The sequence below is a fragment of the Mauremys mutica genome, chromosome 2 (assembly GCF_020497125.1).
Source record: "Mauremys mutica isolate MM-2020 ecotype Southern chromosome 2, ASM2049712v1, whole genome shotgun sequence".
NCBI classification, from domain to species: domain Eukaryota; kingdom Metazoa; phylum Chordata; order Testudines; family Geoemydidae; genus Mauremys; species Mauremys mutica.
Window position 1 is genome coordinate 218748423 of NC_059073.1, and position 127288 is coordinate 218875710.

Here is a 127288-nt window from a genome sequence, read left to right on the forward strand (position 1 = left end):
GGCGGGGCGAGCCTGGGGCCTGCCGCTGCGGAGGAGCCCGCTAACAGCGGCCGGCCAGGGCCTGCCCCTGGTGGGGGCAGATAGGGAGAGTCCGTTCCTCAGCGTCTGCGGGGCTCGGGAGCCCGGCACCGGGATCGTTACGTTCTGCCTCTGAGAATTAAACACCCTCCACCGGGGCGCTCGGGCACGGCAGAGCTCCCGCGCATGCGCGGCTACTTTGACGGCTGGGGGTGCGCGAGCTGTCTCTCTTGGTCGCGGGCTAGAGGAACGCGCGAGGTGACGCGGCTGCGCGCGAAGACGGGCCAGCGCGCGACCCGGAGCGTGGGTGCAGGCGAGGAACCTGCTCGGGAGGTGGGAAGGTGACGGCGGCGACCTCGCGGGAAGGGGTCACTGAGCGTCGGCTCCCTACGCGCGCGCCCCGCGATGGGGACCGAGCTCGGGCAGGCGGGGGGAGGGGCCGCTGTCACGACGCTGAGGTAAGGGGGCTTGGGGGGGGGGCTGACGCGGCACGGCGGCTGCTGGCCTCCCACGTATCTCGGGGGAGCGTTAGGGCCTCAGCTGCGCTCACGGGCCCTTCCCCGGCCCACGACCCCTCGTGGGCACAAGCCGGGAGCTGCCCGCTGAACGCGCCAGCGGGCCGGGCCGAGGCAGCGATGGGTTTCCACGCGACTCGTTTAAAACTTCCCGCGGGATCCCGCTGCTCGGCCGGGCCCGCTCTCCTGGGGAGCGAGGCCGGGGGCGGCGCTTTCCAGTCACACGGTGGATGGAGCCCTGGGCCCTGCCGCTGTTTGTGTCCGGATTGTAACCCCGGTGTTTGCGGGGCCAGCCAGGTGACTGGCGCGGCCCACGCCCGCCTTGGCTCGGACCCACCCCGAGAGACGGGATTTTAAACCAGTAACCCCATGGGAACGCAGTCCGCCAGGAGGGGCAGGGCTGGGCTGCTGTGTCTGAGCGCCATTCGTGGGGTCTTGGGGTAGGGCGGCTCTGGTCAGGGTTTGGACGCAGACTGATCTCCCCTGGGCTGTAATACTTGGGGCTAGTTTAGGAGATGTTGGTGGCCTGTGATATACAAGAGGTCAAGATACATGGTGCCCTCTGGCCTTATAGGCTATGGATGGTCAAGAGCTGGAAGACACTTGGCTTGTGTTTTGTAAGCTTCTTCTGTATTTATGCTGAGAGTGCAAAAGCGTTCTGGCACCCTGCGCTGCTCTTCTGGAGACCAAAACTCCTCCCTTCCTGTCTCCCGCAAGAGGCTTTGATTTGGAACTGCAGTTACATGACTGCATCTCAGACCTGTTACATAATGCAGCATAAGCCCAACAGGTGTCTGCCTGAGGCAGCAAAATGTTTAGTCACTTGCTAATGGTGTGGATTTCAATGGTATCTTTTAAATATTCCTGTTGGCAAATCAGCCCTGATTCATTCTCTTTTGCATAGAGCTAAAGACTCGCATTTTAGATTTTAATTTTAAGGCAGTTTTTGCAGTCTGGAGATAGAATTTGCTGGATGCTTCATGAGATATTTTAAAAACTTACTCAAGTCTTTGAATTTTTGTAATTGCACTGCTTATGACCACTCTGAATTTGCCTGAGGTAGCAAAAAGCCACAAAACCAGCTCTAGTGTTTTACTCTTAACCTATGGAAATGTTGTAGCTAAAATGTTTATATGAATGTTTTAGTTCATTCTGTATATACTGTTGTTGAAGTAACCATGCTGCAGTCTGGCCAGTTAGGGAAATGGGTAGCTGTTTCAGCAGGCATAAGACTAGAATCTACAAAAATCTTTCACCAAATCACATGCTATTTTAAAGAGTGTGTTGGGGTTTTTTAAATTGTTTTAGAAAAGTGATCAAATTGTTGACTTAACTGATTAACCATAGCAGGTTTTGTGCAGCATGAGAAAAGTGAATATTTCCTTTGTATTTAAACTCCTTCAGCTTTTGCCTGTTCATGACATCTGTCATTCTTACTAACATTGGTATACCTGGAATCTTCAGTTCAGCATACTGCTGGGAATGCTCACAGCAATCAAGTGCTCAGTTAAATGTGAGGAATTGACAGCAATGACTGCTTATACACACACAATGCGGCTTCCCTTGAGGAGCCAATTATGCTGAACTATTTTGTGCCTTTCCAAGAGGGAAAAAAGGCCTACATACATATTAGCCAATACCCTTATACTTGATGTAAGGAAGTGTTTGGCCCTAGTTCTATAGAGAATTCCAAAAGTATTAAAGCAAAAATTATTAGGGCTGTTTTTTAAAATATATGGTGAATGGACTATTAACACAACTTGTTTCAAACTGCCCTAGATATCACTTGATTAACACTCTCTATAAAAATTAAAAAATACATTCAAATTTAAAGACAGATTTGGTTGGGGTTTTTTTAAATGCAGTAACTTTTTGCATGTCACTCTCCCTTCATGTTAAGGTTGAGAAGTGAGGCTCAGTAGGTCTATGAAACCAAATATATTTACTTTGAGTTCTGAAGTGATAAGGCAACAATGATGCTTTATTCCCAAAGACTTTGGTGTTACAAGTGGAGTACAGTATAAATCTACTTTGTTTGAGGAAATAAAGTTGTGTTTTGCTCAGACATAACTGTCTTTTGATTAGGGTGCAGATGAAATAATTCTGTGTGCGTTCAGTTGATCAGTTTAATAACATAATTAATACTGTAGCCAACACCAGATGTTTCAGAGGAAGATGCAAGAAAACTGCAGCAGGCAGTTATGAGAGAATCTGCCTCCAGAAATACTCCCTCCTAACCCTCAGTAGTTAGAAATTGGCTTAAGCCCTTCAAAAATTGTTTGGTGGCTTTTGGTTGGTTGGTTTATTTAGTGTTTACTACTATAATTCTAGATTTTCTTGTTATCATTCAAAAAATTGCTAATTTCATTTTGAAATCTAAAATTTTTGCCTCAATGATATCTTGTGGCAATGGATTCCATATCTAATTATACATTGTATGAAAATATATTTTCTTTTATTGTTTTTTTTATCTGCCACCTGTTTTTAAAGGGACTCAACCAACTTAAAAACTTTTTGTTTTGAAAAATTTGAAGTTAAATGTAGCACCTAAGATAACTGGAAGAAGTTTGGGTGGAAAACTGTTTTGCTCTATTTTTGTTTGTTTTTTTTGTTTTATTTTGTGGAATTGACAGCACTTTGTACATAGTCAATTTCACTGTTTTCCCCTGTATAGCCTGTCAATTTCTCCTGTGCTGAAAAGACAGTTATAAATATCAACAGGGAGACTGAAAAACATTTTAAATGTATCAAAGGACTTTTTAAAAAAGCCATACTCATCAGAAACTGGAGTATCTTTAAATTATTCTGTTTAAGATTTTCAAATAGTGTCAGTTCAAATCCACCTATGTCAATACAGAGTACACATTTTATCACATAATTTACTAAAGGATACTTTTTTCCTGTAGCTTAGGAAAAAATCTAAAAGCATCCTTGTGTAAAACCAAATCCTGCATTGTGGATTTTCTTAATTGTTCATTACCACTGTAACTTAAATTGTAAAACAGTTTTTTAGAGAATTGAAAAGGGAAAATATACATGGACACAATCATTAAATATACTTTCCTTTTGTATTCTTCTTTAAGTGATCTAGCGGATGTCTGAAAGTTGACTTGAGCATAAGCAGTGAGATGTTTTGCCATTTGGGGGCTGTGAGGAGGTAAGACTGATTGCCAAATTAATCTACCCTTTAACTTAGTAATTAAAAGCTGGAGGTTTTGTGTTTAATACTTTTCAATTTTTCTCTGAATCGGTCATTTGTTATCCATGTGCCATTTGACATTTTTACCACAATAGCTGCAATACACATTCAGTCATCCAATGGAGGATGAGTAGTCAGACACAGGCTAAACAGAACATAGGTTTGAGTATGACTTTATTGTGTGAAATAAGGTGATATGACAAAGCTAAAATTAAATATCCAAAATATAACTGAATTCTTATGCTATTAAAGTTCAGCATTACAGATAAAGTGAACTGTAAGGGTAAAGTAAATTACTTTTAACAAAGATATTCAATGTGAAAGCTACAGGAAAAAGTTAAGTTTAATAGATTTTTGACAACAATCTTCAACAGGGGGTATTATTTCATCAATAATTCTGTCTTGCGTTCCTATTGCATAACATCTTGTAGCAGAGATTGTGTTTGATAATATCTTTCACAATAGTGAGACTGCCCTACTCTTGGTGGTAATGATTTTGCTTTTGAACATGAATCCCTGTCTCTTCTTATCCTCAGTCTGAATGCAGTTTTTGGGGAAATTGATCACTCCTTGGGCAAGAAGCCAAGGACACCTTCTTTTCATTTTTTTTCTCTAAATTAATTTTAATTTCTTAATTTCGCCCTACAGCTATGGGATGCCTCAAAGTCTGTCTTCCATCTTTTCTGTGTATATTCTTCATTCTGTTCATGGGTTAATTATGGTCTGTGAGTGTTCCTCCTTTGAGTAAGTTCAAAATAGTTTTTTGCTAGGATACTCAGCCTACCTTCTACCATGATAATGTTACATATACCGGTTTGTTTTATTTTGTTTCCCATCTATCGCCATTACGATCTTGGATAAATGTGATTTGTATGTCTCAAGTTTAAAAAAAAAAAAAAAAAGGTTATGAGGAAAACCTTGTACGTTAGCCAGAGGTAACTTTTAAAGATGGGAACAGGTAAGGTACAGGGAGCCTAGGCCCCATGCCAAGCAACTATCAAGGGGTAGGGTGCTGACATTCTTGTATGGGTGTTGTCCAGGGATCTTTTTTTTCAGACTATCTTTTGTATGAGCTTCTAGCTGTGTCTGGTTAAATGTAAAGTACTTAGGAATGTCTGGAAGGGAAAATCTTTCTCTTACTGCCTCAGAGCCTCCTGGTTACTGCAAAGAAGTTGTATATGGGAGGGGATAACTTTTATTACTATTCTTTCCTGAATAACAGTGGTGAAGCTGACCAGTCTTGGTCATTTCATTCTGCTTCTTGACAAAACTAGGAGTAACAGAAGAGGTGGTAGAGTTGCCTCTCTGCCTATACAAGACTGTGTTGCTTTGGTTTACATTTGGTTCACATTTCAAAGGTTATTTTTTTAACTATAAGGGCTCCCCAACTTCGCCAGAGAAAGCTTTGTGCTTGGTCAGATGGATTCTTCAAGCCCTGCAAGTTTATTTGAATCTTAAATATTGACCTACCCTTTTTTTATTAGCCTCATCAGTTGTTTTGTTGTTAACTAAAGGCAGGGCTTAAATTCAGCCAGAGCCATCCAGAACAGAGCTCTGGTAAATATTTTCAAACCTGCAGGAGCCCTGGCACCAAGCCCTGGCAAATACTTGGAGAGAATTTAAACCCTGACCAAAGTGTTAGAGATACTGACAAACAAGATCAGGGTCCTTATCTCAACTTGAGAACTCAATACTTGTTTTAAAAAATTGTTAAAAATAAGATTTAGACGTGCACATGAGACTCTGATATCTGATCTTGTTTTAATTGCTGAATGGAAAGGTATTCACATGAATGAATCTGCTGCCCAAGTGGTGTAAAAGAGATTTGGAGATGACCCTAAAATGTTATGGATCTATGCAAGTTCTGTTTTAATTTGACTCACTATTTAATGATTTTGGAAAAGAAAAGATGTCTCCCAAAGACCAAACCATCTGATTGTTAACTTCATATTGCACTGACTTTCTCTTATTTGATTTTCAGAATATCCATATTTGCACAGATCTTGGCTTGTAAAACGTTCTTTGATCGTCTTTCTTGGGTTTGTTGATAATGGTTTTACTAGATCTCATAAAATTTGAACTAACTGCGATTTGACTATCGTGTTTGTTTGCAAAGGCATTTGGCGAGTGCAGTAAAACTTGATTGATTGGTCTCCCTTTTGGTCATCTTATTTCAGCCTTGCAAAATTATCAAGATAATTTTAACAGTCCAGGCACATACTCTCCTACCCAACTCCTCTCCTCCTCCCCCAAAAAAACAAAAAAAATCTGTTAGCCAACTTCTTTTATAGGGTAGGAGTAGACAAAAAGAAACATTCATCACAATTTATTCTCCAGTAAAATTACTCACCCCAGGAAATCAGGTGAATGGAGTTTTATAAGGCTATCTTATTATTTTTATATGGTCATCATTTCTATGTGAAGGATATGCAATTATGCCTCTTATCTTTCATTTATTCTCCTGTCTTGAGTTTATCAACCTCTGACCATACTATGATTTTGTCTGTCTTGTATTTAATTTTGTGAAGTGTGTTTTGTTTTGTTTTTTTGTCTATAGTTTAAATGAAAGACACTGCATAAATTTAAAAGTGTTTTACCGCTGAACAGAACTGAAGTGCTCTCCATCATCTTAGTTTCAAACTGAATGTGAATGCTGATGGAAGGAAAAATGACTTCTCATGGTAAATTAATTAGTATACTATGTGAGATCAGTCGGGAAGGAAAAATTCCATTGTTAAACATTTACCATTTACACACTGCCCTTGGTATTTATAAGTGTGCTGTCCTGTTCATTTAACACAACAACTCAGACAACTTTGTACTATGGTCAGAAACCTTAGTGATCTTTTACCCAGAATTTGCCTTTTCCTCTCATTTCTCTAATCTGCCATGCAAGTCTGCTCTTTGTCATTTCCAGAATGTTGTCAGAACTTGCCCTTACTTCAGCTCTGCCTCCTGAGATCCTTCTGGGGCAATCAAAAGTGCTGTGGTTATATAACTCTGCCACTGCAGGAAATGGAACCATATCATATTCATTGCATCTTGTTAGTTTTCACATCAGTTCAGAATTGTAATCCCGGTATTTACAAATTTCTAAAACTAAAGACACACTCACTCTGTTTGCCCACTACTTGCTCTTACAACCTTGAACTCTCTCTTTTAACTGTCCACAGTTGAAGCTCACCCTCTAACTTATGCTTTCTGATCGATCTAGAATGTCTTCATCCAAACACTCCCTCTCTTCAAATCTTACTTTAAAAAATCTTCTTTATCTATGATGGAAATTAAATCTGTCAGCATCCCTCCTCTTCCCCCGTTCTTGCATCTTTCCTCACTTTCAGCACTCTCATTTTCAAATAAGCTTATTTTCTTTCACTCCAGTCTACCTCCTGACATCATTTTGTCTTCTATACAAGAATATGCCTGAGAAATGAAGTAAATTTGCTCAGGATTAAAAATAGCCACGGGTATGTGGTTCTCAGAAGTGAACAAGAGATGCCTTCTCTGTGTTGAAATATGATTATTTCTTTTTCAAGTGCTCGTTCATATCAATTCCAATTAGGTGTGCACGTACCACATGCATGGCAGCCAGAAGGTTTTTCCCCTAGCAGCCTCCGTTGGGTTGGTCTGGGCGCCCCCTGGGGTCGCGCCTTCACTGCGCTCACTATAGGGCCCTGCCGACCTGCCACCCCCTCAGTTCCTTCTTACTACCTGTGACAGTTAGTCTGAACGCTCGTGGCTCTTGCTCTGCAAGTGCAATTCCCCTAGTTTCTTTAACTTCTTCATGTAAATAGTTTGTATATATAGTATTGTTAGTGTTAGTTTTAGATAAGGTTTAGTTGGGGGGTGCACCCTTTGGTTCCCCCCATGATGGGTTGGATCACAGAAACCCCCTTAGGGCTGCCAACTGATGTGCTAAGACTACTTCTAACCCCGCTTTCCCTGTCAGCTTGGGACTCCAGCACCCTGTCTCGTTGAGCCAGACACGCCAGTCTGCTCCAACACAGACCCAGGGTCTGAACCACGTGCCCCAGAGCTGCAGACTTAGCTGAAAGCAACTTAAGAAGTGTTCCTGTCTTTAACACTCAGATGTCCAACTCCCTATAGGGTCCAAGCCCCAAATAAATCCATTTTACCCTGTATAAAACTTACACAGGGTAAACTCATAAGTTGTTCACCCTCTATAACATTGATAGAGAGAGATGCACAGCTGATTGCCCACCCCCCTCCCCCCCAGGTATTAATACATACTCTGGGTTAATTAATAAGTAAGAAGTGATTTTATTAAATACAAAAAGTAGGATTTAAGTGGTTCCAAGTAATAGCGGACAGAACGAAGTGAATTACCAAGCAAAATAAGATAGGACACAGAAGTCTGTCTAATACAGTAAGAAAACTGAATACAGATAAAAACCTCACCCTCAGAGGAATTCCAGTAAGCTTTCTTTTACAGACTAGTCTCCTTCTAGTCTGGGTCCAGCAATCACTGACACCCCCTGTAGTTACTGTCCTTTGTTCCAGTTTCTTTCAGGTATCCTTGGGGGAGGAGAGGCTGTCTCTTTAGCCAGCTGAAGACAAAATGGAGGGGTGTCCCAGGGGTTTAAATAGACTTTCTCTGGTGGGTGGAGACCACCTCCTCTCTCCTATGCAAAGTCCAGCTCCAAGATGGAGTTTTGGAGTCACATGGGCAAGTCACATGTCCATACATGACTCAGTTTTTACAGGCAGCAGACATTGTTTACATGCTACCCTGAATGTCCTCAGGTAGACTTCTTATGTGGATTGGAGCCTTCCAAGATTCATTGTCCTTTAAGTGCTTCTTGATTTGCACATTCCTTTCCCAAGAAGCTGACCAAATGTTTTACTAAGGCTACTTAGAAATCAAGCAAGTACACAGCCAGTATTCATAACTTCAAATACAACAATGACACATGCATACAGATAGGAGGAATGTATTCAGTAGATCATAACCTTTACAGAGAGATGTTACATAGCATGTGTAGCATAAAACATATTACAGTTATGTCATATATACATTCATAAGCATATTTCCATAAAGCCTCCTGGGGTACACCATCACACTCCCCCTTTTATCCCTGGTACTGGGGCATGCCTCAGTCTCCAGAGTTTAAACCCTGCATAGACTGTGGCAAGCATATGCCAAAAAGTGACCCTCATGCTTCCTGCCTGAAGTGTCTGGCAGAAAGCCACCTCAAGGAGCGCTGCAAAATCTGCAGAGGTTTTTGGCTGAGGACCCAAAAAGAGAGGGAGCAGCACCTCAAAGTACTGCTAATTGAGGTTTCTTTGCATGCCCATTCAGACCCCAGCTCAGCAGAGCCGACTCAGAGCACTTCAGCACCAGGGCGCAGTGCCCTGAAACTGTCGGGACATGAGTCCGCACTGAGAAAGGACTCCAATAGAGACTCTCGGCACTGGCAGGCATCTCCTCATAGGAGCTCCACGCACTCTCATTCTCCAGTCCCCCACAAGAAGAGAAAACCTGCGAGGGGATGCTCCACCATGCCCAGAGCAGTGCTGAAGGAGCCCGCCTCTATGAGACCCGTCGGGCCACACAAGCTTGGCATCCACATTGAAGGTTGCGTTGACTCCTGACTCTCCCTAGGACCAGTTGAGTCTGGACCCCCTCTCCTCCCCTGTCTGGGAGAATCATGACTTGCAAATACCATCCACGCTGGAGGCATTCGAGGCAGCTGAAGATCTGATCGCTTTCACAGCACTGTCTCACCACCACACCCCAAGATAGGATAGGACGCCCGCAGCGGTCTCAGCACCACCCATGAGACCCGGGCGCCATCCAGGTGCAAACCGGCGATAATGCTGTGCCGATTGCCATCCCCTCAGCACTGATCACCAGTGCCATCAACAAGCGTGTGGGTAGGGGAACGTCACCAGTCCCCTAGCCCTAGATGCCACTCTCCAGCACAGACGCACTCTGCTCCTCTATGGTTGTCTTATACAGAGTCCTCAGAGTCAGAAACAGTCCTTCTGCTTCTGGTTCAGAAGGAACAGGAGTTTGAGGTCCCGCAGACAAGGATACCATCTCCAACCAAGACCGTGGCCGGGTCAGTGGCAGCCCCCTGCACAGTGGCCATTTTGGACCCCTGGACCTTCCGCCAGGGCCAGAGCCACTGGTCCTATTCTAGGTCGGCGACATATGTGCCCTCAGCCTCCCAGATGGTCACTGTACCTCTAGCATCAATGTCAGCTGTGCTTGCTGGGGCCCTGACAGCGACACCAGCCCTGGCCACACTGGTACCAGCTGCGCCACGAGATCCCCTCGTCATCCTTCTCACCTGACAAGGTAGTGGTATGCACATCAAATGCCCCAGCCCTAGAGGAGGGAGCTCCAACAACTGATGCACGGGGTGGCACAAAATGTGGGTACGCGGGCTGAGGAGGTGGTTGAGTCCTCTGACCCGATAGTGGACATCCTTGCCCCTTCTGGTCCCTCCAGTATCGCCCTGCCTCTGATACATACCATACAAGAGGCCACTAAGACGTGGCAGACTCCAGTCTCTTTGCCACCAACGGCAAAGTGGAATGAGTGGAGGTATTTCGTTCCCTTTAAAGGGTTCGGGCACCTCTATACCCAGACTTCCTAGTGGTAGCCACAGCGAATGAACGGGAGTGGCAGGGCTGCTAGGGGCCCTTCCCAAAAAATCAGGAGGCAAAAAAGATGGACCTCTTTGGGAGAAAAATTTATGGCACCGGGGGGCTACAGTTCCGGATCTCTAACCACCAGGCTGTTCTCAGCAGGTACAGTTACAACTCCGGCAGAGTGATGGCCAAATTCACGAAGTTGTTGCCAGAGGACTCCAGGGCAGAATTCTTTCTAGTGAAGGAAGGAAAGCTGGTTTCCCTGAGTCTCACTTCAGGCAGCCCTTGACATGGCAGACTCACTGGGTATAGCCATGAGATGGAGCACCTGGCTACAGGTGTCTGGGCTTCCGTATGAGGTCCAGCAAACAATTCAAGACCTCCCCTTTGAGAGTTTGGCCCTGTTTTTGGAGAAAACAGACTCCTGGCTTCATACCTTGAAAGACTCACGGGCCACCCTCAAGTCTCTGGGCCTCCGCACTCCGGCAAACCAGCAGAAACGTTTTAAGCCGCAGCCCCCCGCCTTGTTTATACCAGCCTCAAAATAGGCAGGACTTCTCCCGCAGGTGGGGTAAAAACAACAGAAAGAGGCCCCACTCTTCATCAGGCCCGGGCTCTGGTCAGGCGAAGCAGTCTGCTGGCCAGAAGCAGACCTTATGAAGATGCACCCGGGGCGACACACCAGTCTGGACACTGGATCCATACCGCCTTACCTTCTCGTGGCAACTGTCCCCTTTCTTCCCTGTGTGGGCCTGTATTACATCAGATCGCATGGTACTCCGCATGGTAGAAAGGGGATAGTCCCACCAATTCTCTGCCCTTCCACCCCTCTTCCCCATCCCTCTTCAGGGACCCTGCTCATGAGCAACTCCTCATACAAGAGGTGCACTCGCTCTTGTCGCTGGGAGCAGTGGAAGAGGTTCCTCTGGAGCTGAAGGGCTAGGGCTAGGGCTTCTATTCTCTGTATTTCCCAAAACAGGAAGCCAAAGGCGGCCTCAGGCCCATCCTAGACCTGCAAGATCTCAACAAGTTCATGAAGAAACTGAAGTTCCCTGTGGTCTCTTTGGCCTCAATTATCCCTTCCTTGGATCCAGGGGACTGGTGTGCCACCCTTGACTTGAAGGATGCTTACTTTCACATTTAGATTATGCTGTCCCACAGAGGGTACCTCAGATTCATGGTGAACCTCAAGCACTACTAGTTCACAGTCCTCCCATTTGGCCTGTCAGCGGCTCCTCAAGTGTTTACCAAGTGCATTGCAGTTGTGGCTGTGTTCCTGCATAAGCGATAGGTACAGGTGTTTCTGTACCTCGACGACTGGCTAATCAAGGGCCGCTCATAGAGGCACAACTTGGCTTCATAAGAGCAACTTTTGACAAACTGAGCCTTCTTCTCAATGCGCAAAAGTCAACTCTTATCTCCCATTTAGCAGATAGAGCTTATAGAAGTGGTACTAGACTCCACACAGGCCACAGTGTACCCCCTGGAATCGCAGTTCCAGTCCCTGGGTGACAACATTCAAAACCTCAGACGGTTCCCTACAACCACAGCAAGGAATTGCCTGAAGCTTCTGGGACACATGGCCGCTTGTACCTATGTAGTACAGCATGTTAGACTCAGACTTCGGCCTCTTCAGGCATGGCTAGCCTCGGTGTATCGCCTGGTTCGGGACGGTCTGGACAAGATCGTCACTCTGCCTCATCCAGTCCTCAACTCCCTCCTGTGGTGGCTCAACCCGCAGGTAAGGTGTGCGGGGCTCCCCTTCACCAGACCTCACCCTTCCCTTTGCTGGTGATGGATGTGTCAGCACTGGGGTGAGGAGCGCACGTGGGAGACCTCAGGACACAAGGTCTCTGGTCCCAGGCGGAGCTCTCCCTTCACATCAACGTCAGAGTTGAAAGCAGTCCTCCTAGCATGACAGATCTTCCAAGTTCATCTGGAGGGAAAATGTGTATCGGTCATGACAGACAACACGACAGTGATGTTTTATATAAACAGATGGAGGTGCACGCTCCTCTCCCCTGTGCCAGGAACCCCTTAGACCGTGGGACTTTTGCATAGCTCACTCGATCCTCCCCAGGGTACAGAATGAATTGGCAGACTATCTCAGCAGGTTGTTCCACAGCCATGAGTGGTCCTTGTGCCTGGATGTCACAAACTTTATTTTCCAACTCTATCTATCTCCTTCCCCTCTGCTCACAATGCACTCCACAAGGGCACAGGCTTCATCAGCTGCATTCCTGGTGCATGTTCCAACCCAGGAAATATGCAGAGCAGCGACATGATCATCAATATACATTTATTGCCTCGCATTACGCTATTACCCAGCAGGCCAGAGATGATGCAGCCTTTGGTAGAGCAGTGCTACATCAGTGAACCTTTGAGCTCTGACCCCGCCTCCAAAATTTGGGCTTGGTATTCCACCTAATTGGAATTGACATGAACAAGCACTCAGAGAAGAAAAAACAGTTACTTACCTTCTCGTTACTGTTGAGTTTGAGATGTGTTGTTCATGTCTATTCCAATACCCGTCCTCCTACCCATCTGTCCAAGCAGCCACCAAGAAGGAACTGAGGGGGTGGTGGGTAGGCAGGGCCCTATATTGAGCACCATGAAGGTGCGACCCCAGGGGCCACCTGGGCTGACCCAACAGAGGCCACTAGGAGAAAAACCTTCCAGCTGCCATGCATGCAGTGTGCGCACACCTAATTGGAACGGACATGAACAACACATCTCAAAGAACAACCGTTACAAGAAGGTAAGTAACTGAGTTATTTTTAGCCCAGAACTAATGCTTTGTTTTTATACTACTTTTCATCCAAGAATAGCAAAGTGCTTTACAAATATTAAACTTCTTAGTTACTTTCGTACCTTCAACTTCCGGGCATTGACTTTGAGAAACAATTCCAAGATGGCAGCCCTCAGTATCTCTGACTAGTCCAATCACCAGTTTTTAAAAGAGGTATTTGTGTGGAGGATTTCATATATGAACTTGCAACATATATCCCTTACCTTCTCCAAATACCACTTTTTGAATGCCACTAATCAGAACTGTTAGCATCAACCATCTTTGTAACACAGTAGGCCTGTTCTGGTTAAACAGGATTTTGTAGATCCCATGGGACAAAATCCAGCCTTCTAGTATGGCTTATTTTTAAGTGATTGTATTTCATATGAGTGTTTGCACCGTTTTGGTAACTTTTCTTTTATGTAGTTTATATTACTGTGTCATTTGATGGTTACTTTAATACATAAAGCTTTTATTACCTTGTTAGGTTGTGTCTGGAGAAAATATTGCTGCAGTGGGTTCTTCAGGCAAGACCTTTGTCAGGGGCTGAAGCCATCAATGCTCTCAGACCTTTCTATTTTGCAGTGCATCCAGATTTCTTTGGCCAGCATCCCAGAGAAAGGGTAAAAATATATTTTTGTTTCTAATGGTGTTTTCATTTATATGGTATATGAAGAATGGAAGTATGTTATTAGTTTAGTTTTTTTACGCTGTCAAAGTTTGATCTACCATTTGTAGAACTAACATGATTGATATTGGTGATTAGGAAAATAGAACTTTAACAAGATAATGTCCAGCAAATTCTTATAATTTGGACAAAGTATATCCCCAGACTCACTGATCAGCCTTTCACTATTCTGACAATCTGGAGTCTTGATCCATACAAAACATAGAACTAATGCAACACTCCATTTTATTTTTTTTTAAACGTGTGACAGCCTTTACAAAAATTACCTTTTACTTTTAATCAAACCTAATTTTTACCTGGTTTTGGAAGCTATCTTGAACATTATATATGCTTTAACTTCTGTTTACCTTTATCTACCATCAAGTCAGCTATTCATGCAGTGAAGACAATTTTTTAATAAAATTACTCAGTCACCTTTCTATTTAAAATATATTGATGTGTTTTCATGGAATTGTGAACTATGTTTAATATTTTGAAATTTAGTTGTATCTTATTAGGCTAACAGTGCTAGTTTACTTTTAAATAAATATGCTATGTTGAGAAAGCTGACAAAATTAAGTATTTACAGTGGCTCTTATTTTGTTTTGTACAGGAAATCAATGAAAACTCTCTTAAGAGGTTAAATGGCTATTTGGAGAATCTCCAGAAACCAGGATTTAAGTCTTTTAAGCCAACTCAACTCACTTTTTATGTGAGAGAGAGAGAACAAAACTCTTCTGATGTCCAAGAATCCTTCAGTGCTGCAGGTGCCTTTTTTATCTGATAATTTCTCTTGCAAAATTAAATACTTAAAATCCTTTCCATAGTTTTGTACTCTTCACACCTTTTATAGTGCCTTATCTAATACCCATTGATGTCCATTGGCATTGGATCAGGCCCTTAAAGGCCGTCCCAGGTAATTACACATTTTTCTAATGGAAAATCTTTATTAAGAGAGTGGTTATAATGGGTTTAAATGTAACTAGGAGTTCTGTCAGTAATCTTACAATGAAATTGAAATAATACCCTGAAATACTTGCCAGATATCAATGCTTTTAATTCAGCTGTCTGTGTATAACTTGAAGATAGTTTAGGGTGTTACTTTTATTTTCTCATTATTTGGTCCAGCTGTAGCATGTAGACTCTCAGTATGTTATAGAAGTGCTGAATGACCTAGAGTAGCAGGGGTACATTTTAAAGTGCAATTTGTAAATTTCAGTTAATATTTGCTTCACTGGCAAGTTTGGCATGCTTGTCTCTGAATTTTCCTCAGATGTTTTTACAGTTTTGTCTAATGAAGTGTTAGTCTGTATTTTAATTCATGTTCTGTTTTCTAGTGGTCAGAAAATTCTCACATAAATGAATGTTGAGTGATCCTTCTGCTAGAAGAAGAAAATCATACTAGCCTGCAGAGAAAAATAGTGGTATATTTGAGCCACTTAGATATAAGAAAAAAGGGAGGTTGTTTAGTAGTTGGAACGGGGGGACTGGGTCTATGTGGTTCTGTTTCTGCTTTTGCCACTGACTTGCTGTAACACTGTGCGAGTCAGTTAACATCTCTGTGCCTTAGCTTACACCTCTGTATAATATGTGTAATGTTTGTCTCTTGAATTTCATAGGTGTTGAGGCTTACTGTTTGTGAAGTAGTTTTAGATCCTTGCCTGTCTACATTATATTTAATCCAAAATAGTATTTTTTGTTAATAAATCTTACATAAAGGGCTCTCAGACAAAACTGTTGGAGTGAAAGCAATAGAAGTGTTTGCACCTCCGTCATCTTTATTTTCTATTTGTCACAATTGCAGATAAGCTTCAGACTCACCTATTGAGCCAAATAGTTGAAATATCCTAGTAGTTATGGCTCTGGACTTGTACAGTTGTAAATATTAAACTATATTCTGATGCCTTCTGCCATGGTAATAGTTTGAAATCTACAGTACTTGTTAAATTTCAAAGTGAAATTATAACATTTATTTATCATATAATACATGTATAGTTTGTTTTAGCTTTTAAGACAAGAATGAAACAATGTGAATGCATCTAAAAGCTCAGCTATTCAGTTGAATACAATATTAATTGATTTGAGGGTTGCGTTTTATAGGTTTTCGAGCCGTCAGTTTTACTTTGCACACCAGGGACTTACTAAGCACAGTATTGGACATTCTCAACTCCTGCAGCTTATCTACTGAGCATGTCCAAAGCGTGAACTCTCAGCCTCACAAAGAAGTAAAAGGGACGTTTTACAGGCCTATCAAATGGGACAAGACTTACTACTCATTTACTGGATTCAAGGATCCTGAGGAAGAACTAGAACAAGCCCAGAGGGTGGAAATTACTCTAATGTAGGTAAAGGTTTTTATTAACTAAACTAGTGTTTTGTAATATACCGTATATACTTGTTCATAAGCTGAATATGTTTGGTAAAAAAGTGACACATGAAAGAGCGGGGGTCGGCTTATAAACGGGTCTACACCAAAATTTGATGATTTTAAATTCTGTGGAATCATTGAATATCTAATGCATTGTCATTTTGTTTATCTGGAGTGTCTGCAGGCATGGAGCCCCTCAGCTCCCATTGGCTGGGAACGGCAAACCACAGCCACAGGGAGCTGAGGGGCTCCATGCCTGCAGACGCTCCAAGTAAACAAAACGTCCCGACTCGCCAGCAGCTTACCCTGACGGCCGGGAGCCAAAGTTTGCCAACCCCTAAAATATAGGGTCGGCTTATGAAAAGGTCATACAGTTTTTGCTATTTTTACCTAACCATCTTGGAGTGTCAGCTTATAAACGAACAGGCTAATGAGCAAGTATATATGGTAATTAAGTACACCTCTACCTTGTTATAATGCCACCCAATATAACACGAATTTGGATATAACGCGGTAAAGCAGCGCTCTGGGGGGGCGGGGCTACGCGCTCCGGCAGATCAAATCAAGTTCGATGTAACGCGGTTTCACCTATAACATGGTAAGATTTTTTGGCTCCCAAGGGCAGCGTTATATCGAGGTAGAGGTGTAGTCTGATTTTAATAGTGGTAAAATAGGTTAAGAGTTTTTGACAAACTGCTTATTTTTTATCACTCCCTCCAAGTATTATTCCTTGCCCTATAATGATGTAATTGACCAGTGCTCAAATGAGCAACTGCAGTAATCATAGACTCTGGTGAACGATGGGCAAAGAGGCAAGGAATGTTTAATCCTAGTTTTTCATTGGTTTGCTGTGGAATTCCACTATAGATTCATCTAGGGAATCAATCGATTTCAGATGTTATAACTCTCCTGTAATTTACTTAAAGCTTTTGGAACACAAAATAATAAATTTAAATCTATACAAGTCAAGACATTAATTGGGCACCATGTTATAGAGACCTATAAAAATGCTCTGTATCTGTATAGTGTGGTTTTTGCAGTGCCTATCATCTTTTTGTGTCTAAGCTTCTAACATCTGTTTCAGCCTTAGGGCATCATCTTAAATATCCAAACGTTGGCAATTTAATATATGCAGTTAGCTTACACTAAATGCATTATGTTGTGATTGAGAAATCAACTGCTGAAAATTGCTTAGTATTCTTAGTAATCCTGAATGAGCTTACTACTAATTTCTGAAGAAATAAACGCTGATCATGAGACACTTTTAAAAAATGACTGAATTAAAACAAAAACAGCATTATACAATTTAATTTTTATTCCCTTGAATATAACAATGCAAAATGTGTGGTGTTTATGCCAAGTGCCAAACTAATTAGAGTGTAAGCTCTTCAGGTCAGAGAGCATGATACCTAGCATATAAGGTCATTGTACTACTGTAAAACACATAACGGATATAAGTTGTACATGAGTTTTGTTTTCTGTCTGTGTGTAATTGTACATACTTTTCTTCTATATCATGTGCCAGTTATGATTACTTCATAATTTGTATAAACTGTCATTTGAAGAGGGACCTTTTTCTTGTATCTGTTTTATTTTCATGCTTGAGTTTAGTACTTTTTCTTAGCGGTGGAGTATAATATTGCTCTTGTAAAAACAAGGAACTGCAATCAATCAATTGTGTATAGTGAGCATTTAGATAGCTGAAATAGTTTAAAAGTTTAAATAGAGTAAAGGAGGTCATTAAGTATCTCTTAGAAATAATTGATTTTAATCTTTTGAATGTCTCAGACATTTTTCCAGTTATGGCAAAAGCTCTGCCAGGTTTCTGACCAATATTACAGCTATCATTTACTGTTTTGTTTTGAGGGGTTTTTTGTGTGTATATAGTAAAGATCACATTTCCTCTCGATTTTATATTCTGATTAGAAAACAATATACATTGTTGACTTAGGACATGTCTACACTGAGAAGTCACACTCTGGCTTGTCATGTAGGAGTCTACAGCACATTAACTGACCGCTCACTGACTAGTTATGCAGACTGCCACTGTGCACTAATAGTTCCAGAGTGTTGTCTCCATGTGGGCAAGCCCTGAGAAGTCCGTCTGCTGCTTGAAGTTACACCAAAATTACAGTTCAGTCAAAGTACCTTCCTGTGAGCAACTGAATCCCCATCACTGTTAAGAAAGGGTTAAAGGCCAGTTGGGTATATTCACTCCACATGGGTGGAAATTAGATAGTTATCAATCAGAGGGGGGGACAAAAAAAATCCAGGGATAACTCAACAGACACCTGGGCCTTATAAATAGGCTGAGAGAGTTCAGTGTTGGGGAGAAAGCCGCAGGAAGCAGGTGGGTCATTGCTGCAAAGAGCCAAAGTGGCAGATACTGGTGGAGGCTAGAGGCCTCAGGAAGATTTAGACTCAGTGGGATAGTGCTTGAGAAACTGAGGAAAGGCAGTGAAACTCTAGGAAAAGGTTAAGCGCAGGGCCCAGAGACTACATTGATTTTTTGGTCGTTTGGATTACGCTTGAATGTTTTGTTAAACTGAAAGGGATTTGGACTAGTAGCTTCTCAGCCAGAGGGCTAAATGGCGTGCAAAGACAGGCAGCCTGCAGGGGGCTCTGTGTGGTCATAGCCCCCTCAGGTTTGGCATGGCTGCTCTTCTGTCTCCATCTGTGGAGGGATGGATGGGCCAAACCGAGTGGTGCTGTGACAATGTGTGTCAGGTCACAATGCTCGTAGCGGGGAGCAGAGCCAAGCCAAGCTCCACAGGACAGGAGCTGCGACTGCAGGGTGACCTCAGTGTGGGCTTTATTCAAATTCACAATTCACAATTAGCATGAACACTAATGCTATGATTGTGACACAGCGGTCACAATCAGGACAAAATATTGGCTAATGGTATGGATTCAGCTCAGAAAAGAAGTTCCTAAAAGGTGTGGCATCTGAAAACGTTCATATCTGAAATATCACTAAAATATGGAATGTGATATAGTGGAATAATTTTTATCTCATGTTATTTTAGGATTGTAAAATAATGCTCTAGTATTACTAGTGTATATTTGCATTTTGCTATTCACATTTGTGCAGCACAAAAATAATGGGCTATTTTTAATACTGTAGATGTGGCCTTAATTGTATTTATGTGCACTGCACACAACTGCTAAGACCTGAGATTTTGCACTCAACAGATCCCTCTCTTTTGGTTCACTGGGCCTGGTAGAAGCACCCACAGTTTTAAAATTGTGCTGTTGGGCTCACTTCACATTGTCCTTGCTTAGATATTTAGATTGCCCTGTTTCCCTCTGCTGCCCCCCAGCCATACCTAAATGCTCCAGAACTCAGTTCATTCCTGATGGTTATCAATGACGAAGGAACCCTAGAACTGTGACCTCTACTCCTCAGTGTTCATCCTAGCTCATGTGAGGTATCAAAGTATTTCACCCATCATATCTCTCCCCCCACTCTATTATATCCTTTGACTCTGGTGTCAGTTTCCTTAAATTTAAAAACAAAACACACCACAACCTTGTGTTAGTCCTCAGAGGCACTGACATCTGACAGAGTTGTTTTAGAGCTGCTCGTGTAAACCACACCAGTCTTTCAGTCCCCTCAGAACAGCTAGAGTAATAGAGCTGCCTCTCTAATACTACCAGAGGTTTCAGAGCAGCTTGTGTGGCAGTTGGTGCACAGCTTTTGGGGAGCTCAAGTTCTCACTTACAGGTACATCAGAGGCATTCAGCAGCTTCAGTCACTTATGTCTCATTCCCTTTGGAACGTCATTGAGCTTCATAGACTGATCTTAATGCAAGGGCATCTTCGGTGCTCTTAAGGCCTTGCTCCTCCCCGTGTGAAAAGAGTGTACATCACTGCTGCGCTTTATCTTTGAAGCACCAATGGCACACTTCTCAGCACATTTTCTGGATCATGTGTTGTGTGGTGTGTTTTCTGTCTGCTTCCCTTTCTCTTTCAGATTGAGAAGGGCCCCTGCAGCTTTAAAGAAGGTGGATGTGGTCATACAATATCCATAACAAGTAGGCATGACTGCTGTGTCCTGGTTCAGTGAGGATCACGATTGACTAGGATGTGAGATGATCACAGATGTCAGTTTGAGCCATTAGGTCCCAGAGGGAGCTCCTCCTTATAAATTCCAGTGCTTCTGATAAGTCTGGAGAGAATTTGGCCTTAAAGGAGTCAGAATTGATACCCTATGCTTCACATCAGGGCAGGCCTTAGGGGTGAGCGACCTGGGCAACTGCTGTAGTCAGGAGAGTATCATGGTGAAGAGGCAAAGGTCTCAGTTTCCCCCTCGCTGCCTGCGGGGTGCAAACTGGCATGACAGGAGCGCCCACCTCCTTGCTCCAGAGCAGATACCCCCTGCTTGCCACCACACCTGGTTTCCCAGCCCACCTCCCAGTCCCACCTCTGACTCTGCAAGCTGATGAGCTCTTCCCCTGCACCCTCTGGGACTGTCCCAGCCTGGGCCATTCCACCTTCCATGGGTGGCCTGAATGAAACCAGTGCTGCCCAATAGAAGGTGAGTGTGGCATCTCAGCTGGCCAATGGGAACTAGAAGTTGCTGGCCTCTTTTGGTTTGGGAGAGGAAGGGAGCTGAAATTGCAAGAGAAAAAAATGAGTAAGTATGTGGGAGGTGGTTTCCTGACCCCATGTCCCAGCTCTCAGAGGGCCTCCCAGGGCTTCCAGGTCCCAGGGGGACCCTCCCTATACCCTAGCTCCCAGGAAGCCCCTCTCTCTGCCCCCCAGGTGCCAGCCTCCCAGTTCACAGGTCTCCCCAGTTCTCAGGGTGTCCCCCAGGTCTTTGAGGTCCCACTCCCCTATTCCACACACTGACCACCCAGTTTCCCAGCTCTCAGGGGCTCTCCCCGTTTCTCTTGTTCATTCCAAAGGGAGGTGTCAGTGCAGAGGGTTGGAGATATTTCGGGAGTGAACCTTCCACCACCCATCCTAGCTGTCTCCAGTGCACTGGAGTGTTTGCATTTTAACCTTCCCTGCTCCCCCATAGCCTCCCTTCTCTGGAAGTTGGAAGGGGCATTTGAATATTGGGAATGCTCAGTATTGGGGTGTGGGGAAAGATCTGTCCTTTTGAAGCCCCCATGTCACTACCCCACCCCTGCCTTCCCACACAAGCAAACTATCTGTACTCCTCTGGTTCCCTCCCCGCTTTCTGGGGCTCTCTGGTCACCATGCTCCCCTGCCACCACAGTCTGTGGTGCCTTCCTGTTGCTGTACCTTCCCTTAGGCTGCTGACCCGTTGTGGAGAGCCCAGGGAGGTGCTGGGGCAATGAGGGGGTGGGTGGGGAGCCCAGGGAGGCAGCGGGGGCCAGGGGCACCAAAATACAAGTTCACCCAGGGCGCTATTTTCCCTAAGGCTGGTCCTGCTTCACATCAAGACTGAGTTGGCATTTCTATGGGGGTGTAGGTCTGATGAGATAGATCCCATCATTCTACTTCCATCCTTTCAGAGCAATTAACTAGATGTACAGTATCAATATTGCTGTAGTGCAGTGAACATGTCCTCATCATGTGGCTCTTGAAGCTGATTTTTGTGGTTAAATGAGGCATCATAGTTCTTAAACCTCATTCTGTACTATTAGGGCTCACAGGACTTTCAACTTGTAGCTGACTTTGCCAGTGAAGTATAGCTGTAGTTTTAAAGTAACTCACAATAAATTGATGCATTCTCTGGATGTATTGAGAGCTATGTTCCCTGATATCAACATACACAGATGGAGCTTCTGTCAGACCACTGTTTTGTCATGCCATAGTTGGTACAAAAACTTGGGAAAGAGCTTGGACACATTTCATTGCTACAAGAGTGGTCAAACTTAATATTTTTATCAGCTAACTGCCCTCTGCTGTCTGTGCCCTGTCATGGTGAGACAGCTTGCATGCTCTAACGATCCCCAGAGTCTGGGTCAGCGAGGACTTTTTGATCCAGCAGGTTCAACCATGCTGGACTGGTCTGTAGGGAAGGGGCCAGACACTCTGGCCCTCCAGGTTTGGGGGTTAGGCACAGGGCTAACGACCCTGTCCCGTAAAAAACAAAATATGTTACAGAAACTGCGGCAGAGAAATCAACCATTACTGTGTGTGATGGCCTTCAGGAGTCAATGACCCATATGACTGCCAGTGGTGAAAGCCAAAAGGAAGCCACTGGCATGAAGACTGAAGTACTCAACACCAACACAAAAATAAAACACAGGGACAATGTATGAAACAGGGAAGCCAGCTCAAGTCACAGCAGAGAAGAGACGCTACAACTTACGCATCCTGCGTGTCAGTGAGAACAGATGGACGGGATCAGGAAGATTAACAACAGCCTTGGGAGAAACTTTGTTGTATTCTGGCCAGGGTGATGGATGACTTCCTGAGGTTGTTGCCATCTTTTTGGAGAGGTAGTAGAGCGGTCCCTGCTTGAGTGGAAGTCAATCAGCAGCAGACTTATGAGAGCCAGATGGAAAGGGAAACAAAATAATATCACCCTGATTCAGTGCTATGCTCCAACAAATGACCGTGATGAAGAAGCAAAGGACAAATTCTACCTTGCACTACAGGCGTAGTTAGAGAGAGTACCACACCACAACCTAACTATCATCATGGGAGACCTGAATGCCAAGGTTAGTAAGGACAACACAAACAACGACAGAGCAATGAGAAGACACGAGTGTGGCACCATGAATGAAAATGGAGAGGCTGATGTTGATTTCTGCAATATGAACGATGTAGTCATCAGCAGAACCCTATTTCAACATTCTGAAATTCACAGGCTGACATGCGGTTCTCCAAATGGCAGAAATAAGACCAGATCAACCATACGATGATCAATGGCAAATGACAACACTCACTGACAGATGTGAAGGTGAGAAGGGGAGCAGATATTGGCAGCGACCACCACCTTGTGACAGCCTCCATCAAACTAAAACTGAGAAGTGTGGGTCCACCAAACAAGGAACATCGACATTATGATGTTGACAAGCTAAAAATCTCCTGAAATACAGAAAGCCTTCATTCTGCAGTTAAAGAACAGGTTTCAGGCACTTGCAGACCTTGATGAAGAGGAGGGGAATGCAAATGAGGAGATCAACAAGAAGTGGGATAAAATAACAACAATCTATAAACAGAGCAGTGAAGCCTGTCTAGGCTACAGGCAGAAGAAGAGAAAGGAGTGGATTACACCCAACACATGGAATACCATAGAGCCCTGAAGAAAAAAGTTTTAGACACAAAATCCCAGAAGCTAAAGGACAAATACCACAAGAAGTAGTGCAAGGCACACTAGGAGGTCAAGCGCCTTGTGAGAGCGGACAAATGACATTATATTGATACTTTGGCAACACAAGCAGAGGATGCAACTGCTAATGGTGAACAAGGAACCGTCTACCAAATGACATGGCTTATCAGTGGCAAACGGGAAACACCAACAAACATTCTCATCAGGGACAAACAAGGCCACTTATGGACAACAGAAAAAGAACAAGAAATGAGGTGGACAAAGCATTTCAAAGAATTGCTGAACAGGGAGCCACCTATACAGGAAGCAAACATTTAGGAGGCAGAAGATCTTGATATCAGCACAGACACCCCAACTAAGAAAGAGATCATTCAAGCCATCAAATGCTTAATAAATGAGAGAGCTCCTGGCAAGGATACCTTGAATGCAGAATTGTTCAAGGTAAATCCTGAGTTAGCAGCATCTATCCTGGCCCCTCTATTTACATCTGTATGGGAAAGGGAAGAAGTGCCAGATGAGTGGACCAATGGGGTTATAGTGAAGATACCAAAGAAAGGAACCCAATGATTGTAATAGCTGGCATGGTATCACACTTTTATCTATGCCAAACAAAGGTATTGTATAAGATCATAGTCCAGCATATATCAGAGGTAGTTGATAGCATTCTTAGAAAAGAGCAAACCGGTTTTTGAAAAGGGCCTGGATGCACAGACCAGATTTTTACTCTATGAAACATAATAGAACAATGCTTAGAATGGCTACAGCAACTCTACATAAACTTCATAGACTTTGAGAAGGCTTTTGATAGCATTCACAGGACCAGCCTATGGCATATTCTGCAGGCATATGGAATCACTCTGTATAATCAGCATCATCAAAAGCTTCTTTTCCAACTTTACATGTAGTGTTGATCACAGTGAGCTCAGTTTTTGAAGTCAGAATAGGAGTACATTAGGGGTGTGTCATGTCTGCAATCCTCTTCAGTATTGCCATCGACGGGGTAATGCGGCGTACAACAAAAGACATGTCAAGAGGTATTAAGTGAACACCCTTCTCATCCCTTAAAGGCCTGGACTTCGCAGATGATCTCGCTGTCCTATCACATAACCAACACCATATACAAGAAAAAACAACTGGACTCAACACATTCAGCCAGCAGATTGGACTGAAAATCAACCACAGTAAGACAGATATCATGACCTTTAATATCGGCTCACCATGAGCAGTACAGATAGAGGATCATGCTCTCACCAATGTAGAAACATTCACATGCTTGAGCAGTGCCATCAGCCAGAACAGTGGAACAAGCCAGGAGATTCGGAACAGAATCAGTAAAGCCAGGAACACCTTTAGGAGCTCAAATACAGTCTCTGGAAGTCTTCAAAACACAACACCAAAACCAAACTCAAGATTTATCTGAGCTGTGTATTTTCAATACTACTTTATAGTGCAGAATGCTGGGGAATGACAAAGTCTGACATGTCCCAAACTGTCTTTATTCCATAAAACCTGCCTCAGAAAAATCTTCATGATGACTGGTGCCCCACCAGTATTGGCGGGAGGGCGGCACCAGTTAAAGGGGAGACATGGGATCTCCCCACGTGTCTCCACCCCAGCCCAGGGCCCCCGTGCTCTCCCCACCCCCTTCCCACCCAACATTACCTGTTGGGGGGGATTTCTGTCCACCCGCTGTGCCAGCTCTTTCTGGCAGCCAGAGCTGGGCAGGGAGCAGGAAAGAGCCACTCTTGGCTGCTGCCTGGTGCAGTGCAGCTGCTTCCTGGGAGAGTGCCTGGCTGTGGCAGCAGCAGGCTGCCTCCTGCCCGGCTTAGCTTCCAGGATAGCAGCTGAGCAAGTCAGAGCCACCTCCACACCCAGCATACTCAGTCTGCTCCTGTCCCCAGAAGCTAAGCCAGAGCAGGGACCAGCAGCAGCCCACTCCATGCCCAGGTTCAGCTTCTGGGGGTAGGAGCCGACTCTGAGCATGCCAGAAGCTGAGCCTGGGTGGGGGGCAGCCTGCTGCTGCCACAGCCAGGTGCTCTCCCCATCAGCCAAGACACTGCACTGCACCGCACCAGGTAGCATCCCAGGCAATGTGGCTAAAAGAGGCTCTGGCCCCACCTCTTCCTCTCCCCGCCTGGATCGGCTGCTGGGAGGGCACTTGACCCTTCAGGATGCTCCCATGCGTCACCTCCCTACAATCTCAAACCAAGACCTATTCACACAGTGCAGCCAAGCAGATATGAGCACCATCATTACCAGGAGGCGCTGGAGGTGGATTGGCCATGTGCTTCAGATGGAAATTGATTCCATCACCAGAATAGCATTAAGGTGGACACCTGACGGCAAGCGAAAACAAGGCCACCCAAAAACAACGTGGTGAAGACTGGGGCACCGCTGGGGAACCATTGAAAGACTTGCCAGAAACAGTCAGGAGTGGAGAAGCTTCATCGCTGCCCTAAATGCCAAAGGCGTAATGGGAACGATGTTGATGATGATGATAAACTAGATCATTTCAAAATGTTTGATCCGTTAAATCTCTTAAGATGCTGCTTTTTAAAAGTTCATGAGCTAAACCTGTGGGAACATGATTCAGTGACTTATCTACAGTTATCTGTTATACTATAATAGAAATGTTACACTAAAAATAGATTTACTCTTTTCAAGAAAACATTCTTTTAAAACATTACCTGATTTGATAACTTGACATATTTCTTAAAGTAGACATTAATATTTTTAAATAGCAGTACAATGTGCTTGAGAAAAATGGTCTTGAATAGCCATATATTTTCTTTTTTACAGCTCCTGGTTAGATAATAGTGAAAAAAGTGCAATAAAGAAGCTGAGAAAGAGCTTACCACTTAGGGAAGAACTAAACCGTTTAAAAGATGAACTCACTCATCAGCTACAGCTCTCTGATATCAGGTAATGAAGTACAGAAGATCTAACTTAAAAGGGTCAAAACAAGCATAATTTACAATTTTGTAAGGCCACATAGACTAAAAACAAAGTAATGCAGTTAAACTTTAAAAAATATATTCCAGCAAAATGTCTATTTTATATGTAGTCATAAATGCAGTACTCCACTGAATACGATTATATTTTCATCAGACTTGGATGGGACTAAAAATTTGCATTTACAATAACTGAACTAGACCTAGTCTTATTTATAAGTCAGGAGATTGTACTACCTAGTAGCATGGTTGCCAATTCAGGAAAACACTTAAGCATGTGCTTCGGTTCTATTGTAGTCAATAGGACCTAATCACATGTTTAAGTACTTTGCTGGATAAAATTGCTTTCCTGAATTGGAGCTTGAGCTTGCTTATATAACTAATTTAGCTTAAACAACTTAGCTTCTCTTTCGATGCTGCATATGGTACTTATTGACAACCTGTGAAGACTTAGTAAAGATATTGTTGTCCAAAATATCAGAAACAAGAGTCCATGGAGGGAATATTGTAATAGCTTTAAAAAGCAGGTTCTGTACTTGGATTTCTTTATTCCAAAATATTTCTTAGAAAATACAAGTTGTTAATATTTGAGAACAAAAATGCATCTCTTCAGGGTATGTTGTGAAAGCTTTGCGTTAAATAGCTTTCAGGTTTGTTTAGTGCAGTAACATGGGGTTTAAAGCCAGAAGTGCCCACCAGATCATCTGATCTGACCTTCTATATATCACAAGCCACACCACCCAAACTGCTACATTTTTATCACTCCCTCCAACCAAAAATTCTCCTTATTAGACCCTAAGTTCCAGACTCACTTTGTATTACTGAATTTCATCCCATTTCTGTCACTCCAGTCTTCAAGGTCATCCAGATCTTCCTGTGTAATGTTCCAATCTTCCTCTGTATTGACGATGCCTCCAAACTTAGTATCATCAGCAGATTTCATTAGCGCGCACACTTTTTGTGCCATGGTCATTAATAAAAATATTGAAAAAGATTGTTTCCAAGACCAATCCTTGAGGAACTCCACTAGTAACCTCCCTCCAGTCCAATAGTTCACTTTTCAGCATAACCCATGGCCTTCTCCCCTTTTAGCCAGTTCCTTATCCATCTTACAGATCATGTACTGATCCCCATCTTTCCTAATTTAACTAATAATTTCTCATGTGGTACTATATCAAATGCTTTACTGAAGTCCAGGTATACAAGATCTATTCCATTTCTCTTACCTAAAATAATTTATTTTCTGAAAGAAGATCAGGTTAGTCCGATTTGATCTACTTTTAGTAAATCCATGTTGCATTACGTCCCTTTAGCGTTTTTTCTCCCACGAGCTTGCTCTTTCCTTCACAATTTGTTCTAAAGCCTTACATACTAGTTACAGACCTGCTATTCTGACTGCCTAGATCACTTTTTTTACCTTTCTTTAAATATAGGTCTGACATTAGCTATTCTCCAGTCATATGGGATTAGCCCAGACTTTATTAAAAATCCTTGCTACTGGACTAGCAATCTCATGTGCCAGTTCTTTCATATTTTGGAATCTAAATTATCCGGGCCCCTGATCTGAGCATGTTAAGATCTCTTTTTCTTCCACCTCAGATGTGGTAATTTCCATTTCTACACACACACTTTCATCAACTATAGTGCCTTCATGCACATGTTCCATATTATCATCCTTATTGAAAGCCCACAATGAATTCATTTAGTTTGAGCCATATCTAGATTCTTTAATTTCCTTCCCATCCTTACTGCTAGCAGCCCAACTCCACCCTTCCTTATTCTATTTTTATATAAACTAAAAAGATTATTTTAATTCCCTTTGCAAGAGTTAATTCATCTTGATTTTTAACAATTCTAACAATTCTTAGATTTTTCTAACCTCCAGATGTAGCTTTCTTTATTGATCAACCCTTTTTTCCATTCCTTATAAACTCTCAGCTTACTCCTAATAATCTTTTTGAGGTTACTATTCTTCCAGCTGGTGTGGAGCTTTTCCCTACAAGCTTTTTTTCTTTGCTTGGGATGCAAATTTCAGATAACTTTTGTATAGTTGTCATAGGGCAGTCTCCTGACAGTCATTTCCAGCCTCAGTGACTGACCACCACAACTCCAAATCATCTTAAACACCACTGTGCTTTATATTCCTTCAAAAGGCCACAGCCTGGAGCGTTATTTACATACTGCTTACAGTCAGTAGCCAGCTTCCTCACTTGCTTCTGGGGAAACAGCGGAGTATTAAGAGCAGCCAGTCCTGTCTACTCCTGCCTTCCTTCAGGCTCCCAATACTCCTCCCTAGCACTTCCTTCCTGTCTGCTTATATAGTCCCAGCTGCAGGGATTTCTTCCACCCAATTAGCCCCTGAGCTGTATCTTTACTCAATTAATTGGCATGCTCTGCCAACTACTTGTCTTTCAGTCAGGTCCCAATTAATGTATGCTGGTGAGGATTTGAGTGACAGGGTGCTGAGTCAACTCATAACTCAGAATGCTCTGTTAGAAGTTGATTTTGAAGAAATTCCAAGCCTCCTCCACATTTAAGTCCTTGAACTTTTCAGTTGACTTCTTTAACTAATTCCCTTATTTTCCCAAAGTCTGCACTTTTGAAATAAAAGGTCATAGTTAACGAGCTGATTTTGATTAAGTTTAAATTAAATGGAAGGATAATCAGCTCATGATCACTTGATCCAAGGTTAGTTCCTAAGACTAGCTCTTCTATGAAATCCTCACTGCATAGTAAAACCAAGTCAAAACAAGTTGATGGACTCTTTCTGAACATTGAATAAAATTGCTTGTTTGTGGTTTTTAATTTTTCTTTCATAGTCTGTTATCAAAATACTGTAATACTATATTGTTACATTTTGTGGAAAGTTAACATTTTAATGAAAAAAATTACAAGAAAATGCTTCCTGTTCAGAATTTTTTCTAACTGAGAAGTAATTGAATCTTAATGGGAAACTGCTACTTCCACCTCTTACAGGTCAATGCTAATATGGTTGGAGGCTTTAAAAGTAAATAATGGGCTAGATCCTCAGCCATTCCAAGCTTATGCTTGGGACGTTTGAGCAGAGGGTGCAGGGTCTAAGCCACCTTTTTTGTGTCCCCAATCCTGGAGCTACTGAGGGTCAAAGCAGCCTCAAAGTATAACATGGAGTAGCTCTTAGGCTGATCTGAGTTATGCCTGCTGTAGTTGTCCCATTAGGGCTCTTGCATGGTACCATCCCTCTGTGCCCCGATGCTGAATTGCTACGCTGGCTTTATGCTAACTGAGGATTCACATCCTATTCACATCCTAATCTGTGGTAACAGTCAGTTTTATGTTTGAGGCAGTTTTAAGTACACTGAAAAGGGACCTGGGAAAGCTGAAGATCTGGCCCATAACTGTAAACTGTGTTAACGTAATGTGGAGGGTATAGTGACCAAGAAACCTCAGAGTTTAATAACTATCTGAAACATTATCCTTAACTTGCCTGTTCTGTGTCAGTGTTGAGGGGATCTCAAAATTGTGAATGATTTTTTTTTAATATACACATGCTGTAATACCTGAACAGAAGGTGAATTAAAGTTAATGTATTTTTGTGGGTTTAATTATAGGCACATTTTGATAGCAGCAAAAGTTATCCTAATGTCTCTTAATTAAATATTGTAAATCATAAACATTTATATGAATACAGCTTTGAAAAGGGCAACAAAAATGATAAGGGGTATGGAATGGCTGCCATATGAGGAGAGATTAATAAGACTGGGACTTTTCAGCTTGGAATAAAGACAACTAACGGGATATGGAATCTGTCTATGAAGTCTATAAAATCATGACTGGTGTGGAGAAAGTGAATAAGGAAGTGTTATTTACTCCTCATAACATAAGAACTAGAGGCCACCAAATGAAATTAATAGGCATCAGGTTTTAAACAAACAAAAGGAAGTATTTTTTTCACACAATGCACAGACAACCTATGGAACTCCTTGCCAGAGGATGTTGTGAAAGCCAAGACTATAATAGGTTTCAAAAAAGAACTAGATACATTAATGGAGGATAGGTCCATCAATGGCTATTAGCCAGGATAATCAGGGATGGTATCCCTAGCCTCTGTTTGCCAGAAGCTGGGAATGGGCAACAGAGGATGGATCACTTGATGATTACCTGTTCTGTTCTTTCCCTCTGGGGCACCTGGCATTGGCCACTGTTGGAAGACAGGATATTGGGCTAGATGGACCTTTGGTCTGACCCAGTATGGCCGCTGTTATGTTTTTATGAATGGATAACTTACTCTGGCTGGACATTCAAAGGGTATGTCTACACTACCAGAGTAGTTCGATTCTACTTAAATCGAATTTGTGGAACCGATATTACAAAGTCGAACGTGTGTATCCACACTAAGGACAGTAATTCGACTTTGTGAGTCCACACTAACGGGGCAAGCGTCGACATTGGAAGCGGTGCACTGTGGGCAGCTATCCCACAGTTCCCGCAGTCCCCGCTGCCCATTGGAATTCTGGGTCGAGCCCCCAATGCCTGCTGGGGGAAAAAATGTGTCGAGGGTGGTTTTGGGTAACTGTCGTCATTCAACCGTCACTCCCGCCCTCCCTCCCTGAAAGCGCCGGCGGGCAATCAGTTCGCGCACTTTTCTGGTGAGTGACAGCGCGGACGCCACAGCACTGCGAGCATGGAGCCCGCTGCGATCATCGCTGCAGTTATGGCCGTTGTCAACTCCTCACACCTTATCGTCCACCTTTTTCACAGTCAGATGCTGAGAAATCGGGCAAGGAGGCTACGGCAGCGCGGTGAGGACATGAAGTCTGAGAGTGGCACAGACCTCTCACAAAGCACGGGACCCCGCGCCGTGGACATCATGGTGGCAATGGGTCATGTTCATGCTGTGGAACGGCGATTCTGAGCCCAGGAAACAAGCACGGACTGGTGGGACCGCATAGTGCTGCAGGTCTGGGATGAATCACAGTGGCTGCGAAACTTTAGGATGCGTAAGGGAACTTTCCTTGAACTGTGTGAGTTGCTGTCCCCTGCCCTGAAGCGCAAGGACACCCGGATGCGAGCAGCCCTGACTGTGCAGAAGCGAGTGGCCATAGCCCTCTGGAAACTTGCAACGCCAGACAGCTACCGGTCAGTAGCGAACCACTTTGGCGTGGGCAGATCTACCGTGGGGGTTGCTGTGATGCAAGTAGCCAACGCAATCGTTGAGCTGCTGCTCTCAAAGGTAGTGACCCTGGGAAACGTTCAGGTCATCATAGATGGCTTCGCCGCGATGGGATTCCCAAACTGCGGTAGGGCTATAGATGGAACTCACATCCCTATCCTGGGACCGGACCACCAGGTCAGCCAGTATATTAACCGAAAGGGCTACTTTTCAATGGTGCTGCAAGCACTGGTGGACCATAGGGGACGTTTTACCAACATCAACATCGGATGGCCGGGCAAGGTTCATGACGCGCGTGTTTTCAGGAACTCTGGTCTGTTTAGACGCCTGCAGGAAGGTATTTTCTTCCCGGACCACAAAATAACTGTTGGGGATGTGGAGATGCCTATAGTGATCCTCAGGGACCCAGCCTACCCGCTAATGCCCTGGCTCATGAAGCCCTATACAGGCGCCCTGGACAGTGACAAAGAACTCTTCAACTACCGGCTGAGCAAGTGCAGAATGGTGGTGGAGTGTGCTTTTGGACGTCTCAAGGGGAGATGGAGAAGCTTACTGACTCGCTCAGATCTCAGCGAAACCAATATACCCATTGTTGTTGCAGCTTGCTGTGTGCTCCACAATCTCTGTGAGAGCAAGGGGGAGACCTTTATGGCGGGATGGGAGGTTGATTACTGCTGATTACGCCCAGCCAGACAGCCGTGCGATTAGAAGAGCCCAGCGGGAAGCGCTGTGCATCCGGGAGGCTTTGAAAGCTAGGTTCCTCAGTGAGCAGGGTAACCTGTGACTATTAAGTTTGTTCCCCCCCTTCCAACACACGTTTAAAAATAAAATACATGGAACTTTGTTAATTAACACCGTTTTCTTTATTACTGATTTCACGGTAAAGGGTTGAAACTGGGATGCAGACTGTGGTGGGTAGGGTGTGTAGTGCTGCAAAGACCGCTTCTAAACTCGAGGAATGACAGGCTCCTGCTCCTAGAGCGGTCCGCAGTGGCGGACTGGTTGTTTCAACGGAGCCTGCCACCCCTCCTTTTCGGGACTCTGTGTGTGGTGGCTATGTGACTTTGTGGCGGGGGAGGATGGTTACAGATCCCCTGCTGCGTGGCTCTGTGATCCAGGATAAGGACCGCTGCATAAGATCTCTAACCGCCCTCCCCCGCCACAAAGTCACATAGCCCCCCCCCACACACACACACAGAACATGAAAACCACCTCCCAGACTGACCAGGGTGCCTAGTGACTGCACTGTGTGTGTGACCTGCTGCTGAACCTGCCCCCGTGTCTGTACCCTGGTAAAGGTGACTGTCCTGTCCAATTACCAACCTCCTACCCCCCCTTCAAACACAGTCTCCTCTAAAAGAACATGACGGAAACAGTAATTAACAGAAAAGTATTTTTTATTATCAACTAGACAGTTAGGGGATGAAACTGGGATTGGGGCTTGGGTGAGGCGGGAAGGAAAGGACTTATCAAAATTTTGGGAATGAGAGCCTTCTTGTACTTGAGCACTCTGCAGGGGTGGAGTGACAGTTTTCACGGCCCCTGCCGCCCCTCCTTCTTGGTACTTTGGGTGAGGGGGGTATGGAACTTTGTGGCGTGGGAGGCCGGTTAGACATAGACTGCAGTGGGGCTCTGTCCTCCTGCCTCCAGTCCTGCAGAACATCCACAAGGCGCCGGAGCGTGTCCGTTTGCTCCCTCATTAGTCCAAGCAGTGTTTGAGTCGCCTGCTGGTCTTCCTGCCGCCACCTGTCCTCCCGTTCGCTGTGTGAGCGCTGGTACTGCGACATGTTCTCCCTCCACTGGGTCTGCTGGGCCGCCTCGGCTCGGGAGCAGCCCATAAGTTCTAAGAACATCTCGTCCCGTGTCCTTTTCTTTCGCCGCCTAATCTGTGCCAGCCTCTGTGAGGGGGATGCCGGGGTAGGTCGGGAGACAGTCACAGCTGTGTGATGGGGAAAAGGGAGTGAATTCCTTACAAAGATACATTTTTGCGAACAATGAACATAGTCTAGTCTGTCTCTGTGAACAAGACCATGCACAGCACCTATCTCATGCGCACTCAGGACAAGGTCGACTTTTCGGCCTTCGCATTCAGTGCTTGGGGTCTTGCAGTGGAGATCAGACAAGCGGGGCAGGACAGCAGAATTCGTGTAGCAGGCAGACATGGTAAGCCGTAGACTTTTGGCTGCTTAAAACTTAATTTATAGCACGGTCAAAGCAATGCTCCTAGCGTTGGCCAGTTCCTGCTGCCGGCAATCCGGAAAGCATGAACTCTGCCCCTGTCCCACCCCCTCGCGGCTGTCCCCGGGGAAGATCCCTGTATGCTGCCCCTGTCCCGCCTCCACCGCGTGGCTGTAAACCGCCGGTTACAGTTATGTAAAGGAACAGGCAAGCAGTCCCAATACTAACATTCCCCTAATTCAAAGCAGGTCACCATGAGCGAGATCACCCTGATGAGGATCAGTGACATAGATAAAGACCGCATGCTGCGTGAAAGCCTGCAAAAACCAAGGCCCTATGCCGCCATGCTCGTCGAGGCAATGATACCCGAGTACCTGATGATAGCCTGGCGCGGAAAAGTGTGCTACCACGGAGGACGCAATAAGGCTGCTCTCCCCAGGAACCTCATGCAGAGGCTTTTCAATTACCTCCAGGAGAGCTTTGTGGAGATCTCCCATGAGGATTTCTGTTCTATCCCCGTACATATTGACCTTCTTTTCACATAGTTAATATTCCTGTTCTGTTAAAAATAAATGTTTACATGTTTAAAGCACTTACCGACTGATCCTTCCCCTGATTCAGGGTCCGGGATAACGGCTGGGGAGGGTTGGTAGGGGATCTCCGTGAGGGTGATGAAGAGATCCTGGCTGTCGGGGAAATCAGCGTTGTAAGCGCTGTCGACTGCCACCTCGTCCTCATCTCCTTCCTCATCTTCCCCATCTGCGAACATCTCCGAGGAACCGGCCGTCGACACTATCCCATCGTCAGAGTCCACGGTCAGTGGTGGGGTAGTGGTTGGCGGCCGCACCTAGAATGGAATGCAGTGCCTCGTAGAAACGGCATGTCTGGGGCTGGGATCCGGAGCGTCCGTTTGCCGCTTTGGTCTTCTGGCTAGCCTTGTCTCAGGTCCTTGATTTTCACGCGGCACTGCATTGCATCCCGGCTGTATCCTCTCTCTGTCATGGCTTTGGAGATCTTCTCGTAGATCTTCGCATTCCGTTTTTTGGAGCGCAGCTCCGAAAGCACAGACTCATCGCCCCACACAGCGATCAGATCCAAGACTTCCCGGTCAGTCCATGCTGGGGCCCTCTTTCTATTCTGAGATTGCATGGACACCTCTGCTGGAGAGCTCTGCATCGTTGCCAGTGCTGCTGAGCTCGCCACAATGTCCAAACAGGAAATGAGATTCAAACTGGCCAGACAGGAAAAAGAATTCAAATTTTCCCGGGGCTTTTCCTGTGTGGCTGGTCAGAGCATCCGAGCTCGGACTGCTGTCCAGAGCGTCAACAGAGTGGTGCACTGTGGGATAGCTCCCGGAGCTATTAGCGTCGAATTCCATCCACACCTACCCTAATTCGACATGGCCATGTCGAATTTAGCGCTACTCCCCTCGTCAGGGAGGAGTACAGAAATCGAACTAAAGAGTCCTGTATGTCGAACTAAATAGCTTTGTTGTGTGGACGGGTGCAGGGTTAATTCGATTTAACGCTGCTAAATTCGACAGAACCTCCTAGTGTAGACCAGGCCAAAAAAAACTAAGACTCTGCTTTCTGCAAGATATGATGCAGGAAATTTGTTAGAGATGTTTTTCTTCCTTACTTTTAGTACATGCACATAAAACTTTCAATTCCAGTACAGTAGTTCCCCTAATAGCAAGCCAAATCAACCCGTCCAATATATGAGCTAAATACTGGGCTGAACTCTCCACGATTCAAGAGAGAAAGGAATCTTTCCCCCTGCTTGGCTGTCGAGCACCTGTATAACTGAGTAATTAAGGGCTAGTTACTAGTAAGTGCGCCTACTTAACTTTATGCTGTGTGAGTAACCCAGCTGAAATCAATGGACATATTCACAGGCGCAGGCCTCCACTCTGGCCCTGCTTCCACCCTACCCCTTCCCCCAAATTCCCAGCCTGCCTCGTCCCACTCAGTTCCGCCCCCTCCTCTGAGCGCGACTTGTCCCTGCTCCTCCTATCTCCCCTCCAGCGCCTCCTGCATGCCACAAAACAGCTGATTGCAGGAGGCAAGAGGCGCTGATTGGCAGAGCTGCCAGTGGACGGGAGGCGCTGGGGGGGAGGTGTGGGGGGAGGCAGGCACTGGCTATCGGAGGGTGCTAAGCACCCACTAACTTTTTTCCAGGGGTGCTCTAGCCCTGGAGCATGCATGGAATTGGCGCCTATATACTCACTGCATAAAGTACATGTGTAAGTCTTTTTAGGAACAGGGCTGAGGCTGCAATAAACTTCACAATCCTAACCTCTTGTCCTCTTCTAAGAAATCAGTAAATTTATGAATAAAACTTTTGTACTGAACTCCCTTCTGCGTATAGAAAAAGATACAAAGAAAGTATCCTGAGAAACAAATAACTGCTTTTTGCATATCCAAATATAGTTTTTAGCTTTTTTCAGTTTGTTTTTCCCCTACACCATCTTCAGTATGGCACCCACTGCAAAAGAAATTCTACATTTTCCATTTTAATTACTTAATTATTGGTTTATATATGAGATTTGATTAGTGTATGACTCAAACCACTTTATACACATTCCCAGTTGGATTATTTGCTATTTATTACTCTTCAGTGACTGTGATTTTTGTTGCTATGAATTACTGCTTTATTGTAAAGCTCTTAGCACACTTTGGGCACTGTCTTACATTTTTTTAAAAATCCTTTTATAAGACTGAGTGAGATATTCTCAAGTATATTTTTCTTTAGGTGGCAAAGAAGCTGGGGTATTGCCCATCGTTGTAGCCAGCTACACAGTCTAGATCGTTTAGCTCAGCAGAGCCCAGAAGTACTGAGGAACGTTAAAGGTATATTTCCTATTACTTTTCTCTTTTGTGTGTGTGATGGTACAGTAATCATCTAAAGATAAGCATGAATCTTATGGTATACCTCATGAAAGCATAGAACAACCTGCCTGAGTTACTTAAGAAATTATCAGTGATACATAGTTTAAAATTCAAGTGATTTTATTTCATAGTTATTTAAAATATTGACTATTGTCTAGTAACTGACTACAACATCAGGATTTAAAAGCATTTGCTTATTTCAGCTTGAAGTCTTCATATAGACTCATTTAAAGACTGTACTTTCAGATATTCAGAAACTCACAATTTAAGGTATTCATAATATCAATCTTACAGAAAATATACATATCTATTTATATATGTTTAATAATGACAAGTGAAAAATAGTCACGTACAACATATCAGAGTGATCACATAATATAATTATAAATATGATTCTTAGCATTTCTTGTTAGTCACATTATATAATTGACATTCATTCATATTAGCCATATTAAACGCAAATGCTTAATGAATACCTCAAAAGAGGTTTGAGTATTTGAATACCTGAAAGTGCACGCCTTGTAAATAAGCAGCCATAGATGGTGTGTGTGTGTGTGTATACATATATGTGTGTGTGTATATATATTATTATTATTATTATTACTATTTGGCATTTGTAGACTGTTAACCCTTGCTTCAGGGTCCAGGATTTTTAGTCTTAACACAAGTCAACTCCATGCTTCCAGATACTGAGTTGTACTTTATTTGCCAGAGAAACATTTAGGTATGAGAGTGCAGACACTTCAGAACAGGTGTGGGCAAACTTGCCACATTTAGGTATAGAAATTGTATGGCAAGCCATGAATGCTAATGAAATTGGGATGGGGGTGCGGAAGGGGGTGAGGGCTATGGATGGGCCTAAATGAGTTCAGGGTGTGGGAGGGGGCTCCAGGCTGGGGCAGGTGGGGTGGAGTGCAGGGCGCAGGTGAGAGCTCGGGGGTGGGAGTGGGGATGAGGGGTTTGGGATGTTGTAAGAGGGTGCTCCGGGCTGGGACCGAGGGGTTTGGAGTGCAGGATGGGGATCAGGGCAGGGGGTTGAGACACGGGGTAGGGGGTGTGAGAGCTATGGCTGGGGGTGCAGGCTCTGAGGTGGGGCTGGGGATGAGGCGGTTGGGGTGTAGGAGGGTGCTCCAGGCTAGGGCTGAGGGGTTCAGAGGGTGGGAGGGGGATCGGGGCTGGGGCAGAGGGTTGAAGCACAGGAGGGTGGCTCGGGGTGTAGGAATCTGCTTACCTCAAGCGACTTCCAGAAGCAGCAGCATGTCCCATCTCCGGCTTCTACACAGCGGCACGGCCAGGCGGCTCTGCTTCGCACCACCCCATCCACAGACACCGCCCTGCAGCTCCCATTGGCCTCAGTTCCCGGCCAATGGGAGCTGTGGGGGCAGCGTGCGGAGTGGAGCTCACTGGCCGGCCATAGTTTGCCCACCCCTGCTTTAGAACCTATGAGATTCCTATACACAACCCCCTTATTCTTATGGCCCATGTGAACCTGGGCCTAATGCCCCATCTCTTTGCATTCCTTCAGAGAAGTATACATGTAGGAATCAAGATGTATTGTCATCAAAGTGCCCCAGATCAACTCACAAGGGTAGGGATGGCTGCTCTTCAAGAGGATCCTTTGGATTAGAAATGGGTGAATCATTGGGAACTTATTTTCAGTAATGAAGTGCCTTCCTCCATCTCTAGCTCTCCTGACCTAGATGACACTAGAATCAGCTTCTGTCTTACCTCTTGATGAATACAAGTTATTTAAAGTTTATTGGATAGACAGGTGAAATAACTACATTTGCCTGTTTACACTATGGAGGAGAAATCCCATAAATAGTTATACAGTCCAGACAAAAGACTCTAAGATAGCTTTTTCTGTCAGAGGGACTTCTGGAACTACGTGAGATCTGTGGCTCTCTTTCATCCATGCCACCAGTATCCAAGAAGAATGATAAACTCTAACAGGTGCCCCAGGCAGGACAAAAGTACTTCTACCAGAACCAGATACTGGGTTCACTTATGGTCTCTGCTGCCCTGGAAAAGAGTAAGTTGGTGCAGTAATTATAATCTTTCCTTGGGGACAAGGAGACAAAAAGATGGATCACTAACTCTCAGAATATCTAATTAACCTGGCCAGTAGGGCTTGTAAGAACTTTTTTACTTGGGTAAAGTAATCTTCTCTTGTAGAGCATATTACGGAAGACCTACATTCTGAAATCAAATCTCTTGTTCAAGAAGGATTGAGCATCTCTGAACACTTTCAGGTTACCATGTGACCAGGGCCGCCCACAGGATTCCGGGGGCCCGGGGTCTTCGGCGGCGGGGGGCCCTTCCGTTCCTGGACCCCCCGCCGCCGAATTACCGCCGAAGCGAGACCCACCGCCGAAGCGCAGCCCGGTCTTGGGCGGAGGGGGGCCCCGCCGCGGGTCTTCGGGGCACTTCGGCGGCGGGTCCCGGAACGGAAGGGCCCCCCGCCGCCGAATTACCGCCGAAGACCGGGCTGAACTTCGGCGGCGGGTCCCGCTCCATCTTTGGCAGTAATTCGCCAGCGGGGGGTCCTTCCGCCCCGGAGTAGAAGGACCCCCCCGCCGGCGAAGACCGGGAGTGGCAGAAGCTCCTGCGCCCGGCCACACAAGAGTTGGCCGAGCACCCCGGAGCGAGTGAGTGACCCCGCTCCAGGGGCCCCGAAAAACTCTGGTGGGGGCCCCCGTGGGGCTCGGGGCCTGGGGCAAATTGCCCCTCTTGCCCCCCCTCTGGGCGGCCCTGCATGTGACTCCTCTGATACAGCAGATTGATCTGTGGCAATAACTGTTGGCCAGCACACATAGCATCACACTTAGTCTTTCTCAAGATTCTCAGTTTTGAATAATTATTCATTCACTTGAGAACTCACTTATTTAATCAAAAGACAGGTGAGACTGTCCCACGTTGTTCAACTTTATAAAGGTTGCAAAGGTAACGTTTATCAATGAGAAGTATCATTATGCTAATATACGATTGTGTATATAATTATTCCTTGGGCCCTGCAAATTTGGCCTCTGCCCTAGATGAATACTCGGATGATTAACTGTGTCCACAGTCTCAGCCTTCTCTCCCACCCCCAGGAATAGTTACTGTCTTATGGGTAGGTAGAGGTCATTATGAGAATATTTTTACTTCCTTTTATCCCTGTTTTTGAGATGACTCTTTGGGAGTGTTCCTTTCAACTATGTCTTTCTCATGGAAAACTATGGCCAGGTCTGGACTTGCACTTCTGACAGCAAAACTTCTGTCACTCAGGAGTGTGAAAAAAAAACACACACTGAGTGACACAAGTTTTGCCAGGGTAAGCACTCATGTGCACAGCACTATGTCAGTGAGAGAGAAGGCTGTCAAACAGCACAGAGGGTGTGTAGGATTGTATAAAGATACCTGATGTCAGATATCAGCATAAAAGTTCACCAAAGGGTAGCGTGTGAGGTCTCTACCGAGAGCCAGTTATCCACTGGTTGTTATAATCCATTGTGAATGTATGTACATATAATATTTAAGAAGTTTTGTATCTATACTGAAAATTATGCTCTTAAGGTCTTAAACTTAAGGCAGGTCACCAGGAGATGATGTACCATGGAGATGTGCCTTTCAGGAAGGAGGTAACAGATACCTGTCTCCTTGTCTGGCCTACGGTGACTAGATGTCCTGATTTTGGGGTCTTTTTCTTATATAGGCTCCTATTACCTCCCACCCCTTGTCCCGATTTTTCACACTTGCTGTCTGGTCACCCTAGTTTGGCCATTTGTGTATTGTATCCCACATGTTGCATGCTTATTTGCATACTGAGCTGGGTGCGAATTGAGAGGTTGGAAAATCTACAAGAGAGGAAATTTGCAGGAAGAAACTAACAGCAGGGGGGTGTCCTCTTGATGAATAAAGACAAAGGATTGGTCTGGTATGTTTTGGAGTGCAGAGACACACTGAAAATCCTTCATCTAGGATGCAAACTGACAGCATGTGTGTCTCATGAAAAAAGTGTCACAGCCAACCTAGCTGTAAACCGCTGCAAGGATTTAAAAAAAATAAATAAAAAAAAATTTTGAGTGAGCAATACTCTACTAGACATGAGAGTATCTTTATTAATTAAGTCTGGCTCTAGATTGCGTGCTATGATTTTATTTAATATGTAACCTCTGGTTTACAGTATTTCTACTTGTTACTATTTGAATCGCTATGCTTTGTTAAATAAACTTGTATTTGATTTCACTGTAAACAAACCTAAACACTGTGAGTTAAGTGGAGTGGTGATTTGAGGTGCAACTGGTAAGCTGGGATGTACTGTTTCTTTGGAAGCAGCAAATAAGTGAATACTGCAAGGGGCCAGTAGATCGGGGCTGGACACTCCACTTGAAGGGCTTGCGGGCTGGAGCATGCCTATTACTAACCTACAGAGCGACAGTGGCCTGAGAGGCCTAGAGGGAAGTGCCTATATTGACAGTGGCTGATGAGATTGGGGAGCTGATCCATGGTAGGCACAGACAAGGCTTCTTCACTCTAAGGACAAGTGATAGAGACATACCTCACAACCCCGAGTGCTCCCCCAGGAAATGTTATAGTGGTGAACTGGGCAATATTTACCATATTCAGCTTAAAGTTACTTTATTTAATACAAATAATAGTGATCTAATTATTGTTTCTTGAGTGCATACAGTGTTCTGTGTGTTGTTTAAATATGATATAGTCCAAATATTGATAGTCGTCCAAAAATAGTCTCTCTCTAAGGTAAGACACTAAGTAGTGAAAATACATGGGGGGGTGGGGGCGAGGGCGGGGGAAATACTAGGTAAAGTTTCGTATAGAAAAATCCTTGAATTTAAGCTTTCAGAACGAGAGTTTCCAATTGATGGGAGTAAAGCTTCTACTTATTTTTGTCTGTGCTGAAATGATTTACTGTTGGTGAAATGCAATAATATTGTTAAGCTAATATAGTTGTGGAAAGTGACTAAAAACTGTTTCATTATTAGGACACACAGTAGTATTCACGGACTGTTCAGGTATGAGTGCAACAGGCCATGTCATGCTAGGCACAATGGATGTTCACCACCACTGGATCAAAGTAAGAGAATTTCAGATATAGGATAGTTAATATTTTTCTTAATTTAGTTAATGGCGCCTTGTATAAATGACTTATTTTTAAAAGGGTTATAACCAAAATATTAATTGCTACAGGTAACTGATAAGTAACTTAATGCAATGCATGTAGTTACTATGTTCAGCGTAACTTGATACTTGCATTCTAAACCGAATCCTTTACAGTAGATGTTAATAATAACCATAATCTTTATGGTTGGGTTTTTATTGCAGTTTCTTCTAGTAAATCAACTCCTGGTCTAATACTAAGGGTGAACAAAATTGGCTTTTTCACAACTTAGAATGCAACATGATCACGCACTGGTGAAATATTTCTTTATCCCTAAAATGTCTCAACTAACCAAAAAAAACCCACTACAGTGCTACTAGGAACTCAATGGGAGTTTTGCTATTTATTTCAGTGGAAGCTGTGTTGATCACAAACTCTTTTTGCAACTTCTACTAAACTACTCTTTCTGTACCCAACACTTCATCTTGTTCATTAACTGGCCACCTTAGATTGAAAGAATCCCTTTTTGTGTTTCCTTTTACTTACACATTTCTGTATTTCAGTGTTTGTTGTTGCAAGCAGGCTGTGGCAAACTCTATGGCATCTTTTTAATAATAATATATAGTTTCCAAAGAACTATAGAGAGTAATCTTTTAACATAATGCACAGATACCACCAGGATATCACTTAATGAAATGTCTGAAAATATTGGTCACTTCATTCAAAGATGATTTTCATATATTTCATAGTTCCAGTTAATTTAAATTTAGCAATGTACAGTTAACTTAAATGAATTGTAGGCGTTGAAGAGGAGATTTACATAGAGCATCTGCAGAATTATCACTCTTTGCACCAATGAGTTTAGTTCAGTATTGTCAGTTCTTGGCCCACATAAGTAAGTAGCATTTGGTCACCTGAGAAGTCACTCCTTTTAAAGGACTTGCATAAAAGGAGTTAAATGTGGATAAAATTCAAAAAGAAAGGAGGAGGTGGGTGGGTGAGTTATCTTGTTTGAAAATTTACAGTACTGTGGTGCAGGAACATAAGATTCCTATCTTACATCCTGCAGTTAACATTGTAGTCAACTAATCAACACAAAATTCCGTAGCAGATGATTAGTTCCTTGTCTATGTAAGCTCAGTGGAGTGAGAGGTTTCTGTTAACTCTCTCTTTCCTGTTTTGTTAATATGAATGATTTATATCTTTGGTAAATTGAGAAATTGGAATTAAATGCAAAATTCATTCAAAAGCTCATTGAATGGAAATAGTTTGAGAGAAGGTGCTTTGGATGTTCACTTTTTTTAATAGAAGCTGCACGTTAAGATTCCAAACTACCACCTTGTCTAATTAAAAAGAGAAATGACAGTTTCTAATGATTTAATGTCTTAAATGTATTTTTAAAAATAGAATAGGAAGCTGATGTTTTGAGACTAGTATAGGATAATGTGCAATTTAAAGTCTTTAAGTTCTTGAAAGGTAAATTCACTTCTTTTTTTGAAATATTGTAGTTAAAACTAATGAGAAATTGGCCAGCATAATTAAAACAACTTAAAATAACTTTGGAAGTCACCTGCTTTGTCATCATATGCAAAAGGTAACAACTGCATTACCTGTATAATCAGATTGGACCACCTGCTGCAAATTATCATTGAAATTGCAGCTTTCAGTTTGACTTCTTCATGATGGAAATCATGCAACATTGATGAAATTGCTAAATACCCCATTCTTAGGTATAATCACTGTTGGCAAGATCTGCTTTCATTCTTATCTGATCAGCGTTTGCTGTTTGGAAGGTCTTGTCTACAGCCAAACTTCACCAGTTGAATTGAGTCTTTCATATGATTAAACCAATCCTAAACCAAAATAAAAGTGCACACAGTCTTGCACTGATTTAACTAAATTGGTTTAAAAACGCACCTTCCTTTAAACCAGAGCAAATCTGTATGTAGACAAGATTGTACTTCCACTTTAGTACCACTGAGTGTTTGTCACGGTCTTTTCTTTTGAAACTATTCTCTATTCAGTCAAGCTGATAGCTCAGACTTTTTGCACAGAAGGAAGAGAAAGATCCTTCAAATCACACTGCAGCAGGGTATGCTGATGCCTGTATAAAATTCTAGTATATGTTGACATCAGTACATCTACAGCTAAAACTTTTTCTTTCTCATTCATGTGCATGTGCACACTTAAAGAATTTCAATGTGTATAATTAATGTTGTATATGTGCTATTTTATCTATAGTACAAATAATTCATAGGCCATGTCATACTAGTCATCTCATTTAGTATATCATGGTAATGTGTATAATAATGGGACACAAGGGGTCATAAGTTGTTTTATATATAAATACACAAAAGTTGTGAAAAAGGGTTGCTACATATACAGTGTGTGTGTGTGACACGCATGCGCGCACACACACACTCAGCTCCCTAACAGTCATGCCCTCTAATTCTTCATTCACAAGCACACACCTTACTGTTACCACTTCTGCTGTACACTATGGACCATGCACATAGAGATTCCATGTAACCCTCCTCTCCTCCCTGACCCCCCAAAACAACATTGTTTGTTCACCCAGCCCTGCCAATCATTTTTGTGTTCCCAGTGCATAACTTTCAATTGTAATATTTAGATTCTCTGTTTGCATCGTTAGATACCTCATTTTCTTTAGGGTTCCTTCCGTTGTGAATTAATAAGTGCTTAATTTCTTGGAGAGATTTTTATCACGTGTTATGTGTAATTATAGGAAATGTATTTTTGTGTGTGCAGATTTTTGAAAGATTGCCTAGCTATTATAAACTTCAAAAGAAGATGCTGCTTTTGGAGGACCGTATAAGTCATCTTCTAGGAGGCATACAAATAACATACATTGAAGAGCTGCAGCCACTGTTAACTCTTGAAGAGTATTACACCACTCTTGATGCTTTCTATAATAGATTGCTTAACAGTAAACTATCTTTTCATCCTCGTAGTCTGCGTGGCTTGCAAATGATTCTAGAAAGGTAAGTGTCTGCAGGATAGCTGGTTCTATAAAGCTTTTTGGTCATTTTACACTCTCTCTGCTGATTATTGCTCTTTGTAATATTACAAAGTCTCATTTGCTGCAGTATTGTCCCTTTGGCATTTTCACATTCCCTGTTGGTTGTAATGTATTTTACATTTTTAATGTAGCTTCAGGAAATGTTAACTGCCTGCATCAAGTTAATTAAGACTGCTCAACCAGTAAACAATATGCACACACTACAACTTATTAGGCACTAGCAATCCTGTTTATAGTTATGGAATCAATATGATCTGTTTCTAAATGGTGCAACTGTGCCAAACTGTTTCTCTTGAGTTGGAGAGTGGTTAGCTAGAAGCAAATCGTGCACATCCAGTGAGGATAGCATTTTTATCTTTCTAAACTCATCTGCACAGTGAGCATTGACTAGATTGAACAATCTGTCAAGCATATGAACAGCTGTTACACAGAGATACAAGTATGTGCATCTAATAAGCCAGTGTAGTTCAGTCTGGGTAGAAGTGCCTGCCCAGGGCATATGTATTTAGGCTTTGTTTATGTGACTAAGATAATGTAAGATAAGAGAGTACTTGGCTTGAATTCATTTCAGAGCCAGCTTTACATCCACATATTGTGCTAGTAAGATCGTTAGACAGGTTGAACACAGGATTCAAGAAATGAAGTTGCAGTTGTTTTGTAAGAGTTCTGCCAAGACTGCTAAATGTAAAATTTTTAACTATCTTTAAATTGCTAATTTAATGGAGAAAGTCCTTTGAAATCTAAATCTTTGTTTAAATATCTGAGAAATTATCTGAAAAAAAGTGAGTTTTGTGAGTCAATAGTTTTGTCTGCAGCAGGAAACTAATATGCATCTATTGAGTTGCTTCTGCTGATCCACACTCTTGAAATTTTAAAAAAATCGGAACACCTAAAATAACATTCTGTACCCATGCCTCAACCCTTTTCCAAAGAATGATTGAGAACTTATTGATCAGGTGGGATTTTTTTATCCTTAATTTCTCATTCTGTTATCCATGACAAATATTTTAGTACAAGAAGAAGTGATAAGATACGTCTATTTTGACTTGCATCATGTTTCATTACAGTGATAGGTATGCTCCAAACTTGCATGAACTTGGGCATTTTAACATCCCAACAATGTGTGATCTAGCAACCCTTCAGTGGTTTATTATTACCAAAGCACAGCAAGCAAGAGAGAATCTGAAAAGAAAGGAAGAGTAAGTATTCTCAGCAAGTTTGTACACTAGCTCTTGTGTTTCTCTTCTACTTCTTGTATTACTGAATTATTTGTTTTACGTCTGTAACAATACAAGAATTTTGAGGATATATAAAAGGGAGTTAACTTTTCCCTACAAAAAAGGCTCTCACCTTTCCCGCCACTGTGTTCTATCTGTTTTACCCAACTTGAAAGCTTGTCTCTCTAACCAGTAGTTGGTCCAATAAAATATATTACCTCACCCAACTGTCATTTGTTATGAACTGCTGCTCAGCTGACAACTTCCTTATCAGTTTACATAGCAGCTATATTTAATTAAAAAATGAGATTTTTTTTCTTTATAAGAGATCAAGAAACTTTCTCTTGATGATTTTACAATAATCTTGTTGAAGTATGCAGAGACTTAATAATTTCCACAACTGAGTATTCTTTATTAAATATGGAAATATTTTATGGTACATTCAAGTTTTTTAAAGGTTTTAAAAATCTCTTTATGGTCCTGAATCCTTAATGTGGACTCCAATTAGAAATAAATATGTTTTAAAACAGCTGAAAATTTTCTTCTTTTTTACTTATTTGGTAAGACCTGAATTCAGAGTTAGTGTTAGTGAAATCACAAGCACCGAATGCAGCATAAGGATGCAGCTTCCTTCACTGTTTGGGAGCTTGCAGTATAATCAGCACTTCTGAAGAAAATAAGAACCCAATTAAAATGGATCTTTAAGGACCCAAACCTGCAGCTGGAACAATGCAGGAGACTGCCCCTGATGCTCATGCAGAGTTCCAGGCAGGTGCACGGGGCTGCCTGCACTAATCCAGTTGCAGAATCATGCAGAATCATGGCATAAATGTGTAATTTTTAAGGCCTGCCTTACACTTAAAAATAGAGAGACAATATTCATAGAATCATAGAATATCAGAGTTGGAAGGGACCTCAGGAGGTCATCTAGTCCAACCCCCTGCTCAAAGCAAGACCAGTCCCCAGACAAATTTTTGCCCCAATCCCTAAATGGCCCCCTCAAGGATTGAACTCACAACCCTGGGTTTAGCAGGCCATGTACACCCCTTACCAACATAGCTCTGCTGACCTACCCTAAAGTGTAGATGCATCTATGTCAATGGAAAAGTACTTCTGTCAATATAGCTATTATCATTTGGGGAGGTGGTCCGCATCAGTGAAAAAACACCCTCTCTTGGTGTGGACTGCACTTGCACTGTATAGGATCATGCTGGCATAGCTACAGTAACATAGCTATATTGGTATAGTCTCCATAATGTAGACACATCCTAAGTCTGCACATGTATCATGTTTATTATCTGAATCTTAAGCACAGTACATGTGAAACTTTCTTTAAAAATAAGAAAGGGTTTCTGTTCTCTGATTCTGTGGGCTGTTTCTTTGCATTCTCCTTAGGATTGTACTAAATGAACTATACATCATCCCATATAGGCTATGTAAAAGTGTTTAGCAATACAGAATTTAGAAATGGCTCAGTTTGTTTCATTTATCTGTACCAGTGCTGACAGATTTGTATTACATGACAGCTTTTTAAAACTAGAATTCTCAAATGTACATACATACTAGCTTTTTCTTTAAAGAAGCTGGATTTGTCAGTTGGTCTATTCTTATTCCTTTTTGTCTAAGGTGAACTGAAAAATCATTTCATTTGCTAAGTCAACTATATTACTCTTGCAACAGTCAACTATATTACTAACACCTAAAATAGAGCGGGTGGCTACACTACTCTTTGTTTGATGTCATCCAGTGTTTTAGGTCACCTGCAGAATACTGAATATAGGGTTTGGTAGGTGGGTACAGGAGGAAATTATTTTTATACTTTCAAGCCTAGTTTCTTAATATTGACTAAATATCTCAAAAAGGAACAAACATTTTTATCTCTAAGATGCCTTGAAAATGAAGTCTCATGACCACATAACCACAAAATGCTTTTCAAATAAGTGAGTCAGTAATGTTTTTTAAATTTGGTCTCCTTTTGTAGGTATGCAACTTGACATAATCACTTGCACACACAAAGTTTGCATATTTGTACACAAAAACATTAGTTTTTACATGTTCAAAACTGTCACACTATATCTATGCTTGAAAAAATTGAAACTAAATGCACACTATATAAATATTTGTCTTTCAAGGACGTTTAAAAAAAAAAAAAAGGCCCAAGCACCAATGTCATGATTGTATTTGGTCCTCATATTTAGCACTAATTTCTAACTTTTTTAAAATATACTAGGTTGACAGTGATGGAAAAAGAGCTAATCAGTGCTTCCACTGAAAAATTTTCTCTGAAACAGCTGTATAAGGAACCAAGTATTTCCCATGCACAGATGATAGATTGTTGTAAGCGACTGCTGGAAGAATCACTCCCATACCTGCAAGGCATGCACCTCTGCATTTCACACTTTTACTCAGTGTTGCAAGATGGAGACCTCTGTATCCCTTGGAACTGGAAAAGCTGAGGCCTGTCTAATAATCAGAGGAACTGTCTATTTTCTCTGAGGCTATAAACATTAATTATTTTCTTTTAGAGTAAATTATTTAAATGTGTATTTTGATATCAGTATTCTAACTAATCCAAGAACTTTCTTGTTAATTGCTGCTCAGAAAGTAGAACTTCAGTTCTAGACAGCTTGCTGAATAATGTACATTATTGCCTGTTCATGCATAAACATTCTGTACGGTTTCCATACTCCTTTACAAGTCCCATCATAGGGAAGGAGTAATGAAAGGGCATTTTTGATAGTTAAACAAAACTTTTGAATTGGATTTAAAGGTTACAAAAAGGGGTTTGTTTTGTTTTTCATATACATAAATATTCCAGGATGGATTTTAAGTTCATAGAAATTGTACCTCTAAAGCCAAGCACTATGTACTGTCTAAAGTAGGTAATTAACTGGATTCAAAAATTAAGAAATATCTTGTCAAAGTAGTTTTAGGGGTGGCAAAAGCAGTAGAAGTAATTCTAGAGTCCTTCATATATCATTAAGTATCTGGTGCCAATACTGTAGTTACATATTGCTGTGTATATCTTATTGTATAAGAAATATAGAAGAAGGAAAAATCCATCAGTGTTTTTATTATGCAGATAGGAACAGTACTTTGAACATTTGTTTAAGAGGAGTTTATTTTAAATGTCAATCCAATATCTGCCCATTGGAGTAGGTGTTTACACTTTCAGAATGACATCTTCTTTGTAAATATATCTCGTCTACATTATTGTTACAATCATTTGTTACTGGAGTATAAGATGCATCAATTGTTTAAGTACACTGTAGCTACGGGCATGACTGTGAAACTTCTCACACTGGTGAGCGCTGATTTGCATGACTAGTCCTGATGAAGTCTAGGGATGGTAGAAGTCAGTGTCTGTCTGACTACTTATAACAGTAAATGCTCACTAATGTAAGTATGAGGTTCACAATCAGCCCTGAGGATCAGACGTACTGAATTTTATTTAAACTTAATAACTCGAATATCGTAAGATAAGGATTGAGGGCTTATTTTCTGAGTAAATGTTAGACACGTTAAAAAGCTGCTGTTTCACTGTATTTCAAACTAGAATACACACCGTGTTTGAGTTCTACATCTTGCAAAATCATCTGAAAGGAACTAGCCAGTTAACATTTTTTGGACTTGGATTCATCTTTCAGAACTGGCAAAAATACTGTAAAATAAATATGTATAAATTATGTATATTATTGTTTGTGGTGTTAAGATTGCCCACCATATCCCAATATAAGATCGTGTTTTCACTTGCTTATAACTTTGCTGTACTTTAACAATTTGGGCCGAAATTTTTGATGCTAGGTGTCTGCTTTAGGCTGAATTTTTTGGAAAACTTCAGCTGAAATAGTTCATCATTTCTGAGAAAGAGGCAAAGGAAAAAATATTGTTTAGCCTATGTTAAATATTTCTTGTTCTTCTTTGAACTGCTTCAGCACCCCTGTGCTTTGGAGCAAGAGGGTTGATTTCTGTGTCAGGGATGTGACTTTTGTCGTCCCCATGAAAATCCACTTGAATTTGGCCAAATTTTAAGCCTTTGAAGAATTGCATTTCGCACATGCAGCGAGAGCCTTGCTAGAGCTTAACTGCTAAAACTTCTAAAGATTCCATCCTCACTGAGTATGCTCCAGCCCCTTATGGCTCCTGTGTGTGACAGGACTGTGCATGCACCAGCCCCATAGAACAGCTGAGTATGCTGCAGCCCAGGATTACGAGGGCTCAGAATTTCCTTGTAACAGCTGTTTCAGGCCAGGGTAGCACCAGGCACCAGAACTGATCAGGGAGCCTGTCTCTCCTGTGCTCTCAATGTCACCCCTGTCTGAAGTCCACACCAAGGCAGTATGGACGATGTAGCCAGTTGATTTGAAGGTAGAAGGAACAAAAGCTGGACCCGAGCAGAGAGAAAGGAGTAGGTTGGGACAAGGAGTCTTCTGAGAGTGGGACTGGAATGGGGAAGTAACTGACTAGAAGCTGATTGGTAGTGAGAGACTGGGCAAGGAGGAGACTGGGAACCAGTTTGCTGGGAGGGGAAGATATTGAGATCAGATGAGGAACTAAGATGAGGCAGGGACTAGGAACCAATGTTGCAGGCACCTGGAAGGAGAGACATCTGTCAAGGAGTTGGCTATAGGGGAGAACTGGGACTGGCTGGGTGAAGACCCTGAGACAAGGAGTCTAGGTGGGAGACGGGGACCGAGATTGGATGAGGAGCCAAAGAAGGGAGATTGAAACTAGGAGCTAGTGTGGAGAGGGGTGAGACCAATCAAAAGCTAGGTGCGGAGAGACTGGACCTGGCTGGGCAAGGTGTTGGGGTAGGGAGTGGGGAACTGGGACTAGCTGGGTGAGGAGATGGAGACTGGGTGTGGGGAGGGAAAGAGATGGGGAGCCAGGGAGCAGAGGGGATGGGGACAGCATGCCCAGGGGGAAAGACAGATTGGCTGGGCAAGGAGACTGAGATGTGAAGACTAAGGAATGGACGCTGGGAGTGGCCAGGTGAGGAGAATGGGACTGACACAAGGAGCCAGGGCTGAGGAAGAGACAGGACCGGGACAAGTTGAAGGGGATGGGACAGAAGGGGTCAGGCTTGGGGGAAATGGGAAGGAGTGTCTGTGCCCACTGGAGCTTGGGTTCTATTCCAGACTCCCCATTCAGAGTCTAGAATAGAACCCAAGAATGCAGAGTCTCGCCATTCCTTTGCTGTCAGCAAACATCTGTGAAACCCTTGTCATAGTGTGTGTCCCATCCCCCACTAGTACTGGTCCACGTAGAGCATGACAGCCTACTCCTGCTCCTCTATTGGCTCAAATGGGAGAGGTCCGTATGGTGAATCTAAAGGTTTCAACCCCGTTGGTGACCCATGTGGGTGTCAATATGATTTCACATTATGGAATTTGTTTTTTCAGTTTCTTTTTAAAAAAAACTAGGAAATAACACACAAACTATGTTGAAAATTCAGTATTAAGGTTGCAGAATTAAGCACTCAAAAGTTAGGAAATACCAGAATGTAGATTGCCTAACTCAACCCTCAGCATTCTTCACATCTATTTTTTGTGTGGAATGAGGAAAAAAGGGTGGTGATCAATAACTACTACTAATCATAATAAAAATCCAAAGCCAGTTCTATTTTTGAGTATTCATTGATTTCACATTTAATAATCAGATTGGCTGAGACTTGAGACTTTTCTTCTCTCTTGTTTAGAAATTTTGACTACTTAATCAAATATTTGTAGGAAAGGTGGGTAACAATTCTTGAATCTCAACCAGTGATCAAAGATTTGAGAGGTGGGCCATCCATTATCAAACCAGGACATTCCAGATCATGTCATTCAGACTTCAAGAAGTAGTTTAGTCTTTACTGTTGCTTTAGAAAGGAAATTGAAAAGACATGGTGCTGAAACAGAAGAGATTGTTAATCTTTACAAACTGATAAACATTTAATTATTAAAGAATAATTCCCACAATAATTCCAATCCTGTGTACAACTGTGGCTGTATGATATTCATGCTCTGGCAAACAGGAGCATTAATTTTGGTAATTGTATGTCTAGCATTTTAAAGTACTTGAAACCATTATTCTGGTGGTGTGATATGTGAAGACATTCCCCAGTATCCAAAACATTCTCCCCCCGTATTTACTCACTATGCCTCACCGTTGCCCATCTTGTCATTGTACTTTTGGCTTATACATACTATGATCTACTCTCAGGAACTAACAGTTTTTTGTATCCACTTACGATTTAGAAGGTGTTGAAGTGTCAATTTTGAATCTCGTCTTATCTACATGGCTACTTAGGGTACAGTAAGATGAGGTGGAAATGTACAGCACACTAGCCTGTGTGCTAATTGGCCTTGTGGACCTTGCTACTGCACGCTAAACGTTCCGTACTTTTAATGCACAGTAACAGAGTCCACACAGCCAGTTAATGCGCAGCAGGCTAGTGCACTCTGCATTCAGCACCCTGGCTTGCTGCTAAGTAGCTGTGTAGACAAGTCTATATTAGATGTGTGTGGGGATGGGATAGAAAAGGAAAATTCTCCCATAAAGGACAGGTGGCTGATTAACAATGTAAGTGGATTAATAATTCATCATAACTTTTTCTTGTAGAAAGTAAATTAGATGTATAGCCTAAATTGTGTTCACTGTAGCTGAAATAACCTGTTCCTCTTATGAGGAAAAGGTGAACTAAAGCCTGTTAATTAAAACTTTTGTCATTCTCCTAAGATGCAAGCATTTGTCCACAAAGAGAATATTTGTATGATTTTATGGGTATATGTATATTTATAGATTGTGTGAATTGTAAATGTATGTAGTAATGAATGTCTCAATTTTTTTCTTTATAAATGTGCACTTTTGATGATGCTACAGGCCAAGTCATATCTGACCCAATTGACAAGGAAAAAGTTTAATTATGGCACAAAGTTTAATGTAAATTTAGAAAGATAGAAATTCAATCTTTCCTTGCATAAGCTGAATAGTTGAATATTACAGAGAGTACTTGGCTTAGTTCTTCCAAGGTTGAGATTAAAAATTGGGAATCTCAGTCTTCTCATAGATTCCAAGAGCAGAAGGGGCCATTGTGATCATCTAGTCTGACCTCTTGTAGGCCATAGAACTTCTCCAAAATAATTCCTCGAGCAGATCTTTTAAAAAACATCCATTCTTGATTTTAAAATTGCTAGTGATGGAGAATCCACCACACCCCGAGGAAATTGTTCCAATGGTTAATTACCCTCACTGTTAAAAATTTGTCTTATTTCCAGCAGGGGTGACGGACTCCTTCTAAAAGAGAGGGAAGGGGTTTCTGCCCCAGCGAAGCTGGAGCCGGGCCGGGAAGCCCGGGCCCCTCCACCTACCTGGGATGGGGGAGTGCGAGAGCAGTCCCCAGCTCTTGTCCCAGCTCTCCACCCAGGGCAGGTGGAGGGTCTGCAGCTCCTCACAGCTGCCCGCATGGCTCTTACCCCGACCCAGCTCAGCCTGGGGGCAGGGCCTCAGGGGCCAAAGAGCTGCAGCTAGGCTATGGTAAGAGCCGCCTTGGCCCTGGGAGGGGGGCCCGGAGGGCAGGGACATGGGCCGGGGGCTGCTCTCAGGCCCCCCCAGCCTGGGCTGGTCGAGGATCTGCGGCTCCCCACAGCTGCCCAGGCTCCCCAAGCTGAGCTCCAGCTTCCAACCTGGCCAGGGGATGGGCCTCAGGAGGAAGAGGAGGGGCAGGGGGCCGGGCCCATGGCCAGAAGTGGACAGGACAGGCCCATCCGCCCGCCCTGTTCCAGCACCCCTGATTTCCCATCTGTGTTTGTCTGTCTTCAGCTCCCAGCCATTGGATCATGTTATGCCTTTTGTCTATTAGATTGAAGAGCCCATTATCAAATATCTGTTCCCCATTTGGGTGCTTACAGACTGTAATCAGGCCATCCTCTAACCTTCTCTTGGGTAAGCTAAATAGCTTGAGCTCCTTTAGTCTCTCACTCTATAAGGCATGCTTTCTAATCCTTTAATCATTCTCGGGGCTCTTCTCTGAACTCCCTCCAATTGATTAATGGACACCAGAACTGGTCACAGTATTCCAGCAGTGGTTGCACAAATGCCAAATACAAAGGTAAAATAACCGCTCTGCCCCTACTCAAGAGTCCCATATTTATACATCCAAGTATTGCATTAGCCCTTTTTGCCATAGCATCACACTGTCAGCTCGTATTTGGCTGAATCCACCACAACCCCAAAATCTTTTTCAGAGTCATTGTTTCCCAGGATGGAGTCCCTACCCTAGAAGTATGGACTATATTCTTTGTTCCTAAATGTATACATTTGCATTTAGCCATATTATGTGGATACTGTTTGCTTGTGCCTACCTTACCGTGCTCTGTATCAGTGACCTGTCCTCTTCATTATTTACCATGCCCCCAATTTTTGTGTCCTCTGCAAGCTTTGTCAGTGATTATTTTGTTTTCTTCTTAATAAAAATGTTAAATAGCATAGGGCCAAGAACTGATCCCTGTGGTACCCAAAAGTTTTCTGCAGAAAGCTTTTTTTGTTTTTTTCACTAAAAAGACACAGTTGGAAAGAGCATATCCTTTTCTGAACTAACAGAGAAGTGCTCTTGTCATGCAGTTTGTTTTTACAGATGTTTTATTCCTGATGTGATTGTTTAAATAACAAATAAATAATTTTGTGCTCAATTTTAGCTAAGACTCTAATGGGGTACTTAATTGCTGAATAGTAAGGTTGATTGCATCATCAGCTGCTTACTTCAATAAAATCTTTTAAAATTCTTTTGTTTAGTGGAACTTAAATGTTTTGACTGATTTCTGGGTTTTTTTTCCATATTTCTCTTTCATATTCCACAAATTTTCTTGTAATCTTCTTTCATTTCCCTGAGTTTATTTGACTATTTTCTGGACTCTTTCTACCTTTTTATGAAATTAGAACTATATAATCTACACTATATACAGATCTCAAGCATGTGCATTTTTAAGGTAGAGTTAGATTAAAGAGTTCATCCATGTATTTTGATTTGTAAGATTAGAAATAAGTGCCTATCTGATGCTCTGGACTTGTACGTAGTTTTAAAAATTCACAATATCAGACATTAAAAAAATCTATATGATAGTTCTCTGAGTTAATCAAGAGTTTGAGTTCTTATTGATGATGTGCCTTAAAAAGGATGACAAATCATTAATTATAGGTTTGTTTTTTCTATATTTATAAAACTTGAACAAAGGTATAGGATAGAGGAAGGCCTAGATTTCATGAAGCTAAACTCCAGTGACCTATTAAAACAAGAATCTTTTGAACTAACTTTTTAAGTTGGCTGAAACAGCTGTGTTGTAAGAGGGATTCTTTCTCAAAGCATGATTTTATCACCCTAGCCCTTCCCAGAATGTTTTGCCATGAGACCGCAGTTTTAAATTACAATAAATCTCCTGGCCCTGCCTCCTCCCAAGATAGCTCAGCCCATGCTGTGAACTGTACTGACCACCTGGCTGACTCCAGGCCTTTAACACACTGTAGGTTGCAAGTGGCTTGGGTTGCCACAACCCTGTTTCTGTCAGACTACTACCAAGGACATGGAGCTTGGGTTTAAACAGGTGGAGTGAATGGGACTGATCAACAGTAGTGGTAGGTATTTCCTTTTATAGCTTGAGCAAAAGGAAATAGTTTCAGCTACAGCCTCAAATTTAAGTTGACACAAGGTTTGATAAGAAAACAACCCCTCTTTTTTAGTTTTAGTACCACCTAGTCTTCACCCTCTCCTGTATTTACAGCTGATTTGGAGAACAAATGGCAGTTAGATTTAACTTGGCCACATTTTATTTCTTTTTAATTATTTCTGGGTAATGTTTTGTTTTTAAACATCTACTCTGTCAGATTCATTTTTATACGTTTGTTTTTCTTGCATGCAACAGCAGGCTAGTGAATGTTAGAGGCATGTGTATCTTCAGCACATAATGAAACATTCTGAGATTCATTACTAAAAACAATAATGATTACCTGGTATGCTTCATCAAGTCTGCTTTTGTAGACCCACGTTCTGTGATCTGGCACCCATTTAATAGCTAAACATAAATATAGTTCATTATCAAGACACTTCCTTGATACCACATCTAACAACTACACATTATTCTCCCTATCAAATTGCCATGCTCCAGGGATGCATTTTTCTAATTCAGTGTGTTTTTATAAACAGTTGTATATTGAATGTACCAAGAACATGGGTTACTTTTTTTCTCTGAATATATTGACACTCAAGAGCTCAACTGTAAGAGTTATGTTTCTAGCCACAGTCACAGATACTTTGAGCAGTAGTTGGCCATTAAGGGGGTTACATGTGCATACCCCTAAATCCCAGCATTCTGTAGACTCAAGGTATAAATGCCACATCTCTTCTAAAACAATTACTTTAAAGTTTGTTCCTGTATTGGACTGTAAATGCTTCAGGACACACTGTGTATTCAGGGCCCATTTTGGTTAATGTATATCTGTGAAAGCAACGTGTCCAGTGAACTAGACTTACTGCTAGTAAGTTAATGTTCTTTCTTCATGATGACTGATTTTAGAGCCCCACTGTAAGAGATGAGATACCAGTGACCTCCCTGAAGAGGTGGGCTGAGGAACCTTGCTAATTAAGCAGTAACTGAAGAATTCCCTTCCTGGAACCAGAAGCATAGCGAATATGATGATTCATGAAGTTATGCACCAACTCTGCATTGCAGCCATACAGATTTCAAATAAGGGTGCATTGTGGCTACATGCCATTAAAATTACCATCTTCCTAACTGAGCGGGGCCTTAGATGTTCAGGCACAGGGACATCCGTTCATAATATGACTGAATGCATAGTACTACCCACTTAGTCTTTGAGCTCTAGACCTTTCTCCAAAGTCTTAGACCAAGCATGACTAAGCAGTTTAAAAAGCTCTTTGGGGCAGGGATTGCCTATCATAATGGAATCCTGGTCCATGGCTAGTGCTCCTAGGCACCATGGTAATTCAAATAAAGAATTAGCCTAAATAGTAGGTAGTGGCTCTTTGCCATTCAGGGTGTGTAACCTTGCCTCCCCAGTATGATTATGGGACAGAAGCTCAGAGAATTTGGTCTAGTGGGTCAGTCCTGTTGAATCTTCCTCAGTATTTGTGAGGGGTGGGAGGGCAGAATGGAAGCTAACTCTAAGTCTGTTAATTTGAACATAGTTGTATCTTTGTATGTGACAGAAAAAGGGATAAGAATAGCTTCATGGACCCACCAGCTGGTGGACAGAGAAACCGAGGCTCAGTTGGTATTTACACCATTGGTGTATGGAATGATGGGCTCAAGAGACATATCCATATACCCTGACATACAAACTATAGTTCAAAAAGTTTCTGTGACAGTATGAATAGGCACGTAACTCCTATATTTGTGGCTCTGTGGTGGCAATGTCATGAAGAACTGTAATTTAACTATTCTATGTATTGCTAATTAATTTTTAACTAAATTTAACAAAATGGGTTTAAATTGCATTCAGTGTAGTCACTCCGTGTCCTTAAAAGACCTGAAGATGAGTCTATAGTGTCTGTAACACAACCTAAAGGATGCCTTGTGATCCCACTTTGCCTCTCAAGCAGATGTTTAGCTTGTGTGACAGACCCAGACCAGTGGAGGTACAGGAGTCTGGTAGAGGGCAAATATACTGGTCACTGGATGAGTAGTTTTCTGTTCCCTGAGTGACCAGAGCAGGGGCTACACTAGAGTAATCAGGAACCTGCTAGAACCAATTAAGACAGGCTGATTAGAACACCTGCAGCCAATCAAGGCAGGCTAATCAGGGCACCTGGGTTTAAAAAGGAGCTCACTCCAGTCAGGGAGGAGGGAGCCAGAGGAGAGGAAGTGTGTGTGAGGTGCAAGGAGCTGAGAGTGAAAGGCTGTGCTGCTGGAGGACTAAGGAGTACAAGCGTTATCAGACACCAGGAGGAAGGTCCTGTGGTGAGGATAAAGAAGGTATTGAGAGGAGGCCATGGGGAAGTAGCCCAGGGAGTTGTAGCTGTCATGCAGCTGTTACAGGAGGCACTATAGACAGCTGCAATCCACAGGGCCCTGGGCTGGAACCCGGAGTAGAGGGTGGGCCCGGGTTCCCCCCAAACCTCCCAACTCCTGATCAGACACAGGAGAAGTTGACCCAGACTGGGGAAGATCACTGAGGTGAGCAAATCTGCCAAATAAGCGCAGGACCCACCAAGGAGGTAGAGGAGGAACTTTGTCACACTTGGTTGTAGTTCTTTTTCCCTGAGCATCACTTTGTGTGCTGGTTAGTACACTATTCCCATTGACACATTTGCTAACAAAAACTTCAGCTCCTCTCAGTTACCATGGGTATGGCACCTATTAATCTTCAAGAATAAAAGTTGACGTTATTGATACGCTCTCCAGTTCTCTTTTATGGTGCTTCTGTCAACTTTTCCTTCTCTGGGATTCTTCTACAACAAAAATTCTATATCTTCAAGAGGGTTGGGGTTTTTTTATTTCAGAAAGCTGGGGTAATAACAGCAGTAATCTAAGATTAGGATAAAATTCTAAGATCTAAGAATTTAGATCAGGGCTTTCAATCCAGCCCCTGGATTACCAGCCCCTGGATTACCAGCCCCTGGCTCAGTTGAGCTCCTGGAAGTGGCTGGCACCACATCCCTGCAGCCCGTACGGGGGCAGAGGGCTCTGTGCACTGCCCTTGGCTGCAGGCACCGCCCCCAGCAGCTCCCATTGGCTGGGAGTGGTACCCACAGGCAAGGGCAGCATGCAGCAGAGCCGGCTGTCCCGCCCTGTCCCACCCCACCCCCAGGAGCTGCTGCCAGACATGCTGTCCACTTCCGGGAGCGGCAGGGGCCAGGGTGCCTTAGCCCCATGGCATGCCACTGCCACCCCAGAGGTAAGTGGTGCCAGGCCAGAGCCCACACCCTGAACCCCTCCTGCTCCCCAACCCCCTGCCCTGAGTCCCCTAACCTCCTGCTTTGAGCCCTCTGCCGCACCCCTCTTGCAACCCAATCCCTTGCCCTGAGCCCCTTCCTGCACACCATACTCCCTCCTGCATCCCAACCCCCTTCCCCAGCCCTACATTCATGGCCCTGCATACAATTTCCCCACCCAAATGTGGCCTTTGGGCCAAAAAGTTTGCCCACCCCTGGGATAAAGGTTGCTTATGTACAGAGTAAGATGGGTTCTCTTTGAGGCCTGAGATCTGAATCACTTATTTCTGTATTTTTTTCCTGAATTATATCTGATCAATACCCTGCAAACTATACCAACTTGGCCTGCGTTCTCTTCATAAACTAAGCAAGTTTAGGCATAATAAATATATGAAAGGGATATTCAAGGAAAACCTAGGTGGTGTAAGATTTAATACTAAGCGGTACTCTGCTCCCTGAGTTAAAGATGCAACCACAAAAAAATTGAGGGACCTGTGGTGAAAATAAATGAGATCTGGAGCAGTAATGCGGAACATCAACAGGGTCATAAATTGGTGAAGATTAATGTGCCCCATGGAGCACCTTCGTGTAGTCATAATCCAATCAATGTGTTATCCAGGTGCTTTCATTTATATTTAGCATACCATAAATCTATTGCATGTCTAGGAGCAAATATTGCCACTTAAGTTGTCAGCTAAGGGGTGCTCTGCCTTTTTATTATCAAAAAGAGCTTATAAATCATAGAGTTCTGTGTTTACAATTAAAATGGTGCAGTCCTCATTCACATTAATGTTTGCATTCTTCCGCGTTGTTTTGTTTTCCCATCTAATTTTATATTTGTCAGTATTGTAATAGTTTTCCTATTCTGTCCACTAGTGATGTTTGCTTCTAATATTATATCAATTTTGCATAAATAAAAAGAAAAATGTAAACAACCAGCGTGTGAAGTTTTTCCTGGTCTTTATTTATTTAGCCTGGGTCTCAGCAGTACCATGTTATAGCTGCTGTCTCTCCACTTTTCTGAATAGCATGTTTAAAAACTGTTTTATTTTATGGTTCATGCCATCTACAGTGGCCACGGAAACCATGTTAGCATTCTTCTGGCAAGAACCATCTTTAAACTATGGGCTTTGCTCTAGTCTAAAAAAAAACCCAAACAAACAGAATTTGGGGATGCTGTGTATTTTTTTACCCAACTGTATTCTATGCCATTTGGCATGGCCAGTATGGATGGGGATGAATCTTATGAGCAAGTTCCAAAAGGGTACTTTAGTCTACGCTCCTAGAGTACAGCATGGTTTGGAACTTGCTACTGACATAACTTAGGGCATGGCTACACTTGCAGATGCAGAGCGCTGTGCGTTAAACCCGCCTTCAGTGGCTTGGCTACATTTGCGGCACTTGCAGCGGCATTGGGAGTGCTGCATTATGGGCAGCTATCTCAGCATGCAAGTGACTGCAACATGCTTTTTAAATGGGTAGAGTGGAGTGTGACAAGGAGTGTGTTGTGTATATGTGGGGGGGAGAGAGCATGTCAACATGTTGTCTTGTAAGTTCAGACAGCAGCAGACCTTCCCCTCCCTCCCGCTCCATCTCTCTCTCTCTCACACACAGCATTCCACAGTAACGGTTTGCATGCCGGCTGTCAGAAATGGAGCTTTGAAAGGGCATTTCCGCATTCCTACAGGAGTTCAAAACAATGACAAGAGTGGCCACTTGACTTAAAGGGAATATGAAACGTTTCCGGAGGCCAATCAGAGCACAGTAACACACCTCGTTCACACTGACACCCGGGTGTTGTAGCCAAGGCGCAGCAAATGTTATTTCTCTCACCAAGGTGGAGTACCAGCAGCACTGTAGCTGCGGAGTCAGAGCGCTCTGTGTGGACGGGTAGCAAGCTAGTGCACCTGGGGCTCCTTTATTGCGCTGTAACTCGCATGTGTAGCCAAGCCCTTAGTCTAAATGTCTATCTGAGTAGTGGCAAAGGAAGAGGAAAGAGGAGGAGTCCCTTGAGAAGTAAAGGGAAAGATCATATGCTAAGCAAGTCTCTACACGCATCCTCCTCCTTTTCTGTCATCCCTTTGCTGTCTCAGGTGCTAGTTCTCTTTTCCTTTCAACCTAAACAATGGCTCTGCGATGGGGTGTACTCCTTACACTAGCCATACAAGAGCTGAATTAGGCCAAATAGGCTGCAATCTGGGAGAACAAAACCTCTGAGGAAAGCCCTAATTAAGGGAGGCTCACCTGTGGGAACAGGTGGGGCTTATATAAAGAAAGGAAATTGGAAGCAGAGGAGGCTGCAGGGAGGCAGTCTGCAGTCACTCTCGGGAAGAAGGGCTAGGGCTATGGCTATAAAGACAAATAGCCCATGGTTATTCCCCAGGAGGAGGAAGCTGAGAGGCTGATAAATCCAGAGGAGTAGGGAGGGCCAGAAGGTAAGGAAGAGGCTCAAGAAAAGGTAGCAAGGTGCAGGAGGGAACAGACCTTGGCTGCTGCTTAGATCAGTGGTTCTCAAACTTTTGTACTGGTGACCCATATCACATAGCAAGCCTCTGAGTGCAAACCCCTTATAAATTAAAAACACTTTTATATATTTAATACCCATTATAAATGCTGGAGGCAAAGTGGGGTTTGGGGGTGGGGCTGACAGCTCGTGACCCCCCCATGTAAGAACCTTGTGACCCCCTGAGGGGTCCTGACCCCCAATTTGAGAACCCCTGGTTTAAAGGGTCCCTGAGCTGAAACCTGGAGTAGAAGATGGGCCTGGGTTCCCCTGTTAGCCCTTGAGGAAGTGAATGGGAGGACTGCCTGAGACTGCTGGTGATACAAATACCCAGAAGGGGAAACCACACGGTGACCTGGCCAGAGGGCTGAATCACAAAGAGAAGACTGTAGTTCCTGGGATATGAGAGGGGCCCCAAAGGTAGAAAGAGCCAATGCAACTACAGGCAGGAGTGTTGGCCACGCAGCGCTAATCCCCAGAATGGCAAGGAGGAGAGCATCACCTGGGGTTTGTCACAGGCTCCTTGATTTGAAATGGCCATGGAAAAATCCCCACTCTCCCAAACTGATAAATACGACAGTAACAAATGGTGTGCACTCGGCAAATCTGAGAGTGGATTTTCAGAAGTGTTGAGAATCCGGTTTACTCTGCTCCAACTGAAGTCAAAACTTCTCTGGGAGCTGAGTGAGGCCAATATTGAGCATTTTTTCAAATCCCATCCTCAGAGTATAATAAAACTCCATCTGTTTCATTACAAAATCTTTACACCACACTTGCCCTTGGACCTAATGCACAGTAGATGTGCATTTAAACGTGTCCTAGCAGTTTTTCAACATAGCTGTGCTTTATGAAAAATCTGATACTTTCATAATCAAGCTGAATGATCTACGGTTAGAGGAGGCATCTTTATTAAGTAGAGCTACCTCTCTGCTCTTTCCTGATGCAAAGGTGAACCTTTCTAGTTTTTGTGAGCCTCAAATGTCCTTTAATTTAAATGTTAAAGTTATAAAAGAGAGGTTATCACTGGAAAGTATGTTCTTTTTTTGAATGCTTGTTCATGTCCATTCCTGCCTCTGCTCAGCCTCCTCCCTCAAGTCCCTGCTCATGCTCCACCCCCCCATTTAGCCCCCTCCTCTGAGAACTTCTGCTGCTTGTGCTTCTCTGCCCCATCCCCCTGAGAGGTCCCCCACCCGAGGAAAAAATTCTCTCGCAACTGTGCACGCAGCGCACTCATATCATGGAATGGACATGAGCAAGACATCTCAAAGAGCAACAGGTACGGAAAGGTTAGTAACCATATGTTTCAGTATTAATAAGCCTTATTAAGGAACTACTGAAGTCACCTTTCAAAAATCCAAGCACTAAGATATGTTAATGAGAGATTTCACTACTAGGAACTGATCTTATGTTTTCATTATAGTTGCCAAAGTCTGAAAGGACCATTACAAAATGTTAATCTAAGCCCCTTCACTCCAAACAAACACACAAACCTCCTGCAAGAGAAGGATCCTTGTGTAATCAGTTAGAAACCTGGCATCATAGTATACCTACTCCTAGTTCAGAGCATTGTTAAATCATTCCTTACAGCCTCCGCTATAGAAGAACAAGGTAATGAGAAGACTTTTAAATTAATAACTGCACCTTTTTATGAGACTTCCTTTACTGCCTTTTACCATTTTATGGAGAAGTGAAACTCCATTCTACACAGTGAATTGCTCAGTAGCAAATTTTCTAGAGTACACTCTGATTTTTTTTTCATGATTTAAAAAAAATCTAGATGTTGCAAACTATAAAGCAAAAGATCATCTGGACATGCATGTTAAAGAGGCAGTATGTTGTAATAAAACAAATCAATATTGTACACTATTACATGGCTGCCTGTAATATATTCCCAGGTCTAGTAAAGATTGGTTTGTAATAGTCTGCTGTATATATATTTCCACAGCTATTGGAACTACTCAGCAAGAAAGGGTTTCTGAATAAAACTATTCAACACTTTTGATTTTCAAAGAGTTTTACAAACACTATTTTTTGCCTCACTTCAGTGAGGTAAGTAGTAGTATTCCTGACTTACGAAGGAGGAGCCTGAGCAGAGAAGGCAAGTGACTTGTCTAAGGTCACAGTGAAAGTGGGTAACTGAGGTGGTGCTAGACCTCAGGAGGTCCTAGCTCTCAATCCTGTATCCCAGCCTACACTATGCCCCTCTTGCAAAGACACATCATGGAGGAGCTCCATGTCCCCACGTAGATCCAAAGGATTCCCACAAAGTTTCAAGCTGCAGCTAACACCTTTTCTGCAAAAGGAGGACAGGTTAGGACTCTACAAATCCTGGCCATGCTGTCCTTTTAACCTCTGCATGCATGCTTATAGTCATGAGGGAGCTATGAACCCCTGAGTTCTAACCTTAGCTCTGATAACTGATGCTCTTTATGGCCATGGGCAAGTCACTTAACCTCTCTGCCTCAATACCTGGTAGAACAAGTCCAAGCGTGTTCTGAGTTATGGGATGAAGGTCAAGCCCCTTTACTGCAAAGAAGATTAAAGAGTTTAATTGGGGAGCAGATGGAGGTATACTGGGAAGATTGCAGAGAGTAATCTCTTGATGATAAAGTATTCTGCTAACGCTGCGTAGGTCAAATACTTGCATTCAGCACAACTAATGGAATGTTAGGTTAGCTTATCAATAATCATAAATGGGCTAGGACTCCCATTTTGTTTTGTTTTATGACCATTTATTTTACAGACAAAAAATGAGATTTCAAACCTCAGTTTTCAAAACATTTTTTCAGGTCTTCATTGGGCACTTATATAGGTTGTACCCTCATTGACAGAGTCACAAGTAACTAACACTGAAGAAAAGTTGCATACACGCCGTTCCGTCAAAAGAAATTGCCACTTTCCTATGGCGGATTCCAAAATACAAATGATAGTACAAACTAAAAAACACCTGGGCATTTTCTGAGAACTCTGAGTATTAACTTCAATAGCACTGTACAGGGATCTGGTATGTGGCTTTAAATCTGGAAGCCTGAACACCTGAAATGTGAAAAGCAAACTGGAATAAATGCAAGATCGTCTTGTTTCCTTTTTGTTGTATTTGTTACTGTAAACCTAGTGCCCAGGTCATAACCCTAGGATTGTCTCTTTAGTTATGATCTTATTTAGAGTCAAATTTTGTGTCCTATAGCTTTAACCATAGCCTGCGTTATTAAAAATGAATTTAATGGTCCTCTAGGAGCGAACTCTGCAGGTAGCAAACAAGCATCTTGATATATATTGTCTTCAATTATTCATTCTGGACTATGGGGATTTGTGAAATGTATTTCTAGCTAAGCTCAAAGCCATTATACTAATGCTAGCAACAGGGCTATGCTATTTCGTTTAACAGAAAAGGACATGATTGCCCGCCTCAAGTTTTCTGTTTGTAATATTTTATTGCATTTAATAAAGTTTCCTACAATTGTATGCATATATTGTGGACAAGGCCAGTCATTAGAGAGTATTGGGATGCAATCCATAACCAAATAGCACAAATTGTTGGATATTTATTACAGAATGATTCTTTGGTAATCCTCCTGGGGCTTCCTAGACGAAATGATCACACACAAGGAAATGAAGGATTCGTCTCTCATCTGTTAGTAGCTGCTCAGCTAATGATAACCCCTGGTTGGAAAAAGAAAAATAGTCCAACCATAGAGGAATGGTTCAAAAAAAATGGGAGGTTGTATTTCTGGAAAAATTAACACAACAATTACATACTCCGCAAGGACAAATAGATATTTAGATATTTGGGTATCTTTTATTCAATCCTCACACAAAGTGCGTTCACTGGGGGGAGGGGAGGGGAGGGGAGGGGAGGGGGAAGACCACACCTGTGCAATTTTTTTAAGATTAACATTCGATAGACATGCCTGGGCTGTTAAATGTGTAATCAGAGATTTCACACAATTTAATGAAATTACGTGTCATGGGTGTTGTAATGATGCTTACTGTGTAAAATGGTTGGTAGTAGCCTGTTATATAGAGAGAGCTGATTAATCTATTCCTGTACAATGTCCCCTTAAACAAAAGCTCCCTGTTGTAATGCTTGTTTTCTTTCTGATATTTACATGGCAAAGATTTTGTTAATACTTCATAACTAAACACAGAGTAATAAACATATAAAAGTTTCCTACAAATGTTACTTGGGTGGGGGGAGAGAGGAGACATCCATTAATTGTAAATGGCCTTCTTGCCAGCAGGAATTCACATGCATCATCTTGTATGTGTGTGATGTACTCAAAATGGTTTTACACACAAATTGCTTGCAAGTAAACGCTGTGAATAATTTTGCTCCTGTCAGACCTACTTCTCTGGCTTGCTGCAATCTCAAACAAGCTACTGGTATCCTCTGATGTGTTTTGTTTAAAAATCAGAGCCACTTTCTCAAATAATCTGTTTAAGCTTAACAACGGGCTCGCTACTGCTCCTTCGTGGATTTTGTTTTAGAAAAATGTCTTATTCTGCTCTCACTTGTACCATATTTACACTAGTATAACCCAGGGCTTGTCAGCATGAAAACATGTCACCAGTTATACCAGTATAACTGCCCATCTGGACATTCTTATTCTGGAATAAGAGTGATATTTTTTTTTGTATTTAGCTTAAATCTCTTCCCAAACTAATCTGAAAAAAGTTGCATTTACAGAATAAGAGTTTCCACTGGGGGAGTTATACTGGTACAATTATACTGCTTTAAATTCACACCTTATCTTATACCAGAATAACTTTCCCACATACACAAGCACTCTGTTGGCTTCAGTAGCGTTGCTCCTGTTTTACACCAGTTTAACTAAGCAGTTTGGAGGAAATGTTTGTGCATGTGTCTGGTGGAATCTAGGTAGGATATTTTCTACAGCTCTGCATCCAGCAATCTTTGCTCTGCCAATTTGCTGCATCAGATTGCACTAGTTTTGATCAGAAAACTTTAGCTCTTTGTCACAGGTCACTGGCCCTTTTAAGAGGAAATAGGACCACCCCTCCAGTCCCATAATTGTCTGCCACTCAGCCAGTGGGGTCCAGTGTTAGCCTGATGAACACCGGGGCCTCATAAAAAGGGCTGAGAGAACTCCATAAGGAAGGAACTCCAGGAAGCAGGTTAGGGTCCTGTGAGAAGGCCTGAGGTAGGGCCTGTAAGAAGGGGGCAGGGGGGTCTTAGGAAAAGGTGCCAGAGTGCTCTGGGAGAGGAAGCAGTGGGGCTTGCTAGGAAAAAAAGGCCACCCAGAGAGAAAGCCCTGGGATGTAGTGTTCAAAGAACAATTCTACAGGGCCCAGGATTAGGGGTGATGAGTAGGGCATTTCAGTGAATGGTTGACTGTGAGATGGACTCCAGGGATAGCAACCTGGCAGTCAGTGAACAGGAGCCGAGAACTGAGTCTAGAAGTTGCATTGTGAATGCTGAAAAGTAATCCAAGAAGGGCAGAAGACTTTTCTGTTTGGGCTTCTAATTGGTCTAATGCTGTGCCCTGGCTCAGAGGGGTGCTCCACCAGTGAGTCACCTCCATGACATGCATGCTAAAGTGGGCCAATAATAAATTGGAGGGAGGGGAGGGGAATTCCCAAACTTTTGAGTATATCTGGCCTGCAACATGGTAATGGCAGATATTGAAAAGCAAAAAGAGGGGAATGAATGAATGTAAGTTTTGGCTTCACATGGATGAATGAGCATTTATTGTTAGACTTGTTCAGCTAGCTTGACTGTTGAAAAATGATTATGCAATATTTGCCCTGTCTCATTAACATCGTTGCAGTTGTTATAGCATGTGAGTTGTGAGAGAAGAACAGGACATCATCCTAGAATGATAATTGAGTGTATAAGAGGGCACCTTCTGCTTCTACTGTCATTTTGCCTAATACGGTGGGAACAGAAAGTGCTATGAGAAAGTAGAGAGACTCTACAGACGGCTGCCAGGCTGAGCGGATCCATCTGTGCTCTGCTTTCGTATAAAATGGAACAAAGCTTGCTGGACCTTCAGATTCTCCAAACTCTGAGAGCCAACCCCTCTCACACTGGAGTTGGATTTGGCTGCACGTGTGTTAAGCAAGCTGTATCCAAAAGTGGACCTGGCTATTCTGGGCTAGGTCACGCAGCCCCCCCATCTGACTTGCCCTATGAACTGCCCTTTGCTTCCCTTCCCCCTACCCCCCCACGTACTATGCAAGAAGTGGTCCAGTGCAAGAAGTGTTCTAGAGTGAAAGCACATCCGAGCAAGGAGGGGACATGTTGGAGACCCTGGCAATTCTCCACTACCCCAAACAGACTTATGGCAATGTAAGGCCTGGGTTAGGGGAGACCCACGGCTACCCTTACTCTGTGCTTGGGCTGCCAATCGTAGCCAAATAGGGAATGTGCAAGACTCAGGGGTGACTGGCTTCAAGTTTGTTTGTTCGGGTAACATCAAGGAGCTCTTGTGTGACGTGCTCTTCGCTGGAAAGGTGTCACAGTAGTCTACACCTTAGGTCGGGATCCTCTCGAGTTTCAGGAACCACCAGCTCAGATCTCAGCAGAGAATCTTCTGCGTTGAGCTCAGCAACACTTTGATAACATTTTTCATTTTGTGGGCAAAGGGGGAGGAAATTTTGGGAGGCAGAATTCACAATGTGGCCTTATTTTTGACCAGTTCTGCTGAGGTAAATTGCAGCTGAATGGATTGTGGGCATGTCAAATGAACCCCCAAAAACCAACATCCTGCCTGCTCTGCGAGGGCCCTAAAGATTTTAGGACACCTTTCATAAGAGCAGGAGTGTTTTCTAATGGCCTTGAACACTATGCATTCATTACTGCCCTTCTCCCTAGAAATGGCCCCATTTTGGTGATGCTCTGTGATCCCCTGGAGTGAAGTGTAAGAGGATATTATAAGCAGTCAAGGCAACAGAATTATTTATTTTAGTGGTGGTTCAAGAATTTTCTTGAGCTTTTAAACAGAGATTTTTTAAAAAAAAAACCAAATCTAGGATCTACCATTTGGCTGTAAATCGCTTCTCGATAGCAGAAATCTGCTTCTCAGCTCCTCGGCTCTAGCTCCGCTTCTCACAGCCAGATGGGTCTGGGCTATGATTTTAATTGCAGCCTTTCAAATGATTGGTGATTTTCTTACTGCACTGAATGTGAACATTGTTTTTAATGCAACAAGTTTTGATAGAGAGTCTCCTACCAAAAGCTTCACTTTAATGGTGTGCATTTCCACTAAAAGTGCTCTCATTGTCTCTGGAAATGTTTGCTGTCACTTAATCCTGCCCTTTTATCACTAGAAATTCCACAAAAATATGGTTTCTCCTGCAGTATTACCATTAGAAATAAAACAAGAAAGCACTTTCTATTCATATTACCGGTAAGATTATGCACTTGTGAAAGAAACTCAGCATTGTCTATTTAGTGCACTAGAAATGTAGCAATCTGCCTTTTATATCCATCCTGGGCATTTGTTTGCTGATTAGTGGATAGATAATATATACAAAACCAGATTAACTAAAGCCCTACTGATGCTTGTCAATGCCTGCTTCATTCCCAGTAGCATATGCACAACTTGAAAGGTGAGTGACTAGTGACATTTTATCGCAGGCCTGAGGGGAGTAGATCAACTGCTGTCTTCATTAGACAGAAAACAGAGCCAAAGAATCAATAGGAATGTACACAATTTCATCTAGAGCCTCAAGCATCTGGGACCTATCAAGCCACTAGAGGGTAGTATGGAGGGGATGTGTTTAACATTTTTTTTATCTATGTAGAAATTTTGATCAGTGTCCATTGCCTAAGCACCTGGGATGAATAAACATTAACGAGGTAACAAAATATGAGCCTTTCAACCTAAGGGGGAAAATCAGAACCTCTTGCTCAGTAATGCACAAAAAAATCCCTCTTCTTATTAAACTAATGTTAAAGGTCCATCAGCGGCAGCATCAAACAAGTAAATTGTGTCTTTGGCCCAAAGCTCACCAAGCCCAGGCTTTGGAAGAGTGCTGGAGGTAGCAGATCCTTGAGGCATATGCTCTCTATTGAGATTGCCCTGCAGCTGTCCTGAGAACTTTTAAATCCCGAGAGCTAAGAACAACCCATCAAATTGTAACGCTCCTGAAAGATCACTGACGATTTTTCAGATAACTGGGTTCTTGACCTTAAGAGCTTGGCATATTGACCCTCATCTCAAAGTGAGTAGGTTCCTAGCAAACTGAAGCAAAGCTACGATGTTATGTGTCTATGTCATATCATGGGACATGCAAAACTTCATGGAAGGGGCATTAAAACACAGGGAAAACTCTGAGGATCATGTCCACAGTAAATAATAATTATATTTGTCAGAGCACCTTTGATCCAAGAAGCTCAACAAGATTTGAAAAACTTAATATTCCCATTGCATAGATGAAGAAGCTGAGGCACCAAAAACCCAAGTGGCTTGTTTGAAGTGACACAGAGAGTCAGCAATGGAAACAAGAATAGAACCCAGATCTCCTGATTCCTAATCCGCTGCACTAATCCCTAGACGGTGTTTCCTCCTGTGACTTCCACTATGGCAGTTGTTCTGCACAGCAACCATGAGCACATGTGTGTTTGAGTGGAGGAACAGTTGTCACATACGTGCAGTAATTTGATGGGAACTTTCTCTAGTCTATTGCTCACATGTTATATGCCATTAGCACATTGCACGCCTCCTCTGAATAATTTGTTTCCTTACGTGGCTTAGGTTTCTTCTGTTCCATTACAGGGGACTGGGCCTTGTGTTGCTGGTGTTTGGTTCCTTCAAGTCCTTTCCTTGCTCAGGTGATTTGAAAGTCTGGTTCTGCCATCTCTGCAGGAAGCCTCACACTTAGCTCTCAGGGTCTCATTCATGGATCTCTGCCTTTCTCTGTATCAAAGCAGCCACTGACCCACATAGGGTGATCAAGAAAAGGAGGGGCTTTGCCAGCTGTTTCTGAGCCAGGATTTTGGTAGTGAGTAGAGTGAGCTCCACAGCTGGCTGGTCCCTCGATGCTCAGTAGAAACCATATGTTATGGGGGATCAGCAACCTCTGGAAATAGCAGAAGGAAAGGAGAATAAAGTTCCAGCTGCCACAGCAGCAATATGTTTATGGATCCGTTTTGAACACCCCAAAGTTTGGGGATGAAGAGATCTGGGGTTTTGATTCAGGGACTAAATGCAATATTCAGATGCCAATGAGCAGTTTAATTCTGCAATATCCCCTAAGAAAGTTGGGAAGTGTTAAGATTCATGGTTTTCATTCAGCCCCATCTCCATCAGCAGCGCCTTTTCCTGAAGGTTTGAGCTGCATGTCTATTTTATTTTATTCATTTGAGCCCCTTTATAGACTTGAATATATTCTTAATAAGGATTCTGGCCCAAAGTCAGCTCTGACAGGAGCAGGCCCCACTGAAGTCCCTGGGCTGTTCTGTACAACAGGACTGAATATGGCCCACTATCATCATGCCAAAGGGGGGAGCAGCAGATTCCAATTTACTAAAAAACTTTTCAGTTGATGCCTGCTCTGACAGAAGGGAAATTCTCTCTGTTGGGAGCTCCTTTAACCTTGGGCTCTGATTCCATCTTTCAGCACCATTTGGTTAAGATTGCCCAAGGAAATGAGTTCATAACAAAGCGGTTTGATGTTTCAGAAGGGTTTCTGCTTATGGCCAAAGTGCCAAACAATCCTGTACTTTAGATTCTAGTATTAGGCTTCACAGCAGGATGTCTGCAATCATAAAGCACGTGTTGCACTTTATTGCTCCTGAGGCTCATCAAGGCATTGAACAATCTGCACAGGAAGTGTGAGAACCCAGACTCTGGTGAATCTGTAGTGAACCTAGTGGCTTCCAGGTGACTTTCTTCCGCTCAGGTGACTGTCTAGCCAGTGGAGGGCCCTGTGTTTCCCAGTTTAACATCCAGCCAGCCACTAGAGGGCTCCATAATCCTCCTCATACAGGAAAAGGCAGTAATATTCCCAGGCTCAAGCGAGCTAAAAGCTGCATGAGACCAGAAGCAGCCCCCAGCGTGCAGGGAAGGCCAGGCAGCTTGCAAGCTGGGCAGACATGCAGCCTGCTGCTGGCAGGAGGATGTTGGCAAGAGGTACAGTGAGTCAGAGTTACCTTTATAACCTTGAAGACTAACAAATTTATTGTAGCATGAGCTTTCGTGAGCTAAAGCTCACTTCTTCGGATGCATAGAATGGAACACACAGACAGGAGATTTGTTAGTCTTTAAGGTGCCACAAGTACTCCTGTTTTTTTTCCGGATACAGACTAACACGGCTGCTACTCTGAAACCTGTCTTTATAACCTTGCGCTGGATGACTCCTAGAGGTTGGGCTGGGAACTGCAGCGTTGAAGTGTTCAAAGCAATTTGTGCTGAAGTCTTTGCACCTTTTTTTTCTGGCAGCCCAAGTGGGGTGTAATCATTGGTTACTTATTCTCAATGTGTGAGAGTTAAGGGGAGCCTACTGAGGAGCACAGCCTATAGCTCACGGTACGTAGCGCACGCTGCCAGATGCTGGGGTGGGGGGAGGTGGGAGGGCTACCACAGCACTTGCAGTGACAACCTGCGATAGGAGACTTGGTTACAGAGTGTTTCCATTGGTGCCACAGAGGGAGGAGAAATATATATTTGTATATGTCTGTTCTTTGCACTGCTGCAGAGTCACAGGATCGCAGTGAGACACAGGCCAGCAAACAAACGAAGCAAGGTTCAAACTAGCAGCTCCCACTCTCTCCTAGGCATGTTAGACAGCGTTCCCTCCAACAGCTCCCCCTCCTGTGTCAATCTACTCCAGCCACTGGCAATAAGTGGTCATTAGAATAAGAGAAGAACTACTTGCAGGGCTTTGTTTGTAGAGCAGCAGGCTGCTGGGAGCAAGCTAGGAATGCATCAGACTGAGGCCAATAGGAAAACTGAATGCTTGCTGGGGAAGCTCTGTGTCTAATGGATAGAGCACCTGACTGGGAGTCAGGAGAACTGCATTCTGTGCTCACCTCTGCGACTGACTGACTGTGACGTCACATATGTCATATATAAATTACCAAGGACATCTGCCTGGCATCTAGTGACAGTGAGAACAGCAAATAAGATACTAGCATCTAGCAGTGGGCACTAGTAGAGCTAGACAGTTATTATTTTTATTACAATGGCACCTAGAGACCCCAAGTAACGTTGGGGCCCCATTGTGCTAGGTGCTGTACAAAAACATAAGCGACCTTGAAGAGACCTGCCTTGAAGAACTCACAATCTAAACAGACAGGACCAAGTATGGGTGGGGAACAAACACAGGAAGGTGAAGTGACACAGCAGGTCAGTGGTAGGCTCAAGAATAGACACCCCCCCCCCCCCCGGGCTCCTGAATCCTTTTGCAGTATCCTATTTGCTGGACTATACCTACTCCCTTAAACCAGATGCATCATTGGCCTCTCCCTTTGTGGCAAATTCTGTTTCAGCTCTAACAAAATCTGACACTTGGTAGTAAAGATGACCCGAATGAAACAGGGAATTGAAGTTCTCATTTTCTGATCCTTGAAGATGTTTGTCCTATCACTTTAAGGCCTGATCCTGCCAGATGCTGAGTGCCCTCAACTGCATGCCCCCCACCTTTACATTTTTAAAAATACAAGATGCCAATAATGTTTTTTGTTTCAAATATCTCCTATCTTCGCTGTTGGGTCCAGTTCCGAATTAATCTCAAAATCCTTTTAACAAATAAAAACACATTTTAGACCAGGAGTTTTGTCCTAGTGGGCAGGCAGACCCAGCAAGTGTGATGAAAGATATTCCACTAGGGGATTTCTGACACACACTGGCCATAGATTTCTGGTATTTATTATCGAGGCAGGGGAAGACATAAGCTCCAGGGAAAACAAAAATCTAGGTCTGCCTCGGGTTATTATAAACTGAGAATTGATAGGCATTTTCAATTGCCTGTTGCTAAGCAGCCAGCGAAATTGGCTGTCCATAGTCTAGTCTCATTTTAAATAACAAAATACCCTGGTGTGTGTGAGGAGGGTTTGCGATAATGTGTAAACATTACATTATCATGCTGAGTGCCTCACGGGGGTGGCTGATGATAAATTTGTTAATGATCTGAGGTGCTCGTTATTAGTGATGGGAGTCACGGCAAGTACCTAGGCTGACAGAATAACTGAAGTCAATGGGATTATTGTAATAGGAGTTGGCAGGTCCAAGTGCTTACATTATGAGTGTTTCTGCAGTATAGTTTTGATTTGTAGTAGCCTGGTAAATAGCCAAAATGACTGAGGAATTGATGTGGTTAACACTGCCCCATATTACCCCCACCTCTCCACCCCCAAGTTGGATAGTTACAGTATAAAAATAATTGGTGGATTTGATATTTGTTTGTTTTCTAAATAATCACTTTGCATTCAGCAAAAATCTCTGGGCAGGGAGAGAGGAGAGGTTATTGTGAGGTTAAACTAAAATTGTGAAATGGAACGGACTGTGTGTATTTCAAAGGTCCTTATCAGGTCACATTTTGGATGTAGATTGTTTATCTTGGAAATATCTAATGGAGAATGCTGTCTGAGTGCTAAGCCTCTTTTTGTTGTTTTAGTTCATATGTTTGCCATCTTACACAGAAATAAGGGACTTGGACATCAGTGTTTTGAAACAATCAAACTGTTAAATTGGTCAGTCTCTGTATTCCACCATGGACATCTTGGCAATGTATTTGTATCATCACTTATTCTATTTATATTCTATTTATACCGTATGATCTAAGTACAGAGTAATTTTCCGTAAGCTAAAGTAGTTTCCAAACACACCCATTATTCCTCCCTTAGTCCAAATTGCTCAATTTAGAAGCTAGTCCTGTATGAATGTAACTGATAAGCAATCCCAAACAAGAACCAACTACAATATATACTCATTCAGAAAAAAGAGGGAAGGATTGCAATATGGGTGGAATTTGGGAAGATCAAACTATCCCACTACAAACCCCTACTCACCCAGAAGCATACAGTCAGCATAGACATGATCTGTCATTCTGTCTAGTCTGAATCAGCATACATGAACACATTTCTTGATTACTACAATTCTGTGTGTGGTGGATGCTGCAGATGCTATGGATATTACTCACCAAGTTAATGTGTTCAGATATTTCTATAAAAGTCCTAGGCGTGAAGAAACACCCCATTTTGACCCCAAAATAATTTTACACGTGGACCTCATCAGAAATTTGACCAATACTCTACTCACCAACACATGTCATATAATCAATAATACATCTACTCCTAAAAAATAATTGCAACAACAAAATGGCTGTTGCTTCAATACCAAATTTTACTTTTGGTAAAGCAAATTGGAATTGCTAAAGAGATCCATGGAATATTGCTCAGATTTGTGAACAAACATGGGGTACAGTGGTACAGAAAACCAGAGAGCCGCACTAGTGTGCCAGGTTCAGTTACCCTCTCTTACCACTCCTCCCCCAGCCATGTGCCTAAAAATAGAGATAATCAGGTTTCAAAGAGAAAAAGAAATGAAAAGGTCAAGTGTCATGACCTTAGACATATTCTGAAGCTGCTTTTCTCTCCAGTTTGGCGTTCCTTAGCTGGGCCTCAAGCCACAGTTTCCGTTTTAGAAGTGGATCTACTGAGTGCTCTTGGGTACTGATCATGGTCACTGATTGTTTCTTACTGGGTTTTTGTTTTATTTTAAATCTGACCTGGCTTCCTGCCTGCTGCTCCTGGCTCCATCCTTATTTAAAAATAAAAAAAAATAATAAAAAAAAACCACCAGAAAAACTGAATTCTACAATGTTCTTTATTAATGGCCCAAACAGCTACATGAGTCAGGGCTACTGTAATTTTTGTAGCCCAAGCAAGTAAAGTCAAATGTGCACTAGAGCTTCTGTGACAAAAATGCTGTTGCTAAGACTGCGTGGCACTTCCATACTAAACCTTTATTTACAGCCGGCTGTAACTTTCACACCGTTTCGGGGGTGGCACTTCTGCTACTTGATGGCAACCCAGAGGCATTTTAAAAAAAATGTTAAAGCTAGATCAAATTCCATTTTGTGCGAGGTGAGAATTAGGTGACAGTGTTTTCATTTAAAGACCCCACAAATATTAGAGTCCCACCTCTGGATCTTGATCTGCCAGTATCTGGCCAGTACAGTTATGCTTTTCCATCCTAGTCTGTTCAAATCACAATATACACACTGGATAATTTCATGCTGGAAGTATAAGACTCAGAAGTAGCACTCCCTTGGGACATGCGGTGTCTTTTGATCATTAGAATTTGAGAATTACAGTAAACAATTTCCTTTTTCCAAGCTGTTAAGACATATTTTCACTGTTTTTCCCACTCGTGACTTTAAAAAAAATTAGCTGAAAAGTTCATAATTTTACGTGTACTTTGAATAGTCCTGAAATAGGAGCCAGAGCCTCGACTAGTTTTTCCTTTTCAATAAACTTATTTAAATACAGAATATATCACCATTGCTCAGTCTGTGTTCTGGCATGTCTGCAGATACACATTCAGTATTTTCCATGTATAGACCCTTGTGCTTAACTTCTTAAATCACTTTGCTCAACATAAGAAGAAAACAGTCATTGGAAGGACTGGGTGGGGGTGCAAAAGTGAGGTAAAAATTCAGCATGTGATCAGTGTCTTGTACAAACAAACTTTAAATTAAGTTCATCAGAGAAGGGGAGTGCCAGTCAGATAAAAACGACATCATGGTGAGAAGGAAAAGCAGTGCTACTGTGACCAACACACAATATATTATTTGAAGGCAATGGGTCAGATCGCTGGCTGGTGTAAATTGGGGTAGCTCCACTGATTTAAGAACATAAGAACATAAGAAAGGCCGTACCGGGTCAGACCAAAAGTCCATCTAGCCCAGTATCTGTCTACTGACAGTGGCCAATGCCAGGTGCCCCAGAGGGAGTGAACCTAACAGGCAATGATCAAGTGATCTCTCTCCTGCCATCCATCTCCATCCTCTGATGAACAGAGGCTAGGGACACCATTCTTACCCATTCTGGCTAATAGCCATTTATGGACTTAGCCACCATGAATTTATCCAGTCCCCTTTTAAACATTGTTATAGTCCTAGCCTTCACAACCTCCTCAGGTAAGGAGTTCCACAAGTTGACTGTGCGCTGCGTGAAGAAGAACTTCCTTTTATTTGTTTTAAACCTGCTGCCTATTAACTTCATTTGGTGACCCCTAGTTCTTGTATTATGGGAATAAGTAAATAACTTTTCCTTATCCACTTTCTCAATGAAGCTGTGCCGATCAGCACCATCTGAGGATCTGGGCCTATGTGTTTCTCTTTGGGCCAGGCACTGTCTTTGTTCTGCATTTGTACAGTACCTAGCACAATGGGGTTCTGGCCCATGACTGGTCTCCTAGTTGCTACCATAGTTTAGATAACAAACAATGAATATGGTCAGCCCCCCCTGTGATGAGGCATCTTCCCCATCTAGGGTTGAAAGGAGTAAAGGTGGCCAGGAAGGCCAATTAACTCCATGGGCTGCACCTGGAGGAAGAGCCAGGGAACATGCCACTAATTATAAGTAGGCTTAGCTGGACAGGAAGAGGTGGGGCTAGTATAAAGCCCAGGAGGGGTAAGCAGCAAGATGGCTGCTGTCAGTCCCTGAGTGGAAGGATTTGGAGGCTTGCAAACCTACAGAGGGGAAGCCAGATGAGTGGGATGAAGCCCAGGGAAATAGCAGCAAGGGGTCAGACCATGCAGAGACCTTGTCTGCTTGTTATAGGGTCCCTGGGCTGGAACCCAGTCCAGCAGGCAGGCCTGGGTTCTCCTGCTGGCCACTGGGGAATGGCAAGGGTGCTGGAGATGCCAGTAAGATAGCGGGTCTGGAAGGACTCTGAGTTCTCCAGAAGGGGAGGACCATACTGATCTGGCCAGAGAGCCAAGCCACAAAGAGGAGACTGCAGATCCAGGAGTGAGAGGGGCTGCAACATGAGATAGGATAGGGGAAGACATCACTGGAGGGAAGGTGCAAGCCTGGTAGAGCTAATTCCCAAGACAGCCAGCAGGAGGGGCTGCTAACAGTGAGTGATCCCTGTGGCAGTTGGTGGAGAACAGGGATGTGCAGTCATCCCAATAGAAGGGGAGTTTAAGAGACTGTAGTGGACTGTAAATGACTGCATATGGTGGTCACCCAATACAAGGGGAGCATAAAAGGCCACAGCAGGAAAGAAAAAAAGGAAAAGAGACAGTGAGGCTGTGGTACATGGAAGCTTGTGGAGGGCCTTTATACCCTTCCAGGCTGGGCTCCTGAACCCATGCAGAAGCGGGGTGACAAACAGCAGCAATGGATCCAAGTCCTGCGAGGCAGGTACTGGAGAACCAGCAGAGACATGGTGAGGCCCAGGTGTACCTACAAAATTATTTGATGCAGCTGGTTGAACAGTGGCAATACTTATTTACGCTCCTGAGGGAGGAAATTGGCAGTGAAGAGTGAGAGGGGAAGAGAGGTGCCTAGGCCAGAGGCCCAACGAAGGAAGTGCTATGCCTGCGAGCAATAGGGATACCTAAAATGAGAGTGCCCCTACCTGTACAGGGACAAGAAGCCTCACACAGAAGGCAGGGAAAGAAGGCAGGCCAAGAGCCCATCCTGTAGGGAGAACAGGACAGGCAGGGGCAGATCTTGCCTGCAGTCAGCAGGGGCACCTAAGAAGGCAATGCCCATCTATAAGCTGCAGGGTGAAGGCTAACTCAGGAGGAGGCATGACTAGAGTAGAGGAGGCCAAAGTGTGGCCTGCTGAAATGACTAGGCAAAGGGTTTGTTTCAAATGCCATCAGGTCGACCATATAAAAAGGCACTGCCCTTTTAAGAAAGGGCAGGTAGCAAAGGGGAAGGCACCAGCCCCAGAGAGTTTGGGGGGGTGGGAGGGAAGAGGGGGTGTCCAGAGACTGGAATATACCAGAGACCACCAGGGTAGACCTGGCGGTGATGACCACGGACCTGGCAGGGGGTCAATGCATACACCCAGTAGTGGCTAGGAAGGAACTAGCAGATAAAACGACTGGTATAGAGAATGTCCAGTCAGACTGAAGTATGATCGTCAAAGCAAATCAGACAGTGGTGGAAACTCAGATCCTGTGGGAAAGGGAGTCAGGGGATCCTGTGGGACAACTGAAGGCACTCCAGGGGAAGCTAGTAGCAGCAGAGCAAGCCCTGTGAACAGCTGAAGCAGATCTGGAGTTCCAAAAGGACAAGCTTTAGGATACCATGGAGGACCAGCATAATTTGCATATCCAGATGAAGAAAGCAAAACAGGAAAGGAATGACCTGAGGGCCCAAATATGGCAAATACAGGGCAGGTGGCATCCATACCCTAAAGGGTTATGCTTGAGGGGAAGGGTATGTGATGGGGTGTCTACCCCACCCAGAGTTGAGAGGAGTAAAGGTGGCCACTGGGTGCACCTGGAAGAGGAGCCAGGAAACATGCCACTAATTAGAAGGAGGCTCAGATGGCAGGAACAAGCTGGGGTCAGTATAAAGCCTAGGATGAGGGAGCAGCAAGATGGCGGCAAGGAAGTAGGCTGCAGTTAGTCCCAGGGTGGAAGGAGTTGGGAGGCTGGCAAGCCAAATGCGTGGGAAGAAGCCCAGGGAAACAGCAGCAAGGGATCAGACCGTGCAGAGACCTTGGCTGCTTGTTATAGCTGGAACCCAGTGCAGAGAGTGGGCCTGGATTCCCTTACCAGCCACTGGGGAGTGGCAAGGGCATTGGAGACGCCAGCCAGATAGTGGGTCTGGAAGGACTGCGTTCCCTGCAAGGGGAGGATCTGAGTGACCTGCCCAGAGGGCCAAGCCACAGAGCAGAGACTGCAGATCCAGGAGCGAGAGGGGCCGCAGAGTGAGACAGGACAGGTGAAAACACCACCAGAGGGAGAGTGCATGCTTGGCGGAGATAATTCCCAGGATAGCCAGCAGGAGGGGCTGCTAGTGGTGAGTACCCATGACACTCCCTCATCAGTGAATCAAAGTTTCAAAACTTTTCAGACTAACTGAGGAGGGGCCTTGTGGCAAGAGGCTTAAGATGAGTGCCCAGCAAAGGTTTGGACACATCCACTGAGATAAGTGTCCAATAACCTAACTCTAGAAGCATAGGGATCCATGGAACCATCAAGAGAAATGGGAAATAGTCCATTTTGGCAAAATACCTTCCCATGTGGCAAATGTGGCTTACAAGAGAAGCTGTCTAACGGATTTGCCTGTATGGCTCTGACAGTGAAGGTCCCCAAAAGATAGACTATGGGGATAGTAGGAGCAGTATAGTCTGTAGCTATGTTTAAAAATAAATTGCATATCCAGCTCGTCTCCCACTGCTCACTCTCCATCTTGCCGTTTTCTATTTTCTGTCTGGCTTCTTGTCTTCCATCCTACCCCTTGTGCAATATTTGGTCTTTTTGTTAAGAGCACCAGCTCCTGGAGTCAAGTGAGAACCTCATTGCTATTTTTGGCTTAAGTAGGTTGTCTTCAAGGTTGTGGGGCTCAAACTAGAAAAAAAAGCGAGGGGGGGGAATAAACCCCAATTTTGTTTTAAAAATCATGAGCTAAATAAATCTCATGATTTTTTTAGACTTGACTCCTACTAATGCTTGGTATTAACTCTCCATCTTCAGTATGTGGCTCATCTTTTTGTTCAAATCCCCACCCCCACCTTCTGACTGTAGGTAGCTTTCCTTTCCTTTCCTTTCGATGACCCTTCTCGCTCCTGCTTTTCTCTCTCTCTAACTCTTCCGTGACATACATGGCTTCTCATAAATTGTAGTCAAGTATTCAGTAGAGAGACTTCTTTACATCGGGTTCACCAATTCCAGCTTTAGAAAACCCCCCGTGGTATGTGGGGAAGCATTGTGTAATGCAGCAAGACCTTTTTCCATAAGCACAGAATAGGGCCTGGTGACTTGGGGACTGGTCCTGCAAACACATTAGTACGTGTCAGCTGGCCTGACTTGCCTGAGGGTGCTGGATGAATGCCAATCATTCTCTCCCTTTTATTCTGTACTTTCCTTGGACCAGGTAGCTTTCTTGTCTTTCCACAGAACACCCATTTCCTTGTGAAGCTTCTGTTGTCATTGTGTTCTCCCCCCTCCCCTCCATACACAAAGAATAAAAAAAATCAAAACATGGTTTGATTTCAGATGAGGGGAAATTACAAAGAAAGAACAAAAGTAAAGTCTCCATGACAGGAAGGTAGCATAAGAATGGTCACATGAGCACAGTGAACCACTGCAGTGCTCTACATCTGAAATGAAACACATAGTCACCGCACCCCTTCAACAAGGAGGAAGGTGCCTTTACATTTAAAGGTGCAGTGCAATGAAAGCCGAATGATGATTTATTGTCAGCTACATGGCTTACTATGGCACAGCGTCTGGGTTTTACAATACGGTTAGAATGATGATTATTTATACTGTTATCATTCAAAGGCCCAAGTCGAGACTGGAGCCCCATAGTGGTAGACTTGTAGTTCTCTGCTTTTCAATAGCAACATCCCCCTTTCCATCTAGCCAGGAACTGCCTCCCATTTAGCAGTAGGGAAGGGGAGGGTGGCCATGACCTCTTAATAGCTGGTCATGATCCCCTTGGGGGTCATGACCCTCAGATTTAGAACCCACCTGGTAGGCAACGTACAAACACATAGTGAGGCGCTTCGTCTCAAAGCCCCTCTGCTTTTACAAAAAAAAAAAACCTTTCCAAGGTTCATTGAGGGCAGAAGAGGAAGATGTGAAAACAAAGCAATAAAAAGGCTGAATTTAGGATGATGTAAATAAAATAGGTGTTTAGCCAAAGGGATGTTTTTATTTCACATATCGTGTTTGGAGCTCTCTAATGCTCTGTGGAGCATATCCCTGTTCCTTGCTCTTGGCTCTTAGTAATCTCTAGGATTGTTAAAGGTATGCAGGATGGACAGTTTTTTACCGGTTTATAGGAAATATGGCGCAAATTCAGCCATTACATGGACAGGTGCAATTCCTGTTGACCTAACTCGCCTATGCTGGGGCTGAATTCATCGCCATGTTTATAATAAAAATGGTTTTGATCTTAAGAGTTGGAGAAAAAGTGAGTCTAGAAACAGAAAAGGAACTTGTGGGGTGTTTGTCAGGACTGGGAAGGAGGGACTGAGAAGGCAGATGCAGGCTAAAATCATGTTAGTATGGAGAGAGTAAAATTAGTTTTCTGTGCATTGGCACCCATGTTTTAAAAATTAATGTATTCTTTAAAAATTCAAAATCTTAATAGTCATACAAAGGTGTTGAATGTTGTTAAGCACCAACACTATGCAATGCACAGGCTTATTAAGAGGTATTTTAAAGTATTTTCTCTAGTCTGGGGGGTTGGGCATTATATATGAAACTGGAGTGTTCAGTGCATAACAAGTTGATTGTTTTAAACCCCTGCTAGTGTATCTGGTTCTGCCTTTTTCTGTTTCTGCACATTTTAACTTTAATATAGGCAAGTGCCTTGCTCTGTTCACTTTTTGTAGAAACTTTTTTGCACATCAGTTAGCTGCATATTTGCTGGATCTACAGACCTTGGATCCCCTGTGTGAGGAGGCAGTGCCCCTGGTTGTTTTAAAAACTGCTTTAGTGCTGCAATTGAGTCAGGTATTTTTAAAACTAAAAACAATCTTTTATAATGGCTGCAGAGATTCCTTCCTTTTAGATGAGATTTGACATGCAAAGGTGGAAATAGTTTCCCTGTGGGACCACCATACACACGACATATTATCTAGAGAATACAAACTCTGTCGTGAGTTATTGGAACAAGCTGATTTGTCTGAATAGAATGTTTGGCCTTCTGGATCCTAAAATATGTAGCAAGATTTTACATAATGGAAAATTGCTGTTTTGGTTCAGACAGAACGTAAGCTCCATGGGGCAGGGACCTGTTCTTCTTTTATGTTTGATGTGATTCCAAGTGCACCAATATGCTAGTTAAAGAACAAATGAATACACGGGCATCTGTCTGAACAGATGTTGTGCCAACACTAGTGCATCCACCATAGCTAATAAGTGCACTCAGCCTTTCATGTTTATTTTTATTTTTTGGCTTTTTTTATAGTGCTCATCAAAATAGTATGAGAGCTGAGCAGGGCCGGTGCAAGGATGTTTCGCGCCCTAGGCGAAACTTCAACCTTGCGCCCTCCCCCGTCCCCGAACCCCCACCATGAGGCGCCCACCCCCCCTGCGGCAGCTCCCCCCCTCTGCCCTGAAGTGCCCCCCCACCCCAGCTCACCCCTGCTCCGCCTCCACCCTGAGCACACCGTCGCTGCTTCACTTCTCCCGCCTCCCAGGCTTGCGGCGCCAATCAGCTTAGGCACCGTAAGCCTGGGAGGCGGGAGAAAGTGAAGCAGCCACGGCGTGCTCGGAGGAGGCGGGGCAGGGGTGAGCTGGGGGGGGAGTTCCCCTGCGTGCCACCACCCCCCCCCACTTGCTGCAAGTGGCCCTCCCTGCGCTCCCCTGCCCCAGCTCCCTCCGCCTAAATGCTGGCGGCGACCGGGGCGGCCAAAGATCCGGCCACCGCGGTCGCTGCTGAAGAAAATGCCGCCCCCCCCCCCCAAATCCTACCGCCCTAGGCGACCACAGAATAAAACTCATTAAGGACCTGATTCAGCAAAGCACTTAAGCTTGTGCTTAAGTCCCAGGCAGACTCAGTGAAACACACACTTCCTACCCTACCCCATTCCCAATATACAATTGGCCTGATGTTTGGGATGGGGTCTGCCAGAAGCAGATGGGTCTGAAATGAAAAGGAAACACTCAGGTATCTCAGAGGTGTGGTGGGGAAGCTTCTCATTACTTTGCAGATAAAATCAATTAGACTTGGATATCTTCTGTGTGTGTTCATGGAAGCAATGCAGTGTTGGCAGAGGTATATACTAGATCACAGCTGCTTGACTTTCAGCCGTTGTCATTTACAGAGGTTCTAGATGGGTTGGGAGAACTTTGTGCTACAATCTGTGCTTAGATCCCTGTCTTTCCTGCCTGATTAAAATGAGTGGAGAAGTGTTTGTTCCTTTATTGGCTCATATTGTCAAAGAGGGCAGGCTACTAATTTCTCTGAAGGAAGCACATATTTGGCCTCTATTCAAAGTCTCTGATTCAGCAAAGCATTTAAGTACGTGCTTAAGTCCCACTGACTTTGGTAAGTATGTGCATAAGTGCTTTGCTGAATCAGGGCCACAAAGCCAATCTGGCCAGCTATTCACCAGTGTATCTGATCTTTCATTCTTAGTTCTCACAACCTTCAGATATATAGAATGGAAATAATAGGAATTTCATACCAGCTCAATCCAGTCTCCTCTTTCTTTAGGAACTAGAACTCCACTATGTTAAGAGTATCTTAGTGACTAATTAGGGCCCTACCAAATTCGTGGCCATGAAAAATGTGTCATGGACCATGAAATCTGGTCCTTTGTGTACTTTTATCCTATACTACACAGATTTCACTGGGGAGACCAGCATTTCTCTAAATGGGGTCCCAACCCAAAAGGGGGGTCATGGGGCGGGGGAGGAGTTGCAAGGTTACTGTAGGAGGGATGTGTTATTGCCACCCTTACTTCTGTACTGCCTTCAGAGCTGGCCAGAAAGTGGCGACTGCTGGCCAGGCGCCCAGCTCTGAAGGCAGCAGCGCAGAAGTCAGGGTGGCAATGGGTGGCTGGAGAGTGGTGGCTGCTGTCTGAGGACCCAGCTCTGAAGGCAGCAGCGCAGAAGTCAGGGTGGCAATGGGCGGCTGGAGAGTGGTGGCTGCTGTCTGAGGGCCCAGCTCTGAAGGCAGCAGCGCAGAAGTAAGGGTGGCAATACCATACCATGCTATCCTTACTTCTGCAGTGTTGCTGGCAGTGGTGCTGCCTTTGGGGCTGGGCTCCCAGCCAGCAGCTGCCACTCTCCAGCTGCCAAGCTCTGAAGGTAGTGCCACCAGCAGCAGCAGTGCAGAAGTAAGGGTGGCAATACCATGACCCCGTACAATAACCTTGTGATCTCCCCCCCCTCCCACTACTCCCTTTTGGGTCAGGACCCCTACAGTTACAACACTGAAATTTCAGATTTAAATATCTTAAATCATGAAATTTATAACTTTTTAAATCCTCTGACCGTGAAATTGACCAAAATGGACCATGAATTTGGTAGAGCCCTATGAATAATAGAAGTATTTGTTTCTGATTGATAGGACAGTTGTTTTTACTTTTCTGTAGTTAATTGTTTTAGCAACAGTGTGTATTTTCATAATTACTTTTGAAAGCATTCTTCATGTTTCATAGGCTTACAAAGCTTAAAAATATATAATTCAGCAGTCTAATGCAATCATGGGCTGAATATCTTTGTTTTTCCCTTGTCAAATGCCTTGCTGTCTTTAATCTCTGAAGCAATAACTGGAAAATGGCTGAGGGAAGCCAAATTTGTCTGGACTCCCTCCTCCAAAACATGCTATTTTGCATAACAGAGGAAACTCAAGATGATGCTTAACTGCGTGGCTTATATAAAAAGCGGAAAGGTTAATGTCGTGGCACCCACTCTAGTTTTCATTAAGTCTACAATCCACTGATTCCCTTGTCATTGTGAGCTAACAGGTCTGTGCTGGAGGCCATGTCAATTAGCGATTACGCTTAAAATTATAAATCTCAATAAATACTTGTCCTGGCTCAGTTTTTGATGGATTAAAAATACCTCTTCACTGACAGACTACCTTTGGACTTCTGTTAGGTGTGTCAAGAGGATGTCTTGGAAATCCAATAATTTCACTCTTCCACAGAACTTCCAGAAATTTTATCTGGAAGAATGTGTTGTGTGTTGGTTGTTTTTTTCTTTCTTTCTTCCCCCAGGGCCAGATGAAGGCATAGACACTACAGGCCTCTACCTAGCGCCACAACTTCTGAAGTCTTGTGATTACATCACAATCTCATCTTTCCTTAAATACTAATTCCTCCTGATGGTGAAGAAAATTTTAACATGAACCAAGTGTTGGTCGATGTAGTGATATGCGTTTGAGTCTGCAGAAAGCCTGAAACAATTATCCTGAAGTGTAATTTGCCTCAGATGACTTGGAGAAAGACCCACAGCTCTGGGAGTCCCTGTCAACATAGGATGCTGTGTGACAGGTGCATTAGAGTGCAGCATGCTCAACACACCCTAGCAGCCAGGATGTATAAGTGCTAGGGGTCCTCTGCTGTTCCTGTGGGCAGGAGGCCCTGCTGCTGTTCCTGGAGGGGTGGAGGGGCCCAGTGATTCTGCTTTGTCTGTCTAAGAATGGAAGAACAGGGCCATACTGTGAGGGCAGGGCTAGGGGGTGGAGCCAAGGAGACCTCCATGTTGTGGTTTCCCTGGGCCCTGGATTACCTTAATCTGGTCCTGCCCCTTCTCTGTGACCTCCAGTGGATTTGTTTAATTGGGCACTTCAGTCCTCCTTCCCAAGGAGCTATCTGGGGGACAAAGTCTGCCAAATACTACCCTACTCTGAGTTGTAGCAAAACTAACATTTTGGGAAGTTGCTAAATAACATTAAACTAGATACCAGAACTGCACTTCTGGTTCCCTCAGCAACACTCCATTGCCATTCTGAAATGTTCTAAGGTTACAGGGTTACATTCCTTTCTTGGTAACAATAGGGAATCCAATATTGTAAAGGTCAGAGGACCAGATACCACCCTACTTCTGCAGGTCTGTCTCCTGACTGTAATGTAGTTTATCTATAGATCTGTATCCTCTCTTGCTTAGAAATATAAAACAAGCCACTGACAAATGATGATGATCATTAGGATTGTGAAAACTGAGTGCTAGGCTTCTCACTAGCCCAACTACTAGCCCTACTGAGGGGAATCTACTATTTCTAAATACTACATAGAAAACATTCAGTATTGTCCACATGGCCATGGAACAAGCAGACTTCAGCTGTGATTTCTTTTAGTCACTGGCATCAGTAGCTAATTTTGACCAGCTTGAAAGACTTGCTTTTCTTTCGTGAGGCATGATGGGCTTTCAGATACTAAGTGTTTTGGAGCAGAAATTCCTGAGTGAAGTCAGAAGGAATTAGAAAACCAGTGTCAGCTGTGAGAAACCAAATATGAGCTGAAAATGAAATGCGCTATCGCTCCCTTCCATTTATCACTTCATTTTCCTGTGCATGGAATGGAATGTGTTTGAGTGTAAAGTCACTGACTTGAATCATAGAATAGGTAGGTTGAAAAGGCCTATTGGTCTCCCTGAACCGCTAGAACTATTTATAATGAAAATCTGACTCTTGTAAATACTTAATCTTTCAATGTAATTGACATTCCCAGTATATTGGTTCTATGTTTAGCAAGTCCTATAGCAGTGGAAGATGGAGCGCTATAGGTTGGTGAATAGGGAGTGCTGTGTTGAGTTCAGTACCTGCTTTTCTGAAAGGTTTTGGTAAATGTTCCCATCTTTGAGGTTTTTAAATCTATATTGGATGTCTGTGTACAAAATAGGGTCTAGTTCAACTATAAATGATTTGGCTCAACGCAGGAATTACTGGGTGAGGTTCAATGGCCTGTGCTAGGAAGGAGGTCAGGCTAACTGATCATATAACAGTGCCTCTGGCCTTAAAATCTATTCATCTGTACAAGCTAAAATTCCCATTGACTCGTCCCAATTGTGTGCTCCTTACGCAAGCAAAGCTTCCACTGATGTCTTACGTTGTAATAATATTTTGTACTTGCCTATCAGCTGAGCATCTTAAAGAGCACTATGATCATAACTTACGGAAATGAGCTCTGGCTGAAAAGTTTGGATCTGGGTCTGAAGCTCATGTTGCTCAATAGTGACCCCTCTGGCCAACTAAGAAGCCGCATTACAGGAGTGGAGTGAGACAAAGTTCTGTCTTCTAAACCACAAAAAATAACCATTTATAACACAGCCATATTTAGAAGATTTTTTTTTCTCCTGCATGTGGACATTAAAAATAGCTACAGCCAGGGTTTAAAATGAAAACATGTGTTGTCTGAAATGTGGTTCTAATGTTGTTTGGACACAAACATATTTAAACATAACTATACCAGGGATGGGAAATAGCCAGACTCTTAATATGGGCTCAGGATCTAGCCAAATAATGTAGCCCCTCCAAACATAGATCTGTTTTCACTCTGCTGTTGGTCAGTGCTGGAAGGCTTCTTTGGCAAAGGCTTACTAGGCCTCTTTTCTGAAATACTCCCACTGTTGCTAATGCTGGTAGTGGGCCACCAAAATGGGAGTGCCTATATTCAGAGGCTCCCATGACCAGGGGTGATATAATGCAGCATTTGATTAAGCCGGTCTAAGTCAGGAATGTTAAATGTTTGTAATCACAGGTGCTTATTTAGTCTTCTTCATTGTAGTATCTGAGCACCTCACAGTCAAATTAATTTTGTTTTAGCAGCACTCCAGCAAGGTGGGGAAATACTATCCCCATTTTACACATGGAGAATTGAAGCCCAGGGTAAATCTAGTGACTGACTTAAGGTCACACAGGAAGTCTGTGGCTGAGTCTGGAATTGAATACAGGTGTCCTGAGTCCAGGGTGGATTGATTTTTAAATCAGTGATATAAATCATTGATTTAAATCAGCAGGCAGGAAACCTTGATTTAGATCCATTGATTTTCATCATATTTTTTATTTATACTTTAGGAAAATAAGAGAGGTTGATTCTTATTGTTTGATAACCATTAAAATGTTGATTTACAACTAAATACTGCCTTTATGCTAAATTTGGTGCTGCTTCTTACTAATCAGCAGGATACACTAGATCAGGGGTCGGCAACTTTTCAGAAGTGGTGTGCCGAGTCTTCATTTATTCACTCTAATTTAAGGTTTCGCGTGCCAGTAATACATTTTAACGTTTTTAGACATCTCTTTCTGTAAATCTATAATACATAACTAAATTATTGTTGTATGTAAAGTAAATAAGGTTTGCAAAATGTTTTAGAAGCTTCATTTAAAATTAATTTAAAATGCAGAGCCTCTCAGACCAGTGGCCAGGACTCAGGCAGTGTGAGTGCCACTGAAAATCAGCTTGCGTGCCGCCTTCAGCACCCGTGCCATAGGTTGCCTACCCCTGCACTAGATCTATACACAGTTAAGCAATTAAATAGCTTAAATTTTTTACTTGTGATATGTACCAGCCTCTAATTGGATGGATATTCAAATCAATTAATGCACAAGAATTGCACTTTAATTTTTTATTAAATAAAACTACCTTAAATATGCTGGATACCGAAGAAAAAACAAGTTTATCAATTAATTACATAGTTATAGTGGATCACAAATTGAATGAGCCAACAATGTAATCTAGTTGCAATATAATTCTGGTGTGTATTAACAGGAGTGTTATGTTTAAAACCCAGGAGGTAACTGTTCCATTTTATTTGGCACTGTACTGGTAAGGGATGAGCTGTAGTATTATGTCCAATTTGGGTACCACCCTTTAAGACCAATGTGGACAAATTAGAGAGTCCACGCAACAAAAATGATAAAATTACCTATGAGGAAAAGCTTAAACCGGGTATATTTAGTCTTGAGGAAAAAAGACTGAGGGGTGTCTGGTAATATTTTTTCAGATATATTGAGGGCTGTAATAGAGAGGACAGTGATCAAATGTTCTCCATGTCCTCTGAAGGTAGGACAAGAAGTAATAGGCTTAATCTGTAGCTGGTTCAGTGCTTCAACAAATTCTGTCTCCAGATAGTCTTTTTGTATTTAATTTAAATAGACTATAATTTTAGGCCTTAACATTTGTCAATTTCATATTTAATTTTAAATAGTTTTTTTTTAATAAACTATTAGGGCTGTCAATTAATTGCAGTTAACTCATGTGATTAACTAAAATTAATAGATTACAAAATTAATTGCAGTTTTAATCGCACTGTTAAACAATAGAAAACCAATTGAAATTTATTAAATATTTTGAATGTTTTTCTACATTTTCATATATTTTGTATTCTGTGTAGTTGAAATCAAAGTGTATACTTTTTATTACAAATATTTGCACTATAAAAATGGTAAACAAAAGAAATGGTATTTTTCAATTCACCTCATACAAGTACTGTAGTGCGATCTCTTTGTTGTGAAAGTGCAACTTTAAAATGCAGATTTTTTTTTGGTTACATCACTGCACTCAAAATCAAACAATGTAAAACTTCAGAGCCTACAAGTCCACTCAGTCTTACTTCTGGTTCAGCCAATTGCTAAGACCATAGGTGTGGAAACTTCGGATGCTGCAGCACCCCCAATTTTTGTGCAGGGTCCTACCTGCCACTCCATGCCCAGGGTCCTAGAGCTGCCGGCCCAAGGCTCCACTCCTGGTCTCGCACCTGGGATCCCGACTGCAGGCTGCTGGCCCCCTCCCCAGGGCTCTGTTCCCGGCCCCCCACATGCCAGGTCCCAGCCTTGACCCCCTTTCTCCTGTCCATGTCCCTCCCAACCCCAGAGCCACAGCCCTGCTCTTGGCCCCAGCTCTGGGGTAAAGGGGCATGGACAGGAGCAAGGGGGGGGAGGTAAAAAGTTTGGGGTGGGGACCACTGGCTTTCAGCACCCCCACTGTTTTAAAAAAAAAATGTTCCAGCGCCACTGGGTAAGACAAACAAGTTTGTTTACATTTACAGGAGATAATGCTGCCCTCTTCTTATTTACAGTGTCACCAGAAAGTGAGAACAGGCATTTGCATGGCACTTTTGTAGCTGGCATTGCAAGGTATTTATGTGCCAGATATGCTAAATATTTGTATGTCCCTTCATGCATCTGCCACCATTCCAGAGGACATGCTTCCATCCTAATGACACTAGTTGAAAATATAATGCATTAATTAAATTTGTGACCCAATTCTCCCCCAAGGAGTTCAATGTGCCCTGCTCTGTTTTACCTGCATTCTACCATATATTTCATGTTATAGCAGTCTCGGATGATGACCCAGCACATGTTCTTAATTTTAAGAACATTTTCACTGCAGATTTGACAAAATGCAAAGAAGGTACCAATGTGAGATTTCTACAGTTTAAAGGTAGCTACAACACTTGACCCAAAGTTTCAGAATCTGAAGTGCCTTCCAAAATCTGAGAGGAATGAGGTGTGGAGCATGCTTTCAGAAGTCTTAAAAGAGCAACACTCCAATGCAGAAACTACAGAACCCGAACCACCAAAAAAGAAAATAAACCTTTTGCTAGTGGCATCTGACTCAGATAATGAAAATGAACATGCATCAGTCTGCACTGCTTTGGATTGTTATAGAGCAGAACTCGTCACCATGAGCGCATGTCCCCTGGAATGGTGGTTGAAGCATGAAGAGACATTTGACTCTTGAGCGCATCTGGCACATAAATATCTTGTGATGCTGGCTACAACAGTGTCATGAGAATGCCTGTTCTCACTTTCAGGTGACATTGTAAAGAAGAAGCACACAGCATTATCTCCTGCAGATGTAAACAAACTTGTTTGTCTGAGTGATTGGCTGAACAAGAAGTACGACTGAGTGGACTTGCAGGCTCTAAAAATGTACATTTTTATTTAGAATGCAGTTTTTTGTACATAATTCTACATTTGTAAGCTCAAATTCCATGATAAAGAGATTGCACTACTGTACTTGTATGAGGTAAATTGAAAAATATGATTTTTTTTGTTTTTTACAGTGCATAAATATTTGTAATAAAAAATAAATATAAAGTGAGCACTGTACACTTTGTATTCTGTGTTGTAATTGAAATCAATATATTAGATGTTTTCTACATTTTCAAAAATATTTAAATAAATGGTATTCTGTTTTTGTTTAACAGTGTGATTATTTTTTTCCAATTGCACAACAGCCCTAGTATTTAATCTAAATAAAAATCTGATTTTTTTTTTAAATCATCAATCTTTATCCACTCTACCTTAGCCACAAGGCCATCCTATCCCATCTTCACTGCCTCCCATAGAGATGCACTCATGGTTGTGATAGGGGGCATATTCCACACTGGCAGTGACAAGGGACGTGGAGAGCCCAATTAGTCCATTCTGTGACACCTTGAGGGGAGACAGATGATTAAAAATTAGAACCAGACTGGGTGGTTCCTATGAAGGAAGGACTGCAAGGCAGCAGGAAGAGGACTTTGTTGCCCTAGAATCAAGGGGGACTAATAGCGTCTTGGCTGGAGGGTTGAGTTATGAGAGGAGGCAGACTGCCCCGGGCCGAGGTGGCTATTGGCAACAGGTACTGGATGAAGAGCCAAGCCACAAGGGGGTGCACCAGTGGCAAGTCCACTCCTGTACAGATGGTAGGAGACTTTTTTTTAAGAAGCCTAGTTTAGACAAGGGTAAAGATGCTGTGACATTCTGCGATTGCACAGAGACGGGGAAAAGGGATGGATTCAACAAGGATAAGGAGGTCCCATCACAGCAGGACATTTTCTTTAGCTGTGCAAAAGCCTTTGTATCTCATGGAATATTGGCATAAGCACCCTAAATTCTATCAAACCTCACAGCTTGTGTCAGCTCTGTCTTTGAGGATTTTTATATTTCACTGGATGAGTTGCCCTGTATGAGAACTGGCCATTGCTATGGCAACTAAAGTTAAATTTAGCTGTTCATTGTAAGCTGTGACTTTCAGAATTTTATCCTCTCAGATACTTTGAACTCCATTAGGATGGAACTAGATTTAGAAGCTGTCAGCATTGATGCTGTTTTCCTACTGAACTGTTTGTTTTTAATTTGCTGCTCTAACTACAATGCACCGGTTTCAGATGTATTTTTTTTTATGTAGGCCTTATCTAGACACACAAGTTGCATCAGTTTAACTTCACTCAGTTTTTAAACCAACTTAGTTAAAACCAGTGCAAATTCTTATGTGAACACTCCTATTTCAGTTTAAGGGTGGCTTATTTCAGTTTAGTTTAAACTGGTTCCTAATGGATTTAAGGGAAACTGTAGTAAGTCTAGTTTAGACCAAAATAAGTGTCATAAAGCCTTCTGTGCCAGTTTATCATCACATCTCTTCAGTTAAGTCAGGAAAGCTTTCTCATGTAGACAAGCCCTGACTATACCAATTAAAGTACAATTTGGCAAAGAGTCACTCCCTAAAGTTCGACCATTGAAAACTTAAAAACTCTTCGGAAATGGCTATTTTCTTATAAAAAGGTGCCCCAAAAATTGACCGGGTTCTCCCCATCTGATCTCCTATACAGAAGGAAAGTGAGATACTTATTATATATGAGGTAGAGAGACACGGTAACTGAATATATACAAAGTTCAGAAAAGAGTTAGGACATGATGGATGTTCAGACAAATCTCAAGGACAGACAGTCCCAGCAAAAGGCATAGTATGACCAACAAACTTGTAAGTGCCCCTTTTTAAATAGGGGACTTGGTGTTGGTGGTAAGACCTCTGGGAAAAAGTACAAAGTCCTTCCCAAAAATTTTGCACCTTTTGAGGTGAATGAAGATATGCATGTTAAAAAGCCTCATGGTACCAGCTGTGGGACAGCATTACATGTAAACAGGCTGAAAGCTTATCACAGCTGTAAAGCCATGGTAAAAATGATCTGTTGTGCCTCAGTTTCCCCTCTCCACATCACCTCATTGATTCGATGGCTGAATGCTAAACTGACTCATCTCTAAAAAGCATCAAGTTTTTTGTAGTGAGTTAACACCAGCTGAAAAAGCAGAGGTGTTCTTGCAGCACAGAAGTGTTTTCTAGCAAACGGGGAAGACTCACTTGCTGACTCATAAAATCATTACAGTAGGACCACAGCCATGTCCCAACAAAAATACAGAGCATACTGCACCTGGGAGCAATTAAGGAATCAGACAGTTTATGGGCATTACCTGTGATCTTGGTTCCTAAGAAACAACATGGTAAGGTTTTGTGTTGATTATAGGAAACTCAATGCTATCGTGGTGCCAGATGTTTATCCTATGCCTAGAACAGATGATATGCAGGATATCTTAAGCAAATCTATATATTTTAGCTTTTTTGACCTAGTTAAGGGGTACTGGCAATCTGCTTTAGATGAGGATGCCCAGAAAAAAAATCATGTATTATCGATATGGGACTTATATAAATTCAAAGTGTTACCATTTGGGTCAATTAAGGCAGGAGACACCTCTTAGAGGCTGGTCAACCAAGTGTTGAGAGGATTGCAGAACTTTGCAAGGGCCTATGTCAATGATATAGCAGTGTTTAGCAACACTAGGTCTGATCACAACAAACACTTGGAAATCGTGTTGTCAAAGCTCAAAGTGTAAAACTGGGGCAAGAGTTCCTTATTTTGGACATGGGGCTAGGAGACGGTCAAATATCACCTGGTACCTTAAAAGTTGAAGCCATTGTTAATTGGCTAGTGCCACAGTCCAAAAAGCAGGTTCAATCTTTCATAGGTCTGGTAAACTATTACTGAAGGTTTGCGTGTGCGTTCAATGACCTCGATTGTGATTATGGATACAATGTAAAAAGGCACAGCCTAACAAGATGTAAGGTCAAAGGCATGCCAAGGGGGTTTTGATAAGGTAAAGAACTTTGTCTGAAAAACCTGTTCTGGCTAGTCTGGATTTTGACAAGGTGTTGGAGCTGTGTACAGACGCATCAGAAACTTGTTTTAGGGGCTGTGCTAATGCAGTCATGGAGAATAACAAAAACACCCCCATTGCTTTCTTAAGCAAGAAATTGACAGCCACTGGACAGAATTATTCTGTCATAGAGAGAATATTATGCCATTGTGTGGACAGTAAAGCAGTTATGGCCCTATCTCTTTAACAGAAAGTTCAGGGTACTAACTGACCATTCTCCATTAGTCTGGTTACACAAAACCTAAAGGCTCCAGTTCTAAACTGCTATGGTGAGGCATCATAATTCATTAATATGATATGGAAATGTTCTTTTCCCTTTATATGTACAGGGTGGCAGATGCCCTGCCCAGGAAAGGGCTCTGACCTGCTGCTTCTGGATCAACCAGTGACTAACCCTCCTCCAGCTTCGTGAGGGAGAGAGGTGACCAAATGCATCCCTGTATTCATACCCTACATACTATTGTAGTAATCTTTGTACAAAGTATTCCTTGTGAGGCATCGTTTGAAAACTAATACCCGGTAATTCCTAGCTCAATATCATGGTGAAATGTGTGTGTACAAAAGTGTATGGAAAGTTATGAACATAAATGGAAATTATGACTAAAATGCGGTCACCAGGCAAATCTGGGGAGTGGATAAACTGTTTCTCAAAGACAAAGAACAAGCTGATGACTCTATCCAGGTATCATCAAAGCTGATTGGCAATTACCTCTCAACTGGCCATTTTCTGGCAAAGAAGTGGGGGCAGTAACAGATCCAGCTAAAATGTAGATCAAACCTCTTTCACCACATGACTCCAATCTCACAGCAGGAATGAACTTTATCTAGGGCTAACCCTAAGGAAAAGGCATTTCAAAGGGTGACTGGACTATAAAGTGAGGGGCAAAAACGCCCCAAGGGATCTCTCCCTGTTTATCTTTCATCTAAAAAGACAAAGGAAGTATCCATTTGACTTTGGGAGAGATCCTGACCTGAAACTTGGTCAGCCCTGTTGGGGAATGTGGTAAACATTTTATCTTGAACCAAGTGTAGTTTAAGTTTTACCACTAGGAAGTGTTTATCTTTATTTCTCTCATTATCATTTCTGACTTTAATGCCTTGTACTTAAAATCTATCTTTGTGGTTAAATGTTTTGTTCTTCAATCAAAACAAATCCAGTGTTGTAAATTTAAAGTGACAAACTGCTGGATATTGTTCCCTTACAGGGGCAAGGGATCTAAAATATCTAAACTGTCCAGGAGAGGGTTGGACACATGTTTTGGGAGAAATGTTGGTGCTGGGGATGTGTTGGAGTCACCCTGCAAGTGGTAACCAAGGCTGGTGGAAACAAAAGCATGGCTGGAGTATGCTGGACTAGGACTGCAGCTAGACACAGACTCTCAGGGTGTGACCTGCATGCTTGTTTGGCTATTTGTGAGGGGCCCAGGTTGGGAGCTACAGCAGCTAAGCATTGTGAGGTACCCCAGGTTGCAGGGCAGGAGTGACACAGCCCTTTACAGGTCTAGATTGCACCCCAATATGTCATACCAGCATGTAATTTAAAAACAACATTAATTATTCATTGAATTACCACTCTTTTAATTACCCTTTGGGGTAAAGATTTGGGGGTCATGGTGGATAAGCAGCTGAATGTGAGGAAGGATGTTGAGAAATTGGAGAGGGTTCTGAGAAGAGCCACAAGAATGATTAAAGGATTAGAAAACCAAGAGATACACTCAAGGAGCTCATGCTATTTAGCTTAACAAAGAGAAGGTTAAGGAATGACTTTTTTATAGCTTATAAATAACTACCTGAGGAACACATAATAATGGAGTTGTCAGTCTAGCTGAGAAAGGTATAACACAATCCAATGGCTGGAGGTTGAAGCTAGACAAATTCAGACCGGAAATCAGACATATTTTTAACAGTGAGGATAATTAACCATTGGAACAATTTACCACCACTGATAATTTTTTAAATCAAGATTAGATATTTTTCTAAAAGATCTGCTCTGGGAATTATTGGGGGAAGTGCTATGGTCTGTGTTCGTACGGGAGGTCATACTAGATGATCACAGTGGTCCCTTTGGCCTTGGAATCTATGAATCGAAGTGCTGCCTGAATTATCAGGAAATCATCCTGGCTATGACTACTAGAGTAGTCTCCCCAGGAGTGTAGTGGATGTGAGAGGCTTGGCAAAGCCCAGTTACTTGAAAAGTTTAAAGTAGGTTGGGAACCAATGAAAAATACACTGCAGGGCACAATCCTGCAGTGGCAGAACTAGATTATCTATTAGATCTCTTCCACCTCTGACTTCTGTGAATAATAAAAATATGATTTTTTTTTGTCTTGAATTCAAGTGAACTATTTAGCTTTTTGAAAGCCATTTTCAGAAAAATGGCTGTAGGTTTGGATCAGGATTCCTGGAACTTCTACAAAGTTTTACATGTGACTGTTTAAAGGAACAGCCTGTCATAAGATCTAAATGCAACTGTAATGCCTATGAAATAACCCTACAAAACATTTGCTCTAGTTTCCCAGTGGTTACATCCTTGACTTGCAGGATACATTGGTGCATATTACTCTGTGGCATGAACATAAGATTGTCTTTCTTGTAATAACATAAGCTGATTTAGGATTCCAATGTTTTGTTTATTCCCTGTGGCTAACCGCTATTGAAATCATGTCTAGATTACTGAAGATTTCTCTGCTGCGTGGCTCAGTATTATAGAGAAGGAAAATTCCTACCCAAAACATTAGTGTGTGTATATATATAGCTTTGGGACGTCTGTTCTCCCTGCTTTACGGCCACCACCATGTGAAATAAACTCTATCACAATTCTATTCACCATTCACAACTGTTAATTTACCAGTATAGCCCTTCCATTTTCTCCAGAGCTTCAGACGTGGTCTCTCACATTGCAATAGGTGGCTCATATGCAGCACCAGGACGTCTGGAAGGGTGCCCTGCCCAGCAGCCACAGCAGAGGGCTGAGAATGGGATTTTCTAAAGGGCTCAGAATTGGCCTAACTCTGTTCTCATTGAAATCCATACGAGTTTTACTGTTGACTTCAGTAGGAGCAGAGTTAGACCAATGGATTTGAAAATCCCACCCTAGATGATATCCATCTAGTTGCATGTTTATGCCACAAGTGCTCCACTTAAAATTTGATCTATAATTGCCATGTTCTTATAGTGGAGAGGGGTAACCTGATTACTTCTGCTCCTGAAGTTCCCTTCAGAAAAGGAGCCCCTTCTGATTATTTAGAGGTGGGAGTTTTATGAAATGACCATGTCCTGAATGCCAGTTTCATGTTTACCCAGCACAGGAAAGGGTAATGACTTCCACGTGAGAGGCGAGCCTGGTCCTTCCAAGATATCTTGCCCCAGCCCTGCAGATCCTGCATCAGAGGGCAGATATGACAGCCAGCACAAAGGCAGGGAATAAATCAGCAGCAACACCTAGGACACTCTCTTGGAGTGTACTTGTGGTCAGCAGAGCAGTACAGCTGCAGGTACATAGCAAATTTCCCTAAATATTTATTTCAAATCTACATCACAAGAATAACCACCACAATTTGTAGGTTTGTTGGCAATCTCATCTTAGAAACCAAAGATTTGAATAAGTATGGAAAGGGAATTATGCTTCCACTCCAAGGCATGGACCCTCCAGGTGAAGGCTGAGACTCTGACATAAACATGGTCTGCACTGGAACTTGAGTTACCTACGCAGTGTCTCCAAGGCAACCCAGGGATGCACTTTCCCCAGCGCCTGGCTGGAAACTACTTCTAAAGAGTAGCCTGGAGCTCCTGCTGCCTGTGACTTGCTGGTGGGAGACTGGAGCTGGAAACCACACCAGCGGGAGCCTAGTTTCTATAACTTGCTGAGTTGGTGGTAGGAGAGAAAGGGGAAAAACTGTGATATCCTAATCCAGGGTTAGAGCCCAAAACTAATTCTTTCCTTCCTGAGGATACCGGAGACCTAAACTTTTGAGTGTGTGGGGGGAGACAGTTAAATTCTCAGTTGGCTCAAACAGCTGCAGATCTTATGTGAAATATTTTCTTTATTTATCTCTGGCAAGGTGCAGTTGCTGTGTGTAATAGAAATCCAGCTCAGAGGAGTTTATTTCCTTAGACTCCATTTTAACTGAGGTAAGGGATGCAGTTTCAGGGCAAAATATCAAAGTATTTTATGTAAACATATCTAATTCTTAACAGGGCCGTACAAGTAACGGGGGAGACTGTCATTTTTCTCTATCTGCTTCAAGCTCAACTTTTCCCTTGCAGGGGGAAGTAGCTATATACCGAACATGGCTATATACTTACAGGTATTGCAGTTTGTGGGTATGTACATATGAGACAGTGGTGAGAGACAATGAAGCAGGTGTGTCTAGTCCTTTTCCAATGGACAGAATTGATCTTATTTTAAGGAGCTCATCAAGAGATTCTCTCCCCATTTTCTTGTCAATGACCAGGAAAATTGCTGAGATCATCAAACAGTATATAGTTTTAAATTTACAGACTCTTACTGTCCAGCTTTAAACCCTTATATCTGGCTGAGGGTGCACCACAGTACAAAAAGGTCAAGATGTAAAATAATTAACTTGTATTAATATGAAAAACCCAGTAAAGCTGATACAAACCTAAAAAAAGATAGATTGATCATTAAGTGCCTTTCTTCCCTTTTGGATTGTTGAAGCCATTGAAATTCAAATGATTTAAAAATACATAAATGAGCTATAACTAGAACAATATAATAAACACCTCTAGCTGTATATGCATAAGCAATGAACAGGGTAAAAACAGAATTTTTTTAATCCTGGTTTATGTTCAAAACAGCATAGATTGGGATTGATACCATTTTTAAAATCTAATTTAGTGTTCCCCATTCCTGCTCTTTGTCTTTCACATTTCACTCATCTTAGGCAATGAAACCAGACAAATCCAAGACACTTTCTGGTTCTACTGCATCAGTACAACGCAATAGACCCTAACTTCAGTAGGGTTTAAGTGCATGTTTCAAGTGCTTTCATGATCAGGGCTATAGTTTTTCAGGCTTCAGTACAGAAGGAGCATGTAAAGGGCAAGAAGCATGGTCCAGTAGGTTGGGTGTTGGACTTTGACTCTGAAGATTTAGATTCAGTTCCTCTCTTAACTAAGAGCTCCTGTGTAGCACTAGGAAAGTCACTTAATCTACAAAAAGAACATGAGTACTTGTGGCACCTTAGAGACTAACAAATTTATTTGAGCATAAGCTTTCGTGGGCTACAGCCCACTTCATCGGATGCATGTAGTGGAAAATACAGTAGGAAGATATATACACAAAGAACATGAAACAATGGATGTTACCATACACACTATAAGGAGAGTGATCAGTTAAGGTGAGCTATTATCAGCAGGAGAGAAAAAGAACTGTTTGTAGTGGTAATGAAAATGGCCCATTTCCAGCAATTGACAAGGAGATTTGAGGAACTGTAAGGGGGGTGGGGAGTGGGAATAAACATGGGGAAATAGTTTTACTTTATGTAATGGCCCATCCACTCCCAGTCTTTATTCAAGCCTAGTTTGATGGTGTCCAATTTGCAAATGAATTCCAATTCAGCAGTCTCTCGTTGGAGTCTGTTTTTGAAGTTTTTTTGTTGTAATATTGCGACTTTTAGGTCTGTAATCAAGTGGCCAGGGAGATTGAAGTGTTCTCCAACTGGTTTTTGAATGTTATAATTCTTGACATCTGATTTGTGTCCATTTATTCTTTTACATAGAGACTGTCCGATGTACATGGCAGAGGGGCATTGCTGGCACATGATGGCATATATCACATTGGTAGATGTGCAGGTGAACGAGCCTCTGATAGTGTGGCTGATGTGATTAGGTCCTATGATGGTATCCCCCGAATAGATATGTGAACAGAGTTGGCAACGGGCTTTGTTGCAAGGATAGGTTCCTGGGTTAGTGTTTTTGTTGTGTGGTGTGTGGTTGCTGGTGAGTATTTGCTTCAGGTTGGGGGGGCTGTCTGTAAGCAAGGACTGGCCTGTCTCCCAAGATCTGTGAGAGTGAGCGATCATCCTTCAGGATAGGTTGTAGATCCTTGATGATGATGCGCTGGAGAGGTCTTAGTTGGGGGCTGAAGGTGATGGCTAGTGGCGTTCTGTTACTTTCTGTTAAGGTGCCACAGGTACTCCTTGTTCTTTTTGCTGATACAGACTAACACGGCTACCACTCTGAAACTTAATCTACAGTGTACCTCAGTCTTCCATCAGGGAGGATAAAATCCTTTAATGATCATGAGAAGCTCCAATGATGAGGGGGCATATAAGGGCCGAGAGACAAAGTTTAAGTAAAATACACTGTTTTCTAACAAAAATTAATCCACTTCTGTTTGTAACTGACTTGGTTCCGCCCTTTTTCTTTTTAAAATAAAAATTAAAATGTGGTCTTGACAGCTTGGCAAAGACCCCTGAAATACAAGATTAGTGATTGTTGAATTTCCCACTCTTGACCATGAATGAATTTGAAAAACATAAATAGAAGACATGAACATTGAAATAAAAATTGCTCTCAAGTCTTAGGTAAAATAAAACAATTATTTGGCAATTATTTAATTGCCAGTTAATCCACAGGTTGGTTCCAGAATAATAAAATACAGAGAGACTTAGTCCAGGAATTAGATTAGTCCATCAGTGTTCAGCAAATACAGTTTGCTTCTTACCCCAACTCCTGTTCCAGACAGCAATTTAACACAACTATTTTTATGTGAGGATGCCCTCTTGGGATAGTACAGTGAATCTAGCCAGTTTGTGAAAATGAATGCTTTTATTCTTCAAATAAAATAGTGTCATGGATCTTTCAATCCTCCCTGCAGACAGAAGCTTGATTTAAAATGTCATCTAAGAGATCACATCATGAGAAGCACATATTATTTCCTAGCTCAGTGTTTGGTTGTTGGCAAAATGCAATAAAGGCTTCTCAGCCATGACATGAAGGTAGATACTGTGGGACCTGAGGCAGAGCTCATGTTCCATCATTGCTTCACAATACTTGGGAATTTGATCCACAAAATATAAGGGTATAGGACCAGGTCCTGCATTCTTTGGACCATGATTACAGGATGGTCACCATCCAATGTAATGATCTATTATCAGAGGGATAGCCATGTTAGTCTGTATCCACAAAAACAAGGAGTCCAGTGGCACCTTAAAGACTAACAGATTTATTAGGGCATAAGCTCTTGTGGGTAAAAAACCCACTTCTTCAGATGCATGGAGTGAAAATACAGATACAGGCATAAATATGACTTATGCCATAGTAAATCTGTTAGTCTTTAAGGTGTCACTGGACTCCTTGTTGTTTTTGTGAATTTATCTATGCTATTTGATATAAATCTTCTTTTATAAAGAGATAATAAAGCTGAAGCCTTCATAATGCAGCATTTACTAAACTTTTTGATGATGTAATTTAATTTTCCCCATAAACAAAGTGACTTTCAGCTAAAGTTAGTATCAATATTTCAAGTGTAAAGTTCCTTAAGTAGATGCACTCCCCTCCCCTTCAAAACACCTTTCTCTAATGAGTCCAACAAACCCTAGTTTCTCCACACTAAGGCCCCATTCAGCCAGAGACTTAAGTTCATGCCTAACTTTAAGCATGTCAGTAGCGCTGTTGACATCAATAGAACTACTCATATGCTTGACGTTAAGCATGAGCTTCAGCCCCCTTGCTGAACTGGAGCCTAAAGAACTTTGACAAAATGTATTTTGAGTGGGGTAAAAAAATCAAAGAGCTTGTGGGCTCAATAAGATGCCAAAGGTTACTTGTATTTCTCCATCCCATCCTTCTACTGCCCGTTGTCTATTAAGAGACTAAGCACTTCAGGGCAAGGCCTTTGTCCTCACATGTCTCTGTAAAATGCCGTAGTACGCATTTGGAACTGTATAAATAATAGTAGATTCCAGTGTCTGCTTGGCTCTGTATGGGTCACAAAGAAGGGCTCTGCCTTGAAAAGATAAGATAAATGCGGAAAACCCAAATCAAATGCAGAATTCACTGGGCAAGGGAGGGAATTCTAGCCATAGGGAGCGAGATGGAAAAAGGACAGAGTTTGAGAAGGAGATGAAGGGAGAGGCAAGGCAGGCATCATGGATGGAGCAAATGGAGTAAAAGAGGATGGTAATAAGAAATTAGGCCAGAGATGTAGGTGAAGACTAGATGTTTGATCTTCATGTTGAAGATGAGAGGAAACCAGTGGAGAATTCAAAGATGGTGGCGAAACTAGTCTGAATGAACATCAGAAAACTAGTTAGCTAGCTGTTGGCTGTGTGGGATTGAGGCTGGGTGAACTGGAGCGGACGTGTTCAAAACACAGAAAACATGAAACGTTTGCTGTGCCTCTGCATTCTGGCTTCAGGCCTGTAGTTGAAATACTACGAGAAATAGCTGCCTGCTGTATTTCTGATCTGCAAGCCCTGCAAAATCTCCTGAGAGAGACACTTCTTGCTGTGTTTCCAGCCCAATTTCTTGACACTCTGGAGAGGGATGTATCTTGTTATGGTGGGCTGGGTGAACCCTAGGGGGCAAAGTAGGGGGAGTGGGGAAGAGAGAGAGTTTGTGTGTGTGTGAGTGACAGGTCACTTCATAGGCAGCAATGTGTGTAGGGGGAAGTAGGCATATCCTGGGGGAAACATTGTGAGCCAGCACATTGGTGGGGAGCAACTCAGAGTTGCTCAGTTGGTAAGTAGTTCGCAGATGAAAAATTTAAATGCTACTTAGTGACTTGTAAGTAAACTTTCCATCTATGGGAAATCAGCAGGATTGGAATGAATAGGGTACATGTTCATTTACACGTACAAACATACTAAACCGTTTTTAAGGCTGGTCAATTTCCATCCCCTGCTGTTTCTCAGGATTTTTCATGTTAGGCAGATCACACTGCCCAGCCCTGATATTTGCTTAACAAATTCTGGAATTACAATATTAAAAATAGCTTTCGTTTTAGCATGTAAATCTCTGCTATATTGTAGAAATACACTGACACACACACACACACACACACACACACACGCCCCCACTCTCACCCCTCCACACACACATTAAACAATCTTAGTTCTGAACTTTGCAGCAAATATTCATGGCTCCTTGCCCTATCTGAGGTGAATGGTTTTTTTAGATCAAATTCTTTTTCTGTTCAATGCATTCATGTTCCTTTCTCCCCGCTTTTCTCTCTTTCTCTGGTAATTTAGTATTTTTAACACTAGGTCAGGAGTACTCACTTAGCACATGGCCTCAGGGTCGCATGTGTTCTGTAAAGGCTTCTCAGGTGACCTGCAGAGATGTTTTAATGAAATAACTAAGCTGTTTCAGAGCGTTTTCCTCCAGTTCTGATCTGCAGTGATTTGCTAAAAGGAAGGCAAAAAATAACAACGAGCAAGAGATGAAGGCTAAGGCAGTTATTTCTGGAAATATTGAGGAAGAAGAGCTGGGAGGAAAGCTAGCTGATCTGACGGAATATTAAGACCATTCTTCCAAATTTTTATCATTTAAAAGAGATGGTATTGGCTTGGCAATGGTTCCATCAGGCATAGGTAGTAGGCTGATTGGCCCTTGAGCAACTTTGAGGTGAATACCAGTGTACTAAATCACTGCGGTGTTCATATGCACTGGCCACTATCATTACTAAATGTAAGCAAGAACTGGGGGTGAAGGATGGGGCCAGGAAACTAGTGACTAAATCAGAGCAACAAAATTAGGGTACAGACTGCAGCAGTAAGTTCAATTCTGATTCTGTTCTCAGATATTTCTTGGGAAATGACTACGCACTGCAGGCAGAACTTGCTGTCCACAGTCAGAATACAAGCTTGATTCACCCCCTGTATTCCTGAACACAGGGTTGTGCTGAAATACAGCACTCATTTTAAATTGACTACGGTGAAATAGAAGGCTTTGAGAAAACAAACTCCCTTCAAACCAATCCTTAACTTCATTTCCTCTGATGGCTCTGCTTATTTCTGAACTGGGTTTCATAGGTCACTTGGGGGGGCGGGTTTCTTCTAATTTTAATTTCTGTCCCATCAGGGGTTGTTCCTTCATAGAATCTCTACCATGAATGCTCACATGGAGATAAGGGTCAAGAAGGGTACCTGACTACCTTTTTAGTTGCAGGGTCCTAAAATATTCCATATTTTATTCATTTAGGAAGTTTCTCTGACATAACTCTCCTGGAACAATGAGATCACACTAGAAAAGTATATTATGGGCCTGTTCTGGTTTTTTTAAGAAAATAACACACTTTTTTTTAACGAACTTGGTTTTCACCAGACATCATTCCTATTGAATTGTAACAATTGTAATGCCAAATCTTTATCAAATGTTTCCAAAAATGCAAGCAGATAATCCTTTATGAATAGTTTATTTCTCAAATAAATATATTTAGTGTATTTTTCTGCCTGCTGAATAATAAAAGTTGCAGAATATATTTATGAAATACCCTGGATATAGCATGGAAACAATTGTGAAATGTCAAGGACATGGGAGTTTTGCCAGAATAAAGGCTGCAGAATCAGGCCCTGTATATTCTTTTTTAATTGTCCAAACAATCAGACACAAAGAATGTGTATGGAACGACAAGCTGCCCTTCACTCTCCTACATTTCCTCCATCCTCACTAGATCAGGCATTCACAGACCGAGGTGACCCAGATGCTAGTTTGCTTAATCTGCTTTTCCTGTCTCAGAATCTTGCTCACTGGATTCTGCCAGCACTTGCTGTAGGATTTAGAGTTGGTTTTCATGGACACTCAGGCTAGTACTTGCTTAGCATGGGCTTAGTTATAAGGCAATGGGATAAATCATTCCCTGCCATAAGTCCATTGCCATAAATGGGTATTTTGGGCCCAGGCTCTCAGGTGATGTAAACTGAGGTAGCTCCATTGAATTCAGTTGAATGGAATAAATGGTTGGGAAACTGAAAGACTCGGCATCTCCTCTTCCCTCAGATGAAAGCTGCAGTTCAAGTTTCTGCCTTTTACAGTCATGTCTCAACCTGCAGCTCCAGTCCTGCAAAGAGTCCTTTAGCGAAACCAAGGACGTTTGTTTCTATTATAGAACACCAATAACCGAAACAGTAAGTAAGATAAAGTTTTGAGGCTCTCCTCCTGCATCATAAAGGAGCAGTGAAGGGGGCAAACTTGCCCCATTTGCAATTCACCTTTAACTTTTTTGTGCTTCAGTTCCCCCATCTATACATAGGCATATCCCCCATTTTTGTCAAGTGTTCTGAGGTCCCCAGATTGAAAGGTGACACAAGAGTGCACAGTGTTCTCACTATGAAGCAGGATTGTCCTCTCAGATGCACTAGAGCTGGGGCAGTTAAATTACAACAATTATGCATTTTGTGAAAGATGCATATGAGCACCCACTGAGAAGCCTCCTTCCTGCCTGAAAAAGGAAATGGGATTGCTTCATTGTGCTCCTAATATCTTCTGCATAAATATGATGGTTGGCTGGATTAGGTTTGCTATAGCTCAGACGGTGCCCTGGGCAAACCAAAAGGTAGTGCCCTTTTCCCTTATGATCCTTTTTCATTTGACTGCCAAACACCCTGTCTTCCCATTCCTGCTGCTGCTTGCAACTGACTTATTGATACGACTTCTGTCTGGTTTCCTTCACTTGCAGCTGACTGCATCATTTTTTGAGCTTTCATGCATCAAAGGAATCAACTTTCAGGCTGTTAAGACTTCTAAATACAGCTTTGAAGCCTGGACACATCCTGGAGGCAGAACAGAAGCTCTGCAAATGAATGAATGCATGAGGCAGAAACACTGACTATAAGGGCACAGGACTTAGTAGATTTTGCCAAAACTTGGCTAACCCAGGGTGCCAGCTACTTCACCCATGTTCTAGAGTCCACTCTGTGCTAGCCTTAGAAAAACTTAGGGAGTGATTTTGGTCTACTAATCAAGAGTAAAATCTTCAGCCTTCCTTGATTGCAGCTACCCATTGTTTGATTTTTCACATACTAATGCAATTTTGCTCTGAATTAATCTGGTCTGCTGAGTTGATGAACAGAACATTTTTTCTAGTAAGTTTTCATTTGGTGCACATGCAGCCTGTCACTTTGAAAGTTAGAACTGGAAAATGTATTCGTTGGATAGCTAAAGGAAAAACACATGATTAACTAACCAACCACTGGGTGCCACTATTGCGCTACGTAAATGAAGCTGAAAGAGTAAAATAAACTAAAGATTTTTGAACTGTCACTTTGGACACATTCAGCGTCTCCACCGTGTTTAAAGTGATTTAGAAAATTCTAGGTTACAACTAAGTTTGTCCAAAACTGACATGTGTGTCATTACAAAGAGGAATATCCCGCTCCCACACACACACCTTTACTACATGATCACCAGACTTGCTGAAAAGTTCACGGAGGCCTACTTACCTTTTTCTATTACAAACTCATCCCCCAACATGTTATATTGTCAAAGCCAAACACTGCTGGTTCAGTTTCTCCATGGTATGTATATTAGAGGTGGAGGATGTGAAAAGCTATTCGCTTTGTGTAGTTGAGACCAGTTGGCGTAATTGATGGTAGAAAGATAGACTTCTTCTCCAAGCTCCAGCCTGTCAAGAGTCTGTTGGTAAATATATTGGAACTCTATTAATAATATTTAGCACTTAAATAAAAAAAATCTGTCAACCTGAAAGTACTGTACAAAAGGTGAGAGATCCCTATTTTACAGTCTGGGAGACTGAGGCACAAACAGGTGAATTTGTCCAAGATCCTATAATGTCATGGCGGGACCAGGAACAGAATCCACATTGCCTGAGTCTGACTCTAGTACCCTATTTAGTGGACAACACTATCTCCCGCACTGTGTTATAGTGAAGTTTTAGCTCAGAACAAATCTCTGAGAGGAGGTTCACTATAATAAAATTGCAGTTTGAAAGAACTGTTGAAACAATAGAAAAACCATCTTATGGTAAAGACACTGGACTGGACAGCAGAATATCTGAGTTCTATTTCGGCTCTCCCACTGACATCCTTCATTACCCTGGGCAAGTCCACTAACTACTCTGTGCCTCAGTTATCCATCTGTAAAATGAGGATAAAAACAGTTCCTGACATTATGAGGATAAATTAAAGAATGTTTGTGATGCATTTAGCTACTAGTAGTCTTGGAAAGATTAGATTTTATCGGTAAATGTTAATAAATGTCAATTTCACTGTACACACACAGGAAAGTATTTTCATTGATAATTAAAATTTAGAGGCAAAGTAAGAAATGCTGCTTGAGAACTTATGAGAGTCTGATTTAGGGATAATTACTGTGTATATTTTGACATGTGATGTTGACATTTTATGTTCTAACAATTATGCTTTAGCTTTTTGAATCTCAACATCTATCAGTAAATAATTAGTCTGGTCCGTCTGTCTCCCCCTCCCCCACTGCCTGACCGCCCCATAATTTCCTGCAACTGTGAAAATTCAAATAGATAAAAATTGAAAAAATGCGTAAAACTCACAATTTTTTAACAATAGTGAAAATTTAAATTAATAAATACCAGAAAAAGGTTTTAAAATAAACAGATATTATCCATCAAAATTATTTTAAAAAATCTAATTCTGCCAAGCCTAACTATTAGTGATGCCCATAGAAGTACATAGATATGTACGCCTCTAACTGTTTCTATTACTTCACTGTCTACCAATGTGATATATGCCATCATGTGCCAGCAATGTCCCTCTGCCATGTACATTGGCCAAACCGGACAGTCTTTACGCAAAAGAATAAATGGACACAAATCTCACATCAGGAATCATAACATTCAAATACCAGTAGGAGAACACTTCAATCTCTCTGGTCACTCAAGAACAAACCTGAAAGTGGCAATTCTTCAACAAAAAAACTTCAAAAACAGACTCCATCGTGAAGCTGCAGAACTGGAATTAATTTGCAAACTGGACACCATCAGATTAGGCCTGAATAAAGACTGGGAGTGGCTGGGTCATTACAAAACCTAACCTAATTTCCCCCTACTGTTACTCACACCTTCTTGTCAACTGTCTGAAATGGGCCACTCTCATTACCACTTCAAAAGTTATTTTTCCTCCCTTGGTATCCTGCTGTCAATTGAATTGTCTCGTTAGATTGACTTCACACTTGGTAAGGCAAATCACATCTTTTCCTGTATTTATACCTGCTCCTGTGTTTTCCATTCCATGCATCTGATGAAGTGGGCTCTAGCCCACAAAAGCTTATGCCCAAATAAATTTGTAAGTCTCTAAGCTGCCACAAGTACTCCTCATTGTTATTACTTCACTATAAATGTTGCTGTACTATATGAATTCACCATAAGTGGTTCAATTTCACATGTTTTCCTTTGATCATATATGTATAACAATAATAATTTGCACTCAAGCCTTCCATGTAAGGATCTTTAAGCACGATGCAAACATTAATCCCTGTCTTCATGACCATAAGGTAGGTATTATCCCCACTTCACAGAGAAGGAAATGGAGGCACAAAGATGTTAAATGACTTTGCCCACGGTCACACAGAAAGTTTGGGGCAAAGCCAGGTGTACAGTCTAGATTTTCAGACCTGTGCTTTAACCACAAAGCTATGTTCCCTAGTTGAGGGGGCTGATATGATACAACAAGGCAATATGTATCAGATGATGGCAGTCAAGGTTGGTGGTTCATATTTGTTTGAGTTCTCAATTTGAAAGTTGAGGATTCTTACACTATGGCTACATGTGATGGGGCGTCTGCCCCACACTGGCCCATCAGGGGTTAATAGAGTCCTAGAGAGGCTGTGCAGGAGGCAACCAATTAGATAGGAGCTGCAAGGAACTGCCAATCAGGGCCAGGTTGGCCCATATAAGAAGGGCTGCAGAGCAGCTTCAGTTGCTCCCTGGAGCTTGAGGAGGGAGAACTGGCTGCCTTGCAGGAGGAGAAAGCTAGTACCTCGGACAGAGCTGTGCTGGGCAGGATCAGGGGACTGAGAGCGAGCGCCTGGCTGACTGCTAAGACTGGCAGGCTGAGGCCCTGAGATAAGGGCAGAGGTGGTGCTGGGGCTGGGGCCCAGGGAAGTAGACTGAGGGGTTGGAGGGGATGCAGCATGTGGCTGCCATCTACAAGATCCCTGGGCCAGGACCCAGAGTAGTGGGCAGGCCCAGGACCCCCACCCCCATTTGCCACTGAGGGACTGTGATGCTGTCCCCCAGAAGGGGGAGCACAGAGTGCAGGAGGGCTGTGTCCTGAAGAGGATGCTGCAGTCCTTGGGGTGACACGAGTCCAGGAGCAGCAGTGACAGTGGGCGAGACACCACCAGCAGAAGATGCACTGGCTACCAGAGCTAATCTCCATGACAACTGGCAGGAGACAGTGCAGGAGACGGTGCAGTGATGAATCACACCCTGTGACACTACACTACAGAGATTGCAGCTGCACCAATTGTAACACTGCTAGTGCAAATGTTCTAGGCCAGGCGTTGGCAACCTTCAGCACACGGCCCATCAGGGTAATCTGCTGACGGGCCACAAGACAGTTTGTTTATGTTGACGGTCTCTTCCCCACAGTTCCCAGTGGCCATGGTTCGCTGTTCCTGGCCAATGAGAGCTGTGGGAAGCGGTAGGCCGCAGGAACGTACTGGCCACCACTTCCTGCAGTTCCCATTGGCCAAGAACGGCGAACTGTGGCCACTGGGAGCTGCGGGGGGCTGTGCCTCAGATGGTCAATGTAAACAAACTGTCTCACAGCACGGCAGTGGATATCACCCTGGTGGGCTGCGTGCCAAAGGTTGCTGACCCCTGCTCTAAGCCCACAAGAGAGCTCTCTTATCAATTTAAATACCCCAACTCCTGCAAGCAGCAGTAGCTATGCCGGTGGGAGAAGCTCTCCCACCAACATAGCGCTGTCCACAGCAGCACTTAAGTCAGTGAAACTTGCGTCGCTCAGGGGGTGCTTTATTCACACCCCTGAGTGACATAACTTATACCAACTTAAGCTGTAGTGTGTACATAGGCTTAGATCCATCTTTAAAACAGCAACAACCCAAAAAAGCTGTCTCAGGTGTTGAAGCCCTTTTAATTTAGTGGCATTGTTTTATGGGGTCACTTTCTCAATGGTCCATTGGGTTCATTTGTCATCCTGGTAACTTTACTTATAGCAAAGTGAAGTTTGTTGGGTTCAAAGGACTTTTAAATAAATATAAAAATATCTGTTGTGGATTGCGGAGCATCAGAATAATCCTGTATATACATGGACATCTTTCCACATTACCTTGTTTTTTAAGTGGGAAACAATGGGTGGGTTACCTAGGGAGGTGGTGGAATCTCCATCTGTAGAGGTTTTTAAGGCCTGTCTTGACAAAGCCCTGCTGGGATGATTTAGTTGGTGTTGGTCCTACTTTGAGCAGGGGGTTAGACCAGATGACCTCCTGAGGTCTCTTCCAACCCTAATCTTCTATGATTTTATGAATACAGTTAAGAAATTGTCAACTACGAACACAAGATATTGGCAGGAGTAGCCTGGCAATATGTTATTTCAAAGTTGGTAAAACAACTTTTTAGGATTAAGCATTTTTAATAAATATATTAGAATAAACGTCAAAAATATGAACTAAGTTAAATTCCTTTTGGCATTTGCCATGCATTTATAGCTGGAGTACAGTAATGTCCTGTAAACACTAAGGATTAAGATTAGCTACTACATTTACATGGATAGTTTTCCTTCTAAGGAAAAGTATAAACAAAAGCGTAGTCATGAATCCATGTGTGTAGCCTTCAGATTGAAAATTTATTGAAAAAATTCACCTCTGTGACAAACAGGGGTGGCTGTAGGAATTTTGCCGCCCCAAGTACGGCAGGCAGGCTGCCTTCGTCGGCTTGCCTGCGGAGGGTCCGCTGGTCCCGCGGCTTCGGCGGACCTCCCGCAGGCAGTCGCGGGACCAGCAGACCCTCCATGGGCATGCCTGCTGGAGGTCCGCCGAAGCCACGGGACCAGCGGACCCTCCGCAGGCAAGCCACCGAAGGCAGCCTGCCTGCTGCCCTCACGGCGCAGGCAGAGCGCCCCCTGCGGCTTGCCGCCCCAAGCACGCGCTTGGCATGCTGGGGCCTGGAACTGCCTCTGGTGACAAAGGCCCCATAATCTAAGAGTGAACACCCAATCAACTACATCTTCTGGGAACCTTATGGAGTCTCTTCTTTACCACATAATTCACACTGTAATGAAACTTCCCTTTGTCATCATGCCCATAGTTTAACGTATGTGTTTCTCTCATGTTGCTTTTACCTTATTCAGACATGAGGCTTGACTCTCATTGATTTTGACGGGCTTTGGATTAGGCCCTCGGTGGTTTAAAAGATGACTTATTGAAGGAAATGCTTTTACAGACTTCTCACAGAGATCTCAGGCCTTCTTTCAGTATAACATTTTTGTCCAATTTACAATGACACACAAGTGAAGATTACATAAATGATGTGTCTTTCAGTTCAAAGTAATGTGGAGTATATTGGATTTGATATGGTGTAAGATTAACCTCTGTTTAAACCTCATGTCAGATGATGTTCTCTAAAGATAATGTTCTGTCTTCAATCTCTCTCGTCACCTTTCTCTTCAAATTATTTTCCAAATAATTGTTTGTAGATTAAATCAGTGGTCTCCAAACTTTTTTGCTCGCGCACCCCTATCAGTAAAAAAAATTTGAGCACACACCCCCTGCCACGCCGGCACTACCATTTTTGCCAAAAGCGCAAAAAAAAAAGGCGCTCACTCCCACCTGACGAAGCAAAAAAAAGCACTTCTCCTGCCATGCACCCCCAAGGGTCCTCTTGCGCACATCACTTTGGAAACCACTGAATTAAATGATGCACCCATTTGGGATACAGACAGATATATCCTCATGGGCCAGAAACTACACTTCCCGCAAAGAAAAGTTTAGCTTGCTCAGTTGCTTCAAGCATTGTGGTAAAAGGAGTCATCCAGAGAATGGAATCACCTGTGTAGGGGTTCCTGCAAATTAAAAGGTCTAGATCCTGCCATCAATCTGTGTGCAGAACTCCCTGCTGAACTCAATGGGGAGCTGTACCTGAAAATCAAGGGCAAGCTTTGGCTCTACCAGAGGATCTCCAAAAGCTGTTTTAAAGGCCTCAGAAGTGCTTGTTTGGAAACCTCATTAAACTAGTGGATGTTTATTTGCATATGCAAAATTGCCTTTTATTGCACTGGCCACCTGAATTTCTCTCTCAATTATTAATAGTCTTGTATATAGCTCTGAAAATTAACACAGTGCTTTACAAACCAAATGCCCTGATTCTGCTTTCATTGAAGTCAGTGGGAGTTTTGCCATTATTTACATGGGAATATGATTCAGCCCAAAGAATAAAACACGTTTTTGCCTCCAAGGAGTTTATAATTGTATGTGAAATAATAATGTGATGTGGCATATGTGCACTAATACTGACCAGTTGATGCTTAGCAGAGTTGCCTGAATAGCATTTGTGTAACCAAATATTCAGGAAATATTGGGAAAGATTTCAGTTATAAGCAAGCCAGAAATTTAGCCCTCTTTTATTTTTAGATAATTGGAATCTTTCCTAATACTGCTGAATGTTTTAAGTATTCTCTGAATAATTTGGACAAATAATTTTCATCAACTGCTCATGTTCACTATTTGTTACTGCATTTATTGGTCATATATTTTAATACTTCCTGACTGAATGAGATTTTTTTCCAACAGGAGAGGAATGGACACTGAATCCCAAACAAGCAATAGTGTATTTCAAGTGCAAATTATTAAGTTTACCAGATTTGTAAACATTTTCATGGATATCCAAATGTCTTCTGAGTATTTTGTGAAGAGTATATAGTATGACCCCATGTATACCAGCAAATTGAATTTGAGTTGTTTATTCACAAATGTAATAGTGAAGCTATTTAGCCAGCTCTGTTATTTAGGCAGAACTTAGTAGTGGAATTTTTGTTTCAGCTGGTTATGTTTTAACCACACACTTGATCCATGCCAGGTCGATGCAGATTTGAAGATATTGTCTAACATAGTTCCATGTTAGAATGAGCTACTTTTATCTCCTTGCTTTGTCTTTCTCAAAATAACATTGAAAGATAAGGTTATACATTCGTTCTTTGATCATTAAGCTCCTTGTCTTGAACAGTGACCACAAAGGATAAGTATATGTTGAACAAAAGATCTAATGGTCAGCATGTGGTACTGTTTCCAGGAGTGAGAAAAGTTTAAAAAAAAAAAAAGAGTATAAGTACTTTGAAAAATCTGCATGAGGGCAATAAAACAAATACAGTATATGCATTTTCTTCTGCATATTTCTATTTTCACAATATACCATATTGCCAAAATAGTCTAATTGGAAAATCATAGTTTCAAGTTGTAAGCTCTGAGAGGCAGGAATTGTCTCTTAGTTTGTATAGTGTCTAACATAATGGGGTTCAGACCCTAGATGTTACCTTAATACAGATAAATAATCATAATAAGGCTGAACAGTGTAGCAGCAAGTCCTGAGGATGAAGCAATAATGATACAGCCTAGTGCAGGGGTCGGCAACCTTTCAGAAGTGCTGTGCCGAGTCTTCATTTATTCACTCTAATTTAAGGTTTTGCATGCCAGTCATACATTTCCACGTTTTTAGAAGGTCTCTTTCTCTAAGTCTCTAATATATAACTAAACTGTTGTATGTAAAGTAAATAAGGTTTTTAAAATGTTTAAGACGCTTCATTTAAAATTAAATTAAAATGCAGAGCCCCCAGGACCCGAGTAGTGTGAGTGCCACTGAAAATCAGCTTGCATGCCACCTTTTGGCACGCGAGCCATAGGTTGCCTACCCCTGGCCTAGTGTAACACAGGATATAAAGACTACATTCTATTTTTATAATTATATATCTTTATCAAATTATGTACTTCTACAGTAAAGATAACTTTTTTTCACACCAGATAATGTATTGCATCACGGCAGGAAACCCCACTGTTGAGTCACCATGTCCAATCTCAGATTTCTTCAAAAGGTTGTGTTTTTTCTATGCTGCGTTACTATCCTAATGATAACTAATAAATACCGATATAATTCATATCTAAATAACCTAAACAACATATAACTGCAGATTTTTCCATGTGATGGGGACTCTAAATATAATTTAGTATGAATGCCCGTTTAGCTAATTTACTCTTCCCCATAGCAAGAATGTTTCTCCCCTGTCAACCCTAAAGTCAGCAAGCCTGATCGTATTCCTATTGAAGTCAATCGGAGTTTTGCCATTGACTTCACTACATGCAAGTTCATGCCCATTGATTAGACTGAATATGAAAAGTCACATTCAAGAATCTGCTGATTTATATATTAATATGTCTTTATGCACCTGATTTAATGTCCACTGAAATCAGTAAAAAGTTTCTCATTGACCTCAGCGGGCTTTGGAACCAATGCTATATTCTTAGCTCGCCAGACCTTAATATGCTCTTGCATATGCCATCTACCCAGTTAGTCTTTCTAAAGAGCAGGACAGCAGAGATCCTTCTTTTTTGAAGGACACAGTAATTGTTTTATTATCCAATCTTTTGTATGGCAACTATACGCACTAAAAGATAAAAGCAGGGATAATGGAAGCCAGCATGTTCCTTCACAATTTAAGGAACAAGTCCTAACAAGATACATCTATCTTGCAAGAATGAAGGCAAAAATCTCTGGAGCAATGCTCACTTTAGAGAAACAATTCAGAAGATAAAACTGTAAAAGAAATAAGAGACAAATATGCTTGACTCAAAAACAGAGCATTAACACCTATTTTCCCAGTCGTTGTATTTGTGTGGGCCCTGGTCCAATGAGGCACTAAAGCGCATGCTCAACTTTGGACGTGTGACTAGTTTCAGTGAAATCAATAGAACCATGCATATGCTTAACGTTACACCAGTGCTTAAGTGCTGTGCTGGATCAGGATCTTAAGGAACATAGGAGTCTGTCAGATGAGTGATGAGGAGGGAGACAGTATCCTGATTTCAAGGCATTAACGTCCAGGGTTTTGTTTTTAATGTGACATTATTTAAAAACAACAACAACATTCCCTTCCCCTGAATGTATAAACTGTCTTGTAAAACTGACTGGGTAAAGTTCTTTCTACAAAGCTTTTCTAAGGATACAAGAAGTTTATGGCCCAGATTACCTGCTGATATAATTCCATTGACTTCAGCCAGCAGACATTTAGCTTTTCTCAGAAAGGCATTTGAGATTAGATTTTTATCATTGAAAAATTAGAAGAAATTCTGAATTTCATTTGGTTGGGAACTGAATTAGCCCAAGAAAAGAAAAAAGTGTTCTGTTCGTGAGTACTTGGGGGTATAAAGAGCATTCAAAGTACATGGAGAAAGGGAGCCAGTACATATGCCATATTTAAATGAGGGAATATCCAGAAACCATTCCTTAAGGGAAACTTGACAGACAAATCCCATTAATGTCACTTGAAGGGAAGATGCTCTTAAATTTGTATCCTCAATAAAGGAGACATTTCCCAAGCTGCAATGGGGATAGGACAGAGTTTGGTTCCACTGCACAGGATTAAAATAATGGTAATATAAAATTCCACATTCTGTCTTTTGTCAACTTTTCTTTCCCTCCCTACTGTTAATGCTGCTCAAACAGATCTCTGTCTGATCCATAGATCTCAATCCATCATCAGGTAAGAGGACGGTCTCATTTCTATGTACTACTATATATTTTCCACCATGCAGCACAGAGAAGCTTCTTCAGTTAACTCTTCCATAGTTTCAGGAGTTGGCTTTCTAGGCTTCATATGGAATTGCATGTTCTGGCTACTCCTGGGGGAATTCTGCACCACTGCACAATGCAGAATATTGCAGAAATTAATGTGCGTGCAGAATTTCCTTTTTTCTCCACAGAAATGGGCTGCAGAGATGTTGGCCACCACTAGGGACCGCTGGACCCGGCAGAGCCCTGCATGCAAATAGAAGACACTGCTGGAGGGAGGGAGAGGGGGAGAGGGAGGTAGCTCAAGGTTTTCCAGAAGCTGTAGTTCCCAGCATGCCCTGAAGGAAAGAGGTGGCGGTGCACAGGAAACTCTCTGCAAGCCTGGGACCCAGCATCAGGCTGTTTCTCCCTCTGGATCCCTGGGGTCTAGGAGGGTAGGGTCTGAGAGTGTCTGGGCTGGGGGGCCCTGTGGCTGGGCTCGGGGGGTGGGGAACAGGGATGTGTGTCTAGCGCCCCCGACTGGGCTCTGGGGCAGAAGAGGCAGAGAAGCAGGAACTGGGTTGTAGTAGGGGTTTCTTTAACTCTCTATTCCTGAGGGAATTTCTGTATACGTCTGTATTATTACAGACATACTTGCTGACAGGTATTTTGAAATAAATTACCAAAATAATTGAAACTGGTGTGATTATACAGTATTATTCTGACAAATAAAATGTGCAGAATTTTAAAATATGGGGTGCAGAATTTTTAATTTTTTGGTACAGAATTTCCCCAGGAGTATCTGGCACAGGCCAGAGGTGATAACAGTTCTTTCGTATGATCTAGCCTCCACACTATGGGAATTAAGTTTCTGTCCATAATACCTTTTTGGAAGCAAAAATCATGTTGGGGGATGCACCATCAAGCTTTACATTCTACCTGCAGGTATAAGTACCTCACCACCTTAACCATCATTCAGTTCCTCTTTACTGCAGTTTCACTGGCCGGTGGATAGAGATCTACCTCTTCACACTATATAGTTAGCTTATCGTTTGCTCGTAGCATTAGTATAGCGTTAGTTGTTAGTTTGTAATTGTAGTATAGGGACTACCCCCAATTTGTTTGTTTTTCAAATACCAGACAAGACATATTTTGTGCAAAGATTATTACAATAGTGTGTCAGGTGTGAATACAGGGTTGCTTAGAGTCACAGTACCTAGTTCATGTTAACATAATTTGAAACAGGACTGCATTGTGAACTAAGTGTGCCTCACCTTTTAGTTAGCTCTTTGAGGGTCTATACAGAGTGGTTACAGCAGAGTGCAGCATGCTAGTGTGCTCTGCAATTCACACCTCCATAGTCTGAACGGCAGAGCCATGTAGACATGGCTTAAATCCCACTTTCAGAAGCGATGTAGGTACTTAAGAGATGAAGTCTCACTGCAAGTCGAAAGGATGTAGCCTCATAAGCACCCTTTTGAAAATGGGATTTAGACTCAGTAATATAGGCACTTTTGAAAATGTTACCCAAGATCAGGGATATTCTGCATTTGTGACTTTTTTTATCCCCAGCCAGGGATGAGAAGAGCCTCAGCCTCCTGTTTTTCCATGGATCTGCTTAGGAATTCTCTTGAAAGGGAGATTGAGTCCTGGCAGGTCCGATCCATCCTGACGTCGTCTTTGGTTGCTATGTCTACTCTTATTAGGAAATGTTATACTTCTAAGTGGAAGTAGATCCAGAGATTTATTTAAGCCAAAAGGAATTGACCTTATTTTTTAACTCTCATTCTTGTCATATTGTAATTATTTTATTGGTGAAGTCTTCAAAATTGTCTTTATCTAAATGGTCCTATGAATATATACCTTTCAATCCCCAATCTTTGTGCTGGGATACAACAGTGTAGAGGCATGTCCGCAGGGTGGGGAAATGCGGTAGCCCATCATGGGGGAAACCTTCACTCAATATTATCGAATAAGGTGCCGTAAATCAACTGAATCTAGAAGGGAAACTCTGCTTTCAAATCTGAGCAGTCCAAGCTCATTGCCCTGGGAAGACAAGCAGATTAGGGCGGGGCTGCCCAGAGGATTCAGGGGGCCTGGGGCAGGGCTGGATCTTTGGCAGCAATTCAGTGGTGGGTCCCTCTCAGAGGGAAGGACCCGCCGCCGAATTTCCGCCAAAGAATGAAGCGGCAGCAGTAGAGCAGCCTAAGTGCTGCCGATCGCAGCTTCCCCTCCGCCCCCCTGCTGCTAGTGGTGCTTGTACTCACCGGGCGGCTCTCCAAGGCTTCAGCAGCACTTCAGTGTCGGGTCCTTCTCTCGCTCCGAGTCTTCCGCTGCACTGAAGGACCCGCCGCTGAAGACCCAGAGCGAGTGACGGGCCCGCCGCTGAAGTGCTGCCAAAAACCCGAAGTGGCTCGCGGGGCCCCTGCGGGGCCCAGGGCAAATTGCCCCACTTGCCCCCCTTCCCCCAGGCAGCCCTGTTTAAGTGAGGTGAAACTTGGGGGTACTCAAGACAAATCAAACTCCTGAAAGGGGTATAGTAGTCTGGAAAGTTTAGAGCCATTGATATAGTTGTCATATCAGAGCCCAGTCACATTGACTATGACTCAATTTCTACTGTAGGTGAGTCTGAGATTAGTGTCACTTTAAGTTATGTGGTATGTAAAACACTGCTTGCATTTCCAGATAGGTTTTGAATTCCTAGCCTTAATGTTTGGCTAGCTTAGGGTTTTGAATGAACCAATTAGTTTTGTTAGATAAAAGATGTTTGTTCAACTTTTGTTCTGTGAATGTAATGGCTTTGCAGATCCAAACTGTATGAGACAAACTAGCAGTAATATTCCTCAGGAGGTGGTCTGAGAGCCTATACTTAAAATAAGACTCAAGCACTGTTCTCCTGAAATAGCATCTGATCTTGTGAGAAATGAGCAGAGAGAAAGAGATCTGTAAAGCTATAAACTGAACTCCATCTGCAGCCTATAGATATCAGATAAAGGCAAGTTGAATGAGCCTTAAGGCTTTCAGGTACAGAAACCTTGGGCAGTTTATAAGGCTGAAATGCATAATCTGATCCACCTCTAGGTCAAAATAGCCTGACCTTTAGATTTTCCTCCAAAGCTCTTGAATAATGTATTACATTTCCCAAAAAGCTGAGTTCTAGCTAGGCAATAACTGACAGCTCTCTTGACATTGACTAACTGTGTAAACTGGCCTCTCCTGGAAGGTTATGAAGTTCTGAGGTAAAAAAAACAACACAGGCAGAAAGAATGACTAATGTAAATGGAAGCCAGAAATCATCTTGGTTGGGAATTAGGAAGCAGATCTGAGCCCTATCTTGTCTTTATACACAATGATAATAAAACGGGTTTGCAAACAACATTTGCAATTCTGAGATTCTCCTGGCTAAATAGTTAGCAGGGACCAAACATCAGGAATTGATGATGATAGCAAGAATTGTTGACTCAAAGAGCCCTTCCACAAAAGTAGTTTATACAGTCCATAGATTAGGAGGTTTGTGAATTTCTTCTTCTCATCCCAAAGCATCTTTCAGACATGCATGGGGAGCAGTACAGTGTTACCATTCATTCCTGTCCATGGATTGTTCCTCTATCAAGGCCTGCCTGATCATGCCCCTACATAAAATGTCCCACCATCTAGTCGGTGGCTGGCCCCTAGATGGGACTAACCCTTGGTTGTGTTTGCATTATTTTATTTGGCATCCTGTATTCCGTTGGTCTTTGACAGTGTCCTCACCATCCTAATCTTTTCATTTGCAGCCAATCCCATACTGTGATTTCACATCCTGCTCTCCTTTTAACTTTGTCTTACAATCATTCCACTTTACAGCTACCTCTTCCGAAGAACTCTCCTCTCTACTGCCTCCAGACATCTGATATCTACTTCATTTAAGGTAGCTGTTTCCAGACCATAGTACTCTGGTTTGATACATTTTCACTTTGGTACCAAAACACATTTGTTTTTATCAGTCAATTCTTTCATCAACTTCTGGGGAGATCTTGTAGCTAAAGTACATCTCCTTTAAAATATCCTCAATGGAACCACTGGCACTGATCAAGCTTCCAAGGTACACACAAAATTACTTGTTCTACGATTTCACTGCTGCTGCAGTTCAACAATGTATCTATTGTCCCTTTCCCAAGGTGCAACCACTTCATCTTCCTGGCATTTGTTGACTACACCAGTTTTAGCGAAGAGTAGCATCATTAATTCAAATGTATCTACCAGTTGCACAATGTCATCTCCATAAGCTAACGAACTTAATTCTAGATTACCCAGTAACACACTTTCCAACTTGTCTGCCGTTCTTCACATCCAAGATAAGACTATGATGAAAAGCAATGGCAATTCCATGCCCCCTTGTCTTACACCAAACTTTGACTTGAACCAGTTCTTAATTTTCCACCAATTCTAAATGGCACTACAGAAGCCTTCATATATAACTTTTTATAATTGCAGTTATCCTATCTGGAACACCATATGATTTTATTACTTTCTGTAATGCTTCCCTCCAAAATCGAATCAAATGCCATTGTGAAGTCAATGAAACAATCAACATCTTTAATCCTCATTCTCACTATTTCCCCCGCTCCTCCCCTATCAACTGTCAGAGTGTGACTAGTGCAACTTCAGCCTGGTGTGAAGCCACACCGTTCCTCGCCCACTACTTCATGGATTTTCACAGTACTGGTAATTATTCAGATTGGGCAGGATCTCCTTTTTTCAGGATCGGTGCAACTGTTTCCTTTAGCCAGTCATCTGATACCTTCTCTTGCTCTCACACCTTATATATATTTTTCCTAATGCTTTGACAGAACTTGTCCCTCTCTGGCTCTTAGCAGGTCAGCTGTTATATAAAACGGTTACTCACCTTCTCGTAACTGTTGTTCTTCCAGATGTGTCACTCAGATCCATTCCAATTAGGTGTATGCGTGCCGTGTGCACGGCCGTCGGAAAGTTTTTCCCCTAGTAGCACCCATCAGGTCAGCTGTGCTGCCCCCTGGAGTGGCGCCTTCATGGCACTCAATGTATGACCTTGCTGACCCGGCGCCTCCTCAGTTCCTTCTTGCCTGTTACTCTGACAGAGGGGAAGGCAAGTGGGTTTGGAATGGATATAAGCAACACATCTCAAAGAACAACGGTTATGAGGCGAGTAACCGTTTTTTCTTCTTCGAGTGATTACTCATATCGATTCCAATTAGATGACTCCCAAGCCTTACCTAGCCGGTGGGGTCAGAGTTATGGAATTGCAGATTGGAGCACCACTCTGCCAAAAGCGGCATCATCTCTGGCATGCTGGATGATGGCATAATGAGAGGAGAACATTGGACCAAGTTGCTGCCCTGCAGATTTCTTGTATCAGGACCTGGGCCAGGAATGCCGCTGATGAAGCTTGAGCCCCTGTGGAGTGTGCCGTAAGTGCCGGGGCTGGTATTTTGGCCAGCTCGTAACACATGTGGATGCATGACATGATCCAGGAGGATATTCTTTGAGATGAGACCAGGAGTCCATTCATCCGGTCTGCCACTGCTATGAACAACTGGTTCAACTTCCTGAATGGCTTAGTGCGCTCGATGTAAAAGGCTAGTGCTCGCCAAACATCCAGAGAGTGCAGCCTCTGCTCATGGCTACTGGCCTGAGGCTTAGGGTAAACAGCAGGCAGGAAAATGGCCTGACTAGTGTGGAAGTATGACACCACCTTGGTGAGAAAGGCCGGGTGAGGTCTGAGTTGCAGCTTATCCCTGTGGAAAACCATATAAGGTGGGTCTGAGGTAAGGGCCTTTCACTCAGACACCCTCCTTGTAGATGTAATGGCGACCAGAAAGGCTATCTTCCGCGACAGATAGAAAAGGGAGCAAGTCACCAGTGGTTCAAATGGGGGCCCATTAGCCTGGAGAGGATCAGGTTAAGGTCCCACATGGGAACAGGCTGTCTGATTTGGGGATGTAGGCATTCCAGACCCTTGAGGAACTGACCAAACATAAGGTTGGAGAAGACTGAGCATCCAGATGCTCCCGGGTGGAAAGCCAAGATAGCAGCGAGGTGTACCTTTATGGAGGATGCTGCCAGGCCTTGCTGTTTCAGGCACAGAAGATACTCTAGGATGAGAGGTATAGGTGCCTGGAGAGGGGGTGTGAGATGCTGGTTACACCAACAGTAAATCTTTTCCACTTTGCCAGATATGTGGCTCTAGTGGAGGGCTTCCTGCTGCCAAGTAGGATCTCCTTTACTTGTTCTGAGCACAGAAACTCTATGGGGTTCAGCCATAAATCTTTCAAACCGTGGGTTAGAGGGACTGGAGGTTGGGGTGATGAAGACGACCATGGTCCTGAGTGATTAGGTCGGGGCAGAGAGGCACCATGACTGGGGCATCCACTGACAGTTCTAGGAGCATGGTGTACCAATGTTGTCGAGGCCACACTGGTGCCAACCAGAATTATCTCTGCCCCTTTCCTGTGGACCTTGAGTAGGACCTTGTGCACAAGAGGGAACAGGGAAAAGGTGTAGAGCAGGCGGCCTCCCCAGGGTAGGAGGAATGCATCTGGGATTGAGCCTGGGCTGTGTCTCTGGAAGGAGCAGAACACTGGGCTCTTTCTGTTGCTCTGGGTGGCAAACAGATCGACCTGGAGAAACCCCCACCTTTGGAAGATGAAGTGTATGACATCCGTCCGGATTGTGGAAGGACTTGCTGAGGTGGTCAGCCAGCATGTTCTGAACTCCTGGTAGATAGGATGCTTCCAAGTGAATGGAGTGGGCTATGCAGAACTCCCACAGCCAGAGGGCTTCCTGACATAGGGAACGGGCTCCACCCTGCTTGTTGATGTAAAACATGGTCATGGTGTTGTCCATCAAAACTGCTACCCACTGACCTTGTAGTCAGGACTGAAAGGTCTGGCATGCTAGTCACACTGCCCTCAGCTCCTTGATATTGATATGCAGGGAGAGCTCATCCTGTGACCAAAGGCCCTGCATTTGGAGGTCTCCCAAATGCACACCTCATTCCAGCGCTCACGCATCCATTACTAGGGATGAGGAGAGCTGAGGACTGCTGAAGGGAACTCCTTCCCACATTGTCGGAGGGTCAAGCCACTATTGAAGGGACCCAAGCACCTGCCCCAGCACTGTGACCACTGAATTCAGGCTGTCGTGTCCCAGGTGATAGGCTGAAGCGAGCCACGCCTGTAGGGGCCTGAGCCTCAGTCTGGAATGCCACATCACATAAGTGCCGGCTGCCACGTGGCTGAGGAGACTCAGGAATCCCCTGATGGTGGTTGGGTATTGCCTGAGGCCTTGAATGATGTCCGTCTTGGCTTGGAATTGCGACTCTGGCAAAAGTGCTCTTGCCTGAACCGAGTCCAACACCGCCCCAATGAATTCTATTCTTTGGTTCAGTGCCAAGGTTGACTTTGGCAAGTCTGAGGAGGAGACCCAGTCTCTCGAATGAAGATCTGACCAATCAGAATTGAGACTCCACCTGCCCCCTGGTGTGGCCCCTGAGCAGCCAGTCGTCGAGATAGGGGTATACCTGCACCTGCCTCTGATGAAGGAAAGTGGCCATGACTGACACGCATTTGGTGAACACTCGGGGAGCTGTTGAGAGGCCGAATGGAAGGACAGTAAATTGATAATGTTTGTGGTCGACCATGAACCATAGGAATCGCCTGTGTGTCGGGCGAATAGCTATATGGAAGTACGCGTCTCATGTCAAGGGTGGTGTACCAGTCTCCCGAATCCAGAGAGGGAATAATGGTGCCCAGGGAGATCATACAGAACTTCAACTTTACCATGAACTTGTTGAGTCCTCGCAGATCTAGAATGGGTCTGAGACCCCCCTTGGCTTTGGGGATTAGGAAGTATTGGGAGTAGAATCTCTTGCCCCGAGCTCCTGAGGAACCTCCTCTATTGCTCCCATGGCGAGGAGTGCCTCACCTCCTGGATAAGGAGTTACTCATGAGAGGGATCCCTGAAGAGGGACAGGGGTGGGAGGGAGGGCAGGATCAGAATTGGAGAGAATATCCCACTTCTACTGTATGGAGAACTCAGCTGTCTGAAGTTATTTGGGACCAAGCACGGTAGGAGTGGGATAGACAATTCAAGAAAGGCAGGTCCTGCATGGTCCGTTGAACCTCGGGCAGGGGTCCCAAGGCCTGCAGCCATAATCTATGCCTCATGGTGATACCGGAGGATAAGGTGCACGCTGCCAAGTCCGCAGTGTCCAGTGAGGCCTGTAAAGAGGTCCATGCCACCGCTTTGCCCTCCTCCTCCAAACTCCTCCCTGGACTCTGTTGGCACCAGCTCCTTAAACTTGAACATCAAGTTCTAGGAGTTGTAGCTGTACCTACTCAGAATTGCCTTCTGGGTGCATAGTGAGCCAACTGCTCGCACCCCCCCCAACCCAGCTCCAACTGCACCCCTGCCCTGCCCCCTACCGCCCCTGCTCTGCCCCCATTCCAACCCCTTCCCCAAAGTCCCCACCCCAACTCTGCCTCCTCCCTGCACCTATTGGACCCCTTCCCCAAATCCCAGCCCCACCTCTTCCCTGCCTCCTCCCCTGAGCGTGCCACGTTTCCACTCCTCCCCACTCTCCCACAGCTTGTTACGCTGCGAAACAGCTGTTTTGTGGCGGCAAGTTTGGGAGGAGAAGCGGGGACGTGGTGTGCTCAAGGAAGGAGGCGGAGGCGAGCTGGCGAGAGGGGATGGGGAGGGGAGCTCCAGCCCTGGAGTGCCCATGGAGTTGGCACCTATGTCTGGTTGGCAATCCTGAGTTGCAAATCCCCCCTCCCATGAAATACTCTTTGTGCCCAACTAAATCTAGGTGCTTGGTGTCCTTGTACTTAGGCACTGGGGCTTGTTGTCCCTGCCTCTCCTTTTCATTTACTGCAGCCATTACCAATGAGCAAGGCTGCAGGTGTGTGAAGAAGTATTCATACCCCTTGGATGGGATGACATACTTCCTCTCCACACTCTTCGTGGTGAGAGCGATAGAGGCCGGGGCCTGCCAAATGGTCTTAGTGTTGGCCTGTATAGTCTTGATGAGGGATAGAGCCATCCTCAGTGGGTCTTCCGGGGCCAGGATGTCGACCATCAGGTCCTCTGACTCCACCACCTCCTCAGCCTGCAAGTCCATATTTCGCGCCACCCTATGAAGGGGCAGCAAAGAATCCTGTGGCACCTTATAGACTAACAGACATTTTGCAGCATGAGCTTTCGTGGGTGAATACCCACTTCTTCGGATGCAATACCCACTTGCATCCGAAGAAGTGGGTATTCACCCACGAAAGCTCATGCTGCAAAATGTCTGTTAGTCTATAAGGTGCCACAGGATTCTTTGCTGCTTTTACAGATCCAGACTAACACGGCTACCCCTCTGATACTTGACCCTATGAAGGGGGTCCTGGTGAGCACGGCTGTCTATGGGGGGTGGTTCAGAGATGGAGGTGCCTGCAACTGCCTTGTCCGGGGAGGATGACAAGGAGGCTAATGGGGGAACAGGGTCCTCCTGACCCTCTTGGTCTGCAGGGGCGTCCTGTCCTGCCTCTCTGTCGGGGCCAACCACACCTGGATCAGGCTCAGGAACTGGGGTTGGCTCCAGGGGAGGTAGTGCGACCAGTACCTTCTCCGCACCCCTGGGGTGGGGTAACTGGCTGATGCCTTCAGCACCTGTGGTTTAGAGGTCGCCGAACAGAAACCTTTGGATTGGGTGCCCTGGGCCTGGTGGTATGGCCACGGGGTGCGACATGGCTCTGCCCCCACCTCAGGCCTTCCACAGTCTGACTGGTGCTGGCCCCGCTCTGAGTATCTAGAACCTGTCTCTGAGTCCAAAGACTGGAACTGGGACTGCCAGGGCACTGCTGAGCGGCTCCGCGAGGCTGGGGAGCGGCGCCACAATTGGGATCTGTGCAGGGACATTGATTGGTGCTGGGATGACTGGTGCCGGGAGCAGGACCTGCTGTGCGACAGGGATCGGTGTGAGGATCGGCTTTGCAATCGGGAGCGCTAGTGCGACCTAGAGCGGTGCTGCGAGTGTGACCAGTGCCGTGAGTGCAAGCAATGCTGGGACTCTGAGCGGCAGTGCTGAGGGACAGAGCATCACCAGTTTGCCTCAAGATGGTGCCACACATTGCAGTACCGGAGGCTTGGCTTGAAGGACTGAGGACCACGGTGCCATAATGGCGATGAGGTCCCTTTTCAGCCTCAAAGGTGTCCAGGATGGATGGCAATTCCACCTCCTCAGTGACCTGTCTCAGGGAGTCCAACGGCACTGGACTCAGTGGTCCCCTTTGTGGGGCCAAAGTTGACTGTGCCGGCTCGAAAGTCTTCGGCCCTGGGTGCTCCTCTCTGGGATGTGCCCCATTGGTTGGCTCCAAAGAGGTGGGTCTCTGAGTCAGATATCCACTCCTCTCCTGCTTCCGGTGCTGCTTCTGCATTGGGGAATGGGACCGGTGCTGGGTTGATCCTGCCAGTTTCGGTGCCGGGGAGCAGTGGTGCTGCGGGTCTCTTCCAGAGTCCTTCCGCAGTGCCACTTCTACCACTGCCGCTGGGGCGCTGTGCACCGATGAGCTTGGTGCTGCGTCTTGCCGCGCCGATGTAGGTTGTGGTTTAAGTGCCGCCTCCATAAGGAGCTGCTTGAGGCAAAAGTCTCACTCCTTTTTTGTTCTGGGGTGAAACCCTTTACAAATCCTGCACTTGTCCACTTGGTGTGCTTCCCCCAGACACTTTGGGTTGCCTCTTGACATGGGTTTGTTGTAGGACTTGGAGGGTTTGAACCCTTGGGACTTAGGCACACCCCAAGTCCCAATGGGGAACGTGGTCAAGGTGATGGGGAAGACCCCCTACACTCCCAACTGCTGTCTGCTGTAACAACCAAAAGCACTAAAACTAAACTTAGAAAGGCTAGGAATAACTGTGAACTAAACTTAACTGAAAAGCTAGGGAAACCAGGAGAACTTGCTAAGCAAGTCACCACAGTTCCAATGACCATCACTGGTGGTAAGAAGGAACTGAGGAGGCGCTGGGTCTGCGGAGTCATATATTGAGCACCATGAAGGCTTCACTCCAGAAGGCTCCACAGCCGACCCGACAGGTGCTGCTAGGGGAAAAACTTTCCGATGACTGTGCACGCGGCACACGCACACCTAATTGGAATCGATATGAGCAATCACTCGAAGAAGAATGTCTATTCCTGCAGCTTTCCCATTTTTTAACTGCTTCACTACTCTACTTCTTCTTCTGATGTTGATTAGTGCTGATATCCCTTCTTCCTGCAAGATGCCCTGTTCATCTCTCTGATCTAGAATGCTTGCATCTGGATGAACTACAAGGTTCAGCATTTTATCAAAATGCTCCTTCCATACTTCCAGCACCTCTTCAGCATTTGTTGTCAGTTCACTGGTAGCCTCTCTTACTGCTTGCATTGCTGGCCTGATTGTCTCCATACAGCTTAACCTTTTTGTAAAATGATTTTTCATATCTTGTTTTCTTCATGCCTCCTCCTTGTTGAGCCTTTACTTTCCAGAACTTCTGCTTGTCCAGTCTTGGTGATTTCTTCACTGCTTTGTGAACACTTTTACTTCTTTCCCTTTCCCAATAGTCTTGGCTTGTTTACACTTTTCCTGTTTTGTTCTTGTTTCATTGCTTGTCCAGCTTTTCCTTGTTTGCCTAT

The 127288-nt window shown here is 43.3% G+C and overlaps 1 protein-coding gene across 6 annotated transcripts; it reads left to right on the top strand.

The window, feature by feature from the left end:
- The first annotated feature begins 257 nt into the window (after window positions 1-257).
- Window positions 258-51916, top strand: TCAIM (T cell activation inhibitor, mitochondrial). Of its 6 annotated transcripts, none has more exons than XM_045004391.1 (11): window positions 258-276; window positions 3617-3690; window positions 13626-13761; window positions 14419-14572; window positions 15906-16146; window positions 26226-26348; window positions 36459-36556; window positions 41581-41672; window positions 44466-44698; window positions 45804-45935; window positions 48184-51916. In XM_045004391.1, exons 2-11 carry the CDS (start codon window positions 3662-3664, stop codon window positions 48407-48409), a joined length of 1464 nt encoding a protein of 487 aa, XP_044860326.1. In that variant the 5' UTR covers window positions 258-276; window positions 3617-3661; the 3' UTR covers window positions 48410-51916. The 6 variants fall into 6 exon arrangements, with proteins under 6 accessions (XP_044860326.1, XP_044860323.1, XP_044860320.1 ...); XM_045004388.1 differs by lacking the exon at window positions 258-276 and adding an exon at window positions 287-351; XM_045004385.1 differs by lacking the exon at window positions 258-276 and adding an exon at window positions 341-476.
- Window positions 51917-127288: the final 75372 nt, after the last annotated feature.

What these genes read in the sequence shown, in the direction of transcription:
- TCAIM (XM_045004391.1), top strand. Translation starts at nt 3,662, where the DNA reads ATGTTTTGCCATTTGGGGGCTGTGAGGAG. An exon ending in GCCAGCATCCCAGAGAAAGG is followed by an intron (nt 13,762 to 14,418) that starts GTAAAAATATAT and finishes TGTTTTGTACAG; the next exon opens with GAAATCAATGAAAACTCTCT. An exon ending in CTACAGCTCTCTGATATCAG is followed by an intron (nt 26,349 to 36,458) that starts GTAATGAAGTAC and finishes ATTTTTCTTTAG; the next exon opens with GTGGCAAAGAAGCTGGGGTA.